The following is a 144,179-nucleotide window of genomic DNA, read 5'->3' as shown; positions in this document are numbered from 1 at the left end:
CATGGATTGTTGGTTGATTTTTTTGTGTAACTCTAGGATATAAGAAGTTATCTGTTATTATTTCTCATTAGATTTGGGGGGTATTATAATGTGTGATGTGATTTTTAGTTCTGTGCTGGTGTTTGTTTATGGTAGCTGGGGTGCCTAATTATGCAGGCAACTGTCTCAACTAGAAGACAGATTTTCTAAGGGTTTATCTATTTTGTTATTTTTTTTTCATAAAACCAACTCTTAGTTTTATTTATTAATTCAATAGTTTTTTTTTAAATTTTATTAATCTCTCCTTTTATTTTTAGAATTTCAAGTTTACTGTTTGACTGGGTGGGTGGGGAGCTTAATTTGTTCTTTTTCTAGCTTTTTTAGTTGCAAGCAAGGCCAATTCATTGACCTTCTCTTTCTCTATTTTATGCAAGTAAGCCTCTAGCCATATAAAATTTCCCTTTATTACCGCTTTGGCTGCATCCCACACATTTTGGTATGATGTCTAATTATTGTCATTTTCTTGGGTGAAGTTATTAATTATGTCTATGATGTCTCACCAAATCATTCTTTAGGATGAGATTATTTAGTTTCCAATTATTTTTTTATCTATTTTTCCCCTGGCTTTTTATTGAATGTAATTTTCTTTGCATTATGATCTGAAAAGGATGTATTTACTATTTCTGCCTTTCTGCATTTGAATTTGAGGTTTTTATGTCCTAATATATGGTCAATTTTTGTATAGGTTCCATGAACTGCTGAGAAGAAAGTGCACTCCTGTGATGTTCTCTTCTTTTTTATAATATATGATGGTTCTCTCTGGGACCAGGTTTCTTGGGGAGGTTTTCTGAAGGCAGCATTAGTTTCAATTCCAAGTAATAATCACTTTAAATGCAATCAGGTGTTAAAGTAGTTTTTTATTGTTTCTTCCAAAATAGCCCAGTTAGCTTTCTTTGGTTCTGAGAGCTCTTGTTGCTAGCTTCAGCCTCTCTCTGAATCTTGGTTCTGCCCAACTGCAGATTAGTTTCTCAATCTCCCGAACTGAACTCTCACTCTGTCAATCTTCCGAAATGACTTCTGGCTCTAGCTCAACTCCAACTTGTGGCTTCTTCTGAGGTAACTGACTGACTGAAGCTCTTTTTTATGCTTGGTGTAAAAGGTTGACTCCTCCTCCGAGAGTGGGATTATGGGAGGTGTGAATTCATAATTACAAAGTTAACTTTGTGTATCTCCCGTACTTGTGAACTCCAATGCATGAGCTCTAATGTGTGACCTCTAATGTGTAAACTCTTAAAGGTACAAACCCAAGCACACAAGCACTGCTTCCATCAATTCCACTTAGTATCTTGTTTCAAGTTCTGGCCCATAACATCTCCTTGTAGGATCAGATCAATCATACTGAACCATGCTAAATTAGACAATTATTGTCTCTATCAATTCTAATGACTTAACACTTTGTAAGTATTCCAACACATTCCTTTCTGTCTCCATTTAGTTTTTTCCAAAGATCTATCATACCTAACTTTTATAGTATTCTATTTACCTTTTTGACTTATTTTGTACTTATTTTGTGGTTTGAGTTATCTAATTTTGAGAGTGCAAGGCTGAGATCTCCCACTATTACAGTTTTGCTGTCTATTTCTTCTTGCAGCTCTCTTAATTTCTGTTTTAAGAATTTAGATGTTACACCACTTGGTGCATATATGTTTAATATTGATGTTGCTTCATTATTATGTTACCCTTTAGCAAGATATAGTGCCCTTCCTTTTCTCTTTTAATTAGATCAATTTTTGTTTTTTCTTGATCTGAGATCAGAATGGCTACCCCTGCTTTTTTGACTTCACTTCAAGCATTGTAGATTCTGCTCCAGCCTTTTACCTTTACTTTGTATATATTGCCCTGCTTCAAGTGTGTTTTCCTGTAAACAACATATTGTATGATTCTGGCTTTTAATCTAGTCTGCTATCTGCTTCTGCTTTATGGGAGAGTTTACCCCATCCACATTTATGGTTAAAATTACTAATTCTGTATTACTTGCCATCTTGTTAACCCCTGCTTATGCTTTTCTCCTTTCCTTCCTGTAATGTTCTTCTCTAAAATATAATGTTCTCCGGGAGCAGATTTCTTGGGGGGCTTCTGGAGGCAACCTTCCTTTCAGTTCAGTGTAATCACCCCAAATGTAGCCAGGAGTTAAAGTCCAGATCCTTTATTGTCTCCTTCAAAATAGCCCAGTTAGCTTTCTTAGAGGCCTATCTCTCTCCTTGGTTCTGAGAGCTCTTGCTGCTAGTCCTTTGTCTCTACCAGCTTCAGCCTCTCTTCCTCCGAATCTCCAACTAGCACAAAGGTGGAAGTTGGAATGAATCTGACTCTACCTCCGAGAGTAAGCTTGTGGGCTTCTGTATCTGGCCCTGAGAGTTTCTTGCTTATATGCTGTGCACTGAGTATACTCCAATCATTACATCACTAGGAAACCATTATTTGTTGTAGGATTAAATCAATGCTAAATTAGATTTAACCATTGTCTCCTCAATTCCACTTGTTTCAAGTTCTGACCCATAACATTTCCTTATAGAATCAGATCAATCATATAGAACCATGCTAATTTAGATAATTATTGTCTCTATCAATTCCACTGTCTTAATACCTTGTAAGAATCATAGCAGCTTCCCCCTTTCCCCACTCTCCAGTATTAAATTTGTGAGCACCACTTGCCTCTCACAGCCCTCCCTTTTTAGGATTCCTCCCCCTACCTTGAGAGTTCCTCTGCTTTTCTTTCCCCTTTTCCTCACATTTTCTCTATTCCCTTGCACTTAGCTTACTACTTCACTTTTCCTCTCCCACTTTTCAATTAGGTGGGAGAAGTTTCTCTGTAAATCAAATAGGTCTAATATTTTTCTCTTTAAGCCAGTTCTGATGAGAGTAAGATACACACTATGTTCATCCCCCTCCCTTCTTTCCCTCTGATATAATAGATTTCCTTTGCCTCTTCATGAGATGTAGTACCCCCACTTTACCCTTTTTCTGGTACAATTTCCGTTCCTCCTCTAGTTTCTTTTTTATATTATAACTGTAAAACCAAATTATACATATGTTCTTTATATATATTTATAACAGAAATATAGTTCCCAAGGTTTCTTTTTACCTTTTTGTGTTTCTCTTGAGTCCTATATTTGGAGATCAAACTTTTTATTTAGTTCCAGTTTTTTCATGAGAAATAGATGAAATTCACTTATTTCATTGAATATCCATCTTCTTCCCTGGAAGAAAAAAATGCTCATTTTGGCTGGGTAAGTTATTGTTGGCTGCATATCAAGTTCCTTAGCCTTTTGGAATATCAAATTCCAGGCCCTTTAATCCTTAAATGTGGACGCTGCTAGATCCTGAGTAATCCTTATTGTGGCTCCTCTATATTTGAATTTTTTTCCCTAGCTACTTGTAGTATTTTTTCCTTGGTCTGATAGTTCTGGAATTTAGCCACAATATTTCTTGGAGATTTGATTTTGGGGTCTCTTTCAGTAGGTAATTGACAAATTCTTTCAATGTCTATTTTACCCTCTGTTTCTATAACATCTGGGCAGTTCTGTTTGATAATTTCCTGGAAAATAGTGTCTAGGCTCTTTTTTTCATCATAATTTTCAGGAAGTCCAATAATTCTCATATTATCTCCCCTAGATCTATTTTCCAGGTCTGTTGTTTTCCCAAATAGGTATTTGACATTTTTTCTATTGTTTCATTTTTTGGGTTTTGCTTGACTGATTCTTGGTATTTCCTCAAGTCATTATTTGGCATTTGTTCAATTCTGATTTTTAATATATTATTTTCTTCATTTATTTTTTTTTTTATTTCTTTTTGTAATTGTCCAATTGAGTTTTTAAGTGAGTTGTTTTGTTGTGGAATTTTTTTCCACTTTGCCAATTTTATTTTTAGAGAGCTATTTTCTTTTTCCAATTCACTAATTCTGTTTTCCTTAGAATGGTTTACCTTTTCCAATTCACTAATTCTGTTTTTCAGGGATTTGATTTCTTTATCCACTCACTCAATTTTTAAATGAGTGGGATGACTTATCCAGACCCTCTTGCCAAGCTTCCCTTTCCTTTCCCCATTTTATTTGTAGCTTTCTTGTAAGAGCCTTTTTAATTTATTCTATGAGAGTCTTGTGTGTTGGGAACCAGATCATATCCCCCTTTAGGGATTCATCTGGAGACAGTCTGTTTTTAGTCTCCTCAATGTTTGAAGTCTGCTCTCTATCTATATAGAAGCTATCTATAGTTAGAGCACGCTTTAATTTTTTGTTCATTTTGTCAAAGAAGAATCAAAGAAAACAAACAAACAACAACAAAAAAAAGCAAATGTGGTCTGCTTTTTTGGGTCATCTGGTATTATGAAGCTTCCTCTACAGACTGCAGGAGCTAGCAGTGAGGCAGCAGCAAGACAGCAATGGTTGTTCTGTGCCTACTCTCTGAGACTCTGAGAACATGCTGTCACTCCTAGTGCTGGGTGGGTATGACCAGGTCCTGAGAGACCTTACTGTTTTAGGGTTATAGTCTTTACCCACTGTGTTTATAGCTTCTCTGCTGTTCTATTGGCTTGCTGCCAGGACAAAGTAGCCACACTGCGGTAAAGGTCTCCCCAAAGATTTTCTGCTGGCTGAGATCACACCCTACTTCCCTCTGGTCTGCTCAGTGTGAGCTGCCTTCTGTGGTCTCGCTGCCTGCCTGCAGTCTGTGCCTAATCTAACCTTCCTTGCCTGTGAGCAAATACAGACCTTTTCTGGAGAATTCTGAGGATATCTTTTGTTGCTAATGTATATGTGGTTTTTTTCAATCAATCACTAATTCTGAGGCCTTGTCATGAAAAAAAAAATTCTGAAGTCAAGAAAGAGCTTAGATAGATTTGTGTGTTCTCTCTGCCCTCTTGGCTGGAAGTCTAAAAGACATATTTTCAAAACACACACACACACACACACACACACACACACACACACATATATATATATAGAGAGAGAGAGAGAGAAAGAGAGAGAGAGAGAAGATAGAATATGGTTGAGCAAGATAATTAAAAGTTAATAAAAGCCAAGCTGAAGAGTTAGTAAACTATGTTGATCAGGAAAATAATGTCAAACCTATATATTATTTTAGCAACTATATAAGACAATGAATATATAGAGAGAATCATAGGAGAATATATTTATTGCTAAAAAAAGAACTTTAAGAACTCCTCTTTTTACAGATGAGGAATCTGAGACTCAGAAAGATTAAATATAACAGCATTTCCAATCATACCTGGGGAAGTTTTTGTTCTATTTGTATGTAGAACAGAAGGAGAATGTTTTGATAACATTGAATACATGTATTTGGGATAGAATTGGTGCTGAAGTTTATTTGGAAGATAAAAAAATGTGACCAGTTTTTTTTTCCCCTACTTGCTCCCTACAAATATTTTGAAAATAATGAAAAACTTTGGAAGCAGTAGACATGTGGGAGAAGCCAGGTCTTGAACCTGTCTCAGATTTCCAAGTTGCCTCCCTAGAAACTGTTTAGAATTTGTCTCGAGTGAAATTGACCTTTCTCTCTTGGTTTAAGTTGAAATCTTATTTCATTTCTGCCTAAAGAGTTCATTTGTTATAGTGTATTTTCTGGTATATTTTACACTGAACAATCTCTGACTTTGGTTGCTTGAATAAATGGATTTATTCACTATTGCTCTGTACTGATAGTCTTAAAAATAACTACCATTGGGAGGGAAGGAGCCAAGTCAGGAGATCAAGGCTTGAGGCTAATTCTTCTTTCCCTTAAGAATGATTAGGGAAATGACTTTCTTTCTGAGCTCTATATTACCATACCCTCATAAGAGGGATATTTGAGATGGATAAATAGATATTATTTAAGTCTGATATCCTTCTTGGAGATAGTTAGAAAAGGATGAAATGTCTAGCCATGACTTTTTTTTAATGCACTTAAGGTGAAAACTGGAAATTATAGTCTGGGAAAGATTCATGTGACTATTAATCATATTTCAACAACTTATGTGGGCATATATATGTGTGGTTCAGACAACATTTAATAAAAAAAAAAAGCTGGAGAGATCTCTAGAAGCAAAGCAAAGTTTATTATACATTCGGAAGAATCTAGGTCCCACCCATCAAGCAGACAATGGAAGGGAGGTAGCATCATAGGGGGCAGAGTCAACACTTTTAATCCCTAATGCAAATACCCCCTCCCACCACTGACCCTCATCCTTATTGGCTGAGGATCTTACATTCTAAAGGGGGAACTACCCAAGAAATTGAACTTGACCAATAAGTACATAGTTGCCCATATTTGACCAAAACAGAAAGACACTGATGTCATAGGAGGATAACAAGGAGGGGACTTAAGGATGATAGCAAGGAGGGGGCTTAAGTATGCCCTTAGGAGGATAGCAGGGAGGGGACTTAAGTATGCCCTTGACTTAATGCTTAAAGTCCTTCAGGCCTACTCAAACTTTGAAATAGATGAAGCCTTACTCCATTTTCACAACTGTCTTGAAAGATCTCACCTCATCTCATTCATATATCTTATACTGACCTATCTACTCTATACAAGTAATTAGCTCATCATCACATAACAGTGAGTATCAGAGATTTAATTTGAATCCAAATCTTTCTGACTAGGTCTAAGACTCTATTCACTAAGCCACACTACTATTTTATTACTTAAGGAAGATCAATTAGGGAAGTATTAAAATAAGCCATGAGGAGATAATAAGGCCCTAGACTAGGGTTATAGTCATATGATTGGAGAAAAGGGATGAATGTGAGAAATGCTGTAGAGGTGGCAGGATATTAAAGTTGAAAAGGAAAAAATACTCAAGGATAGTATTAAGATTAGGAACATGGATAAATGAAAATACTGTGGTTCTACCAACAGGAATCAGAAGACTTGTTGGTGTAGGGTTATTAGGAGAAAAAAAATGAAGAATTCTGTTTGAGACATGTTAATTTGAGTGAGAGAAATGATTATTAGTAAGCAATGATTTGGGGAAATCCAGAGTTTCTCCATTTTTCTAAAGTCCTCATTTCAAAACTCAATCTCTGTAGGTTGAGTTCTTTTTCCTCAATCACAGGCAGACCTCACCCCAAACTAAGAAGGAATCTAGTCTAAGGTGAATTCCTGCTAGATAGTGTTCATTCAAACAAGTATAGAAGAGGTAATTCCTTTGTCTAAATTGACCAAGTCTGGGGGATAGTCTGAGTGTAGAAGCAATCTCTTTGTTCAAGAGTGCTTGATGTCACTCTCTTACCTCTTTATAGAATTGAACCCACTTTTGTTTGTGATGCCCACCTCCCATTAATAGTAAACAAATCAGAATTGCCAGTTTCGGGAACACACAGTCTTCCAAGGGCATAAAAATATCATTCCAAGGCTATGAATAGTCTTTGACATTCAAGAATGTCACTGACCCTTTTATTAATAAAATGCTAGTGTTATTAATAAATTGATTATTTACCCAAAACTATATCTAAATATACATATACATACACACACACATATATATTTCCAATTCATGAGATCATAGATCCATGCACATCTAAGTGAGGAGATCCAGCAGACATTAGAAATGTAAGTTTGGAGTCCAGAAGAGAGATAAAGATATTTGTATAAATTTTTTGAGATGATTGTATAACTCAACCAAACAAATGAAATACAAAAGAGGGAGAGCAGAAAGGAAAAAGGGAGCAGGAAACATGTTTAGATTTGATTGAATATGACTCAATTAAGGAGAATTAGAAGGGCACAGGTTCATTTGCACAATGTATGGAGTCTTGAGTCTGGACTTAGCAAGACCAAGTTCAAATTTGGCCTCAGACTTTAGCTATGTGAGATTGGTCAAGTCATTTAATCTCTCTCAGTTTACTCAGTTATAAAATGGGGATAATAATAACACTTACTTCCCATAATTGTGGTAAGGATCAAAGCATAGAGCCTGTTACAGAGTAAGCACTTGTTCTGTTTCCTCCTCCTTATCTCATAGAGAGGAGTATGATCAAGAGGGAAATCACATTACATTATTCAAGAGAATAGACTATTGAAAAGGAGAAGCAGTCAGAGATGTCAATAGCTGCAAGAAGGTCATGTTGGATGAGGATCTAAAAACAGTCATTCAATTTAGCAGTTAAGACTTAATCATTAATAAGCTTTGAAAAAGTAGTTTTAATAGAGTGATGAGGTTGGAAACCATAACAAGGGATTGAGAAGTGGGGAACTGGAAGAAGTAAATGCAAATGACTTTTTCTAGGAGTTTCACAGTAAGAGGAAGGAGTAACACAGGATGATAACTAGGGAGTAGCAGGATCAAGTAAAGGATTTTTAAAAAAGATAAGAACTAAACACCTTTGAATGTGTCTGGGAAGGAACTAGCAGTGAGGGAGGAGGGGGATGAGCAAGGGAACAGAAAATGGACTTACTTCCTACAGAACTTGAAGAAGGAAAGAAATCCTGAGAATGGTAGAGAGTCAGACATGCCAAAAATGAAGATCCCATGTTGGGGAAGTTGTAGATGGGATTCTTGTTCAGAAGCATTTTGGACTGTGTCTGAGCTCCATTCCAATTCCGAGATTTTATGATTCTACAATTTTTCAACAGGAGGAGTAGCATAATAGAATTATATTGGACAGTTTCTAAATTACAACTTACATTCAAAGCTATTTCAATTGGAATACAACTAACTAGAAATCTCTATTGTGTATCCACAGCATAGTGATAATTGGTATTTTTAATGATCAACCAGAGGCCCTGTAAGATTCTTTAAACTTGTAAAAAAAATTATATTACATGCAGGATAGCTTTACTATAAAATTTACTTTTTTTGAATTGCAATTTTTCATGGACTTCTATTGCTGGAATTAAAGAGTAACAGATTGAAACAATCTCAACCCTGGAAGGGACCTCAGAGGGTCTCTACATCATTCCACCACCTGTTCCTCTTCAGAAATCATCTCAAGGAAATTCAGATTAAGACAAATCTGAGATACCTCTCAAATTAGCTAAAATGACAGGAAAAGATAATTATGAATGTTGGAGGGGATGTGGGAAAACTGGGACACATACATTGTTGGTGAATTGTGAACAGATCCAGCAATTTTGGAGAGCAATTTGGAACTATGTTCAAAACATTATCAAACTGTGCATACTCTGATCTAGCTGTATTTCTATTGGGCCTATATCTCAGAGATCTTAAAGGAAGGAAAGGGACCCACATGTGCAAAAATATTTGTGACAGCCCTTTTTGCAGTGGCAAGAAACTGAAAAGTGAGAGGCTGCCCACCAGTTGGAGAATGGCTGAATAAATTATGGTATATGAATGTTATGGAATATTACTGTTCTATATGAAACAATCCGGAGGATGATTTTAGAGAGGCTTGAAGGGACTTACGTGAACTGATGCTAAGTGAAATGAACAAAACCAGGAGATCATTGTACACAATAACATTAATATTATACAAAAATAAATTCTGATGAATGTGACCCTTTCCAACAATGTGATGACTGATGCTAGTTCCAATGATCTTGTGATGAAGAGAGTCATCTACACCCAGAGAGAGGACTGTGGGAACTGAATGTGGATCATAACATAACATTCTCAATCTTTTTGTTATGGTTTGCTTACATTTTGTTTTCTTACTCATTTACTTTCCTTTTTGATCTGATTTCTCTTGTACAGCAAGAAAATTGTATGAATATGTTTATACATATTGAATTTAATGTATATTTTAACATGTATAACATATATTGGATTTCTTGCCATCTAGGGGAGGAGGGGGGAAAGGAGGGGAGAAAAGAAAAAAAAGTAAGAAAGCCATTGAATTAATAAATAAAACTAGAAAGTGAAAGAAAAAAAAAGAAAAAAGAAAGAAAGAAAAGAAATCTACTCAAGAATATTCCAGCCTACACTTGAAGCCTAAACTTCCAGGGTTTGAAGACCCTACTACTTCCTCAGAAAGAAGGTATAATTTTCTTAGGGTCACCATCTTAATTTAGTATTCAAGCATGGTCTTCTGACTCCCAAGCTCATTTTACATTGACTCTCTCATAGATCCCACAGATTTCTCCTCACCAAAGAGAAGATCCTTACAAATCTGGTCAAGCAGCTCAGTCTTATATGATAAGACACAGGAAAAGGAGATAATCATTCTCAATTTCAAATTTGTGCTCTCCACAGAGTGTAAGTGATTGCTAAAATTACTTACATACTGGTTGTAAATTGTGCATAATCTTACTTTACCTAGCTACCTTCAGACCTGGTAGTTTTGCACAGTTCTGTATATACTTCAAGAAGCTGTCAAGCAATAAATCTGTTGCACAGAGAGTGGTAGATAGGCTACAGAAAGAAAGCAAGGGGACTCCCTATTATTGGGCAGCTTATGCATCAATGCTTTGATTGTATTACCAGTGAATAGCAGGTCCATATTAATTACCTAAGGTGATATAGAGCAGACCACACATTTGGAAAGCAGACATTCCAATTTCAGCCATTGAATATACACTTTTCTCAGAAATTTTTTCTCCTTTTGCTTTGCTGCAAAATACAATGGCTTTTTTGTCACCTAAAAGAATAAAACAAAGTCCATACCTAAACAGAACCCCCTAAAACCATTCCTGACAAGTATTTATCTATACTCTGCTTGAAAATTTCCTGTGATAATAAATACATATTCTTGTGACAACCAATTCCAGTATGATAGGCAGTTTTTCTTCCTATTAAGCCAAATCTTTCTTCTTGATACTTTCTAATTTTTTAATTATTTCTTTCTAATTACATGTAAAGATCATTTTCAACATTTACTTTTATGAGATTTTGATTTCCATCTTTTCTCCTTCCCCTTTTCTCCTCCCCTCCTCTATCTACAAGACAGCAAGCAATTTGATATAGGTTGTACATGTACAATCATATTAAACATATTTCCACATTAGTCATGTTGTGAAAGAAAAATTAGAACAGAAGGGAAAATCCCTAAGAAAGTTAAAGTGAAAATAGTATGCTTCAATTTGCATTCCAACTCCGTAATTTGTCTGGATGTAAATACTATTTTCCAACATGAGTCTTTTAGGATTGTCTTGGATCATTATATTATTATTATTTTTTTAAATAACTTTTTATTGCCAGAACCCGTGCCAGAGTAATTTTTTACAACATTATCCATCGCACTCACTTCTGTTCTGATTTTTCCCCTCCCTCCCTCCACCCCTTCCCCCAGATGGCAAGCAGTCCTATACATGTTAAAGAGGTTACAATATATCTTAGATACTTGGATCATTGTATTATTGAGAAGAATAAGTTTATCATAATTAATGATTGCATAATGATGCTGTTACTGTGTACAATTGCTTCTGCTCACTTAACAGCACCCAGTTCATGTAAATCTTTTCAGGTTTTTCTGAAATTTGCCTGTTCATCATTTAATAGCACAACAGTTTTTATTTTATTTTATTTTTGTTTCTCAGTAGTATTTTACTTTTCTAAATACATGTAAAGATAGTTTTCAACATTCATTTTTGAAAGACTTTGTGTTTTAAATTTTTCTCCTTCCCTTTCTTATTTCTCCCCTCCTCAAGGCAGAAGGTACTCTGATATAGGATAAATTTGTACAATCCTCTTATAGGACAATAATATTCCATTACATTCATATGTCACAGTTTGTTCAGCCATTCCCTGATTGATGCCATTTTTGCCATCACAAAGAGAGCTGCTATAAACATTTTTGTCCTTGTTGATATTTTCAACTATAGTTTGTAGTTGTGGGCCCAATAGGCAAACTGAACAAGTCTGATCTCCATTCCATCCCACCCCCAAGAATCCTGAATTTCTAATACCTAATTCCAGACTTATCTATAACTATCTTGCTAGACATCCTTCTGGATGTTCTACTAGTACCCCTCTCTCGATTTGCTCCAAACTAAAAATTATCATTGCTCCCTACTCCCCTCCACTAAATCTGCTACCTCTCCTTGTTATTGTTAAAGTATTACTACCTTTTACAACCTCAGAACCTGAGAGTTATGTTCAATTCTTCTTTTTGTCTTGCCTCTTACCCCCACCCTTTTCTAGTCAGTTTCCAAATCCTATTGTTTCTACTTCCATGAATTATCTCAATATTCTTCCTGTCCATTCCTATTCCTCTTTGTTGACATTCATTTCTAGCATTAGATTATTACATCAGCCCTCAATATGTTTGTCTTATTTTCAATCATCTTTCTTTATTTCCCCTCACTCCTTCATTTCCAGATTATTTCCTTCTGTAAATAGGCCCATTTCATCCTCCTAATTAAAAAAAAACAAAACAAAAAAACAACAAAAAAAAAAGAACAACTAAACAACCCTTTAATGGTTATATATAATTTATCAAAAGATAACTGCTTAGCTTGACATTCAAGGCTTCCCAAAATATGGTTTCAGTTTACCCTTTCTATCTTTATCCTATACTATTCACCTTCACATTTGCCAATTTAGCTAAATTATCATACCCCCATGTCTGTCCCAAACTGTCTCATCTTTGTTCACACCATTCCCCATATCTAGAATATACCTCTTTCTCAGTCATCTCCTGAAATGCATTCATCAGGACAATCTCAAATGTTATCTCTTCCATGAAGTCTTCCTTGATCTTCCTATCTATATCACTGCTATGGATATACCTCTTCCAATTATTTATATACATGTATTATATCTCCTTCTAATCTATAAACTCCTTAATAACAAAACTTATTTCATTTATTTAATTTATCATATTGTTGGGCACTTTGCACAGCAATTGTAGAGTAAGAAGAGCTATGTTCAAATTCTGCCTGTACCATTTATTGGGACCTTAAACAAGACTCAGTCTCCCTAAGTTTCATTTTCCTTATCATATAAAATGTGTAACAGATGGGCCTGAAGTTCTTTCTAACTAAATCTATGAACCTGTGACCTTAAAGAATGTGCACTGAATAAAATGATTCATTAATTTTTTTTTAGACAAAGAATAAATGCAGCCAGAGTTTATAGATCTAAAACTGGAAAGAAATCTAAGAACATCTAATGTAACCATCTTCTCTTTATAGATGGCATAGGATAGAGCTAAAAGTATTTAGAAATCTAATCTTGTTTTACAACTGAGGAAACTGAGAATTAGAGAGAGGTAGTAACCTGTTTCAGAATACACAATCCTCTGATGTGTTATATTCTTTCCACTATACCCTACTGTTTATTGAATCCAATTGTGAAAGGACTGAACCTTAGAAATCTGTTTGCCCCCTTTTCTCAAAATCAAAAGTGGAATTTTGCTGGGCAGGTGGGTGAGACAAGTAGCCACTGAGCCCTGCTATCAGTGAGTCTCCATCTGTTTGGTGTGTGGTCAGGAGCCTCCAGCTTAATCCTAGAATATTTGATAAAACTTCAGTATCCTTTCCAAGAGCTATAGATTAAAGAAAAAATTTACTTCGAGGATCAAACTATGAATCTTGAAAAAGAACCACATTAGCATCAACAATGGGATTAATTAGACTCTGCTGGAAGCTTTTCAAACAAAAAGATGTGACCAGTTCACTAATAATTATGGAATTTCTTGTTTTTCACTCCTCCCCCAGTCTCCCTATCTCCCCTTCACTCTTCCCACAAATGATTCAGTAGCTTCTGCACTATCCAAACTGAAACCCTGTCACAGGAAAGGGAGAAAAATACTAACTCTCAGGGCTTGTATACTATCTATTGATATCAGACATCTTGTTCTAGGGAAAAGGATTTGAGCACTAGGCTTTGCAACAGATAAATGTCAGATGCTTCTTGCTTGAAACCAGTGAATACCTTCCATTGGCATTTAGAGAATTGTTTTTATTCATTTTTGAAGAGAGAGGAAATGAACATTCCCTAATACACACATAATTTTCTTCCTGTATTGGTGGTTCTCAGAAAGGGTGTGATTATGTTAGAGATTCATAGCTCTTAACAGTTCATTGTTCTTCCTTGAAAATGTGCATCTATGTGTTGAGGGCCAGGAAACTAGACTCCATGGAGGGTGAAAGACTATAGTACCTTATACAGAGTAAATAGGCATTGTTCCTTATGTCCCTTAAGTAAAATGAGTAACTTGGTGAAGAGTATGGAAGACTGAAAACATCAGGAAACCTTTACTCAAGTTTAGGCTTTGACACAGATTTAACCATGTGACTTTGCTTTGTCATTTCCCTTCTCATGACCTTAGCTTCCTCATCTGTAAATAGAAATAATTGGTCTAGAGGATCTCTCTAAGGTTCTTTTCTGTTTCAACGTTTTATGGTTCAGAAGAGAAAAGAGAGTGAATGAGGGTCACAGAAGGAGTAGACCAGAGAATAGGAAAGTTGAGAACAAAGAAAATTTACTGTTTCATTCATAGTTTCCATTTTCTCTTTCTTCTCCAAATCTGTTCACTAAATCTGAATTTTGATCAGAGATTGGGCCACCTGAGGCTCTAATGCTAATGCTGACAGGGAAGGCTGATTTTGTCTTGATGTGATATAATTTTAAGGTCCCCTGATTTTAGAGGAGACTTCTGTTCTAACACTGTTAGTTATCCTAAATCTTCTTGTTAGAAATAACACTCTTGACACTGAAAATCATATATCAAGGAAATTTATTAAAGAAGAATCTTATGGAATCATCTTAATGATGAAGTGCAAATGAAGAGATGTGATAATTGGGTTGGGAGATCCCCTTTGGTTAGAGGCACAGGTCCTCTGCAAAAGAATATTGCAAACCCAAAATCTGTGTGACAAAAAAGGATTTTGTTGACTCTGAAAAGCCAGGTTGCTAGGAAGACAGACTTCTTAGTGGGCAAGGAATATAGCAAAGGTGAGTTACACCGAGAAGCTATCTTCAACAGTGGGCAAGGTTCTATTTAGGACGTCTGCAAAGATTCAGGGTTCGGAGTTGTCTTTTATTAGCCATCTGAGGGTGGGGGCTTCAATTCAAAATTGAATGAGATTCACTCAATGCTGACAATGCCCCAGGCCTAGATCTCCAATTGAAAAGAGATTACTTATTTTTAGAGTCTGAGCTATTGGGAGTGGTTCTGGACTAATCTTCAACTCAACAGATTCAACAATTCCTGGTCATGATCTCCAAGTGAATGAAACCACTTAACTGGGTTCTCTGAAGGTGGGCCTCTTTTAAAGGAGAGTTTGAGACTCAGGAATTTACCCCCGAAAGTCAAAGGGGACACAATTTGCATCTTTAACTTCTGGCCAGAAGCAGACTGCATTCCTCTTTAGAAAGAGGGAGCATTGAATACAGAAATGGGGGAACCTTTATACTTGCTCATGTCATGTCAAGCTTCTTTCTCTCATCCAGAGTTATCAAAGTCTAGTCTAAGATAAAAGTCAAGACAACTGGCCAATAGCCCAGGATGCAATGTGATCTTGGTGTTTTTACAAAAAGGTCTTTCCCAGGTTTCCATACAAGGAGGACTTTTGTGCTCTTAGAGGCCTGAAAATGGTGTCAAGGAAACAGTGCCCAATAAGAATCTGGGGACAACTTTGTTTCTCTTTAGAGAAAACTAATTCCTGTCAAATGAAAGGATAGAAGAATCAATGCCCTAACCCAGAGCATGAAAAAATACTGAAAACTATTAGTCCTATAAGCAGGAAGCCTGTTCTAGTGCTTCCCAACTCTCATCCTGCCCCTTTTCCCATTCCCACTTACAAACACACACACACACACACACACACACACACACACACACACACTATCCATTTACTTTCTTTCCCCCCCCAAATGTATTTAATTTGAAGAAACAGAATAAAAAATAAAAATAGAAAATGAAACAAAACCAAAGAGAACATTATCATGTGCCCTGCAGAATATCATGGAGAATTCAAAATAATTAGCAACAAACACAAATTTAAGAAACTGTGTATTTATGTATGTATATATATATGGTCTAGGCTGAGTGCATCTTATTTACTTCTAATACAACTTACAACAATAAGGTTGTGCTCCAAATAACAAGAGCATTTGGATTTTATAAAAGTATAAAAAATTTGGCTATTAGGGATGGGCTTATCACAGTACCTTGTTAGTTCTGGTTTGATTTGATAATTAAATAAAGCACTCTAAAATCATTGAATGTTTAACAAATGGAGGTATTTGCCCTTTCATAGCAAGAAAATGCAACAAATATACAGTGACCAACTAGAGCTCCAACTAGAGCAAAAGAGGCCTCTCTCAACTCTTAGTATAATTTTCAAAAATTATTTTATTTATTTATTTATTTTTATTTTAGCTTTTTATTTATAAGGCATATGCATGGGTAATTTTTCAGCACTGACAACTGCAAAACCTTTGTTCCAATTTTTCCCCTCCTTCCCACCACCCCCTCCCCCAGATAGCAGGTTGACCAATACATGTTAAATACGTTAGAGTGTAAATTAAATACAAAATAAGTATACATGTCCAAAGAGTTATTTTGTTGTACAAAAAGAATTGGACTCTAAAGTAGTGTACAATTAGCCTGTGAAGGAAATAAAAAATGCAGCTGGACAAAAATAGATGAATTGGGAATTCTATGTAGTGGTTCATACTCATTTCCCAGAGTTCTTTCACTGGGTGTAGCTGGTTCAGTTCATTACTGCTCTATTGGAACTAATTTGGTTCATCACATTGTTGAAGAGGGCCATGTCAATCAGAATTGATCATCATATAGTATTGATGTTGAAATATGTAATGATCTCCTGGTCCTACTCATTTCACTCAGCATCAGCTCATGTATGTCTCTCCAGGCCTTTCTGAAATCTGCTGGTCATTTCTTATAGAACAATAATATTCCATAACATTCATACAGCACAATTTATCCAGCCATTCTCCAGTTGATGGGCATCCACTCAGTTTCCAGTTTCTGGCCACTACAAAGAGGGCTGCCACAAACATTCTTGCACATTAATATAATGTTCTTGAGCTTTGATGTTGTTCATCTTTTATTCTTGAAGAGGTCCAATGGTGATTTCTTGACTTACAAGTGAATTGGATTTAAATGAGGCAGATCTGTGCAAAATCAAGCTTCTTTCTCTCATCCAGAGTTATCAAAGTCTAGTCTAAGATAAAAGTCAAGACAACTGGCAAATAGCCCAGGATGCAATGTGATCTTGGTGTTTTTACAAAAAGGTCTTTCCCAGGTTTCCATACAAGGAGGACTTTTGTGCTCTTAGAGGCCTGAAAATACTGTCAAGGAAACAGTGCCCAATAAGAATCTGGGGACAACTTTGTTTCTCTTTAGAGAAAACTAATTCCTGTCAAATGAAAGGATAGAAGAATCAATGCCCTAACCCAGAGCATGAAAAAATACTGAAAACTATTAGTCCTATAAGCAGGAAGCCTGTTCTAGTGCTTCCCAACTCTCATCCTGCCCCTTTTCCCATTCCCACTTACAAACACACACACACACACACACACACACACACACACACTATCCATTTACTTTCTTTCCCCCCCCAAATGTATTTAATTTGAAGAAACAGAATAAAAAATAAAAATAGAAAATGAAACAAAACCAAAGAGAACATTATCATGTGCCCTGCAGAATATCATGGAGAATTCAAAATAATTAACAACAAACACAAATTTAAGAAACTGTGTATTTATGTATGTATGTATATATATATATATATATATATATATATATATACATACATATATGTATGTAAAATAAATGATATTCATGAATTTCTGTCTTTACTTCCTTGTAAATTATTATTATTTTTTTTTTAACTTTATTCCTTTTTTCCCCCTATAATGTCCGGGTTAGCTTTCTGGAGAGCCTTGGGACCAGCCTTGGTCTCAGCAGAATAATCACCAGGAGAATAGTCATGAATAAAGAACAAAGTCTTTATTGTCTCCTTCAGTCTCCCAGCCTGGACCAGTCTCTTTCAGCATTCTTTCAGTCTGCCAGTCTCCCTTCGTGCAGGAGGAGGCAGGAGAGCCACCATGAGGATGATCAAAGATCTCTCTCTCCCAATCCTTGTTGGCCCTTATATACCTTATTGTAATTACATCATTACAGCATACTGATCATATGTGAAATTAGAGAAATATGACATCACCATGATACGTACTAAGTATATATGTGATTTAGAGAACAATCATCTCATCAATTGTACTGAGTTAATAACACCTTGTTTCGAGTATACTTGTTTCAAGTACACTTCTCCAAAGATCAGCCCTCTAGATCCCCCTTTGCATCCTCCCTATTACCCCAAAGCAGGCTACAGTTAAGATATATTTATATGTGTATATGTAGATATATACATGCATGCATGTACTCACACATGCTTACTATTACTTAACTTGTCCCCATCCAGGAATCCCTCCCTTGTCTTCTTCCCTCACTCTTTGCTTTCTCATCTACCCATCCCTCTCATATTTTTTAATAGATTTTGGAGGGTGCTTTACTCTTTATGGTATATATGTTGTATTGCCTATTGAACCCATTCCAGAAGTGAGTAGATTTTCAGATCTATGAGCCCTCCAATCCCCTCTAATACTTTTGTGCCTGTTCATCCTCTGCACCTCATTTATATAATTATTATTTTTACCTTTAATGTCAATCTTTCTTTTAAGCTTACCTTATCATTGATGTAAATCTTAAAAAAGTATACATTTTCCATGTAAAAACATAAACAATTTGTCCATATTTAAACAGTTTGTTCTTGTTGAGTTCTTTAAAACTGATCTATGAAATTGATTCTTATGCGTTACATTTTCTATCAGGTTCAGGTTTGGTTGATAAAAAGTCCTGATAATCTGCAAGTTTACTGAATATCTGTTTTTTGTTCATTCAAAATTATAGATAATTTTGATCATCAAAAGGGTGTTTTTGGCTGCAGGCCTAGCTCTTTTGCTTGGCTGTAGACATGATTCCAAGACCTGTGGTCTTTTATGGTAGCTGCTGATATGTCTTGTATGATTCTAATCGCAGCTCTAGCATTTTTGAATTGTTTTTTTTCCTTGTTTCTTGCAAATTTTTCTCTTTGATCTGGGGATTTTGAAATTTGGCAATAAAATTCCTATGTGTTTTCCACAAAAGATCTCTTTAAGATGGTAATTAGTGGATTTTTTTTTTTCTATTTTTACTTTCCCCTCATGTTCTATCACTCCAGGACAATTTTCTAGTATTATTTTCTGCATTATTGTGCCAATTATTTAGTCACAACTTTCTGACAATCCAGTTTTTCTTATATTTTCTCTTCTTGATCTGTTCTCCAGATCTGTCGTTTTTATAAGATGTTTTGCATTCTGTTCTATTTTCTCATTCTTTATAATCTGTTTTGTTATTTCTTGGTTGCTCATAGTTTCACTGGCCTCCCCTTGCTCGAGTCTAACATTCAAAGAGTTATTTTCATCTTTGAGACTCTGTACCTCCTTTGCTAATTGGTTAACTTTTTTTTCATAATCTTATTGTTTTTCTTAGATGGTTGCAATTTTTTTCTTGTTTTTCCTCAATGTCTCATTTGATTTCTGAATTTTTTTGAGGTCTTCTATAAATTCTCTCTGGGCAAGGAGTCATTTCATATTAATCTTTGGGATAATCTTTTTTTCCCACTAAAGTGTCCTCCTCTGAATATGAACCCTTGTTTGCCCTGTTCCTATAGTATCTTTCAATGGTGGGATTCTTTTCTTTTTTGGTAGTTCATTTTTTTAATAAGGGGTATTAATGTAAGCAAGCACCTCTAATAGTGGGGTGGGGGAATGGTATCTCAAGCTTCCCTTCAGTTCTCCATTATGACCCCAAACCAGTTGTTTCATCCTTGTGCAAGTGTCCACAACCACCAGTACCCTTGCACATTGCTTTTGCACTCACCAGGTGCTGTTTCCTACTTGCCCAGGGCAGAGTTTCAGTAGCTAAGCTGGGTCTGAAATTCCCAATCAGTCAAGGTTCACTCTGTCTTCCTGGACTCAAACCACAACTTGATAAATAGTCCTGAAGGTGAAAGTATCTGTGAGCCTGCTGAGGCTATAGTCACAACAAGCTAGCCCAAGGGGGTTCCCATTTTCTGTAGAACTAGCCATAAAGTATTTGCACTTCAGACAGGTTATTTCTAGCCTGGCTTTCTTCAGATTTTGTTAAATTGTATCAGCCGAATCCCTGTTCTACCCAAGTCTTGGTTTTTCACAAGTCTATATTTGCTCTGAGGTACACTGCTGTTCTATTTGTGGGGGAAATCAGGAGAGTTCTGCCATCTTCCCAGAATCTTCCCCCACCTTTACTTTTTTGATAGGAGCCCAAGGGGAGCATTTTTTCCTGGCAGTATATCTGCCAATAACAGTTTTGGGCAAGCCAATTCATATGATATCAACTTATGTAGTGTACCATGGGTGCTTCAAGGCAATAACAATTTCCCATAGCTTGTGAAAGAACACATAAACACAACCTTGGCCTCTTACCTCTGAAATACTGCCCATATTTGGTGTATGTTAATTATAAAATTTCTATAGTGTCTATGGTTTACAAAGCACTTTCTACATAGCAGGTCCCAGAAGCTAGCTATTGTATTATTATCTCCAATTTAGAGATGAGGAAACTGATGAGAATGATGAGAACTTTGACACTTTCATGCTTGTTGGGTCAGAGTATTGTTGAAATTTTCTGTTTCATGGTGTGACCATTATAAGCAGTTTGGTCCACCATATTGGGGTGGGATAGGAATACCCTTCAAGAAAACAATCCTGTTGCCAAAATTGAGACAATAGCAGTAATTACATTAAAAGTCCAGTATGGTGTGGAAGGTTACCCCACTACAAGTCATTTTAGTCATGTTCAACTCTTAGTGACTCCACTGGAGTTTTCTTGAAGTGGTTTGCCATTTCCTTCTTCTGCTCATTTTACAGATGAGGAAACTGAGGCAAACAGGTTTAAGTGACTTGCCCAGGCTCACACAACTAATAAATGTCTAAAGACAGATTTGAACTTAGGGAGATGAGTCTTTCTGAGTGTTTCCATCTTCAGGTCCATCGTTCTAATCACTATGCCATCTAGATGCAGGCATTGTTTCTTTAAAGCTCTCTGCTCTCTAGTGTGGACACAAGGTTCAGAGAAGCTCAGAAAGGTTTAGCTGTCCTCAGTTTATTAAATAAATGTCCAAACTAGGATTGGTACCTAAGTCTTTGGATTATGAAGCCACACAATTAATAAAAATGAATACAAAATTAAATGTCTAAGTTATTCCAGTTTGTCAGCATTCCTCAAGACAGCCTTTTAATAATAATAATAGCTAACAATTATATAGCACCTGCTATGTGCTAGGCACTTGTGCTAACCACTATACAAATATTATTTCATTTGAATCTCACATTTGAGGGGAAGTGCTATTATTATCCCCATTTTACAGATGGAGAAATTAAAACAGAGATTCAGCATTTTATCCATTGTGCCACTTAGCTGTTTCATAGTTGAAAATACCATCTCTATTTCAGCATGCCCATCACTTACACAGTTATGAAATCAAGTAGGACTGAGGCCAAATGCTCATATTTTTCAGTGCAATAAAGTTTTGCTGCCTGCCACTAGATATACCCCAAGTGCCAAGGTAGGGCAGGAGCAAAATTCTGAGTGCAACAATCAAGAGATATCCCCATCCAGCCCCCAGCAGCTGCCACTTCCCCAAAGCAATGATCAAAGGCACTGTCTCTGAACTTCCCAGCAGTTTACCAGCACAGAATGAGACTATTAACAACAAAAATTAATCTATTTCCTTTCTCCAAGTTAATCAAATCCTGTCTTCTTCTGTGCTCATTCCTATATCTCTAAGTGCTGGTCCCCAGTAGGGGTCACATCTCAGATACATTTGAAACTTCCCCTGGTTTGAATGCCGGAGCATAAGAAAAATACTAAAACAAAACAAAACAAAACAAACAAAAAACCCTTGTTGAATGTTTGAAACTGATAGTAGATAAGTTCAAGTGTCAAGAAATGGTCAAGTTGCTGAAGTTCCTTTTCAAATATTCCCTAATAAAGTTATTTAAAATAATGTAAACAAGAATGCTAACATTCCTTCTCCTTCAATTATATCTTAAATCAGAAATTAAATAACCATATCCATCAACCTATTTATTATAGCTCAGCACACACAGTAAACAAAATTAGCTTGTTGAAAACTTAGTACAATTTAATTTCAGAATTTAGAAATAGTTTTTTTCCCCTTGATGCTATAGATTCATTACTCATTATTTCTGACAAACAGCTGTCTAATGAATGTTGACTGTTATTTAAAAGATAGATTTTTTTAAAATTTCAAGTCTAGAACTCTGTTTTTCTGAGTCAGAAAATAGCAGATTGATTCAGGAGGGATAGGCTTGGTTTAGTGAAAATAGGGCTGGCTTTGGGATCAATAGACTTGGGCTTTGTTCTGCCCCTGGTACCTTCCAGCTGTCTACCTTTGAAGATGCTGCTTTATCTTAAGTTCCTCATCTATAAAATGAAAATAATGACTATGCTACTTGATTCACAGTTATTGTAAAAGTCAAATGGAATAATGTATAGAAAATGCTTATAAACTTTAATGAACTATGTAAATGTCATCATAATTGAATTTGCTCTTTTTATTGAATTATCACTCAGATGACCCAAATCCAAAAAATATTGATAATAATAGCTAACAATTATATAGTACTTACTATGGACCAAGCAATATACTAAATGCTTTACAATTACTATTCCCTTTGATCCTCAAAACAATCTTATGAAGCAAAAGTTATCATTATCCTCATTTTATAGATGAAGAAATTGAGGCAAATGTAGGTTAAGTCACTTGTCCACATCACACAACTAGTGTCTGAAGCTAAATTTGATCTCAGGCCTTCTTGACTCCAGGACCTCCTCTTCAGTGGACCTCCTCACTGGAAGGAGCCATAAAGCTCTTCCAATACAAACCTTCATTTACAGATGAGAAAACTTAGGCATACAAGTAAATTTACTTGATCAATGTCACACAGATAATAAATAGCAGATTTGTAAACTTGTTTCACTACTTTGCCTTAGCACTCCAGAAGAGAAAGTGAACAACTACTTTATAATAACCTGACTTTCCCTAGTCCTACTAGGCTTTAATTTTCTTGATCAATGAATTTACTCCCACACTGTTAAGTGAAGATTTGTGCAATCATAAACATTAAGCAGACAGTTGTTTTGTTTAGTTCATTAAATGATTTTGTCCTTAGGTCACCACTGGAAATTCAGCATGTGGGTTTCTTTGATAAAAAATAATAATAATAAAAGCTTTAGATGTTTCTGCTTTAGTTTCTCACCAAGTTGGAGGCATAATAATCTTTGGTTTCTATTAAATTCAGAAAATTCATCTTAATATTTGACCCTTCTACTCTTTTAGAATGACAAGAAAGATGCTCTTTTTTTAAACTGGAAGAAACAGTTACTACAAACAATTAACTGTTTTTTGCCTACAGCCATTCCCTTTGGGAACTTATCCTTAAAGATCTGCTTTTAAGAATTGAAGTTATATTCAGTCATTCAGCTTGACCTATGCCTCCTCCATGATGGACTTTCAGGTTTAGCATGTATTATAGATTAAGCCTCAATCAATTACAGTGTTTAAAATACAAAAAGCACTTGTGGAGGACCAAAATGAATTAAAATGAACTTGACTAAGTAGGAATTAAAAGAATCATTTTTAAACAGATGCACATTTAGAAGAATACTACTTAACTCTCTCTGGAGAATTAAGCAGCAAATTGACAGGAAAGGATTCATCTGATGGCATCAAGAAGGACAAGGTAAACCGACTAACTTCTTCTAGGTTGGACCTTTTAAATCTGAGAACAAGGAAGCAAAATGTCCTCCCTGTTCCCTTACAGGGACACTCCACCCTACATAAGATAGCCATTTCTCCTCTTGCACTCTCCTCCCTTGATGCCAAGGGTCCTTTTGTTTACCAAAGAGATGTCTACTAACAAAATAATTTTTAAAACCTGAAGGAATGGTTTAACACAAATAATAAAAATATAAAAGAGCCATCTTAAATCCATTAGCATTGATAACTAAGGCAATTGTAAACATCTTCTTCAGAAGAAAACAATCATAATGGCCAAGAACAATACTTAGGAATGTCCAGCACTTCCAGCTTTACCTCATCATGATTTGATCATCTGAATTAAAATAGCTAAAAAAAAGGTACCTCTTTACAGATTCTTTTCCTGGATCCAAATTGATACTAATACTCTTCTCATTGTGCAAGGTTCTCAGTATTTTCTGGCCCAGGAGTCAAAACCTCAATTGCAACCTCATCAGTTGAACCATACTAAAATTTGTCCTTCTTAGATGTCTAAGGCTGAGGAGCTATCTGTTTTTATGGGAGCTGAAGGGGGAAAAAAAACCCTCTTCACTTTTAATCAGGGGCTCAAAATTACAATCAAGTAGATTAATGAATCCTCTTCTCCCCACTTTTTTTTTCCTTAGAAAATCTTCCTCTCTTCATGATTGAATCCTTTATCCTTCACAATAATTCCACCCTTTGGTCTCCCAGACTCAAAAGTCTGAATCATCTTAGAGGAAAAGAAACTCAACAGTTAAAGAGGCTATGAACTGTTTTTCTTGGAGGTATACACAACCCTCTGAGGATAGAACAAAGACAGTTTGGAGAGCATTTATGAGGATTATATCCAGCAATGATCCATTCTACTTGGGGAAGTCCTCCTGAAATCTGAAGCCGTGAAACTTCTAAAGTGGTGGGCCTTCCACCTTCTTGAAGGAGAACTAATTTACCTTTTTTAATTTATTTTTTATATAACATTGCTTTATGCATCATGTTGGGAGAGAAAAATAAGAAAAAGGAAAAACCATGGGAGAGAAAAAAAACAGGAAAAAAGAAGTGAACATAACATGTGTTGATGTACATTCAATCTCCATAGTTCTTTTTCTGCATGTAGATGTCAGTTTCTATCCATAGTCTATTAGGTATTGGGATTGCCTTGGATCACTGAACCACTGAGAAGAACCAAGTCTTTCATAGTTGATCATCACACACTCTTGCTCTTTTTGTGTACAATGTATTCCTGGTTCTGCTTGTTTTGCTTAATATAAGTTGACACAAATCTTTCCAGGCCTTTCTATAATCAACTTGTTCATTATTTTTATAGAACAATAATATTCCATTACCTTCATATGCCACAATTTGTTTAGCCATTCCTTAATTGATGGGCATCTACTCGTTTTCTAATTCTTTGCTATTACAAAAAGAGCTGCTGCAAACATTTTTGTCCATGTGGGTCCTTTTCCCTCTTTTATGATTTCCTTGGGATAGAGACCCAGTAGTCTCTTGCTTGGTCAAAGAGTATGCACAGTTTGATAACCCTTTGAGCATAGTTACAAATTGCTTTCTAACGGTTGGATCATTTCACAACTCCAACAATGCATTAGTGTCCCAGTTTTCCCTCATATTCCACCAACATTTATCATTATCTTTTGAAATATTCTTTCTAAAATGTAATCTTCTTTTGTTGGGTTTTCTTGGGGTCTCTGGGAGCAGCCTTTGTTTCAGTTCAGTAATCACCACATGAGTACAGCCAGGGGTTAAAGTCCAAATCCTTTATTGTCTCCTCCAAAGTCTTGTCTTTTTTCCTGGTGCCCAGTTAGCTTTCTTAGAGACCTATCTCTCTCCTTGGTTCCGAGACCTTGAGCTCCTGCCTCTTTCTCTGGCTGAATCTAAAGGTTTGTGCTTCAGCCTCCAATTATCACAACAGAGGACGATGGAATGAACCTGTCTCAGCCTCTGAGAGCTTCTAGTGCCCTTGTCCTTTCTGGCCTTTAGAGGTTGTAGCTTATATGCTATACACTGAGTACAAAGCAATCATTATATCACTAGGAAACCATTATTTGTTGTAGTATTAAATCATTGCTAAACTAGATTTAACCATTGTCTCCTAATTCCATTTAGTACCTTGTTTCAAGTTCTGGCCCATAATATCTCCTTGTAGTATTAGATCAATCATATGAAACCATGCTAAATTAGATAACTATTGTCTCTATCAATTCCACTGACTTAGTATCTTGTAAGAATCCTTTGTTTCAAGTTCAGAGTTCTGGCCTATAACAATCTTTTTCTAGTATTTTAGCCAATCTGAGAAGTGTGAAGTGGTACCTTTTAATTTATATTTCTCTAATCAATAGTGATAAAGAGAATTTTTTTTTATATGATTATAGATGGCTTTAATTTCATCATGTGAAGATTGTCTTTTAGTAGTCTTTGAATATTTTCAACTGGGGAATGACTTGTATTTTTATAAATTTGACACAATTCTTTATATATTTTTGTACTTAATTTTGTGTTCATTTTGTTTGTGCAAAATATTTTTTATTTTTTGCTTTTCTTTTTGCATTAAAGCTTTTTTATTTTCAAAATATGTACATGCATAATTTTCAACATTCATCTTTACAAAATCTTGTGTTCTAAAATTTTTCCTTCCCTTTCCTCTATCCCTTCCCTTAGATGGCAAGTGATCTGATATATGTTATATATGTGCAATTCTTCTATACATATTTCCGCAAATATCATGCTGGGCAAAAGATTTTTAATCTAATGTAATCAAAGTTTTCCATTTTGCCTTTCATAATGTCCTCTAATTCTTCTTTGGTCATAAAGCCCACCCTACTCCTAAGATTTGATAAGTGAATTATCTCTTGCTCTCCTTTATGCCCAAATCATGTACCCATTTTGATCTTATTTTGATATGAGATGTGAGATATAGGTCTGTGTCGAGTTTCTGACATATTATTTTCAAGTTTTCCCAGCATTTTTCTCAAATAGTAAGTTCTTTTCTAGGCCTTGATTGTTGTGTCATGTGTATCTAATCTCTTCCACTGATCCACTATTTCTTAGCCAGTACCAAATGTTTTCCCCTCTTGATTCAATTTTTCTTGTGTAGCGAGGTAACTATATAAATATATATTGGATTTAACATATATTTTAACATATTTAACATGTATTGAACTACCTGCCATCTAGGGGAGGGGATGGGCAGAAGGAGGGAAACATTTGGAACAGAAAGTTTTGCAACAGTCACTGTTGAAAAATTACCCTTGCATACATTTTGTAAATAAAAAGCTTGAATAAAATTAAAAAAAAAATAAATACATTGATTAAATCCTTGATAAGCTTGACATTTTATTCTTCCAGATGAATCTTGTTATTATTTTTTCTAATTCTATAAAATAATTTTTGACAGTTTGATTGGTATAAATAACATTGATCAAATAGCCCAATTTAAGGAGAATTTTAATTTTTATTAAATCAGCTCAGCCTACCCAATTGTTTAGATCTGACTTTTTCTGTGTGTGAGAGGTGTTTTGTAATTTTATTCATATAGTTTCTGGGTTTGTCTTGGCAAGTAAGTACTCAAATATTTTATTTTCTCTACATTTATTTTAAATGGAATTTCTCTATCTCTTGCTGCTGAGCTTTGTCAATAATATATACAAATGCTGATGATATGTGTGGATTTATTTTATATCCTGCAACTTTGGTAAAGCTGTTGATTGTTTACAGTGGGTTTTTGGATGATTTTCTAGGATTCTCTAAGTATGTCATCATATCATCTTCAAAGAATGATAGTTTTACATTTTTATTGGCTATTCTAATTCCATTAATTTCTTTTTCTTTTCTTATTGCTAAAGCCAACATTTCTAGTACAATGTTGAATAATAGTGGTGATCACGGGCATCCTTGTTTCACGCCTGACCTTATCTGAAATGCATTTAGCTTCTCTGCATTACAAATAATGCTTACTGTTGGTTTTAGATAGATATTGCTTATTATTTTAAGGAAAGCTCCTTTATCCCTATACTGTCTAATGTTTTTAATAGGAGTAGGTGCCGTATTTTGTTAAAAGCTTTCTCTACATCTTTTAGGATCATCATATAATTTCTGTTGGTTTTGTTATTGATATGGTTGATTATGGTAATAGCTTTTCTAATATTGAACCAGCCCCTCATTCCTGGTGTAAATTCAACTTGGTCATAGTATATTATATCACTGATAAGTTGTTGAAGTCTCTTTGCTAATATGGTACTTAAAATTTTTGCGTCAGTATTCATTAGGGAGATTGGTCTGTAATTTTCTCTGTTTTGATTCTTCCTGGTTTAGATATCAGTATCATATTTATATCATAGAAGGAATTTGGCAGGACTCTGTCTTTACCTATTTTTTCCAAATAGTGTACATAGTACAGGAATTAATTGTTATTTAAAGGTTTGGAAGTATTCACTTGTAAATATATCTGGTCTGCGAGATTTTTTATACAGGAGTTCATTAATGGCTTGTTCAATTGTTTCTCTAAAATGGGACTATTTAAGTAATTTATTTCCTCTTCTGTTAATCTGGGCAATTTATATTTTTGTAAATGTTCATCTTTTTTAGTTAGATTGTCAAATTTGCTGTCATACAATTGGGGAAAATAGCTTCTAATTGTTGCTTTAATTTCTTTTCCAATGGTGGCAAATTCAAACTTTTCATTTTTGATGCTAGTGATTTCTATTAAATCAACCAAAGGTTTATCTATTTTATTGTTTTTTTTTTCATAAAACCAGCTCTTTGTTTTATTATTAATTAATTAATTCAATGGGTCTTTTTTTTTTAGTTTCAGTTTTACTCATTTCATCTTTGAATTTCAGAATTTTAATTTGTTATTTAATTGGGGGGAAATTTGTTCTTTTACTAGCTTTATAAGTTGAATACCCACTTCATTGATCTCCTCTTTCTATATTTTATTCATGTTGCTATTTAGAGATATAAAATTTCCCCCAGCAGCTGTTTTGAGTGCATCCCATATTGCCATCCCATTGTCTAATTATAGTCATTTTCTTGGATGAAATTATGGATAGTTTTTGTGATTTATTTTTGACTCATTCATTTTTTTAAAAAATATCTTTTTATTTACAAAACATAAGAATGGGTAATTTTTCAACATTGATCCTTGCAAAATGTCCTATTCCAACTTTCCCCCTTCTTCCCCTCTCCCCTCCCCGAGATGGCAGGTAGTCTAATACATGTTAAATATATTGAAGTATAGCTAAATACAATATATGTATACATATTTATACAGTTATCTTGCTGCACACAAAAAATCAGATCTATAAAGAAGGTTAAAAAAAAAAAAACCTGAGAAGGAAAACAAAAATGCAACCAAACAATAACAGAAAGAGTGGAAATGCTATTGTGGTGTACATTCATTTCCCATTGTTCTCTCTCTGGGTGTAGCTGATTTTCTTCATTACTGAACAATTGGAACTGGTTTGGATCATCTCCTTGTTGAAGAGAGCCATGTCCATCAGAATTGATGATCATATAGTATTGTTATTGAAATGTATAATGATCTGGTTCTGCTCATTTCACTTAGCATCAGTTCATGTAGGCCTCTCCCAGTCTTTCTGAAATCATCCTGCTGGTTGTTTCTTACAGAACAATAACATTCTATAACATTCATATACCACAATGTATTGCCATTCTTCAATTGGTGGGCATACACAATTTCCTGTTTCTAGCCACTACAAAGAGGGCTTCCACAAACATTCTTGCACATACAGGCCTCTTTCCCTTCTTTAAAATCTCCTTGGTACATAAGCCCAGTAGTAACACTGCTGGGTCAAAGGTTATGCACAGTTTGATAACTTTTTAAGTATAGTTCCAAATTGCTCTCCAGAAAGGTTGGAATGAATCAGTGTCCCACTTTTCCACATCCCCTCCAACATTGATCATTATCTTTTCCTGCCATCTTAGCTAATCTGACAGGTATGTAATGGTATCTCAGAATTGTCTTAATTTGCATTTCTCTGATCAATAATGATTTGGAATACCTTTTCATATGACTAGGAATAGTTTCAATTTCTTCATCTGAAAATTGTCTGTTCATATGCTTTGATCATTTATCAATTGGAGAATGGCTTGATTTCTTATAAATTAAAGTCAATTCTCTATGTATTTTGGAGATGAGGCCTTTATCAGAAGCTTTAGCTGTAAAAATGTTTTCCCAGTTTATTGCTTCCCTTCTCATCCTGCACACATTAGTCTTATTTATACAAAAGTTTTTTAACTTATTCAAAATTTTCTATTTTGTGATCAATAATGACCTTGAAAAAAATTCCTTACTCCTCCATAGGTCTGAGAGGTAAACAATCCTATCTTCTTCTAATTTATTTATAATCTCATTATTTATGCCTAAATCATGAACCCATTTTGATCTTATCTTGGTGTATGATGTTAAGTATGGGTCAATGCTTAGGTTCTGCCATACTAATTTCCAATTTCCCCAACAATTTTTTTTTTTTGTCAGATAATGAATTCTTATCCCAAAGGCTAGTGTCTTTGGGTTTGTCAAGCACTACCTTGCTATAGTTGTTGACTATTTTGGCCTGTGAACCTAACCTATTCCACTGATCAACTAGTCTATTTTTTAGCCAATACCAAATGGTTTGGTGACTGCTGCTTTATAATATAGTTTTAGATCAGGTACAGCTAGACCACCTTCATTTGATATTTTTTTTCATTAGTTTCCTAGAAATTCTTGACCTTTTGTTCTTCCAGATGAATTTTGTTGTTATTTTTTCTAAATCATTAAAATAGTTTCTTGGGAGTCTGATTCTTATAGCACTAAATAAATAGACTAGTTTAGGTAGTATTGTCATCTTTATTATATTTGCTTGACCGATCCAGGAGCACTTAATATTTTTCCAATTGTTTAGATCTGATTTTATTTGTGTGAATAGTGTTTTGTAGTTTTGCTCATACAATTCCTGACTTTCTCTCGGCAGATAGATTCCCAAATATTTTATACTATCGACAGTTATTTTAAATAGAATTTCTCTTCATATCTCTTGCTGTTCTATTTTGTTTGTGATGTATAATAATGTTGAGGATTTATGCGGATTTATTTTGTATACTGCAACTTTGCTAAAGTTGGGTTATTTCTAATAGTTTTTTAGGAGACTATCTGGGATTCTCTAAGTATACCATCATATCATCTGCAAAGAGTAATGATTTGGTTTCCTCATTAACTACTCTAATTCCTTTAAGTTCTTTTTCATTTCTTATTGCTGATGTTAGCATTTTTATTACAATATTGAATAGTAATGGTGAAAATGGGCAACCTTGTTTCACTCCTGACTTTACTGGGAATAGTTCCAGTTTATCACCATTACATATGATGCTTATTGATGGTTTTAAATAGATGCTACTGACTATTTTAAGGAAAGGTCCATTTATTCTTAAATTCTCTAGTGTTTTTAATGGGAATAGGTGTTGGATTTTATCAAATGCGTTTTCTGCACCTACTGAGATGATCATATGATTTTTGTTAATTTGGTTATTGATATGTCATTAGTTAAAGTTTTCCAAAATTTAATATAATTTGGGAAATTATTGATTGGTTATTATCCTGGGGAGATTTTTTATTTTTTAATTTTTTTTTAAATTTTCCCAATATTCATTAAGGGTTGGTTTTAATTTTTTTTGTTTTCAACCTCCTTTTAAATTTTCAGCCAGTTTGTATAAAAGGGAATTTTACTTTCTTAATTTTTTTAACATTTGTAACATTGGCTTAATTTTTTAAATATTTTGGAATTTGTTTCCTCCCAAAGGAATTTTTGGTTTTTATTTCTTTTCAAAGTGGCTATTAAAATTTTTTTCTTCCCTTTTTTGGGCATATTTTAATTTATCCATTTATTTAAGTTATCCCTTTTTAATTTAAATTCAAAATAATTTAATTTTGTTTAATTTTTCCCTTTTTAAATTTTTTTTATTCTTGATTTCTTTTTTTTTTTTTTAATAAATTTTCCTTTTACCATTTTGGGTTTTTTCATAAAATTACCGGTTTTTTTTTTTCGGTTTTTTTTCTTTCAATTTTTAGATTTTTTTTTTTTAAATTTGTTTATTTTTGGGGTTTTTAATTTGGTTTTTTTTTTTTTTTTAAGGTTTTTTTTTTTTTTTTTTTTTTTTTGCAAAAACCCCAAATATAAAATTTCCCCTTAAAACCTTTTTCCTCATTCCCGGTTTAATTATTCTTATTATTTCATTCTCTTGGGTCTTTTAATTTTTGATTTTTTTTCCCCAACTTCTTTAGGAAAATTTTTAGTTTCTTCTTTTTTTTTTCCTGGCTTTTTTTGTGTAATTTATTCTTGGATTAGAAACTTTATTTCTTTTTTGATTTTGAATTTGGGCTTTTAGCCTTATGGCCTTTTGTATAGGTTCCATGAACTGCCAAGAAGAAAGTGTACTCCTTTCTGTCTCCATTCAGTTTTCTCCAAAGATCTATCATGCCTAACTTTTCTAGTGTTCTATTTACCTCTTTAACTTCTTTCTTATTTATTTTGTAGTATGAATTTTCTACTTCTGAGAGTGCAAGGTTGAACTCTCCCATGATTACAGTTTTGCTGTCTATTTCTTCTTGCTGCTCTCAACTTCTCCTTTAGGAATTTAGATGCCATACCACTTGGTGCATATATGTTTAGTATTGATATTGCTTCATTATCTATGTTACCCTTTAGTAAGATACAGTGCCCTTCCTTATCTCTTTTAATTAGATCAATTTTTGTTTTTGCTTGATTTAAGATCAGGATGGCTACCCCTGCTTTTTGGTCTTTACCTGAAGCATAGTGGATTCTGTTCCAGCCTTTTACCTTTATTTTGTATATATCACCTTGCTTCAAGTGTGTTTCTTGTAAAAAACAAAAAACAAACATATTGTAGGATTCTGGCTTTTAATTCAGTCTGCTATCCACCTCCCCTTTATGGGGGAGTTTACGCCATTCACATTTATGGTTAAAACTACTAATTCTTTATTTCCTGCCCTCTTATTATCCCCAAATCATGCTTTTCTTTTTCCTTTTCCCCTTACTCCCCTTCCCAGTATTAGACTTATGAGCACCACTTGCCTCATGCAGCCCTCCCTTTTTAGAATCCCTCCCTCCCCCTTGAAGACCCTCCCCTTTTCTTAAACTTTTTCCTTATTATTTCTGTATTCCCTTCTACATGCCATAACCCTTCCCTTTTCATTTTTCCCCTCCAAGTTTTCAATGAGATAGAAGAAGTTTCTATGTAAAGCATATATTTTCTCTTTGAACCAAATCTAAAGAGAGTTAAGATTCTCACTATGTTCATCCCTCTCCCATCATTCCCTAAGATATAATGGGTTTCCTTTGCCTCTTTTTGAGATTTAGTTCCCTCTTTTTAATTCCACTTTGCCCTTTTTCTGGTACAATTTCCTTTCTACCTCTAGTTCTTTTTTTATATTATAAAAGAAAAACCAAATTATACATGTACTCTTTATGTATACCCATAACAGAAATACAGTTCTCAAGAGTTCTTTTTACCTTTTTATGCTTCTCTTGAGTCCTATATTTGGAAGTCAAACTTTTTGTTTAGCTCTGCTTTTTTCATCAGGAATAAATGGAACTCACCTATTTCATTGAATGACAATTTTCTTCCCTGGAAAAAATGCTCAGTTTTCTGGGGTAAGTTATTCTTGGCTGCACACTAAGTTCTTTTGCCCTTTGGAATACCAGATTCCAGGCCCTTTGATCTTTTAATATGACTGCTGCTAGATTCTGAGTGATCCTTATTGTGGCTCCTCAGTATATGAATTGTTTTTTTCTGGCTGCTTGTAGTATTTTTAACTTGGTCTAATAGTTCTGGAATTTAGCCACAATATTTCTTGGAGTTTTGATTTTGGGGTGTCTTTCAGTAGGTGATCAATGAATTTTTTCAATGTCTATTTTGCTTTCTGTTTCTATAACATAGTCTAGGCTCTTTTTTTCATCATGATTTCAGGGAGTCCAATAAACCTTAGATTATCTTTCCTAGATCTATTTTCCAGGTCTGTTGTTTTCCCAAGTAGATATTTGACCTTTTTTTCTGTTTTTTCTTTCTTTTTTTTTTTTTTTTTTGGTTTTGCTTGATTGATTCTTGGTGTCTCCTTGAGTTATTCATTTCCATTTGTTCAAGTTTGATTTTTAATGAATCATTTTCTTCCTTTTTTATTTCTTTTTGTATTTCTCCAATTGAGTTTTTAAATGAGTTATTTTGTTCTGTGGAATTTTTTTCCATTTTGCCAATTTTTAAAAAGAATTATTTTCTTTTTCCAATTCACAAATTCTGTTTTATTTGGCCTTTTAAATTTGTTTAACTTTACTTTTTTCCTATGAGTTGTTTATCTTTTCCAAGTTGCAAATTCTGTTTTTCAGGGAGTTAATTTCTTTATTCCCTCTATCTTTTAATGACCTATCTTGACCTTCTTGCAAAGCTTTCCTTTCCTTTCCCTATTTTTCATCTAGCTCTCTTTCAAGATCCTTTTTAATTTCCTCTTTGAGAGCCTTGTGTGATGGGGACCAGATCATATTCACTTTTGGATCTAGAGACAAACTATTTTTAGTCTCCCCAGAATTTGAAGTCTGCTTTCTTTCCACACAGAAGCTATCAATAGTTAGAGGGTGCTTTCCTTTTTTTGCTCATTTTGAAATTAAAAAAAAATAAGCAAAACAAAAACCTATGGTCTCCTTATTGGGGGTGGTGGGGTATTTCCAAGCTGCCTCTACAGACAACAGGAAGTGGCAGTGAAGGGGCTGTGGGACAGCACTCACTGCCTGTGATGAGACCTGAAATCAGGTCCTGAAATCAGCAGCAGCAGCAAGGCAGCTAGTAGGACTGCTGGAACCAACTACTGTGGATAAGATTGGATCCTGATGAATCAATCACTCTGGGTGTTGGGTGGATGTGGCCACAACCTGAGAGACTCCAGCTTTTTGGCTTATAGTCTTTACCCCCTGTGTTTTTAGCTTCGCTGCTGATCTACTGGCTTGTTGCCAGGGCAAAGTAGCTCACACTGTGGCAAAGTTCTCCCCACATTTTCCATTAGCAGAAATCACACTCCGCCCTACTCTCTTCTACTCAGCATAAGTTGTTTCCCATGCTCTCATTGCCTTCCTGAGGTCTGTGCCTGTCCTAACCCTATTCTGTCCCCACCTGTGAGCAAAAAGAGACCTTTTCTGGAGAATTCTGAGAATATCTTCTGTTGGTAATGTGTTGTATTCCCAATATTCATGAGTTTTGACAGTCAAGCACTAATTCCAAGGCTGAATATCATTAAAATAGATTGAGGGAAAAGGAGAGTTTAGGAAGATGTGTGTGTTCTTTTTACCATCTTGGCTCGACCCTCCCCATTGATTCTTTAGAATTAGATTATTTAATTTCCTATTGGTTTTTAGCCTATCTTTTTTTGGCCTTTATTGAATATAATTTTTATTGCATTGTGGTCTGAAAATGAGTCATTTATTATTTCTGCTTTTCTGCATTTTATTGTGAGGTTTTTGTGCCCTAATACATGGACAATTTTCATGTAGTTGTCATATACTTCCAAGAAAAAGGTGTATTCTGGGGGCAGAGCCCAGATGGTGGAGAGGACACACAGTTCTTTCTGTATCTTCTCCCATGATGCTTAGACTAAATAGTAAATCCACCTCTAAATTAATTCTGGACTGACAGAATCCAAAAATATTGGGAGTGCAACAAATTACCAGCAGAAGATAATTCTGAAGCTCTCCAGAAAAGATCTGTTTCAATTAGGCATGGAGGATGTTGAGCCAAGCGCAAGCAGGCCAAGCATAGCCACCGAGTGCAGGCAGTGCAGACCCAGGGCGGTGGAGGTTCTGTGTGGCAGAGAGAGGAATCTACAACAATGTTGGCTACTCTGTCCTGGATGCAAGCCAGTAGATCAGCAGAGAAGTTATAAAATATCCAACACAAACACAAAAGGTAAAGAGTGAACCTCAAAATGCCAGAATCATACAGGACCTGGACACCCCCTCCCCCCCAGCACCTAATGTCAGTCAACACAGCCACTTCTGCTTGTAAAGGAAGCTTGGACAATCTCCCTTGCCCTAGAAGCAGATTTCAACTTTTAAAAAAAATGAGTAAAAAAGCAAAAAGAACTCTCACCATAAATAATTTTTATAATGAGAGAGAAAAACCCATTTCAAACCCTGAGGAGACTAAAAGCATATTGTCTCCAAAGAAAGCCCCAAATGATAATATAAATTAGTCTCCATCACACAAGGCTCTTGTAGGAGAAATTATAAAAGATTTTAAAAGAAAGCTGGAAGAAAAATGGGGAAAGGAAATGAGAATTTTACAAGAGAGTTTGGAAAAGGAAACACAGAAATTATCTGAAGAAAATTCATTACAAAATAGACAGTGAAATGGAAGCATATAACTCCTTAAAAAGAGTTGACAAAATGGAAAAATAAAACAACTCCTTGAAAAACAGAATTTATGAAATGGAAAATAAAATCCATAGAACAAAACAACTCATATAAAAATTCAATTGGACATGGGGCAGCTAGGTGGTGCAGTGGATAGAGCACCAGCTCTGAAGTCAGGAGGAGCTGAGTTCAAATCTGGCCTCAGACACGAAACACTGCCTAGCTGTGTGACCCTGAGCAAGTTACTTACCCTCAACCGCCTCAGCAAAAACAAAACAAAACAAACAAACAAAAAAAAAACAGTTGGGCAAATACAAAAAGAATTTTAAAAAGTAAATGAAGAAAATAATTCTCTAAAAATCAGAACTGAACAAACTGAAATGAATAACTCAATGAGACATTAAGAGTCAGTCAAGCAAAACCAAAAAAAACATGAAAAAAATAGAAGCAAATCAAAAATATCTACTTGGGGAAACAACTGACCTGGAAAATGGATTTAGGAGAGACAGTTTAAGGATCATTGGACTTCCTGAAAAACATGATGAAAAAAGAGCCTTGACATTATTTTTCAGGAGATCATCAAAGAGAACTACTCTGATGTCATAAAATCAGAAGATAAAATATAATTATTGAAATAATTCACCAAACACCTCCTGAAAGAGATCCCAAAATTAAAACTCCAAGGAATATTGTGGCTAAATTTCAGAACTATTGGACAAAGGAAAAAATATTGCAAGCAGTCAGGAAAAAATTCAAATCCTAATGTTGGAATCTTTACAAAGTGTTAAGACATTTCTTTACAAAGTGTTAAGACATTGGAGTTGATTTGATCTTAGAAGATATTTTGGGCCAGAACTTGAAACTAGGTACTAAGTGGAACTGATTGAACAATGCTTGTGTTCACACCATTAGAGAGCTCATAAGTATCTAAGAACTCAATGGAGTTCACATGTTTGGGAGATTTCAGAGAGCATGCTGGGAGATATCCCACAATCCCACTCTCAGAGAAGTAGCATAAATACAGCTCCAGTGAGCGACTCAAAGGAGTTCTGGGAAACTTCGACTGGGGTTGGAGACAGAGCACTCTGGGAGATACAGAAGCATACTTGCCTCAGTTAGAGATTGAGAAGCCACGAGTCGATGCTGGCTGGAGGCTGAAGAAAGCAGAGGCAGAAGTCAAGGACAAAGCTGCAAGATCTCTTGGAGCCAGGCAGAGAGATAGGCCTCAACTAACCGGGGTATTTTGGAAGGAGAAATAAACATTTGCACTTTTATCAGCTGCCTGCGATTTTGGAGTAATTATTTATTTCAACTGAGACTAAGGCTGCCTCCAGGAAAACCTCCACATCCTAAGAAGACACAATAAGGATTATCTGTGACCTAGCAGCTTTCACCTTAAAGGATTGAAGGATCGGAATCTGATATTCTAAAAAGAAAAGGAACTTGGAATACAGCCAAGAATAAACTACCTGGCTAAACTGACCATTTTCTTTCAGGGAAGAAGATGGACATTGAACAAAACAGGTGAATTCCATCTATTTCTGATGAAAAGACCAAAGCTGAACAAAAAATTTGACTTCCAAAAATACAACTCAAGAAAAGCATAAAAAAATAATAAGAAAATAACTCTTGAGAACTGTATCTGTGTTGTGGGTATCTATGTATACCTACATGCATGTATGTATTGCATGTATAATTGATTTTACTGTTACAATATAAAAAAGAAACTAAACGTAGAAAGGGGATTATAACAAGAAAAGGGAAAAGCAGAAGTAAAATGAGGGAAATTACAACTCCCCCAAAGGCAAAGAAAACCTAAAATTGAGGGAAAGAAGGGAGAGGGATGAACATTGTGTGAATCTTTGTCTCATCAGATTTGGTTCAAAGAGAGAATATTAGACATATTTGGTTATACAGAGAAACATCTCTCATCTTATAGGAACGTGGGAGGGGAAAGAGGAAAAGGGAAAGGGCAGGCTAAATAGAAGGGAAAACAGAAATAGGGGAAAGGTATAAGAAAGGGGGAGCAGTTCTACAGGGGCTGGGCAACGTGAGGCAAGTAGTGCTCTTAAGTAAAATACTGGAAAAGAGGGAAAGGGAAAAAGGAAAGAGAAAAGTATAATTTGGGGTTAATAAGATGGCAGGAAATACAGAATTAGTAGTTTTAAATGTAAATGTGAATGGGGTGAACTCTCCCTTAAAGCAGAAGCAGATAGCAGTCTGGATTAAAAACTATAATCCTACAATATGTTGTTTGCACGAAACACATTGAAAGCAGAGTGATACATGCAGAGTAAATGTAAAAGGCTGGAGCAGAATCTATTATGCTTCAGATGAAGCAAAAAAAGGAGGGGTAGCCATCCTGATCTCAGGTCAAGCAAAAGCAAAAACTGATTTAATTAAAAGAGATAAGGAAGGAAACTGTATCTTACTAAAGGGTAGCATAGATAATGAAACAATATCAGTACTAAACATATGTACACCAAGTGGTATGGAGAAGTTGAGAGGGGCAAGAAGAAATAGACAGCAAAACTGTACTAGTGGGGGATCTCAACCTTGCTTTCTCAGAACTAGATAAATAAAACCATAAAATAAATAAGAAGTTAAAGAGAATACTAGAAAAATTAGGTATGATAGATCTTTGGAAAAAAATGAATGGAGACAGAAAGTAGTATACTTTTTTTCAGTAGTTCATAGAACCTATACAAAAATTGACCATATATTAGGACATAAAGACCTCAAATTCAAATGCAGAAAAGCAGAAATAGTAAATGTATTTTTTTCATATCACAATGCAATAAAAATTACATTCAATATGGGGAAAATAGATCAAAAAGTAATTGGAAATAAACAATTTCATCCTAAAGAATGAATGGGTAAAACAGCAAATCATAGATACCATCAATAATTTAATCCAAGAGAATGACATTATAAAACAACATACCAAAGTTTGTGGGATGCAGCCAAAGTGTTAATCCAGAAAAAATTTATATCTCTAGATGCCTGCTTGCATAAAACAGAAAATACAAGATCAATGAATTGAGCGTGCAACTAAAAAACTCGAAAAAGAGGAAATTAAAAAACCCCTAATACCAAACTTGAAATTCTAAAAATAAAAGGAGAGATCAATAAAATTGAAAGTAAAAAAACAAAAACAAAAACAAAACTATTGAATTAATAAATAAACCTAAGAGGTAGTTTTATGGGGAAAAAACAGCAAAATAAATAAACCTTTAATTGATTTGATTAGAAAAAGGGAAGAGGAAAATTAAATTGTTAGTTTTAAAAATGAAAAGAGAACTTTCCACCAATGAAGAGGAAATTAGTGCAATAAATTTGAGTTACTTTGCCCAACTTTATTTGACACCCTAAGTGAAATGGAAAAATATCTACAAAAAAATATAGATTTCTCAGATAAACAGAAGAGGAAATACACTACTTAAATAATCCCATTTTATAATAAGAAATAGAACACACTATTAATCAACTCCCTAAGGAAAAATCCCCAGGATCTGATGATTTAAGAGAGGCCTGGGGAGACTTACATGAACTGATGCTAAGTGAAATGAGAAGAACCCCAGGAGATCATTGAATTCAGCAACGCCAAGATTATATGATGAGCAATCCTGATGCACATGATACTTTTCAACAATAAGACAATTCAGACCAGTTCCAATGATCTCAAGGTGAAGAGAGCCATCTACACTCAGGAAGAGGATTGTAGGAAATGAGTGTGTATCACAATATAGCATTCTCACTCTTTTTTTTGTTGTTTGCTTGTATTTTATTTTCTTTCTCATTTTTCCATTGATTTGATTTTTCTTGTGCAGCAAGATAATTGTATAAATATGTATGCATATATTGGATTTAATATATATTTTACCATGTTTAACATATATTGGATTATTTGCTATCTAGGGGAGAAGTTGAGGAGGAGAGGAAAATTGGAATGCAAAGTTTTACAAGGGTTAATGTTGAAAACTTATCCATACATATCTTTTGAATATTAAAAAGCTTTAATAAAAAAGATCTATTTTTATTTTTGCTTTATCTAAATTCAGAATTGCTATCCCTGCTTTTTTTATTTTTACTTCAGCTGAAGCATAATAAATTGTGTTCCAGATGTTTACCTTTACTCTGTATGTATCTCACTGTGTCAAATGTATTGTTTACAAGAAACAATATATTATAGGATTCTGTTTTTAATCCACTCTGCTATTCACTTCTATTTTGTGGAAGAGTTCATCTCATTCATATTCACAGTTATGATTACAAGCTCTGTATTTCCCTTCAAACTATTTTCTCTCCTGTATATACTTTTCTTCTTTCTTTCCACCTTGTCTTTACTAGTGTTTTTTTTTTTTTTTTTTTTTTTGCCCACCCCATCCACTATCTTATTTCCTATCACTTCTCCCCTCTTTTCTTAATGGTGTTTTTTTTTTTTTTTTTTTTTTTAAACTCACCTTGTCCACTACTTTATCTTCTATCACTTTCTCCCTTTTTCTTACCTTTTTTCCCTAGTGTTTCTGCCTTTTCTTCTATCCAGCTCCTTCCTTTTCTTTCCTTTTTCTCTTTACTTCTTTATAGGATTAAATAAATTTCTATACCCAACTGAATAATTAAATTATTGTCTCTTTGAGCCAAATTTGATGAGATCAAGCTTTAGACAATGCTTTTCCTTCTCCCTTCTTTCCCTCCATTGGAATAGATCTTTTGTGCCTCTTGAAGTGATCCTATTTGCCTATTATATCTCCCCCTTCCTCTTTTCCCATTACAATCCTTTTTCCATCTCAATGTCTTTTTCTTTGATATCATCACATTAGAGTCCATTCATAACCACACCTTTAATCCATGTGATGCCCTCCTCTATCTGCCCCAGTAGTAGGTACAGTTCTCAACAGTTACAGATATCCCTTATAGGAATGTAAAGAGTTTAACATTTAAATAATATATAATTTTCCTCTGTTTACATTTTTATGCTTCTCTTGAGTCCTGTGTTTGAAGATTGAATATTCTGTTTAGCTTTTTTTAATGGAAATGATCAAAAGTCTCTCATGTCATTGAAAATCTTTTGCCTCCCCTGAAAGATGATGGTCAGTCTAGCTAGGTAGTTAATTTTTTTTATTGTGACCCCAAGTCCTTTGCTTCTGGAATATAGTATTGCAGCCCCTCTAAGACTTTATTATAGAAAATGCTAGTTTCTTGGTAATCCTAACTGTTGCTTCTTGATATTTGCATTGTTTTTGTCTAGCAGCTTGTAGCATATTTAGTTTGAGATTATAGTTCTGGAGTTTTGAAACAATGTTCCTTGGGGTTTTCCTTGTGAGATCTTTTTCTGAAGGTGATCAATGGATTCTTTCAATGACTATTTTCCCCTCTGTTTCTAGAATACCAGGACAGTTTTCCTTGAGGATCTCATGGTCTTCAGGTAGACCAATATTTTGAATGCATTTTCCAGGTCTATTTATTTTTCTAATGAGGTACTTTACATTTTCTTCCATATTTTTCATTGATTCTTGATGTTTCATAGAATCATTAATTTCCATTTGCCCCATTCTAGTTTTTAATGTATGATTTTCTTCAATTACCTTTTTTATTATTATAACTTTTTATTGACAGAACTTATGCCTGGGTAATTTTTTACAACATTATTCCTTGTACTCACTTCTATTCCGACTTTTCCCTTCCCTCCCTTCACTCCCTCCCCTAGATGGCAAGCAGTTTTATACATGTTAAATATATTATAGTATATCCTAGATACAATATATGTGTGCAGAACCAAACAGTCCTCTTGTTGCACAGGGAGAAATGGATTTAGAAGGTAAAAATAACCTGGGAAGAAAAACAAAAATGCAAACAATTTGCACTTTTCAATTACCTTTTGTATCTCTTTTTCCATTTGGTTAATTCTACTTTTGAAGGTGGTGTTATTTTCACTGGAATTTTTTTTTTTTTTTTGCATTTGGCCAATTGTATTTTTTAAGAATTGCCTTCCTTTTCCAAGCTGTTGGACTGTCTTGCATATCTCCGCATAGTTTGTTTTCTAATTTTCTCTTCAATCTCTCTTGCTTTCCTTTTAAAGTCTTTTATGAGCACTTCTAAGAAGCCTCTTTGGGCTTGACACCAGTACATATCACTGTTTGAGATTTCTTTTGTGGAGATTTCGTTCTCCTCTGAGTTGGTGTTTTGGTCTTCCCTGTTGCCATAGTAGCTTTCTTTTCTGTTTCTTACTCATTTTTCTCCTTTTCTTTTGGTATTTCCTCTTTTTTAACTTTTATGGTGGAGCTCTGCTCCTGAAGTAAAGGGAATGCCATCCCAAGCTTCCTATGCAGATTTAAGCCTTGGCTTTGAGCACAGGAGCCCCTTGTGTAACTTTATCTGCTTTTTTCCAGGAAACAGCCTGGTTTCCCAGAATTTGTCTTCTGATCTGGGTCTGTATTTATAAGGTTACTTACAGTAGTTTCTATACCATTAATTATGAATGGGAGTCCTAGGACTTGCCTGAACCATTTCACATGGTTAATATTAAATAATATTGAGTGTTGGGGAGGAGGTAAAATTTATTTCTTCACTAATGATAAAGATGAAGTGGGCGGGAATACTTCCTTATACAAATTCCATTTGTAACATTCCTATGTGGTCAGATGGTACTTATAGATTAATAGTAGATTTAACAAGAGCTAAATACAATTGCTACAGCTGTTTCTAATTTAGTTAGCATGGTAGACCAAAAGGCCCAAACCATAGGTGAGTGGTATCTCATTATATGACCTTGATAATGCTTTCTTCTCCAGCCCTGTAATGAAACCTAGTCAGGCAGAGTTTGAATTTTCTTGGAGAATGGTTCCATGTATAATTTTTTTCTGCCCTTCCTTAGGGTTATTTTAATTCTCCTTCATAGTGGCCCATGGCATGATGGTTCAGAAAAATATGGGAAGATCTATATAACTGATGCAAAGAGAAATGAGAAGAAGCAGGAGATCATTGTGTACAATAACAGCAATATTGCAATGACAATCAGTTGTGAAAAACTTGGCTACTCTGATCAATACAATGATCCAAGACAATTCCAAAGGACTCAAGATGAAAAAAAATGTTATCCTGGAGAGAGAGAATTGATGAACTCAGTAAAAAATAAAGTATAATTTTCTCACTTTTTTTGCTTTTTAGGAAATATTGCTAATCTGGAAATGTTTTGCATCATTGATATCTCATTCTCTGTCATCTCAGTGGGTAAGGGAGGAGTGGGAGAGAGAGAGGATTTTACAAAGAAAAGAATGTTAAAAATAAATAAGTAAATATAAAAACAAAATAAATGGCACAACTCTTTCCCCAAGTGATACTCATACTCTCAATACTTTCTCTCCCCCTGATTTATTCACTCCCTTTTTCATTAACATTCAGACTCTGGGATTCTGGACTTCTCTCTTAGTTTTTTTTCCCCTTATATAACCACTAGTGGAAGCTCAGAACTATGTCAATCATTTGTTTTTATCTGACAGGATTTTCTCCTCAGTGTTCTCCAACTGCTGTTACTGCTCTGTGGGAGAGTACCTCAACCCAAAGCAACATCTAGTTTTAGATTTCAAAGATCCAATAAAGGATTCCTGCCTTTTTATGAGTGCAATACTGACCCTTTTGTTCCTAAAATCCAGGTGCAATATCCTTCTTCAGGATCAGGGATCCTCAAGCACTTTTGTGCTCCAGCCTCACACCATGACCCTGTGTCTCCTTTGGCAATCTAGTGACACATAGGGACCCCTTCTCAGAATAATGTTTATATATACTATAAAATACATAGGACCACAAAAATACCATTTATACGGAAACATAATTACCAAAATACTTTTAAACAAGTGAACAGACTTCACATTAAGAAGCTCTGTTCTAATTAAGAGACTACAAATTTTTTTAGGTTTCACACTAACTGTACTTGCTCTTTACAAACTTAAACTATGATCCATGTTCATTATCTCTCTGACTTTCTGCATCTCAGATCATCTCTGACTATTTTTCCTTCTGTCTTTGACCCTCTGTTGTACATCTCTTCAGTCTCTGTGTCTCTATCTCTGTCTCTCTATCTCTCCCTCTCTCTTCCTCCCTGTCTCTCTCTCCTCCTTCTTTTTCCCTCCTTCCCTCTCTCTTCTCTCTTCCTCTACCTTCCTCTCTCCTTACGCCCCTCTTTCCTTTTCTATCTGTGCCTCTCTGTCCTTTCCTCTCTCCCCCCTCCCTCTCCCTCTCTTCCTTTCTTTTCTTTTCCCTCTCCTTTCCCCACCTCCCTCACTTTTTTCTCTTTCTCTCTCTATCACTCTCTGTCTCTCTCTCTTTTTTTTTTATTTAATAGCCTTTAATTTACAGGATATATGCATGGGTAACTTTACAGCATTAACAATTGCCAAACCTCTTGTTCCAATTTTTCACCTCTTACCCCCCACCCCTCCCTAAATGGCAGGATGACCAGTAGATGTTAAATATATTAAAATATAACTTAGATACACAATAAGTATACATGACCAAAACATTATTTTGCTGTACAAAAAGAATCAGACTCTGAATTATTGTACAATTAGCTTGTGAAGGAAATCAAAGATGCAGGTGTGCATAAATATAGGGACTGGGAATTCAATGTAATGGTTTTAGTCATCTCCCAGAGTTCTTTTCTGGGTATAGTTAGTTCAGTTCATTACTGCTCCATTAGAAATGATTTGGTTGATCTTGTTGCTGAGGATGGCCTGATCCATCAGGACTAGTCATCATCTATATTGTTGTTGAAGTATATAATGATCTCCTGGTCCTGCTCATTTCACTTAGCATCAGTTCGTGTAAGTCTCTCAGGCCTTTCTGAAATCATCCTGTTGGTCATTTCTTACAGAACAGTAATATTCCATAATTTTCATATACCACAATTTATTCAGCCATTCTCCAACTGATGGACATCCATTCAGTTTCCAGTTTCTAGCCACTACAAAAGGGCGGCCACAAACATTCGTGCACATACAGGTCCCTTTCCCTTCTTTATAATCTCTTTGGGATATAATCCCAGTAGTAACACTGCTGGATCAAAGGGTATGCACAGTTTGATAACTTTTTGAGCATAGTTCCAAACTACTCTCCAAAATGGTTGGATTCGTTCACAACTCCACCAACAATGAATCAATGTCCCAGTTTTCCCACATCCCCTCCAACAATCATCATTATTTTTTCCTGTCATCTTAGCCAATCTGACAGGTGTGTAGTGGTATCTTAGAGTTGTCTTAATTTGCATTTCTCTGATTAATAATGACTTGGAGCATCTTTTCATATGACTAGAAATAGTTTCAATTTCTTCATCTGAGGAATTGTCTGTTCATATCCTTTGACCATTTTCAATTGGAGAATGAGCTTGATTTTTATAAATTAGAGTTAATTCTCTATATATTTTGGAAATGAGGCCTTTATCAGAACCTTTGACTGTAAAAATATTTTCCCAGTTTATTGCTTCCCTTCTAATCTTGTCTGCATTAGTTTGTTTGTACAAAAACTTTTCAGTTTGGTATAATCGAAATTTTCTATTTTGTGATCAGTAATGATCTCTAGTTCTGCTTTGGTCATAAAAACCTCCCCTTCCACAGGTCTGAGAGGTAAACTATCCTATGTTCCTCTAATTTATTAATAATTTCATTCTTTATGCCTAGGTCATGAACCCATTTTGACCTTATCTTGGTGTACGGCGTTAAGTATGGATCAATGCCTAGTTTCTGCCATATTAGTTTCCAATTTTCCCAGCAATTTTTATCAAACAGTAAGTTCTTATCCCAAAAGCTGGGATCTTTGGGTTTGTCAAAGACTAGGTTGCTATATTTGTTGACTGTTTTATCCTTGAACCTAATCTATTCCACTGATCAACTAATCTATTCCTTAGCCAATACCAAATAGTTTTGGTAACTGCTGCTCTATAGTATAGTTTTAGATCTGGTACAGCTAAGCCACCATCATTTGATTTTTTTCATTAATTCCCTTGAAATTCTTGACCTTTTGTTTTCCATATGAACTTTGTTGTTATTTTTTCTAGGTCATTAAAATAGTTTTTGGGAGTCTGATTGGTATAGCGCTAAATAAATAGATTAGTTTAGGTAATATTGTCATCTTTATTATATTTGCTCGCCCTATCCAAGAGCATTTAATATTTTTCAGTTGGTTAGATCAGACTTAATTTGTGTGAAAAGTGGTCTGTAATTTTGCTCATAAAGTTTCTGATTTTCCCTTGGCAGATAGATTCCTAAATATTTTATATTATCAGTAGTTACTTTAAATGGAATTTCTCTTTGTAACTCTGACTGTTGGATTTTGTTAGTGATATATAAGAATGCTGATGACTTATGTGGGTTTATTTTATAACCAGCAACTTTGCTAAAGTTGTGGATTATTTCTAATAACTTTTTAGCAGAATCTCTGGGGTTCTCTAAGTATACCATCATGTCATCGGCAAAGAGTGATAATTTGGCTTCCTCATTGCCTATTCTTATTCCTTTAATCTCTTTCTCAGCTCTTATTGCTATAGCTAGCGTTTCTAATACAATATTAAATAGTAACGGTGATAGTGGGCAACCTTGTTTCACTCAGATCTTATTGGGAATGGTTGCAGTTTGTCTCCATTACATATGATGCTTACTGATGGTTTTAAATAGATGCTGCTGATTATTTTAAGGAAAAGTCCATTTATTCCTATACTCTCAAGTGTTTTTAATAGGAATGGATGTTGGATTTTATCAAATGCTTTTTCTGCATCTATTGAGATGATCATATGGTTTTGTTAATTTGGTTATTGACATGGCCAATTATATTGATAGTTTTCCTAATATTGAACCAGCCCTGCATTCCTGGTATAAATCCTACTTGATCATAGTGTATTATCTTGGAGATGATTTTCTGTAGTCTTTTTGCTAATATCTTATTTAAGATTTTAGCATCAATATTCATTAGGGAGATTGGTCTATAATTTTCTTTCTCTGTTTTCAGCCTACCTGGTTTAGGTATCATACCATGTCTGTGTCATAGAAGGAATTTGGTAGGACTCCTTCATTCCTATTTTATCAAATAATTTATATAGCATTAGGGCCAATTGTTCTTTAAATGTTTGGTAAAATTCACATGTAAATCCATCTGGTCCTGGGGTTTTTCTTAGGAGTTGTTTAATTGCCTGTTCTATTCTTTTCTGAAATGGGACTATTCAAGCAATTTACTTCTTCCTCTGTTAGTCTGGGAAGTCTGTATTTTTGGAGGTAGTCATCCATTTCACTTAGGTTATCAAATTTATTGGCATAAAGTTGAGCAAAATAACTCCTTATTATTTCTCTAATTTCCTCTTCATTGGTGGAAAGTTCTCCCTTTTCATTTTAAGACTACTAATTTCATTTTCCTCCTCCTTTTTCTAATCAGATTTACCAAAGGCTTATCTATTTTATTGGCTTTTTCATAGAACCAACTCTTAGTTTTATTAATTAGTTCAATAGTTTTTTTTACTTTCAATATTTTTAATTTCTCCTTTTAATTTTAGAATTTCCAATTTAGTATTTGATTGGGGGTTTTTAATTTGGTCTTTTTTTAGTTTTTTTAGTTGCAAGCCCAATTCATTAATCTTTTCTTTCTCTGTTTTATTCAAGTAAGCCTCTAAGGATATAAAATTCCCTCTTATTACCGCTTTGGCTGCATCCCACAAATTTTGGTATGATGTCTCATCATTGTCATTATCTTGAGTGAAATTATTAATTGTATCTATAATTTGCTGCTTCACCCAATCATTCTTTAAGATGAGATTGTTTAGTTTCCAATTACTTTTTGGTCTATTTCCCCCTAACTTTTTGTTGAATGTAGTTTTTATTGCATCATGATCTGAAAGAAGCATTTACTATTTCTGCTTTCTTGCATTTAATTTTAGGTCTTTATGTCCTAATATATGGTCAATTTTTGAATAGGTTCCATGAACTGCTGAGAAGAAAGTATATTCCTTTCTATCTCCATTCAATTTTCTCCAAAGATCCAACATACCTAATTTTTCTAATATTCTATTTACTTCTTTAATTTCTTTCTTATTTGTTTTGTGGTTTGATTTGTCTAATTCTGAGAGTGCAAGGTTGAGATCTCCTACTATTACAGTTTTGTTGTCTATTTCTTCTTGCAACTCTCTTAACTTCTCCTTTAGGAAGTTGAGTGCCATACCACTTGGTGCATATATGTTTAATATTGATATTGCTTCGTTGTTTATGCTACCCTTTAGCAGGATGTAGTTACCTTCCTTATCTCTTTTAATTAGATCAATACTCTCTGTCTCTCTCTCTCTACTTTCTCTGTCTTTCTCTATCCCTGTCTGTCTTTGTCTCTGTCTCTATTTCTATCTGTGTGTATCTCTGGGTATGTCTCTCTCCGTGTCTTTCTCTCTCTCCCACCCATGTACAGATACACAAAAATCTCTCCACAATGATATATTAAGATTCTACAGAACTAATTTCATAATTGCTCCATGCAGTATCATAATTCTTATAATCACTGCATCAAACATCATCAATATTAGAAAAACGTACTGACACTTTTAAAATGGCTTAGGGAATTTAAAGACATATCTAACTCACATCTATAAAGAGATTCCTATTGCTGCCATCTTTCTGCTGTAGCTGTCTGTCTTCCAGCTCAGTTGTTCCTAGTTAGGTGGAGGAAAGTGTTAAATCTATAGAATATTTACAGATAAAAGACCAAAAAAGAGACAGAATCATCAATATTTCTACAAAAATCAAGTTTCCATCAGTGTTGATAAAATAATCACATTTGGACTTTTAATAATAATAGCTCTCAATTTGGAACTATGGTCAAAAAGTTATCAAACTGTGCATATCCTTTGATCCAGTAGTGTTACTACTGGGCTTATATTCCAAAGAGAACTTAAAGAAGGGAAAGGGACCTGTATGTGCAAAAATGTTTGTGGCAGTCCTTTTTGTAGTGGCTAGAAACTGGAAACTGAGTGGATGCCCATCAACTGGAGAATGGTTGGATAAATTGTGCTGTATGAATGTTATGGAATATTATTGTTCTGTAAGAAATGACCAGCAGGGAGATTTCAGAAAGGCCTGGAGAGACTTACACGAACTGATGCTGAGTGAAATGAGCAGGACCAGAACGTCATTATATACTTCAACAACAATACTATATGATGATGAATTCTGATGAACATGGCTCTCTTCATCAATGAGATGAACCAAATCAGTTCCATTTGTTCAAAAATGAATAGAACCAGCTACACCCAGTGAAAGAACTCTGCAAAATGGGTGTGAACCACTACATAGCATTTCCAATCCCTCTGTTTTTATCCACTTGCATTTTTGATTTCCTTCTCAGGCTAATTTTACCTTATTTCAAAGTCCGATTCCTCTTGTGCAGCGAAATAATTGTATAGATATGTATACTTATGTTGTGCTTAACATATACTTTAACATATATAACATGTATTGGTCTACCTGCCATCTGGGGGAGGGGGTGGGGAAGAAGGGAAAAGTTGGAACAGAAAGTTTTCCAAGGGTCAATGCTGAAAAATTACCCATGCATATATCTTGTAAATAAACAGCTATAATAATAATAAAAAAATAGCTCTCATTTGAAAAGTTAAAAAGTGCTTTAAAATTATTTCATTTGAGCCTCTCAATAAATGTGAGGTAGATATTTTTATTAGTCTTATATTATAAATTTAGAAACTGAGACTGAGAGAGATTATGTGACTTAACTTTCCCAGGGTCAGGCCTGAGACAGGGTTAAAACCCATGTCTTTCTGACTTCAAGTCCAGCACTCTGCCTGATATAACACCTAGCTGCATTTAATATATCAGGTTAATTCAATTCATCTCAACAATTATTTTTCTAAGATGCATTCTCAGACACTATGTTAAGTGTAGAGGAAGCAAAGACACACAGACAAATGACAACTCACTAAACTAAGTCATCAGCATCCAAATCTTGGATAGCCATTGCAGATGGACAAATTAGATGTTTTATCTTTACCATGTTTGGGAATGAGAAAGACAAGTATCTTACAAAAGCAATTAGGTAGAATGTCATTATCTATGTTTGATATCTTATTTAAATAGTATGAGATTGATTTTTTCTTTGTATATTTTATAAAATTCCCTTAAAAATCTATAAAGTCTTGGTACCTTTTTATATGACAGTTAATTGATGGCCTTTTTTATTTCTCTTTTGGAGATTGGCTTATTTAAATTATCTCTTTTCCATTTTGTCAATCATGTATTCTTTATTTAGAGTCAAAAGAAACCTGAAAAAGCATAATAGTTCAACATCATCTTTGTTACTATTCAGCTATTTCTTTTATATTCTTTCTTTTATTTTTTTAACATAGTTATATTGATATCCATAATATATTTCACAATAGTTCTCTCATGTTGACAAGATAATTTTTTTTAAATTAAAAAAATATTTCTTTTATTCATCTTTATTATTTGGGAGTCAAGGCTGGCTTTCCTGGTTAGGGGGTTATTTGGTTGCTGAAGTCTGCCCTCTATAAGATGTTAAAACTTACTGAAGGTTCTCAGACATTTGTGAGATAAGAGGCTAAAAGGGAGTCAAGGATTCTCAAAGTAATATAACTTGCTTTCTTTGTGGAAAGATCCCAAAGATTCCAACATTATAGTTATCTGGATTGTAAACTCTAAATTTTACAAACATACATTTTATATTATTTGCCTTTCCCTCTCTATTTCCCTCTTCTTCTTCCTCCCCTTTTCCCTCTCCCTCTCTCTCTTCCTCTCCTTTCCCTTCCCTCCCTCCCTCCTACCCTCTGTCCTTCTTTGTCTAGCTCTCTGTCTGTCTGTCTTTATTTCTGTCTGTCTCTGTCTCTGTGTGTGTGTGTGTGTGTGTCTCCAAATGAATAAACTCAGGCCCTGAGAGGTTAAATCATTTGTCCAAAGACACAACATAACCAAGATTCAAGCATAAACCCCTGACTCCAAATCCTGGAGTCTTCCCATTACTTCAATCTATGAACAGTTGTTTACACATTGTTTTTAAATAAGCAACATTTTTGGAGAAATGTCATTTGAAACAAATTGAAAGAATTACAGTATTTACTTATAGATGGATTTTTCTTCACTCAAGTATTATTGATCATTATTTAACTGGAGAAATCTCTAAGGATTCAGTTGTAAACTCATTTTTCTGAATCAAAGACTTATCCAAACTGAGTTCAGTGAGAGACAGTAGTTTGCGTTATAAAATCACAGGTAAGCTTTTAACTCATTCTCAAAATGAAATGTTATCGTTGCCTCTGTTTCCAAGTCTTCTAATAAACTCCCCAGTCAATTCCTTTACTCCCTTCTTCTTAAGGATTATATAAAAGACCACTTTGTCCCTTACTTTCTTCTTGGCAGAAACTAAGAAATAATTTTTCAGGTGAATTGAGTAGCATAACTGACAGCAAATATTTGCAAACTTCAAGGGCTTCCCACTGCCTACGAAAGAAATACAAACTCATTAAAGTGGCATCCACGGGACTAAAAAATCTAGCTCTAACCTGTCATTTCAATCTTTTTTCACTGTGTCCCTGATACATATGTGCGTTTTCTGGCCAAAATGGATCACTAGTTTTTCCCCTTCTCATCTTGCTATTATATCCTTTTACATTCCTTCTTACATATAAAACAATGTCTTTTGACATCTGCTTGTTGAAATTCTTCTCTTCCTTAAAGATCTAGCTGAGGTGCTATCTCCTCCATGAAATCTCCATTTATCTCCTAACTGGAAATGTTTCATCTTTCCTCAAATTTCCCTATATCTATTAGTTTTGGCCCAATTATTTTCTGCCACATACTTGTGTATAGATCTTCTCATGCCCAGTCTCAAAGAAGACTTTAGATAAGCTTCTTGAGGGCATGGATAGTGTTGCTTTTCATTTTTGTATTCTCAATACATATGACACAGCCATACACACACACACACACACACACACACACACACACACATTTATGGCATTTAATGAATGCTTATTGAATTAAATTGAACATCCTCCTCTTTGTTGCTCCACAAATGTGGAACTTTTAGATAGAATTAATAAATTACTCATTAAGTCATCTTGTAGCAATTATAAACCTCCAGGTCATTGTACGTGTCTGCCTTTATATGACAGAAACACTTTGCAATGATGTTATACAATGCTTTCATAACAATCTGCTAAACAATGATGTTTTAGCTCTTCTGTTCCATGAAGCAAAAAGACTTGTTTCAGCCAATCTGGAATTGTCTTTTGCAATATAGATTGACAAAAGAAAATTCCAGATTGGATGAAATAAGTCATTTTCACCCTAGACTAATATTCTGGAATGCTTTTCTATTGATCAAGGCTTTTCATTTCACAGACACATAAGTAGACTCTCCCCTAAAGATATGTTTGAGCCCATGGAAAGGATTTTATATCATTGCCTTCTGAAACATCAACAAAATTCCTTCTCAGTTATTTCATTTTTCATCCTCAATATGTCTGTCATTCATGAGTTTTAAATGTTTCTTTCTGGAGAGCATACTTTAAGTCACAGAATATTAGAGATAGAACACAGGTGGCTTAGAAATCTCCCATGGCAAAAACTACATTTAACTAATGAAGAAGCTGAGACTCAGAGAATCTCAGAAATGGGAAGTGATGAGGTCTAGATATGGGATACCTAAATGAAATTAGGGTTTAGTTGAGATCTAGTGGTAAGTTTGGGGTACAGGGAGTCAAATGGAGTTCCCCTGCAACCCCCCCTGGATTCAGCACAAGGATATGGCAGTAAATGAAGTCTAGTAGTGGTGAGAGTCCCCAATAAAAGCATTTATCAGCCCAAAAAGCTAGATTGATAAAAGAGGTTTATTACTGGATTTGGAAGCAAGGTTAAAGCATAGTTAAGGAAATAGGAGAAGGTAGAGATAAGGAGGGCACTGGACAGAGGGTCCAGTGGACAAAAAGTCCTGACAAGAGGGGGTCCCAGCATGGCCCTTTTGTAATGGGAGATTTAGTTAGAGGGGCCTTGGGTTTAGCCCCTAGTTGGCTCATATCTGGATTGGGGCTGGGACAGGTCCAGATCTTCTATTGGAATTCAAAGGGACCAGGATTTGTGAATCAAAAGGTAATTTACATTAACTAGGAGGAGTTGGGAATTGGAAAGAAAGGAATCTTAAAGGGACCACATCCACATCAGGAAGGATCTTCCTTTGGGTCACATGGTGAATTGGAAACAGACCCAGGACTGGAGCCCAAGAGTTTAGACCCCCAAAGTGCTGCAGTCCCCTACTAAAACATAAGCACCTTGAAATCAGGGACAGTGCCATTTTTGTTTTGTCATTCCAGGGATTAACATGGGGCTTGACATACAGAAAGTACTTAACAATGCTTATTGAATGGCCTTTAAAAATAACAAGTAATTTTTTAATCACTTACTATGTGGCAAGCACTATGCTAAGCGCTTTATAAAAATTTTTGCATTTGATCCTTACAATAATCCTGGGAGGTGAGAGAAAAATGTTATCTCCTTTTATAAATAAGGTAATGGAAGCAAAGACAGATAGATATTAATATTATCCGCTTTTTACAGATGCAGAAATTGAAGCAAGCTGAAGTTGTGACTTGACTAAGATCACACAATTAGAAAAAGATTGAGATCCGAATTGAACTTAGATCTTCCAAACTCCAAGTCCAGGCTTCTATCCCCCATGCCACCTAGTTTTCCATTATGCCATGCCGCCTCCTTTAAGGGAGTTGTTTTAACCTTTGTTGAAGATGTTTTACCTTGAAGAAAGACTCTCTTTTTGGTGGTTCTGTACCTATAAATGGCAACTTCCATTCTTTTTGTTTTGTTTTTTTCCTTCAAGACCTTTCTGAAGGCCTAGGTGGCAAGTATTTTCCTGGTGCTGTGATGTTTGGAAGATTGTGCTAGCAAGGTGAAGTATGACCTATACAGTCTTATCAATTGTTTTATTTTAATTGGCAATGAATAATTAGAATTTGAGGATGATCTGATCAGATTTACCAGTCATTGATTAATTAACATAATTACCATGATAGCTAGAAATTGAATTAAAAGGCAATTTGAATGTGATCTCTTTGGAGATGATCAAAGTCCAGCCTCTGTGTCTTTTATCTTACATTGAAATCCCGACCCCTAGAATTGCTTTCAGGAAACATAAATGTGTATAATGGAGAAGAGTAATTAGGAAATTTTTAAATTCAGATTCCCAATTGTCAAACCTAACTATTTGCTAAGTTAATCATTTCTTCTGCCTTCATGATGCTTGTCTACATTAGAAAATGTTTCCTGATCCTGGGTTCCTACTGTGAGATCCAAGTATAACTCTAGAAATTTAAGTTGGTTTTAGTTTTTGTGGTCTAAATCAATAAATAACTTATTGTAGATAGGACTAATTAGCATGGAAAAGAGAAGTATAAACAGATGGGAAGCAATTTAGAAAAATGGAAAGAATGCCAAAACTGGAATCAGAACACTGGGATCTGAATTCTATCTTTACCTCTTTCAAACAAATGACCTTCGGAAAAATCGCTTCACATATTTAAAACCAATGTGTCACAATAAACACAACTACTCAGTTTGGTGCATTGGAAAGACTCTTAGTTTTGGAATCAGAGATCTGTATCTGAATGTTGAAAATTAAGTTAGATAAGTATCATGGAAAGTACTTTGCAATTGGAATTAGGAGTCACCTGGGTTTGAAATAAAATTCCTATTAATGATGTTAATATTGTCAAATAAGTCCACTTTTCTGAGCTTCATCTGAAAAATTGGAATAATAATACACTATCCCATAGAGTAGTTAAGGTAAATCATTTTTAAATCCAACAGAACTATATTTGTGGATTATGATTACTATTATATATCATAAACCTCAAAGGCTTATGATAACTCCTTTTTGTTTTTTTCATAATGTACATATTTTTATATGGGTCTTTAAGAAAGAAAACTTGACATAATGGATAGAAGTTTAACATTAAGTTCAGGATTTGGATTCATGTTCTAAATTGATCTAAAATGGCTGTATACCTGTGACCATGAGTATGTCACTAGAGCCCCAAGTGACTCCAAGAAATGCTTTATGATTGTAAGTTATAAAGTGTTGTCAATATACAAGTTCTCCCACATGAAATCATAGATGTAGACTCAAGAATAAATCACCACATACCTCAAACCAGCCCAATCAAATTTATGTTTATGTCTTTTGTCTCATGAGAATGTAAGTTTATTGAGGTAGAATCTGAGCTAAGATTCCACTGGAGATCTAGAGATCTCTGGAGATTTTATTATAAGTCTTGTTTTCTATTTGCTTCAAGTGAAGGGGGTGTCTATGAAGGGGAAAAATGGCTGAGGTGACTAAAGAAACTTTTTTTTTTTTTTTTAAATAGGGCTTCTATTCAGGAACAAAACTGTCAGATCCAAAAACTGATCATAAACCTGTTATTTCAGTATTTCAGAATTTGTATTTTAAAATCATTCATGAATATGTTCTCTAGCCTCAAATTTAAGATTTAAAAATGAAACAAAAATAATAAAAGCCAAATAACTGACATTTATCCAAGACTTTATGCTTTATCAAACACATTCCTTCTAATAACCTTTAGAGCAGATAGTTGAGATTTTTTTCCCTTTTAAAAGGTACTCATAGATGTTATGTGTCTTGACCACAGTCATACAGCCAGTAGCAAACACTAGATTTAAGCTTGTCACCTGACTGTGTCCAACATTCTTGTCACTGCATCATGGGCTTTGTCCATTGTGAATGGAAAGACATTCTAATATCTAATATAGATAGAAAAAAGATTCTAATACCTAATAGAGTATGTCATACTGCAGCTCTGATTTTCCAAAAAAAGTTGTAATTCACATTATCACTTGCTCTCTAAGGAGGGTTGACATATTGATAGTGACAACATGTGAATTGTCCCTTCCTGGACCCCATTAACTTTAATGGCAGCAATATCCTTTTTGGATGGCCCATCTATTTAAAGATGTGTTTGACTTTGGAGCTATCCTCTTTGCCTCTTTAAAACAAAGAACATCACAGGATCATAGATTTAAAGCTGGATTACTTTCAGGTAATCTACTTCCACCCTGCCATCTTTAATTTATAGATGAGGAAACTGAGGCAAACAGTGTTAAGAGACTTGCCCAGGATCACATAGCTAATAAGTATCTGAGGCTCTATTTACACTAAGGTCTTCCTAACTTCAGGTCCATCACTCTATCCACTACACTTTCAAGCTGCTTTAAGGAAAGAACATATGGATTGTTGTACATCAGGACCCAATTGAGATGAAATAATAGAAATGTAAAGCAGACTCAGTAAGCATGATTGTATTTATCAGTAAGTAGAGAAAGTGATAAGAGTAATAGGACTTTGGAGTTTGGAAAAGAATGGCGGGACAAAGGATTTAAAAATCAAAGACTATATAAATTTGAATTGACTGATTAAATACTTGAAATTTTGATTGGAGGAAAGTACTATAAAATCAGAGGAAGGGTCATGGCCTGAGAAAATAGGGAAGATTGGGGTAAGGGGCCAGATTCAAGAAAATAAGCTTTTATGAAGCACCTACTATATACCAGGCATGTTGCTAAGCACCCTATATACACTGTAATCTTCAGTCAAATTGACCTATTTACTATGCTCTGTACGTAATATCTATATTCCTCCTGTTTCCTTTGCACAGTCTGTATCCCATCCCTATATAGTAGCCTACCACCTCATCTTTATCTCTTGAAAGTCCTTTCTGTCTTCAAGGCTCAGCTCAAGTACCATTTTATTTAAGAGACCTTTTCTGAATTCCCTACTTGGTATTCTCCCCTATCTTCACTGTGCATTTATTTTGTATTTATCCTTTATTTATTTTTCTATAACATGTTAGATCATGCCAATAGAATGTCAGCTCTTGAGGACAGGGACTGACTCATTTTTGTATCTGTATCTCTAGTGTGTAGTCCAATTCGTGATATATGTCAGATACTTAAAAAAATATTGTTGATTGATTAACTGAGTGACTCTGAGTAGATTTCTTTTTATCCCTAGAGTTTTGAATTCCTTATCCATAAAATTGAGATGATCATATTTGCATTAAATTATAGACTTATTTTAGAATTTGTTATTGAATCAGTTTAGTCATTTCCAACTCTTTTGTGACCCCATATGAGGTTTTCTTGGCAAAGATACTATTGTTTGCAATTTCCTTCCCTAGCTCATTTTGCATATGAGGAAACTGAGGCAAACAGGGTTAAGGGATTTGCCCAGGGCTACACATTTGATTTCATGAAGAGTCTTCCTGATTCCAAGCCCAATACTTTATTCACTATGGTGCCACCTAGCTATTGTGAGGATGCAAAGGGTAATGCATTTAAAGCTTTTTGTAAGTATAAAACAGGCTAAAGGCTGTGTGGTATAAGGGGGAAAACTGATCTTAAGATAAACATATGAAGTTGAATATCAGCTCTTACCCTTAACCATATGAGCTTATGTATTAAATAAACCACTTCCACCCTATCTATTTTCTCATTGGTAATATTTATATAGGGCAGCTAAGTGGTACAGTAGAGAAAGTGGCAGTCCTGGAATCAAGAAGATCTGAGTTCAAATCTAATCTCAAACACTTAATACTTGTGTGACACTGGGCAAGTCACAGCCTTTTTTACCTCAGTTTCCTCATCTGTAAAATGAGCTGGAGAAATGGCAAACCACTCCAGTATCTTTGCCAAGAAAACCCCAAATGGGATCATGAAGAGTTGACCATGAATGAAAAGAATGAACAACATTAAATATTCAGAGAATAATGCTCAACCTTCTTAACTGATAGGGCTGCTGTGAGAAAAGTGCTTTGTAAGTCACAAAGTGCCATGCAAATGTGAATTGCTTTTCACTTTGATCTGGATTTTTGCAAATGGCACCAGTACCTTCAGAAGGCACAGTTTCATAATCAAGAAGGTGATAGCAGTAACTATTGTCTTAGTGCTGGGAGTCAGGGGGTTTGGCTGCTATTCTTGGCACTATTGCTAACAGGTCATATAACCATGGGCAACTCAATTCTCAGCAGTGCAGCTCAACCTAAAAAAAAAAAAAAAAAAAGAAAGAAAAGACAAAGAAGAAGAAACAAGAAAAACAAACAAATAAACAAACAAAAAAAACAAGCTGTTTTTATATTCATGTAGGTTATCCTTCATTAGCAACCTTCTGTGAAGATTCAGATCCAGAGTCATTTGCCTCTGCATATGGGGAATCAGAGAGTTTGAAATCAATCAGTCAGTCGGCAAACATTTATTAAGTGTCTGTTATGTGCCAGGAATTGTGTTAAGTTCTATAGATACAAAAAGAGGTAAAGGCAGTCCCTATCTTTAGGAAGTTTACAATCCATTAGGAAAGACAACATGAAAACAAATATATGCAAATAAGGAATATACTAAACCAATAGGAAATAATTAACAAAGGGAAAACACTAGAATTAAGAGGAATTGAGGAAGTTTTTTTTTTTTTTTTTTTAGATCTTCTAGCTGGAGATGCTTAGAACTTAAGTAAAAATTACAAGGTATTAGAAATAATCCTGCCTTAAATATTCACTAGCTATGTGACTGTGGGCAAATCATTTAATTTCTCTCAGCCTTAGTTATTTCCTCTTTAAAAAGAAGGGTTAGACTTATTTGATTTTTTAGATCCCTTCCAACTTTAAATCCACGATCTCAAAATCCTATGAAAGAAAAAAGAGTTTATAGAGAATACACTGGATCAGTTAGAAATCAAAAGCCCTGTCATACAGTCTTGTTCTCAATGAATCAGTAGCTCCAATTAGAACAGACAGGCTCATGCCTCAGTTTTCTCCACTCCCAAGTATTCCTCAAGTTATGCTGCTGTAACTGGGCCACTTCCTTTCATTGCCTGTCCCTGTTATAGCTTAATGGATGTTGTGCTAAATGTGACTTCTTTTTCTTGGATCAAGCTTACACTGTTAATTAGCAAGAACAGAATGTTTTGATTTATGTACCCATCCATGAGGGCAGCATCAGCTGGTCCAGGTCACTTGTTGCAATGGGGATTGGTCAGTTTCCAAAAGGCCTTGGGTCCTGAGCTGTATGCCCTGGTGCTAATTCTTAATTAGACTTGTTGTTTGGCAAGAGCATCAGACCAATGAAGAGAAGAGAGTTCCTGTTCCTTTTTTGTTTCTGGCATCAGGAAAGATACATAAATCAGCAAATTCTGCTATTATTAATTAAATGGATGTGAATCCTATCTCAGAAAGAGAAGTGATGTGTAACACATCATCTATCATCAGAAATAGAAGCTTGCTGATCACTTCAAGGCTGGGTGTCAATGCCAATAAATCTGTCCCCTGCCTGATTATATGATCTGTCCCTTCTGAAATGGCCTTGTAGGTTATTTGGGAATAAAAAACAGGCACTAGGGAGAATGGTACATGCCTATCCTATCTCAAAAGGGGAGGGAATGGAAAGGTAAGGGAGTCTGGTTCCTAGGGAAAAATAAGTTTAAACAAAAATACAAGAACACATCTGCTGCATAGAGAGTAGTTGGAATCAATGCAGGATTTGCATGTCTCAAGCCAATTTTTAGGTTCATAATAAGATTGCTTACCTCTGCAGGCACAAGAGATTTTATAATCCCATGGTTCTTGACCTGGGATCCATGAATTTTTGTGCTTGTTTCTTTTTTAATATTTTGATAATTGTATTTCAATTTGATTCCATTTAAAATAATGTCCATTTTATTTATACATTTAAAATATTATTCTGAGGATGTCCATATGATTCATTAGATTCCCAAAAGAGTCCTTGAAATAAACCTACTAAAATGGTTAAACACCATTTATCTAGGTTCAAAGTTCTTGTTTTATAGATATTACTATTGAAGCCCAGATGTTAATTTCATTCAAGTGGAGCTGAGATTTCAACCAACATTCTTCATACCAAATTTGTTTTAGTATTGGACCTTTATATATACCATGTTGGGCAGCCACAGATAAAAAGATGCAGTGTACTGCTTTCATTGCCACACAAAAAGTCCAGTGAATCTAAATTCCTTTACAGACCTAGAGAAGGAATTTATTCATTGTTACACAGCTAATATCAGGGTGCGGATTGGAACATAAGTCTCCTGATTCCAAGTCTAAATATATGTAAATACATAAAAATGTAGAAAATATCCATTCTGAAAGTGAGGTGATGTGGACAATAGACCTCAAGGAAAGTCAGAAATCTCAGACAGAGTTGGTCTTCTTCAGTAATTTGGCTTCAGATTTCTCTTTCTTTTTTTCCTCTTCTTTTTCTTTCTCTTTTCCTCTTTGTGGCTTGTTAATTTTTCTCTTCCATTTTGATCCTCTAGGCTTTCTTAAAGTTGAATGAGTTCTTTTGACCACTCTCACTTTCTTTGTCTGAGAGTGAAAACTCCTCCTCACATTCAATTCTTTTATCTGAGAAACATATTGAAATACATTTGTCAGGAGGTTTGTCATCCTTATCTCCACTGTCCTCCTGTATCCCATCCTTAGGAATGGGCTGCATCTGTACACAGGGGCATGAAGTAACATCCATTGGGTCTCAGGTAGCCTCTGCTTGATCTTTTCCAAATACTCTTTGGGGTGATCCAAAGTACTCAAAATAATAATTATAGAGAAGTTCATTGGGGATCTATGTCTAAATCCACACTTGTCTCACACGTTCATCATCTGCCTATGTTGTGGATGGTAGCGGGGTAGTCACACCCTCCCAGCATCAGCATGGGTGGATTGAAGCTCTTGACAGATTTCACACACTTGATATGTCCTTTGATGTTAAGCTTGAAAAAACCTAATTGGTTTCCAGACTGGAAATCAAAACCACGTTTCAAGATCACTGCATTGAGCTAAAATGTCTCCATTACTTCAGATATCACTGGTTTCTTGATAGGTTCATAAACTTCATGATCAATACCATCTAAAAGTGAATAGTTGACAGTCTATTATTCAATTTTGCTAGCCTCAGTATCCCATAGGTTGTCACATACTTTAAATGTGCTTTCTGTACTTGTGAAAGGACACTATCATGATCATGACTCAATTTGTGGTGGAAAAAGCTTCTTTCATGCCATTGCCATGATGAATGTCAATATCAATGAACAGCACTTTCTGGGGGGTACATAAACAGTTCTTTAGGATAATCACATTGTAGTTGATGTGACAGAAACCAGAAGACTGGGACTTCTTAGCGTCATGTAGGACCCCAGCCTGGTTCATAGCAATATCTGCTTGCTATTTATTAAGGTTTACCTTACTTGCCAAAGATTCATTAGTGGATAATTGAAAGAACTCAAATAAATCTAAAAACTAGGTAATAAAATCTTTGGTTAAAAAAAAAGGGACAAAAATACTGAAGAAAATAACACCTTAAAAAATTAAATTGGCCCAATAGTAAAAGAAGAACAAAAATCCTGTTAAAAGAAGTTTTTTCTTTTTCTTTTTTTTTTACAGGTACAACCTGTATGTGATTCATGATCTTAAGATTTAAAACTTAAAATGTATCATGGAAATATAACCCCCTCATTTTATGAATGAGAAAATTTCACTTTGGAGTATAAAACAACTTTTCTAGAATTCACAGATAATAACACATATGGCATTAGAATCCAAATTCCAATTCCAAAGTCAGTCTTCCTTTCACTATATCATTTATTATGTTACTTATTCTTTATTATTCATAACTAATTTATTGTTTTCTTTTTTAATAAAGGTCTTTTTAATTTTCAAAATATGTGTCTAGATAGTTCATCATATTAAAAGCTTGTTTCATTTTTTTTCTCCTCTTCCTCCCACCTTCTCCCCTATAAGGCAAGTAATCCAATGTATGTTAAATATGTGCAATCTTCTTCTCTACATATTTACACAATTATCATGCTGCACAAGAAAGATCATATTAAAAAAAGAAAAAAATGAGAAAGAAAAAAAACAAATTCAAGCAAACAACAACAAAAACAAAAATATTATTTTGTGATCCACTCTCAGTCTCCATAGTCTTTTCTCTCGGTGCAAGTGGCTCTCTACATCACAAAATGAATTTTGTGAACAGTGAATTACCTCACTGTTGAAAAGAGCTATATTCATCAGAAGTGATCATGGTATAGTCTGATTTTTGTTGTAAACAATGTTCTCTGGGTTCTACTCATTTCACTTAGCATCAATTTGTGTAAATCTACCCAGACTTTTCAAAAACTTCTTAAAAAGAAGAACTGACCAAATGGAAAAAAAGACTTACGTAAGTTCACTGAAGAAAGTAATTATTTAAAAATTAGAATTGGTCAAATGGAAGCCAATGATTCCATGAGATATCAAGAAACATTAAAACAGTCATAAGAATTCTTAAAATGAAAGAAAATATGAGCTATCTTATCAGAAAAATAACTGACCTAAAATAGATGAAAAGATAATTTAAGAATTATTGAAGTAACTTAAAATCATGATCAAAATCAAAGAAATAGCCTGAACATCATGTTTCAAGAAATCATCAAGGAAAACTGCCCTGATGTCTTAGATCTAGAGGATAAAATATAAATGAAATAATCTACCAATTACCTCCTGAAAGAGATACCAAAATGAAAACTTCCAGGAATATTATAGCCAAGTTTTAAAGGGATAAAAAGGGATGTACTGCAAGAAGAGCAAAGGGAAAAGCAGAATGGGGAAATTTTTCTCACATCAAAGAAGCATACTAAAAAGAGGTTTCATAATGGAAGAAGAAAGGAGGGGTGATAGGCAATGTTTGAATAACTCTCATCATAATTGGTTCAAAGAGGAAAGAATACTAACACACCAGACTGAGTTGTATACAGAAATGTAACTCACCCATAGGGAAATAGAAGAGGAAGGAGATAACAGAGAGGGGTTAATAAAAGGGAGGGTGGCTAAAATCAAAATCATCTTTATGAGGAGGATTGGAAGATTGGGTGATAAGAGAGAGGGGGGAAAAGAGGGGAGAAAAGAGAGAGAGAGAGAAAGAGAGAGAGAGAGAAGGCGGGGAGGGAGGATAAGGGAGAAGGAGAGGGAAGAGAAGGAGGGCTGTGGGGCCATCCCTACTTTGTTCTCTGTTTTCTATAAACCCATAGGAAAATAAACTATCACCAAATCAATGAATTAATCAATTAATTAACCAAGAGGGAAGTGTGTGATTTGGCTACCATGTACTACTAAGTTCAAGCACTGGTCAAGGAGTTTTGTTACAGTGTGTCAAATGTACATGCCTAGGCCACCCCTTGAAGGGTTTTCTCTGCTTACTGGAAGGTGCTTGCCTACAAACTCTCAAGACTACAGAAGTACTTATGTGATTCAGTATATAAAGTGCTGGGCCAAGAGATATTATATTAAAGCACTTTGCAAACCTTAAAGAGTCAAATAAATATTACCTATAAGCAAGGTTGGGAAGGGAACAGATTGTCTGTTAATTTAAAACAATTCATATGTAAAAATGTTTACAGGCCCCATAAGTTCATCTAGGTCAATCACAACCTGAACAAAAACACCTATTATACACCTGACAAATGATCATCCCTCAGAGACTTCCAGTAATGGAGCCCATCCAATATTAGATAGATCGAATTATTAGAAAGTTTGTCCCTAAATTGAGCCCAGATTTTCCTCCCTACAACATCTAACCATCCTTCTTTGTTCTGCCACTCTCAAAACAAAGCAGAATTAGTCATAATGTGCTACCAGATAATTGAGGTTCCTGTCCAGATGTTTTAGTATCATCTTGATATAGCTACAGAATTGTTTTATTCTCATAATGAAAGAGAGTGAGAAACAGAGTGACGGAGAAACAGAGACAGAAACAATCAGAAACAGACAAAAGGGAGACCAAATTGGTTTTATAGCATGAAATGTAAGGGATGTATTAAATTCTCTTCCTCCTTCTGCTACTATTAGTTTCATTTCCCTTTTCCCTTGCAGGAGAAGAGATGAAATGTGTACAGCTGCTATCCTCCTAACCCCGGATCTCCTTGAGCCAGCCATGTGGTTTTTGCAGCAAAACTTAAGGTAAACAAGAAAGGCAATTTAAAAACATCCTTGTGGAGACAGAATGCCCTCCTCAGTATATCAAAGAGTCCTGACTTTGATCCCAGAGTTTATTGGTCAGCACCTGGCCTCTATTATTTACTTTCTATAGACCTTTGGCAAGGCATTTTCCCTTGTTGTGCCTTATTTTCTCTAGCTATAAAATAAATGTGGATTCAATGTTCTCTAAATTCTTATCAAGTTCTAAATCCTCTAAGGCAAGCTGGCATCTTTTTATTTTTCTCAGCTTGACTTTGTCAAGTGTACAGTCATTATGCATTGCTATTTGGCCTGAATAGTGCTATTATCTCCAGCAAAATGTGTTTTTCTAAGAAATGACCAAGTGATTCCATTCATTTGGGAAGAACAATGACAGAAGAAAATGCTCTGGGGCTATACCAGTGGCATTACCTTTTCTAAGAATCTCCTTTCACATAATAGATGGAACCTCTTAAATCAAACAGAATTAAAATCTTTCTTTCCAAAGTCAGATCACACCAGATTACACTGAGGAAGCAAGTATGAGCTGGAAGCTTACAGAGGTTATATAATTGTTCTTGGATTCACAAGATTCAAATTTGTCCCAGTGGGGCCAAAAGAAATCTCCATTTCCCACAGAGAGCTTCATGTCATGGCCATGTCTCCATATGGACTATTTAATGAATATATTTGGGATTGCATTCTAAACTCAACTGAGAATTTAAGATAAAAATTTCATAGCTTCAGTCACCTAGCACTGGGTTTTGAATCATTATTGTGAATTCATATCTGGCCTCAGCTATTCAATAACTGTGAGATTCTGGGTAAGTCACTTCACTATCTTATGCAAAATGAGTTGGAGAAGAAAATGGCAAACCATGTTACAAGAACCTCAAATCGGGTCATGAAGAGTTGGACACAACTGAAAAATGAAAACATCAAAGTTCAACCCCTTCCTTTTCCAAATAAGAAACTTGAGATTCAGAGAAGTTTGGCAATTTCCCAAAGTTGCACAAGTACTAAATACCAACTATAATATTTGGCTCCAGTTTCTCTGATCCCAGAGTCAATGTTTTTTCTACATATAATTTCATAGAATTCACAGTGGAAAGGGTCATTCAATCTCATTTGATCCAGCCCCTTCATTTTGCAAAGGAAAAGTCAGAGGCCCAGAGAGACTTTCCTAATAATATATAATAATATACATTATGTAACAATAGTATATATTATATAATAATAACATTAATAATTATAGGTACTATTTCTATAGCACTTAATATGTGCCAGATATTGTGATGCTTTATAATTATTATCTCATGTTCCTCACAACAATCCTGGAAGGTAAATACTATTATATGGTATAATTAGGACCTAGGTATAATTAGGACTATTATATGGTATAATAATACCATTGTACAGATGAGGAGACTGAGGTAAACAGAGATGAAGTTATTTATCCAAATTACACAGCCAATAATATCTGAGGCTGAATTTGAACTTCATTTTTCCTTATTCTAGGCTCAGGGCTCTATTTACTGTGTCATCTAGCTGCCCTAATTGATTAGTAGTTTAGGTGGTAAATAATGGGCGACTAGAATGGCATAGTGGATAGAAATCAGACTAATCTTTGTGAGTTCAAATCTGGGCTCAAATATTTGCTAGCTCTGTGACCCTAGGCAAGTCATTTAACTCTGCCTCAATTTCCTCATCTGTAAAATAAGCTAGAGAAAGAAATGACAAATCACTCCAGTATCATTGCCAACAATCCCCAAATAGGGTCAGGAAGAATTGGATATGACTAAATAACAACAACAAATGGACTTTGGAGTCATTTTCTCTGAGGCTAAATGCAAGGCTCTTTCTTCCATTCTATTCTGCTCCCACTGACTCTAGCCCTACATATCTGTCACTCTCAAGGCTACAGGGCTATACCAGGCATAGAAACACATGTCCTATCTCTTGGGGAACTGTCATAACGAGCAGCAGGGAATTAAAACTCCTAATTCTTTCAGTCACATCTGGTTCTACCCTATATAAACATAGAGATGGCCTATATTTCAGAGAGCTTGTCACATTTATAAGGCCTCGGGGAGTTTCCTAGGCTATCATCCTAACCTCATCATTTTCTCCCAAGTCCTTTATGTTCAGGTTTGCCCCAGTGGTAAGAGAACCACAGTAAATAATGTTAATAGCCAACCCAGCAATAAGCCTAGGAAGGGGCTTTGCAGCTGCCTGCCTAATGGCTCAAAACCATTGAAAACAATATATTTCTTACCCACCTATGATGATAGGACGACTCCAATTTTCCTTAGTAAAGATTAGTACTCTGCTATTTATGAGGCTTATTGTATCTATGCCTTTAGAAATCCAATCAACCTTTCTCCCCTGCCTTTCACCTCCATCAGAGCCAAAATCTTAGTTTGAGATTACACTAGATCTCTATTACTCAATCTTTTATTTATCTCAGAATGAATGAACAAAAGAGTGAATGAACAGATAAATTTTTAAAGCATTTATTAAGCTATTAGGGGTAAAAGTAGAAAAGGATGAGAGATCCTGCTCTTAATGAGTTCATATCCCAAGTAGGGTTGATAACACAGTAAGAGGGTAGACTGCAAGATCAGTGGTTCCAAGAGTACACCTATGTAGCAGATGGAAGACACATGGGTCGTGGCAGGCCAGATGTACCTGGAAGTATTAGTATAGAGAATGTAGTAAGAAACCTTTGCCTTCCAGGCTGAATGTTGACAAAATTTCCTTCATATACCTAATCCTTGTCCATAGGACCAGTCTGTGGAATATGTTTGCCTGCAAAACTACTTGAATAGAGAATCAGGTCAGAAGGGTAGGCAGGTGAGCAGTGATGGGAAGGGAGCTCAAAAAAGCTTCATCTCCTTGGGCATGATTTTGTACTTTCGCCTACAAGAGATTACAGAGAATATTCATTTTTTTCTTCACACTTTCCTTTCCTGTACTGTATCAGCCTCATATTTTAAAAAAAATCCTTAAACTGCTTTGGAATAGCTTGATTCACTTGATGACATATTGCTAAGACTATTATAATGGGGCATTACTTTTCTATCTAGCCAAGTGGGCATGTTAACCTGATTATGCTGTAAATCCTCTACAGAAGTCTTCTGCTAATTCTTCCTCAGATTACTATGGGTTCTCAGGGGTGTTACCAACAGAATACAATCTGGAAAGTTGTATCATTCAGTCAATAAATATTTTAAGCACTTTACTATGTACTAGACATGTAGCATACACAAAAAAAGTAAAATAGTCCTAGCCTTCAAGGAGGTATTGTGGGAAGATCCTAGCAGATTGGGGGAAGGAGGGATTGGGGGGAATTAATAGAATACACGAAAATGACTTTTGAAGAAGGTGACACTTAAGCTAAGTCAAGAAGGAAATTAGGTATTCAACACTAGAAAAAAACATCTTTGGACTATAGGAACAGCAATGGATTCTTGGCAATTGAGACTAATACAGGTGAATATGAAGAGGTTTGCTGCTATGTTGGTCACAATATGATAAATTTGGAAAATACTTCTACCTTCTGAAACAAGAAGGGTTGCGGTGGTGGCAATTCCCACTCTGATGATATCACATCCACTTCAATTATTGAAATAGTTTGTAAAGAGGATATCTTGTGGTATAGGAGTACCATATACAATAACTGACATATACAAGAGAAGAGATATGAAATCAAGAACATAGGTAGCTGTGAAGGAGGTGGGTCAGTGATAACAGAGCTAAGATGTTCTGCTGTTATATCAACAAAAACAAAAGATTCAAAGAGGACCTTCCAGAACATTATTTAGTTCCTCTGTGGATTTAGTGAAGGCATGGTCAAGAATTTCATAAGAGGAAATAGTTTTCCATCACTATTACTGAATAGGTATGTCCAACTAGTGAGATCAAATGATGTTGCAAATAAGAAAAAAAAAAAGCACTGCCATTAAACTATTAAAATACATTAAAAAGAGAACTGGGTTTGGAGTGAGAACTTGTTTTGAATATTGAAGAACACTCTTCTATTTACCAATTATGTGAACTCATTTGTCATTCTATCTGTCAGGACCTCATTTTCTCCATATTGAAAATGAGGGTACTATCTTCCAGTTCTAAATATATGATCTTCTGATCCCATGAATAAAAGACTGAACATCGATTTCAAACAATGAAGATGACAGTGTTTATATAGTGCTTAAGGTTTGTGTTATGCTTTATAACTATTACCTCATTTGTCTCACACAACAAATCATCATCATCATCATCATCATCATCATCATCCTCACTCCAAAATGCACTTCTTCAAGATCACCTAGTAATGAAGCTGGCAGCACAATCAAAAAAGTGTCGGACCTGGACTCATCATAGCTTAAATTCATGTCTGACCTCAGATGCTTACTAACTTGCCTCTCTACCTCAGTATATTCATTCATAAAATGGAAATGCATCCCAAAGCTTTTGTGAGGATTAAATGAAATAATATTTGTAAGGTGATTTATAAATTATAGTAGTAATCATTGTAATCGTAAAATTTTGAGGACAGATTTGAAGTCAAATGTTCCTGACAAGACTTATTACTTAGTCCTCTGGGTCACTTAGGGCCCCTAATATTGCAGCTGTTACAAATTATGAGAAAGCATTCTTCATGTTATATTATTATCTCTAGAAAATGTGGTTTTAAAATATCTATAATTACAATTAATTGATCTTAGTTCAAATTAGTTTCTCACAGCAGCCAGACATTGAATCAGATCACAAGATCTGAGTTTGAATACTACCTCTGACATTTGCTCTCTAGTTTTTATGAATTCTAGGGAAAGCCATTTAACCTTTCTGGGCCTCAGTTTTCCCATCTATAAAATGAAAGGGATAGATAACTTCAAAGATCCATTACAGACTCAGAGTTATGTATCTTATTATCCCTCTCTTGTCATCTCCAACAAATTGCCCTCTGTGCCACTCTTGTCCTGCCCCATCACAGCTATTTTCCCCCTAAATGATTTTCTCTTAAATATTTACTTTTCCATTGGACTAATTAAATTCTTTTCTATTTGCTTTTTGCTTCTGTTTGGTCCTTGGGCAAAGAAGACATTGGCTTGGGGTTCAAACTATATTTGTATAATTGTGATTGCCTCCTCACACCCCCAAAAATCCCAAATTTGAAGATGACCCTTGTTATATCAGTTTATATGTATTGAGATAAACTGATTTTAGGAAATAATGTGTTTTTAGTTCAGAAAAGAAAGACTTATTTTAAGACCAAGACTAAGTATCATTTTTTATGAAATGTCATTCTTACCCCTCACTTATAGCCAGTGTTTTCCCTCTAGGTCACTGTCAATTTGCATTGCATTTATTTTTTATGTACATTTATTAGGATCTTCTCTTCCCAGGTACTCTGTTTAAGAGTAGGGGCCAAAGTTTTACTTTTCTTTGAAACACCAGAATTTAGGACAATGACTGGTATATAATAAGTGCTTAATAAAATGATCATTGATCCATTGCCCTAGGAAGGCAACATACTTGTCTCTGATTAATGGCTGTTCTTTTTCTCATACTTGCAGACCCAAGTGTGATAACAACAACTTTTTCATTTTTTAAAATAATTGTATTTACTTCTATTTTTCTGTCATTTCCATTTCCCATTATATCATCTCCCCACCCAAGAAATCATGTCTTATAACAAAGAAATTGTTGAAAAAAAAAAAGAAAAGAAAAATTATTTAGCAAAACTAAACAACATATCCACCAAGTCTGAGAGTGTATGTAGTTCAACAAACATTTATTGCATACTTATTGCATGGTGGGAATTATTCTAGGAATACAATGATTAAAAATAAATAAATTCCTGGCTTCAAGGAACATAAAATCTATTGAAGAGTCAATCAACATTTTGCTTCCCTGTTTGGGATTCAGAGGGCAGAAATAAAGGAACAATCAGGATGACTCTGAAGGTTTGAATGTGGGTGACTAGGAAGTTATCTATAAGGAACATTCACAAATTTAGGGATATCAGCAAAGTAAACAATCTCTTTAGAAGAGAAGATGACCTTTTCAGTTTCAGAAGATAAATTTTTGGTGTTAGGGGAGCCCTAAAATAGAAGTGCTCAAAAATTGTTGGGAATGGGAGATTCTTGCTCAGGAAAGCTATAAGAATAATGATGAGAATAACAAGGGAATAATAATTTGGTAGTCACGCATATAGAAATTATGACTGAAACTATGCAAATATATGAGACCCCTAATTGAGTGCAGTTCACATTACCTGGGGAATATGAACAGCATAAACAGCAGAACCATATAATTTAAACTCAATACCACTGCCCCAAATCCAATCATTCCCAATAATTCTAAATAATTCAAGAAGGAGAAAACAGTTGTTAAATCAAATTAAACTTCTGGAAAGTATTGGAGACACCCATTTCCACAGGCAGGATTCATATGTTTATTTAAATCAATAGAAGCAACATGATGAAGGAGAAAGAAAACTTGGGTTCAAGGTCTAGATCTGTTGCTTGCCTCCTAGGTACCAACCACTTCAAATCTCTGAGACACCATTTCTTTTCCTTTAAAGCTAGAGTGGTTGGAAGAAGTACCCACACTGATGAACTCTCAAGTCCATCTAAATATCATTTTAAGAAAGAACTTTCTTATTCTTGTATTTCTATAAAAGTTTTGGTATAAGTGCCAATTTTATCTAAGGCCTTTATCTAATATAATTATGTGGCATTTTTTTGTTTTGTTATTTTAATTTATATATTATTTTTGCTTTTATTGATACATTCTTATATTCAAGTTATAAATGCAAAATAAAATAAATGAAGAGTGTTGGACTAGATTTTCTCATTCTAACCTGGAAATCTGTGTCTCATTAGCTAACTTTCTATAATTTTTTCAATTATTTTATAGCTAGAAGGAACTTTGACCTGGGTACAAAACCTAACCCATTACTTACTTGAGCAATTAACTTATTCTTTCTAAACCTCAGTTTCTTCATCTGAAAAATGAGGAGGTTGAATTAGTTGAACTCTAACATCCCTTCTAGGATTTAAATCCATAATCCTATTGTTGAGGTTTAGATTTGGGGTACCTAAATGAAATTAGAATTTAGTTGAGGTCTAGTGGCAGGTTTGGGGTACAGGGAGTCGAACAGAGTTCCCCTGCAACGCCCTTAGATTTGGTGGCAAATGAGGTCTAGTAGCAGGGTAAGTCCCCAATAAAGGAATTTATTGGCCTGAGAGCTAGATTGATAAAAGAGGTTTATTATTGAGTTTGGAAGTAAGGAGATAGGTGAAGGCAAAAATAAGGAGGGCACTGGACAGAAGGTCCAGTGGACAGACAATCCTCACATGGCTAGCATGTTTCGGATCTTTGCAAAGAGGGGGTCCCAGCATCTCCCTTTTATAATGGGAGATTTAGCTCTAGGGGCTTTTGGGTGTAGCCCCAAAGTTGGCTCAGACCCAGGTGGGGTTGGGACAGGTCCGAATTCAAAGGGACCAGGATTTGTGAGTTAAAGGGTAATTATATTCAATAGGAGGGGTGGGAATCTAGAAAGGAATCTTTCCCCCATCACTGTTATTATAATGTCTTTTGGCCATTTGAGGAAAATGATCCCCAGAGTATTTATGGGACTTGCCTCAAGCAAATACATAGTGAGCTTGTGACCCCAAATACACACAAACACTTTCTAATATGATCCAAAGCTAGTGGTTAAAGTGGTGACTGGAGTATAGCTAAGTATTTCAAATCAATTTAGTTAACATTAATTAAGTGACTACCATGCACAAGAAATTAATCTAATCTCTGAAAATGCTGAGGCAAAACAGGAAATGGCCCCTGCTTTCAAGAAATGTGCATCTGATAAAGAGATACAACATTCATGCATATAAATGGAATAGAAACAGCAGAGCCATTGAAAAGAGAAAGAAACAGACAGAGATAGAGAAATGTGCAGGGTGGCGGAGAGAAAGAGACAGACAGACAGACAGACACACAGACACACACACACACACATACATACATACACGAAAAGAGAGAGAACACTGAAAGTATCAAGGAAGGCTACCTGGAGGAAGTGGTACTTGAATGGAACTTTGCAGGAATATAAGGATTCTGAGAAATGTAAATGAAAAAGGATTGTACTTCAAGCTTGAAAGCACTGAGACAGGAGATGGAATATGGAGTTTAGGCTACATCAAATGGACCAGTTTGTCTTGAACTCAGAGAGCATGAAGGGCAGGAATGTGAAATGGGAGCATTTTTAATGACTGGAGTAAACATTTCTGATTGTTTGTTGATTTCCATTGAAAAAGTAGCTCCCAAGACTCATTGCCCTCCAGTAAATTGAAGTGGTGGTCCCAGATAAATACAGCCTAACAAAAACTGCTTTCTCTCATCCTTTTAAAATGCAAAGGGCATTTCTGTCCCTGCATTTTATTTCTTCTCTGTGAGAACCAGGTCTAACCTTGCTGTTGTGAAGGGACTTTGTTCATCGATCACCTCCTTCAAGCAATCTCACATCCGACATAAACAAGGCAATCCCATTACCTTGTGGGAGACGGCTCTGGAATTATATTTAGGAGGCAAAGAAATCTGCTGTTTTCTCTGTGGGAAAGACTAAAATTCTTCTGAGACTCTGAGCTGGGTTTTTCTTTGTAATCATAGCAATCTAATTATATTCTCTCCATAAAGCAGACTTGTTGAAATCACTTGCCCTAATTAATTGGTACTTTTGTATGCACTGCGCTTTTAGGGGTGGGTAGAAATGGGGAGGGAGACTACGCTAAGAGGCAGAGTAAGGAATAAAAAATTGGGAGGCTTGGATGTTGCCAGCTGACCTATGCAACATTTTGTTCTTTATTGATTGAGATAGCATTTGTTAAGCACCTACTATGTGTTATGCACTAGGAATACTTATACAAAAGACAGGAGCTTGCAATGAGCTTATATTATAAAAAGAAGGACAATACTAGTGATGAGGTCTTGGTTTATTAGGTGAGGTTGACAGAGAGAGCCTGAAATACTTATGTAATATGACTTTGAGGTTCCCTGACCTTGGAGCAATTAGTCAATAATCCTAAATCTTCTAGTTTTGGGGTCTACCTCAGGAAACTCCTATGCCTAATCTGTCTGATTCTGAATAGACTATTTCTCCATTGCTGACTGATGATCTGGTTAGTGATAATCAAATGTAGGACACCACCTTCAATTCATCTGGAGATCATTCCCTAGCTTTATCCTTGAGCTACAGGATTCACATATCTATGGTAGACTCTCCTTGGTTCTGTTTCTTTACTGGATTCCCTTAAAATTCAGTCTGCTTTGTAATGGTGTGCCATTACTTTCAATAAAACTCTGTCCCTTGACTAGGAGATGGATTCAAGATTGCATATTCTTTTGAGACACATCAGGACACAGGTCTAGGGAATTTTGGGGGTCCCCCCTCCAGAATCTCAACTATACCAATAAAATTACTCCCTGAGGCAATCATGGATAAACTGATAGGGATCAGTTTAACCTTATAGTCCCATCCTTCCATGGTGGTAATGGGTAGCCCCTACTTTACAATGTTCAGAGAGAAATCCAAGTTATGTAAAACCCCTGAAATTAAATTTCTTCTATAAATCTGTCCATGGTTCATGCCACCTTTGCTGACTTTCTTTTGGGTCACTACTACAAGGCATTTTGCCTTGTGGTGTCTTTCTCCATACTCCTCCTCTGTATGTCATGGTGTGTTTCTTCTCATCCCCCACTTTGCCTCATGGTGTCTTTCTCCTTATAGCTAACTAACTCTTTCCGGGTGCTAAACTCTTCCATGGATTTAGTCTTTCAGTTAAGGGTATACTCCCACATCATGGTATATTCACTTTTTCCTGGTTAATTGTGAGTTTCACTAGGGAATCTGCCTTTTCCACTGTTAATTGTTAATCCCCCTTTCCTTTCTAATTATATGCTCACCTATCTCTGTTTTATATTTACCATTCCTGGTATCTCTTGTATCTCTTCATTTTGTCTGTAACCTCTTATCCTAAAAAAACCTACCTTTTGCCAAAGAGAATGGCCTTTGGGTGAGATGGGTATTGCAAATGTTTCTATTACCACTTTACAGATGAAGAAACTGAGGCTCAATGAGGTTAAATAATGTAAATGAAGAACTGGAACTCAGGCTCCTAATTGGAAGCCCATGATGCTTTCCAAGGCATCACCACCCATCCCCTTGGTCTTTTCCCACCATGTTGCCAAGGTCCTGAATTTATATTCTGTTAACCAGTAGAATGATTATGCCCAAGTTTTTACTCTTTGAGTCTGGAAGAGAGGAAAGATAATGTAAACCTTTAGAGGGAAGACATTAACTGGTTAATGGCAGGAATAGGAGGAGAAGGGATGTTTGTTGTATATCTATGATCTTTCCTATCTAAGTAGTAAGAGTGTGTGGGGGGATTGGAAGGAATCTAGAATTCTTCCTGGGGAGAGGTTGGTTTATCTTCTCTTTGAGACCACATGCTTCTGTCATGAATCCACATCATCATATTAGCTAATTCTTTGGGAGGTTGGGGGGGCATTAGAAGGAAGAATGTATGAAGGTCAAAAGGAAATGAAAGTCATTTATATAGTACCTACTACCTGCCCATCACTGTTAAGTGCTTTACAAATATTATCTCAGTTGATCTTTACAATAACTTTGGGAGATAGGTATTGTTACAATCCCCATTTTACAGTTGAGTAAAGTGAGGTAAACAGAGGTTCAGTGACAACTATATTTACACATCTATTAAGTTTCTGAGGCTAGATTTGACCTCTAGGCTCAGAGTACCATTCTCTGTGCCATCTAGCTGCCTAGGTATAAGTAGGGAGATGAGAAAAGAACTCATGTTCTTAGGCTGGGATGTAGAAAGTATTAATAAGAGCAATGTACAATATGACAATAAAGGTAATTTAGGATCAAATTGTGAAGGACTTTAAGTTTCAGGTAAAAAAGGTATTTTATCCTAAAGACAATAGGGAGTCATTTTGAGCATGATAATGACAAACCTGTAACTTAGATTAATTTCATAGTTATATGTGAAGTAAATTGAAGAAGAGAGATGAGAGACATGTATCCTAATTAAGTTGCTATTACAATGAAAGAAATGCTGTTTAAAATGGCTACATAAGTAGGGACAAATGTAAGAGATATCACAGAAGTTGAATTGATAGGGAAGAGTAGAAAATTCACAATAGAGAAGAGTGAGGAGATAAGGTGATTTACAATCAAACAATGTTGTTAATTACTAATATATATTTCATGAAAGCTATTTTTTGATGAAAAAATGGGAGAGTATGAAGATGCTTGGTATTTAAAACCACCCATATTAAACACTATTTGATAACTGACTGAAAAGGCCACAGAATAGGGTAGGGAAGGAGAACAGTCTTAGGGATGGAAAAAAAAGATGCATAAAAAGGAAACAAAGGTTGGCTCTTTCCCAGAATCTTTGTCCAAAAGCCATGCTTATAGCATTTATCCAAATGAGCTATGCTATACTGTTTTCTAGGTTGGGGCTTGATGGATAATGGATAGTGTTACCTGCCATTGATCAGACTGTTCATGTAATGCAACATAAGGATGATAAAACTAGATTTGAGTCTGATAGAGCTGAGAATGAACTCTGACTCTGACTCTACTAGCTATGTGACCTTAGATAAGTCAATCCATCTCTATGATAAAGGAATATTATTTTCCACCAACCTCAATGAGTCATTGAAAATGCTTTGTATGTTTTAAAATGTATAATTATAGATCATGTTATTATTATTGGATTATCGTCATCCTTATTTCACTCTAGTAAAAAAAGAAAATAAAACAAAACAACAAAGAGATTGTTTTCTATTACCTGGTGCTTTCTTTCTTCTAGAAACAGCTTTATTTACAAAGATGGATTGCTAGGGAGCATGAATTAAGAGCTTGGGAAAATAACTGATAAATTTATTTTTGTGTAATTATTGGTTTAATGTGACCAGTGGGCAATTCATACTCAGAAAACCTCCCTTTCATACAATGGAAGGAATGGGTCAAAAGAGCACTAAGATCTATCAGAAGATCAGGATTTCACTTCCATCAAACAAATTATTAAATGAGACTCAGAGGGCTGCTTTTGAGATTGAAGCTGTGTACATTGGTCAGTTTAATGTCTAATGTTTCAAACAGTGAAAGTATTAGAAAAATCCTGGACTGTGTCAGGTCACTGGAGTTCTAGTTTCAATTCAGTCACTCAGTAGCTCAGTGTGTATACTCAGTCCATTTCATATAATGTATCTTGAATAAATCCTTTCCTTTCTCTGAGCCTCAGTTTCCTTCCTCTGTAAAATAAATGGATTGGACTAAGTTCTCTTTGAACGCTAAAATTCTTAGATTCTTTTATTACTTAGGGAAGGAGTTATGTGAGGCAGACTTTGAAGGAAGGATAGGAATTCAATAGAAAAAAATAGAGAAATGGCAATATTATAAGAAATGGAAAAAATATAATTTATTCAGGTACAATTTATTCAGGAAACAAGGTAAATGACTGCAACATTCACTATCAGAGAAGAGAATGAGATATTGTCAGAAAGGCAAAGAGGTAAAAGACAATGCTGGTCCCTTAAATGCTTAATGATTTGATACTTCCCTCAAAGGACAAAATTTTAAAACAAAGAACTGTGCCCATTTCTATGCACAATTAAGATTATTCAGACATTGATAAGAAAGATTGAAGTGGGAGAGCATATAGAAAGAAGCAAGAGGAGTCATTTAATCCCATTTCACTCTTGTTAAATGCCTAGTACATACAAGGCATGTTTCTAAGTGTGTTGAGAGACTAATGCATTAGTTCAGTACGTTAACAAATTCTTACTGATTCATTTCCTATCTGTGCAAATTACAAACTAAAATTTCTACTGATACAGTAATAAAAAAATTTTAAAGAACAAATTTCAGCTTCCAAAATGAGGTAAGCAATTTGATTCTTCCATCTAAGCCAAGCCATCTTCTCATTCAACAAAGTGGTGTTGATCATGCTATTAATCAGTAATTAAGATCTATTCTTAAAAAGGCCACAATAACAAATAATGTAATTGTTATTTCTTAAGTCACATTGAATGAGTTTATTTGATTGTATTTGATTTGTAATTATTAATTTGGACACTTTTATTTCAAAATTCCCCAAGGGAAAGAGAGTAAGGAACTTTGGATATTGAAAATTTTATATCATTCAGTTAATTTTCTATAAATTGTCTAATTTTCTTCCTTTATAAAAGCTGTTAAATGTGTGAGAGTCTCTGTAGCTAATTGCCCTCCCCTTGTTCCCTCAGCTCATCAAACTCAGACAATTAAAGGCAGGAACCCAAGGGCTGTATTTTTTAAGGAAACAAAGAGATTTAATTCATTTTTATCTCAGAAGACAAAGGGAGTCTATTTCCTATAATGCATCAGACAAGATAAGCTATAACTGAGCCTTATGATTCTCTTCTTTCCAAAGCTAGTATTTCTACACCAGTTATTTGACTCACAGGACTAAACAGATGACACAAAGATGGCTGGGTGTATACATCCAAGCCTGGCCACAATATTCCATTTATTCTGGGTAAAAGTCTTTTTTTATTTATAAAGAAAATATGAATAGCACCTGATTGGGAATAGAACCTGGGTCTGTGAATGGTATAAGGATCTCCACAATGAACACATTCCCTCTACTTGTACAGGTGGGCAACTTTTTTTTTTTTTTTTTTTTTTTACAATTTACAGTTGTAAAGAATTATCTAATATTGAGGGCTTACAAGATTTGCCAGCAGTCACACATCCCAGATAGTGTCAGAACTAAGACTTGAACACCAGTCCTCCTGACTATAAGGACAGTTCTCCATTTACTATTGCAGGCTATATATTATATGTTGTTCAGTTGTTTCACTTGCATACTATTCTTGTTGCCCCTTTTGGTAGTTTCTTAGCATAGATACTGAAGTGGTTTGCCATTTCCTTCTGTTGCTCATTTAGCATATGAGGAAACTAAGGCAAACAGGGTCAAGTGTCCAAGGTCACATAGTGCCTGAAGCCAGATTTGAACTCAGGAAGATGAATCTTCCTTATTCTAAACCCAGTGCTCTATTCACTGTTACACTCTGATGCCTTTGTATTATGAGCCATGTGCAAAAAACTACTACAAGTTATATATTGTGTCTCATTAAAAATAAAAACATGTTTTGATCAGTTTTGCCCTTAATGATTAGGAAATCATTTAGAACCTAGATTCTTACCTGGATCATGAATCTGGATCCACAAATAATTCCCCTCCTCCCCCCTCTCTCTCTCAGTGTGTGTGTGTGTCTCTCTCTCTCTCTCTCTCTCTCTTATAAAATATACATATATATACATGTGTATCAATGACTATAATTCAATGTAATTGGTTTCCTTTATAATCCTATGAATTTTATTTTAGGCATTTAGAGTAGCATTATTCTGTGAAGAGGTCCATAGGCTTCAACAGAGTGCCAAGGTATCTATAATACACAACAAAAGCTTAAAAAAAAATAGAATCATTATTGAATGAATACTTCTTTAAAGTAAGGTGGTTAGAAATATAAATTTTAATTACTTTTCAAATTATGACAAAAAGAGTAAACCCAGTAACTAAGTGATCCACTAGAAGGACCAGTAATCATAGAATTAAACACAAGGAGAATATTGCTAATCCATTTGAGTGTTATTCTTCCCTTGAGGCAAATATGCAGGCTTACTAGCACCTTGTAGAGAAGAAAACCTTGCTTGGTTTTCAATGAGTGATGTTCAGTACCTTCATGAAGAATGGCTAGCTGGGACTCAGGTGAACAGAATATTGTCACAGGAGATAGCCCTTTCCAACAATATATAAAAGAGCAACAAACCACTCCCAACATCATTTCAATCTTCTTTTCTTATTTTCCTTTTGTTTCATTGCTTTCAGAGTGCTAAGATAAGGGGTAGAAGAGAAAGTAGATTTTTCTCTTTCCCCTCTCCTTTCTCCCAGGAGAAATGCATCATGATGTGTTGGAAACACATTACAAAAGTAACATGCAATTAGATAGGTCCAAAGACGGATATGCCTAAGAATAGACTTTCCTAGCCCCAGAAATGACAATATTGGGATCACTGAAAGATTTCCCACAAAACCACCAGCAGAAGTAGACATGTCCATTCATTCTAGGAGAATAGTGCTTCTGAGAGTAGAGGGAGGATTTTAAGTTCCCAAGCAGTTTCTAGATTCCAGAATCTAAGATTCTAGAATCCAGAATTTTCCAGACCAATCTTGTAAGTTGTTTTATGGGAAATGTCAAGACTGAGACCTTTTAAGTTTTCAAGAGAATATTTTAGGCATTTAATTTTTCTTTTTTATTATTATTATGCTTTTTATTTAAAAGATATATGCATGGGTAATTTTTCAGCATTAACAATTGCAAAACCTTTTGTTCCAACTTTTCCCCTCCTTCCCCTCACCCCTTCCCTCAGATGGCAGGTTGACCAATACATGTTAAATATGTTGAAGTATAAGTTAAATACAATATATGTATACATGTCCATATAGTTATTTTGCTGTACAAAATAGTGTACAATTAGTCTGTGAAGGAAATAAAAAATGCAGGCAGACAAAAATAGAGGGATTGGGAATTCTATGTAATGGTTCATAGTCATCTCCCAGAGTTCTTTCTCTGGGTATAGCTGGTTCAATTCATTACTACTCCATTGGAACTGATTTGGTTCATCTCATTGTTGAAGAGGGCCACATCCATCAGAATTGATCATTATATAGTATTGTTGTTGAAGTATATAATGATCTTCTGGTCCTGGAACTTGATTTTTCTTTTCTTTTTTTCCATAGCTTTTTATTTACAAGTTATATGTATGGGTAATTTCACAGCATTGACAATTGCCAAACCTTTTGTTCCAATTTTTCCCTTCCTTTCCCCCCACCCCCTCCCCTAGATGTCAGGATGACCAGTAGATGTTAAATATATTAAAGTATAAATTAGATACACAATAAGTATTCAAGACCAAACCATTATTTTGATGTACAAAAATAATCGGACTCTGAAATATTGTACAATTAGCCTGTGAAGGAAATCCAAAATGCAGGCAGGTAAAAATATAGGGATTGGGAATTCAATGTAATGGTTCTTAGTCATCTCCCAGAGTTCTTTTGCTGGGTGTAGCTGGTTCAGTTCATTACTGCTCCATTGGAACTGATTTGGTTCATCTCATTGCAGAAGATGGCCAAGTCCATCAGAATTGATCATCATATAGTATTGTTGTTGAAGTATATAAGGATCTCCTGGCCCTGCTCGTTTCACTCAAGATCAGTTCGTGTAAATCTCTCCAGGCCTTTCTGAAATCATCCTATTGGTCATTTCTTACCGAACAATAATATTCCATAATATCCACATACCACAATTTATTCAGCCATTCTCCAGTTGATGGGCATCTATTCAGTTTCCAGTTTCTGGCCACTACAAAGAGGGCTACTATTGCAGTCTTAGAAATCTGCTCACACACTTTTATGGGATAATAAATCTGTTCTGAATTCTCTACATACTGACCTTCACCAGCTAGTTGGTTAAAAGTGATTTGTCCAATAGCTCCTGTTTGCCTATTGCGTTGGGCTTGAATCCTACATAATTCATGAAACTCCAAAAGCCACAACAAATTTTGTCCCGGTTCTAAGCATGTTCTCACTATGGATTTCCAATCATTCGGGGTTAAGATTTCATAAGACAAATTATCTAGCAACATCTTCATGTAAGATGATGTAGCCCCATAAAGAGTGCAACCCTTTTTCAAATCTTTAATTTTTTCCAAATTAAAAGGAGTATATTTTCTCTCTTTTTGACCTGAAGGGTCAAGCTTTTCAATCACAGGATATGCATGTATAAAATCAGATATATCTTCTCCTTTATTTTTTGCTTTAATTAATGCTTCTTTTAATCTTGTCATATTCTGCTTCACAGGAGAAGCTGACTGTGTTTCTGCCTCTCTCTCTTCCTCTTCTTTCTCCACCCATGAGGGGGGAAGGTCATGAGATGAGGAATGATCTAATTCCTCTTGCTGTGAAGTATCACACTCAGAATTGTACTTAACTCCATTCTTATCTGAATTTTCCTGTTTATCACCTAGTTTAGTTGGCACTTGCTTCTTTTTCATTTTAACACTTAAATAACTTCTTATAGCCAGTTGTATTAAATTATATGCATTAAATATGTCTTTAGAAATTGAGTTAGGGCCATTTTTATTACAGAATTGACAAAGATCCTCTCCTACTAAGTTCTGTTCATCTAGATCCAATTCTTTCTCCAGAGAGAAACAAGGACATATGTTTTTAACAGTTTGTAAAAGTTCAGTGATCTGCTCCATAATTATAATCAAACCTTGGCTTTCCATAACTTTGACAATGCTCTCTAAACATTTTCCTTGTACAGAAACAGAAGGCTGTTTTCTAAACACCTGTCCCATCTTAGCTGAAATTCCACTTTAACTCTATTAACAAAATTTCTTTGTTGTACTCACTCTAATTTCTGAGTTGAGGAGACTTTTCCACTCGATCAGGGTCACAGGCTTTTTCACTGAAATCAGGATCAGAGGCTTTTCCACTGAAATCAGGATTGGAGCTTTTCCATTGAAATCAGGATCGGAGCTTTTCCACTGAAATCCACTGAAGGGCCTGTCAGTCCCTGTTCGGCCGCCAAAATGTTGGTGTTTCTTTTTCCAAAACACAGCCAGGTGATAAAAGAGTTCAGATATTTTATTGTGTCCTTCAATATAGCCCAGTTAGCTCAGGCCTATCTCACTGCTTGGTTCCAAGAGCTCCACCCAAATGTCTCCAAATCTAAAGTTTTGTCCTTCCAACTCCAGCCAGCACCAAGATAGAAGATACAATGAATCTTTCTTGCCTCAAAGATAGGGCTTGTAGGCTTTCTTCCTCTCTGACTCTCCAATCCCTGGGAATGTTCCCAAGTAAAAACTCTCTAGCTCTAAGAACTTCCTGTATACATATGATCTCCCAAAGGTTAACTCCTCCTTCTGGAGAGAGAGGGATTCTGGGTTATCTCCCAAAGTGCTCTCTGGCCCTAAGGGAGGTGTGAATTCGGATATCTCATACTAAGCCATACTAAGCCCTGAAATCTCCCAAACATGTGAACTCCATTGAGTACTTAGATATTTATGAGCTCTCTAAAGGTGTGAACACAAGCATTGTTTTCTATCAGTTGTACTTAGTACCTTGTTTTAAGTTCTGGCCCAAAATATCTCCTTCTAAAATCAAATCAATCATATTGAACCATGTTAAATTAGATAATTATTGTCTCTATCAACTCTAATGGCTTAACACTTTGTAAAGATTCCAACAGGCTGCCACAAACATTCGTGCACATACAGATCCCTTTGCCTTCTTTATGATTTCTTTGGGATATAAGCCCAGTAGTAACACTGCTGGATCAAAGGGTATGCACAGTTTGATAACTTTTTGAGCATAGTTCCAAATTGCTCTCCAGAATGGTTGGATGTATTCACAATTGCACCAACAATGTATTAGTGTTCCTGTTTTTCCACATCCCCTCCAACATTCAGAATTTTCTTTCCCTGTCATTCTAACCAGTCTGATAGGTGTGTAGTGGTATCTCAGAGTTGTCTTAATTTGCATTTCTCTGATTAATAATGACTTGGAGCATCTTTTCATATGGCTAGAAATAGTTTCAATTTCTTCATCTGAGAATTGACTGTTCATATCCTTTGACCATTTATCAATTGGAGAATGGCTTGATTTCTTATAAATTAGAGTCAATTCTCTATACATTTTGGAAATGAGTCCTTTATCAGAACCTTTGACTGTAAAAATATTTGGAATTTGATTTTTCAAAAAAAGAGTGATACCTAGATTTTTCTGAAAAGCATCTAGCCTTAAAGAAAAACCAGGACTCACTATGGAGCTGAAGATGGAGCAGGGAAGTGCTGAAATTAGTTAGAATTGATTTGAGAGCTTATTGTTAAATTTTTCAGTGTGAGCATTTATACTTCAGAAATTGGCAAAGATTACAAATCAGAGCTTGATTTGTTGTTTTGTTGAGATCTAAATTTAAAATATTAATACTAAAAAATTAATACAAAAATATTAATACTTCAAATTAACTTGAAAAAAAATTTTTATGGATACATTTGGCAGGGACAGAGAGGGGCAACCAGTTGTTAAACATCTACCAGAACACTAGTGATAAAAAAAATGAAAGGTATATTATGAAATGCACATAGTGAATAAAACTCTAGGCTAGTAGTCAGAACAACTAATTCCTGAGTTCAAATGTGGCCTCAGAAACTTATTAGCTACATGTCTCTGAGCAAATCACTTAACAAAATTTGCCTTAGTTTTCTCATCTGTAAAATGTACTGAAGATGGAAATAGCAAATCACTCCAGTATCTCTGCCAAACAAAACAAAACAAAACAAAACAAACAAATTAAAAAAAACCCAAATGGGGTCATGAAGAGTTGGACATAATTAAAACCATTGAATAACAGAATGCTTAAATAAGTATGTAGAGGGGCAGCTAGATGGCCCAGTGGATAAAGCATCAGCCCTGAAGTCAGGAGGACCTGAGTTCAAATTTGGTCTCAGATACTTAACACTTCCTAGCTGTGTGACCCTGGGCAAGTCATTTAATCCCAATTGCCTTAGCAAACAAAAGAATGTAGAGAGAAAAGAGAAATAGACATTGATACCTACATACAGACACTCAAAAATAATTACAGCAAGTTGGTCATATTTGATGAAAAAGACTCAGAATTTTTGAGGGGATCTCACCAAAGACTGGTTAACATAAATCTTGCTGGAATTATATTATAATCTCATAGAAATGAGAAACTCATCAGAATGTCACGTGTTAGTAACAATCCAAAGTCTGATTCCTTAATAAGAGAAACTTATGGGCTACTTAATCTATTTATGCATTTTTTGAAGTTGATTACAGGGTCCCCATTAATCTTTTGTATCTTTTTCATTTTCTGTGCCATGAAATAAATACTCTTCCATACTCAACTTTGATTTATTATCTTTAATGCTCATCCCTTTTCATTGACTTTTGAGAGCTCAGATAAAAGCTTTATATTATACCTAACTAATATTTGGAGATTTTCCCAGAGTAACCACAGGGGAAGGTAAAAAGTCAAAAAAAGGAGTGTCAAGATCAGACTCAGGAGCCATTGAGAAAGGGAGGGTCTTAGGCAATTTGAGATCTTAATTTCAACCTAAGATTTCAAATTTCCTTTGGAGTTCCACATGTCTTTGAGATTCATTCCTATTTGTTGGTCTGTAGCTATAAATGACTTAACTTCACACAGGATGAATTCAACTATTAATTTTGAGTTTCCCTAAACAATTGCCCTTCAATCTCCATCTCTCTGTTATAAACAGATAGAATGAGATAATGGCATTGTCACGGGTTCCTAGAGGCTACCCTCCCTGTCAACTGTTGATTTCTATGTCCCATAGCAACATCCCATTTTATATTCAGAGTAAATGTCTGCTGAAGCAAACCCCACCCCAGTTGGGTTCACTCCTGTTCTCTCATCCCTATTCAGATGGCACCAGCCTACCCTACCCTACCTTTCTCTAGTCTGTCTTCTTGCTTCCTTACTATTTCTTGAATCCTCTGAAACCCGCTTTGAGCTTACTCCATTGAACATTTACTCTATCTCCTTCATCTTCTGTCCCCTTGCTGCCAAATATATCAAGATCTACCACATCATTAAAAAAGCCCATTGTTCTGATATTATACACCATTCAAGATATCTTCTCCTTTCACCTCCAAAATCTTAGAATCACCTATACTCGATCAATTTCCTTACCACCTATTTATTTCCCCATTCTGTGGGACTTTGTTCTGACTACACCACTCAACTAAAACTGTTGGCTCACTCACAAATTACCAATAATCTTTTTTGATTGCTAAATTCTATGATCCTTTTGTAGTGATATGGGGGCCACCTGCCAGTGGCTGCTGGAGGTCTAACTCAGACCTGTGGAATGGATTTCTTCATGTGAGAGGATGATGATGATACAAGGAGACTGAAAGACAGTTGCATTCTCTGACCTCTCTCCTCTTCCCTCTTGCTTCCAATTTATTTCATACCAATTCACAAAGAACACCTGTGAAGGCTACTTTGTAACTCCTTCAAATGTTATGATTCACAGATGTGGAGGCTCTTGGAGAATTGACCCCTCTTTGCCTAGGCATGGTACTTAATATCCTTTATTATCTTTCAAACTATCTGACATTTCTGTAGATTCTTCAGATAATATAGACATTGCTAAGCTTCTACTTCTCCTATAGAGTCACTCCTCCCTTGGCTTTTGTGTCATTATTGGCCAGCCTCTTTTCCTTAATATCCTCTCTTGTCTCTAGCTTTTTATATTATTCTTTCCCATTTCTCCTACCTGTCTGATCACTCCACTATCTTCTTTTTAGGATCTTCATCCAAATCATACCTGCTAACTCCTAAAGATCTGTCCATAATATTCTCCTTTTCTTCTATATCTTTCACTCGGCTATCTCATCAACTCCTATCATTTCAAACATCATCTTTTTGCAGATTACTCAGTTCTACTTGTCTAGACCAACCTCTAGCCTCAAATCTCCAATTTTTTGTTAGACATCTCAAAATGGCTGTTCTGTAGACATCTTAAATTCAACACATCCAAACTGATCTCATTATTAATCTCTACTAAACTCTTTCAACTCCCCTATTATTGTCAAGGATATCACCATCTTCCCAGTCCCCTAGACTCACTTGTCTTATCCTTGACTCTACTTTCTTTCTCTCTCAATCCGTTAATCCAATTGGTTCTCAGATTATTCTATTTCTATCTTTATGACATCTATTGTATGTCTTCTTCTGACATTTTGCCCCTCCCCCCTGCAAAAGACCCTTATCAATTCATTGCTAAACTATTGCAAAAAAGACTGCTGGCTGGTCTCTCAACCTCCAACTTCTCTTCACTCCATTCAATTCATTCTCTACTACTCAGCAATAGAAGTGCAGGTCTGATCAATCAAACCAAACTATTTATTCCATAAACTCTGGTGGTTCTCCATTACTTCCAGGATCAAGTAGAAAATCTTCTGACCTTTAGAGCTCTTCATAACGTATTCCTTTTCTACCTTTCCAATCTTCCTATACCTCACTTCCCTCAAACTATTCTGTAATCTAGTGACACTTGTTTTGCTGTTCCTTCCACATGATACTCTATCTCCCAACTTCAGATTTTCATTGGATTTTGCCTATTCCTACAACATTTTTCCTTCTTACCTCTGCCTCCTAGTTTCCTTGTATCCCTTCAAGTATTAGCTTCAGTTCCTTCTGGAAGAAGCCTTCCTCATTCCTCCTTATTACTCTTAATTTATCCTGTATTTACCTTGTTTGTACGTAATTGTTTTCTTCTTGTTTCCTTCATCAGACCATGAACTCTTTGAGGTTTTGCTTTTGTTTTCCTTTGTATCCCCAGCACTGAACATAGTACCAGGCACATAGTAGGTACTCAACTTGTTGACTGATTCCTCTCTCTTGGTTTTCCTCTTCTCTCCTTGACTATTCTCTTTGTCCCTCTTTGGCTAGAGGAACATTGTTTTCTTACCCAGCAAGCATAGATAAACTTCCAGAATGTACTCTTTTTTTTTTCTCACTCTGTACTCTTTCCCATATTAATTTTATAATTATGTTCATGCAGATAACTTTCCAACTTCGTATGTTATCCTGCCCTAGTCTCTTTTCTTATTTCATCACTTCAATCAGTATCTCAAATTTAAAATATGCAAAGTGAGGGCTCATTAACTCCTTTATAAATCCACCAAATATCCCTATTTCTGTTGAGTATAACAAGTATCACGTCCCAATTTGTAACATTTGCTAATTTTCTGAGGTGTAAATGTTCATACTGAAAATTTAAGAATTCCAAAGCAATCCCAATTGTCTTTGGACAGAAAATGCCATCTGCATCCAGAAAAAAGAAAAAAAAAACTATGGAGATTGAAATGACAGCTTCAGTCATTCTTGACTCATTTCTCTTTCTATCTCGTCTCATTTCTATATTATTGCCAAATCTTACCAGTTCTACTTCCAATATATTTTCTCTACACTTTCCCTTCTCCCTATTGAAATAGCTCCTCCTCTAAATCAGATCTTTATTGTCTTTCACTTGGACTCCTGAAATTATCATCTAATTGGGCTCCCTCCTTCCAGTAGCTCCCCTTTCCAATCTATCCTCAACCTATCCAAAATAAAGGTCTGACATTATAATCAAAACAAATTAAAGAAACAAACAAAAATAATCTTTAATGGCTCCCTTTTGCTTTTCAGATAAAATACAAATTCCTCAGCCTGGAAGAATGTATATCTCTTCATTATCTGGTTCCCACATTTTTCCCCAATGATAACTTCTTACTCCTTTTCAGGCAATCCTATCTAACTAATTTGAGCAATTAGTGGTTTCCTGAATTCAGCCTTCCATTTCTCATCTCTCTTCCTAGAAATAAGCCAATGAAATGCATTATGAAAAGACATTTATGAAACACTCATTATGTGGAAAGAACCATATGAGATTATAAGACTAATGTGTAAAACCTTCCTAAGTGTTCTTTTCTTCAGGGTTCAATTTTAGCTCACCTCTTATGTAAATCTTTCATTTATTTCCTCCATTTGTTATTTTCCCCCATTTATTGTCCCTCATTTTCTCTTCAGAAATCATATCACATTACACACACACATACACATACACACACACACACTCACTCACACACACACACACACACATATATATATATGGGTGTGGGTGTAGATGTACCATGGTACATATTTATAGATATAGATATTTCACATTATATATTTATTTATACACACACACACACACGTGTGTGTGTGTGTGTGTGTGTGTGTGTGATGTTCTCACAGTAGAATGTGAACTCCCTCCCTGAAGGCAAAGATCGTTTCATTTTCTCTTTGTAGTTCCAAAGGCTAAGGCAGAACTTGCCTTGAATTGGTCATAATAAATATTGGTTTAATTGAAGTGAAGTACAAATGTCTACTGATAACATTTGCTATTTTGACAATTCCTGACTAGGGAATCTTTGTAGTGGATGAGATGGATTGTACAAAAACAAAAATATATCCAATATTCAGCAAAAGAAGTGAAAAATTGGTGCATCCTACCCTTACTCTCCAATATATTTGGTTAGCAATGGTTATAGAGGGAGTTGTGCTGATAAATGTTTAACAATTGGGTCTCAAAAATGTAGGACAAATATTTAAGTTTAATATACATATTAACATATTCTCTATCACTTTTTGAAGTCTAGACAATCCTCAAAACAATAAATCATGCCCCAATTTGAACATTTGCCAATTTCTGAGGTGTAAGTGTTCATAATGAAAATTTAAGAATTCCAAAGCAATCCCAATTGTCTTTGGACAGAAAATGCCATCTGCATCCAGGAAAAAAAAAACTATGGAGATTGAAAGTAAATAGACACATGCTGTGTTCAATTTTTTTGGATTTTTTTCTCTCCCATGGCTTTTCCTTTTTGCTCTGATTTTTTTCTCTCTCACCATAATTCATAAAGCAAAGCAATGTGTATTAAAATAAATTTATATAAAAAAGAAAATCACACAAGCAGAGGAACTAGCTCCAACACAACCCTGACTATAGTGATTTCTGCTTTCCTACTGATGAAATTATGATTAATTTAATTTTCAGAAGAGTGAAAGTTAGTAGGGAGTAGAGAGGCTTATACAGAAAAAGTTGGAATATGATGTGAATATAATGGAAAAATTACCTCACAAACTCTTGAATCAAGAGTTCTGACTTCTAACATACCAACTTTGTCTTTTGCTTATCAGATCCATTTAACTTGAACTAGTTCCTTCTCCAGATTTTCAGGAAATATTAACTCTCCATCTTACTGGCCATTTAAATCATTTTACATCTCTGTACTTCAGATTCTTTCATGCATAATGGGTATAATACCCATTTTACATTGTTATTGGAGGGAAAACAATTTTAACAAGCCTTAAAGCATGGTAAAAACATTAAATATTGTTCTTGTTAATGATTATGATCATTCTAACAGTTGTATTTCCTGGTGCTTGAATATGCAGGAGATAGCATTTCTATCTAACATTGCTGTTTCTTCCCTGCTGATAAAGAGATCAGTTCTCAGCAATAGCATCTGTCATATTTGATGACACTTGAGAATTCCGTCAGCTACTACTTTCTTTAAATCTACAGCAAGGTCTTGAGGATATCCAAAATAGTGACCTTCCACGAGATGCATTGCCATGGTTTGGGGGATTTTCTCTAGCATAACACATCTTTCTGTGTCTCATGCATAGACTTAAACAGGGTTGTTTTATACAGCACTCCATGTTTCAGTAGTTTGCAGCTGCCTACAAATTCAGATTGTTCTCAGATTATTCAAAGAATCCCATTCATGCATGTTTTCTTAAAATCCCAACTTTGCTACCAACTTATCGCATCTTGGTAGAGAAGCCTCTTCCCCTCTTCAGACTTCCACTTGTATCACTGATAGAGAATGTACAGAAAACCCTGAGGTAGGAGGCAGCATGTGCCAATAAACCACTACCTTGATTATTATTCTCCTCAGATCCTCATGGACACAACCGAGTGCTATGAACCTAAGAGCTGTGGAAAAGTGGTATCCCTCAAACCACCAGATCTGCTTCCAGCCAAGTGTCCATAGTCATCATTGAAGGGAGAAATTACTGTGGAAGAGAATATTTTTCTTATTATCATCAGTAATAACTGTTAATTAACTGCCACAAACAAGCAGGGAATTACAAGAGTGCTAAGGTTAGTACTTCTTTCCACCAGATCACTTGTCCTGCTTCTAACCCAGTCCTTACAGCCATTATTTGGAGAAGTAAGTGTCAGGTGGGGTGTTATTCCCACCAAATGTATCTCATAGGGCAAATCAGCCAGCCTAATAGAACTAGCAAGAAGACATTCTAAGAGAAACAGGTGACAGATCAGATCAAATAATCACTTCCATCTTGACCAGTCTTCCCTTAATTCCATCTGTGTCTAAAGAGTCTATTTTAGGGCCATAAACTCAAGAGCCTTTAGAATAATACAGCATCCAGCTCAAAGTCAAATGATTCAGCATCAGAAACTGATATGATTTTATCTAAGGAAGTGACATTAAAGAACTAACCTTACCATCTGCTTTGTCTCTGAACCTTAAAGATCAATGGCGAATTCCATATAACTTTTACCTGAAACTTCCCATATGTGTTGTCTATTAACATGAGATTTCTTTGAGAGTAGGGACTATTTTATTTATTGATATTCCTAGAACTCAGCACAGTGTGTTGTGCATTGTAAGTGCTTAACAACTGTGTCATTCATTCATTCTTCACTTATTAATGCATGCATTCATTCACATGTTAGATAATCCTTAAAGTTACCTTCAGTTCTGGCACTCTTCAAGTCCTTAATACTGTTTATTAGCACATTTTAATATAACATCATCAGCTACTAAATGGGGTTCAAGAAGATTTTCCAAGTGCCTGTCTTTAAGGATTACTCATATATTTTATTTTTTATACCACACTACTAATCATATTCCCTTTCCTTTCACTCCCTTAAAAACAGGGGGAAATTGATTTAGTAAAACTAACCAACCAACACATCTAAAAGTCTGACATCTATAATGTTACATACTGGTTTTCCATCAAAAAACATAAGGCTTTTCTTCAAATCTTTTTTCTACCTGGGGCTGTTTTGTCATTATAATTTCATAGCATTTAATTTCTGTTTCTTTGTTGTTCTTTCTATGTCTTTCTGTATATTGTTTTCCTGGTTTATTACTTTCCAATGCTTCTTTGTATTCATCATTTCTTATAGCACAATATTCCATTATATTGATACACTGTAATTTATTTGCCATTCTCCAATCATTGGAACTACTTTGTTTCTAGTTCTTTGCTACTACAAAATTGTTGTTATAAATATTTTGGTGTTTATTAAGACTGTTGACACTGACCAATTTAGGGAATATTTCTATCAACTGATTGCAATCCATAGGTCAAAGAGTAAGGAAACTTATTTAATCACTTTTTTTTCATAATTCCAAATTAGTCCAAAATAGTTGGACCAATTCATAGTTTCACTAAAAGTATATTTGTGTGAGCTTTATACAATCCCTCCCACATTAAATATTGATTATTTGTTGCCTTTGCAAATTTTCTGGGTGTGAAACAAAGATGTTTTAATTTGTATTTCTTATTATTAATCTTTTGAGGCCTTCTTTCATATGGTCAATAAACAATTCTCCAAAAATCATCAACTGATTTTCTATGTGAAACTATTCTATTATGTAATGTGATCTTCCAATTCCCCTTTTACTCCAAATTTCACAAATGAAACATTTGATTGGAACTCAATAAGATGATTCAGACACCTTGGCTAGTCTTCCTCTTACCTCTGCCATTTATTGTTGTCCAAGAGTCCTATAACCATAGAAGGTCAGAGCTGGAAGGAACCTTAGAGATCATCTGCTTATTTAATAGAGGAAAAAAAAAGAGGCCTTGAAAGATTAACTTTCCAGGAGTTATACCAATAAGATATAATTTCCAGTTTTAATTTCAGAACTTCAGACTTCAATTCAGTTACATTATGGTATGTTCCATTCTAGAATTTTGTATCAGCAGGCCAGGGCAGACTATGGCCCCCCAGAAAAAGGTTATAATTTATCCATAAAGATAAGACATAATTTCCTTATTTTCCCTTGTGTTCTCCATCTAAGAATTCAACACTCATTCTACATTTCTAGTCATAAAGATTTGTTTTGGTCACAGAGACATTCACTTGTTAAAGGTCACACAATCGGTATTATCACAAATTGGAAACTTGAACCTCAGTCTTGGTGACTTCAAGGACAGCTCTCTATTTATTAAAAGCAGAAATTTAGAACAGGTGCATTGTCAGAGAAAGTATCTTCACTGAGAGTTTCCTACAAAATAAAATCACAGGTCCAGGCCAAAAAATAATAAAAATCTCTTCCCAGATGGAACTCAGAGTATGGTTGTTATCGTCCGGCTTTTTATTTAAGATTCTGTTTTAAAATGTTTCATACTAAACTGCTTTAAATGTTGTGATTCTCAGTTTCACAACCAAAGAGTTTTATTTTAGAAAATTAATTTTTTTCTCTTTCACCCTCCATTTTTCTCTCTGTTATAAACGTATCCTTTCAGCCTCAATTTCTACCACTTCTGTTGCAGCATCACACAGAAGGGGAAAATGACATTGTACTTTGCTGGGTTAGCTTCTAGGACAACACTTTGTTTTACCTCTGAATGGTGACCTTGTAGTCAGTGGTTCAAAATGAATATAAGCTTTGAAAAAAGTGAATAAGGCCAAGTTCTGCCTAATTTTTGGCCTTGGTGGTCTCATACATAAAACAGAAAGGGGATAAAACTGGGCTAAATGAGCTATATGATAGTTTTCAGCTGTAAACTTCTATGAGTGCTTTAGAGGGATATCTTGATATTCAAATAAGATTTTTATTTTACAAAGTCCCTTCTCCCTTTTTAAACTATAAAATGTATGTAAATATCAACTATTGTTAATGTTTTTATTACTATAGTGCAAGGTTTGGGCTCATTCTCCCAATATGAATTGTCTTGTTAGTTTGGTTCCTCAGAAAGTAGCTACAATTTCTTCCTTTAGGGCTCTATGAATAACCTTGAAAAACAGTGGCATTTTCCCTACATATTGGATCTGTTATTAAGAAGATCTGAGTTCAAATCTAGCCTCAAACACTTTCTGGGAAAGTGTTTTAAATATTGTCTGCCTCAGTTCCCTTATTTAAAAAATAAAAATAATAATAACACCAACCTCTTGGGATGTTTATGAGGATAACATGAGCTAATATTTGTAAAGTACTTCACAAACATTAAAATACTATAAATTGTTAGTTATTCATAAACCTTCCATATCATTTAACTAATTTATCTCTCTCCCATATCAACTAATTAATTAATATCCTACATTTACAAATATGTGTTTATAAAGTACAGCAAAGATTAAAGTACAACAAAGAGTCACACTCTCCCTTCTGCACACTCACTCAATCTCTGGGGAAAGTAGACTTAAGCTTTAAGTAGCTGCTACAAAATATTCCTCCAACTTATTTAATGAGAGGGGGTACTTCATGACTATGGTAGTCCTGTTCTTCCTTTGTAGACTCCCTCTTTATGACTATGACATAGCAGATGGATGACAGTCCCATATTCAACTTGAATGATTCCTTACTAGAACAGGTCAGATAGGTTTTAGCTGCTGAGGCTACTGGCAGACTGCTTCTAATTTCAGTTGCTGAACCCCTGGAGACTCCTTTGACCTTTTGAAACTTGCATTTTCATAACCTGGTCTGTTCTGTCCAGACATTCATTTATGTAAGATCAAGAAAGAATGAAAACAAGAGATATAATGAATAGAAGTGCCCTGTATTCATAGCCATGTGATGGCCAGTTAGAAGAAAGGGATTGATAGCTCAGAGAAGTTCTTTTTTTTTTTTTTTCTCATCTCATAGAGAAGAGAACAAAAATATTTCCTCTCAAGCCTTTTGTATGAACACTTAGGTCCAACTTAGTTGATTAAAAGCTTATTTTCCTCAGCACAAAAAATAGAGAATATCTATATGCTCCGAAATAGTTGGTGTTTTTCTTTTCTTTAAAATAATAATAGTAGTTCTCTCTGGGAGAAAGCAGGTTTCTTGGGGAGGTTTTCTGTTTCGGAGAAATTCTTCTAAGCTCTAAGAGTTTCCTCCATATATATCATCTCCCAAAGGTTAACTCCTCCTTCTGGAGGCAGGAATTATGGGTTATCTCCCAGAGTGCTCTCTGGTCCTAAGAACTTCAAGAGAGGTGTGAACACAAGCATTATTGTCTATTGGTATTAGCAACCCATCACCCTGCAAGGATTCGCTCTAAGGTGTGAACCAACAAGCACTGTATCAATTCTATTGAGTTAACACTAGGACCCTGACATCACCCTTGAGTTTTCACCTTGTTTCAAGTTGAGTTGACACTAGAATTCCAACACGAAATGAAGTGAGGACCCTTTCCTTACACATGCCCGAAATTCTTACAATGTGGGTTGATACCAGACATGGAATTTTATGCATGCTCTAAAGCAGATGTGTCTAACAGGACATATGATGTTTAGATTCAACTGGATTAAAATATTATTGGGAAATATTTAACAAAATAAAGAAACAAAAATAGAAAATATTGCCATTTTAAAACTGTCAATGTGCAGCAATCAAAGATCCTTAAGTATGGTTTAGTGGTGCTCATTTCTGTTTGAGTTCAATAGTATGACTTTAAAGGGCTTAGATTTAGGTGAATTTCTAAGAATCAGCTGAATTTGGAGAAAGCAATTAAACTATTTGAAGATATTAACACTAGACCTCTAGTTGCCCTTAATTCTTCCAACTAATTCCTCCGAACCGAGATAGCACCATTTTACCTGGCCACCTACTAAGCTATGTGACCTTGAAATTGCCGTGGGCCATACTTCTTTTAATATAGAATAAGGGGTTTCTACTGGGCTTATACCCCAAGGAGATACTAAAGAAGGGAAAGGGACCAGTATGTGCCAAAATGTTTGTGGCAGCCCTGTTTGTAGTGGCTAGAAGCTGGAAACTGAGTGGATGCCCATCAATTGGAGAATGGTTGGGTAAACTGTGGTATATGAATGTTATGGAATATTATTGTTCTGTAGAAATGACCAGCAAGATGAATACAGAGAAGCTTGGAGAGAATTACATGAACTGATGCTAAGTGAAATGAGCAGAACCAAGAGATCATTATATATGTCAACAAGATACTGTATGAAGATGTAATCTGATGAAAGTGGATTTCTTTGACAAAGAGACCTAATTCAGTTTCAATTGATCAATGATGGACAGAAGCAGCTACACCCAAAGAAAAAACACTGGGAAATGAATGTAAACTGTTTGCATTTTTGTTTTTCTTCCCGGGTTATTTCTACCTTCTGAATCCAATTCTCCCTGTGCAACAAGAAAACTGTTTGGATCTGCACACATACATTGTATCTAGGATATACTAGGACATATTCAACATATATAGGACTGCTTGCCATCTAGGGGAGGGGGGAGGGTGGGACGGAAATCGGAACAGAAGTGAGTGCAAGGGATAATGTTGTAAAAAAATTACCCTGGCATGGATTCTGTCAATAAAAAGTTACTATAATAAAAAAAATTTAATATAGAATAAGGGGATTGAACCATATAGCTCCTAAATTCCCTTCCAGATTTATATTTATCATTTTATCAACCCAGCAAAAGTTGATAAGGATTTAGAATTAATCTGTGGGGAAAAAGGAAATACTGTTTACAATTATTTCTATATTTTGCTTCCCCTTTTCTTCTAGTCATCCGTGTATCCCTTCCCTTCTTCTATTTTTTTTATTTTCCATGTTCTTTATGTTCCTCCCTTTTATTGCCATTTAATCCCCACCCCATACATACATTGATCTTTCTTAACTTCCTATTTTCTTTTAATACTCTTTAAATCTCTGCTTCTTTTTTGTTTATCTATATATTCTTTCCCTCTCTAGCCTGTTTTTTCTTATTGCATACTTTAACCTCTTTTTTCCTGTCCCTTTCCCCCCATCTTCCTCCTACTTTCCATTATTTAATATTCTATGAGATTTTATAAATTTTAAGCTTCTCAGAAAAGAAAGAGAAAGAAACAATAATTTATCAGGCTGAGTAAAGAACGCCTTAGGGATATAGAAGAACACTCTGGCAATTAAAAGTGTGAAAATGGCAGATTTGTTAGCTATCTACATACATTATTAAAAACAGCAGAAACCAGGAGCTCTTTCCTATTATCTTGCTTCTGTTTGGAGCACAAAGGTGAAGACTCACAGTTTTTATTTGGAATCCATCTTCTTCCCCATTGGCAACTGTTATCTCTCTTTTTTTGCCTCTCTCCTCTTATCCTACCTTGCTGTTTATAGAGGAATTCAGTCTGCAGTTTATTTATATCTCATAAAAGCCTAAAAGGTAGGCTACATGGTATAGCCCAGGGCCTCTTAAATTTTTCCCTTCAGGACTCCTTTTCACCCGAGTATTTTTTACAGGACCTCTAACGTGTGTGTGTGTGTGTGTGTGTGTGTGTGTGTGTGTGTATGTGTAAATACAAATACAAACCAAATATTTACTGATAATAAATCATAATTTTGTGACTCCTCCAACATTGAGTTATGAAACCCACAGTTCAAGAAGGTCTGTATTGTGAAAAGAGCAGTGGATCTGGAATAAGGACCTGGGTTCAAGCTTCTTTTCTGTTAAAAACTATGTAACATTGGGGGAGTTACCAAATCTTTTTATACTTCAGTTTCATTCTTCTTTGGATGAGATTATCTTTATTATTTCCTCTAGCTTTAAATTTTGAGACTTTTATTTTAACATTTAGAGGACAACAATTTAAATTTAACTTCTGGATTGGAAGACAAAGATCATGCATTTTTTCTATACTGCTGTCTCCTCTAACTTGCAAAAGTAAAATTCCATTGTAATTTGCATGAATGGCATTAGCCACCAAGGGGATGATGACTATTGAAAGGAATTTATTCATTTCAACCCCAAAATTACACAGGCCTGAAGGAATTTTCATTGAGGGGGAGAAGAGTAGAAGGGGGGAGGCGAACAGTCTTTTTTCCTGCTATACTGGCTGGGTATATCTTGGGTTTAACATACAAAAGAGTTGAAATATCCCTTAAATGACACATAGGCACATTTATTCTTCAAACAACAATCAAACTTTCTGCTTAGTGTTTTGAATTAGACTTACTGATTTCAACTCAATAGAACAAATATTGATTAATTGCCAAGTGGGTTCAAAAAAGGTTAAGGAAGATAAGAACAGATTTTCTTCTTTTAGAATACTCATTGCAGTACATGGGTACTCTTGTTATTTTTCTAAGTTTATTCCAAAAGCTCTTCTAAAGTTGTGTTTTTTTTCCCTCTCTATGAATTCTCCAATGTCTTCTTAATTTATAGTGAGTATGTTGTCTTCCAGAAGAGGACCTTAGTTTACTTGGAAATTTGATCCTGAGATTACATGCCATCTATTTATTTGTTGGTTCTTAATTTTATGCATGCCATATTCACCTCCTATGGACTGCTATAATTCTATAGGCAAATCTTGTAAAATACAAATAGACACTACTTTGTCTTTGGATAAAAAAAAAAAAGAGGTTAAATTAGTTGACCTTTAAAGCCCTTCCTTTTCAAAATCTATGATTCTAAAGTCATTTGATCTTCATTTTAATAACTTATGTTTTTCTTTTTTTAGGGGGTGAGAATGGGGTCAATACATTTTTGTAGTTTTGAAATTTAATAATGATATACTTGGGTATGTTTTGAACTTGGTGTTTGGTTAATTCTTTACACCTGTAGAATGAGATTTTTAAATTAGTATTTTAAAGAAGTTTTCTTGTAAGATTTCCTGAAATATTATGTATAGCTTATTTTTTTCCTCAATATTTTCCAGGCATGAGATATTATTAAAGTTTCTTCCACTTCCTGACCGGTCCTCTAAATGTATCATTTTTGTGTGCAGTGTCTTTTACAAATTGTTTCAGGGAGAATCAGTTACTGAGCTTGGTTTCCTTTTTCACTCATCTCAAATATGTCTTTAATTATTCTACCCTCCACCATATTAAAAAATTTAAGTGTTTCCATTGTTATTCTCTTATGCTTTATGGTCATATCCAAACAGCTGAATTTCAGCAACACTTTTTCACCAATAAGAAAAGCTGGCATCCATATAGTTGTTTGAGAATTGAAATATATTTTACATATGTTACCTAATTTGATCCTTATAACTTGTTTTATCCTGTTTCCCAAAGCTGAAAGAGCGGAGGTTCCTATAGGTAATAAGTACTTGAGGTGAAAATTGAACCTCAGTCTTCTTCACTACAAGCCTAGAGCACTGTCCAATATGCCACACTGCCTCTTTCTCTCACTATATTTCTTTTTTAAATTATTTTTCATTACTTTTTTTTATACTGATATTTTTATATTTCATTTTTATTATTTTTCAATTACATGTAAAAAAAAAATGAGACCTCCTTTCCCTCCCCAACTCATTCTTTGAGAAGGTAAGCAATTTGACATAGGTTATAAATGTGAATTCCAACAAAGCATACCCTCATTTTACCCATATAGAAGAAAAAAGATCTCTCTCTCCAAAAAAATCAAAAGAAAAATAAAATTGAAAAAAGTATGCTTTGATATGTATTCAGAGTTCTTCAGTTCTTTTTCTGAAAGTGGATAGAATGTTTCACATTAAGTGTTTCATAATTATCCTGGATCACTATATTGCCAAGAATAACTAAATTATTCAGTTGATCATCATAAAATATTGCTGTTAATATGCACAGGTAGTTTTTTTTTTTTTAAGTTTCCTTGCATTAGTTCATGTAAGTTTTCTCCATTTTTTCTGAAAACCACCTTGCTCATTATTTCTTATAACAAAATAATTTTTTGTTAGAATCACATACACTACTTGTTCATTCATTCCCTAATTTATGGACCTCCCTTCAATTTCTAATTCTTTGCTACCACAAAAGGGCCACTATTAATATTTTGGTACTAATTTATCCTTTATTGTTCTTTGATTTTTTGGAATATATACCTAGAAGTGAGATTCCTAGGTTAAAGGGCATGCACACTTTTATAGTCCTTGGGCATAGTTCCAAACTGCTCTTTAGAATTGGACCACTTCTAAATTTCACCTTAATATCCTAAGTTTTAACAATGCATGATTTTCTCACATTCCATCCAACATTTGCCATTTTTCTTTTCTGTTAGATTAGCTAATCCGATAGTTGTAGTTATTTCTCAGAGCTTTCTTTAAATGTGTATTTCTCTAATAAATCATGATTTTAGAATGTTTTTATATGACTATAGATAACTTTGATTTCTTCTTCTGAAAACTGTCTACATATTTATCAGTTTTCATTTGTTAATTAGGAAATGAATCATATTCTAATAAAGCTGACTCAGTTCTCTATATATTTGAGAAATGCTCTCTAGATTCTTTAACTATACTTGCATATTCTTTTAATTCCTCTTGTGATTTCACCCTCCTGTTTTCATTTCTTCCTTTAATTCCTTGAGTAGAGCTATTATCTATTTAATTGTCTCCTTAAGAATTTCTTGCATCGTCCCTAATGCAATTGTTGATGTTATTTTAATACATCTCATTTTGGATGATTTTATTTTTGCTTCTCTAGTCTGTTTTTTTTCCACCAAAGTGAGGAATTTTTTTTTTCAGTTTCATTATTTGAGTGGTTTATTTTGTTGTGAAGATTTCTAGCAATTTTGCTTTTTTTCACAATTTATATTACTGTTTCTGAGATGTATCCCAAAAATATAGTCATTTTTGCCATCTTCACATAAATCTCCTTGTTTTACATTATAGATTCTAGGAACAGAGAATATCAATTTCTGCTATATTCCTCAAACAATAAATAAATTAATCAATTAGTTTTGCAAGATTTTGTTAAACAACTACTATGTCTGATTCTCATACTAAATGTGACATAACTGATCTCTTCAAGAAGCTAACTGGAGAAGATAAGCAATATGTTACTAAAAAAACAAGAAAGAAAAAATTAAAATGTAATACTTATTTATAGTTTATCAAATGGGCTTTTAAATGACACTCATGTACTTATGTACATAAATACAATCCTAGATAAGTCAAAAACTTTATTATTAATCCATTGATGGTGCCAGTATTAGAATCATATTCTCCATGAACATTCATATCTTGGATTCTTGAAAGTGATGAAAGCCAGAGAACCTGGAAAAATAAAGGACCCACAATCTACTTAAAAGACTTACTCCTAGCAACATTATTCCTATTAACTCAATTTGATTAGTTGAAGCATTTGAAGGTATAGATAGGCAAAGTTGGCTAATGATTGTAGTAACTCTATATGTAAGATATAATTCAATTCAATTCAACAAGAATTGAACTTGTCCAGGTTACTCAGCATAGAGGGGAAGTCTTCAGCACCACTGACCTTAGTGCACTCAGTAAGAAGCCCCTATTGTTCTGCAGAGGAAGCTCAGGACAATCTCCTTTCTGCCCTAAGAGCTGACTTCAACCTTTCAAAATGGAAAAAAGAGTTCTGACCTTAGAGAGCTACTACAGAGACAAGGAAGATCATAATACAAATCCAGAAGAAGACAGCAAAGACAAAATGTCTTTAGGTGAAGTATCGAAGTAGAATATGAACTCATTTCCAATTCAAAAGGATGTCTTGGAAGAGTTCAAAGAGGATACTAAAAGAGAGATAGAAGAAAAATGGGGGAAATAAATGAGAGCTATGCAGGAGAGTTATGAAAGCTTGCGGGGGGGAAGCCAACAGCTTTGGAAAGGAAGTATAGAAATTAACTGAGAAAAATAACTTTATACATTAATTTGGCAAAAGGAAAAAACAGAAGAAAATAACTTTTTAAAAGTAAATTTGGTGAAATGAAAAAAAAATATTCTGAAGAAAACAACTCCTTAAAATTGAATTTGGTGAAATGGGGAAACAAAAACTCCTTAAAAATAGAATTGGCAAAATGGGAAAAAAAAATCCACTGAACAAAACAATTCTTTTAAATGTACAATTGACCAAATGCAAAAAGAGATAAAAAAGCTAACTGAAGGAAATAATTCACTAAAAATTAGAATTGAACAATTGGATGTGAATGACTTAAATGAGACATCAAGAATCAGTCAAACAAAAGCTTCGAAAATGAAAACATAGAAAAAATGTAAAATGGCTCAATGGAAAAACAACTGACCTGGGAAATAGATCCAGGAGAGGCAATCAAAGAAATGTTGGACTACCATAAAGCCACAATGATAAGAAATAGAGTTAATATGTGAATGTAAATGGGATGAACTCTCCCATAAAATGAAAGTAAATAACAGAGTGTATTAAAACCTGGAATCTTACAATATGTTGTTTATAAGGAACACATTTGAAGCAGAAAGATACATATAGAGTAAAGGTTAAAGACTAAAGCAGAATTAATTTTGCTTTAGCTGAAGTTAAAAAAAAGCAATGGTAGCAATTTTCATCTCAGATCAAGCAAAAGCAAAAATAAATTTAATTAAAAGAGATAAGTAAGGAAACTACATCTTGCTAAATGATACCATAGATGATGAAATAACATCCATAATAAATAAATATGTACTAATTTCAGATTCCTAAAGGAGAAGTTAAGTGATATGTAAGACGAAATAGACAGCAAAAAGATCTCAACCTCCCTCTCTCAAAGCTAGATAAATCTAACCACAAAATAAATAAGAAAGAAGTTAAGGAGGTGAGTAGAATTTTAGAAAAGTTAGATTTGATAGACCTTTGGAGAAATTTGAATAGAAAGGATTTACCTTTTTCTTGGCAGTACATGGCACTTACACAAAAAAATGACTGCATATTAGAACATAAAAATCTTACAATCAAATGCAGAAAGAATAAATCCATCCTTTTCAGATCGTGATGAAAGAAAAATTACATGTAATAAAGAAATATGGAAAAATGAACCAAAAATTAATTGGAAACTAGATAATATAATCCTAAAGAATGAATGGATCAAACAACAAGTCATAGAAACTATCAGTAATTTCATTCAAGAGAGTGACAATAATGAGATAACATTAAAACTTTCAGGATATAGCCAAAGCAGTTCTTAGGAGGAAATTTTTATCTTTAAATGCTTACATGAATAAAATAGAGAAAGAGAAAATTGATGAAGTGAGCATACAATTAAAAAAGAAAAGAATAAATTAAAACTACCCAATTAAATACTAAAAAATCAAAATTCTGAAAATCAAAGAAGAGACTTAAAATTTAAAGTTTAAAAATGAGCTAATAAATAAAAATACGAGTTGGTTTAATGGAAAAATCAAGGAAATAGATAAAACTTTGGCTAATTTGATTAGAAAAAAAGGAAAGAAGAAAAACAAATTCCCAGTTTCAAAAATAAAACTGGAGAATTCACCATCAGTGAGGAGGAAATTAAAGCAATAATTAGGAGCTATTTTTCCCAATTGCATGCCAATAAATCTGATCATCTAAGTCAAATGTTTAAATACTTACAAAAATAAATTGTCAAGATTAATAGATGAGGAAAGAAATTACTTGACTAGTTCTATTTTAGAAAAAAAAAAAAATGAACAAGCCATTAATGCACTTCCTAGGAAAAAATCTCCAGGACCAGATAGATACACAAGAGAATTCTACTAAATGTTAAAGAACAATTAATTAAATACAATATCAATTATTTGGGAAAAAATAGAAAAAGAAAGGCAGCTAGGTGGTACAGCTGATAGAGCACCAATGTGGAAGTCAGGAGGACCTGAGTCCAAATCTGAATTCAGACACTTAACACTTTCTAGCTGTGTGACCCTGGGCAAGTCACTTAACCCCAATTGCCTCCACAAAATAAAAAAGACAAAAAAAGAAAAATGGGGGAAAGAGTTATACCAAATTCCATTAATGACACAGAAATGTTACTGATTCCTGAACCAGAAAGAGCCAAAACAGAGAAAGAAAATTATAGACCAATTTCCTAATGAATTTTGATGCAAAAATCTTAAAATAGTATCAAAGAAACTACATCAACTTATTACCAGGATAATACAGTATAACCAAGTGGGATTTATACCAGGAATGCAGAGCTGATTAAATATCAGGAAAACTATCAACATAATTGACCGTACCAATAATCAAACTAACAGAAATTATATGTTATCTCAAAAAATACAGAAAAAAAATTTGACAAAATCCAACACCAATTCCTATTAAAACACTAGAGAACATAAGAATAGATGAAGTTTTCTTTAAAATGATCAGTAGCATCTATCTAAAACTATCAGCAAGCATTATATATAATAGGAATAAACCAGAAGCATTCCCAATAAAAGCGGGAGAAAAACAAGATTGCCCATTATTACCATTACCATTCAATATTGTAGTAGAAATGTTAGCTTTAGCAATAAGAGGGGGTAAAAGAAACTGAAAGAATTATAGTAGGTAATGAAGAAATAAAACTATTACTCTTTGCTAATGATATGATGGTATATTTAGAGAATCCTAGGGAATCAACTAAAAGCTACTAGAAAGAATTAATAATTTTAGCAAAGTTACACAATATAAAATAAACTCATGTGAATTTTCAGCATTTCTATATGTTATTAACAAAGCCAAGCAGAAAGAGATAGAAAGAGAAATTCCATTTAAAATAACTACACATAATATAAAATATTTGGGAGTCTACCTGCCAAGAGAAAACTAGGTATGAACCTAAATACAAAACACTTTTTGCACAAATGAAATTAGATTTAAACAATTAGAAGAATATTACATGTTCATAGGAAGGATAAGCTAATATAATAAAAATAACAATACCGTCTAAATAAGTTTACTTATTCAGTGCCATACCAATAAAACTGCCAAGAAATTACTTTTTAGAGCTAAATAAGAATAATAATAAAATTCATTTGGAAAAAGAAAATTTCAAGAGAATTAATGAAAAAGAAATGCTAAAAGGGTGGCTTAGCTATATTAGACCTAAAACTATATTATAAAACAATGATCAAAACCATTTGATACTGGCTAAGAAAGAAAGTAGTGGATCGTAGTTCACAAGACACAACATGACTATAGTAATCTAGTGTTTGATAAACTCAGACTCCAGCTTCTGGTATAAGAACTTTCTATTTGACAAAAATTGCTGGAAAAACTAGAAAATGGTATAGCAGAAATTAGGTATTGACCAACATCTAACACCCTAAACCAAAATCAAGTCAAAATGGATTTATTATTTAGACATAAAGAATGATACTATAAGCCAATTATAAGAAAAAGAGATAATCTATCTCTCAGATCTGTGGAAAAGGGAGCACTATATGGTCAAAGAAGAACTAGAGAACATTATGAAATGCAAAATGGATAATTTTGGTTACATTAAATTAAAAGTTTTTACACAAACAAAACCTATTCTGCAAAGATTACAAGAGAAGCAGAAAACCAAGAAAAATATTTATAGCCAATGTTACTAATAAAGACCTCATTTCTAAAATATATAGAAAATTGACTCAAATTTATAAGAATACAAGCCATTCCCTAACTGTTAAATGGTTGAAGGATATGAATAGACAATTTTCAGATGAAGAAATTAAAGCCATTTCTAGTCATATGAAAAAATGTTCTAAATCACTTTTGATTGGAGAATTGTAAATTAAGACACCTCTGAGCTACTATAATGGTCTTTTCTAAAATTTAATGTTATCTGGGAGCAGGTTTCTTGGGGAGCTTCTGGAGGCAGCCTTAGTTTCAGTTCAGTGTAATCCCCCTAAATGCAGCCAGGAGTTAAAGTCCAAATTCTTGATTGTCTCTTTACAAGTCTTATCTCCTTCACTTGGGGCTTGGCTAGTTTTTCTTTCTTTTTTTTTTATTATAGCTTTTTATTTGCAAGTTATATGCATGGGTAATTTTGCAGCATTGACAATTTGGCTAGTTTTTCTTAGAGGCCTTCTATAGTCTTGGTTCCGAGAGCTTAAGCTAACTTCTCTGGCTTGTGAATCTCTTCAACTGAATCCTGGCTGAGGCTCAGAGCTTCTAGTGGGCTTCTGTGTTCTTTGACCCTGAGAGCTCCTTCTTATATATACTTTCTTAAAGGTATGACTCTTGTGGAATTAGAATAAGTACTAAGTACATGTAAATTAGAGAATCATTATCTCATCAATTCCACTGACTTGGCACTTGTAAGAATTCTAACATCTCCTGGTTTCTTTTGATTTAGAACATAGGTGGTCATGACCTCCTTGACTTCTCAAGGAGGTGAGAACCCCCCAAAAGAAGGTGATCATGCCTTCCCTGGTTGCTCAAAAAGGGTGAAAACACCATAAAAAAAGGTGATCATGCCCTCCCTGACGTCTCAGGAAGGGAGATGAAAACACCAAAAGAAATGGGAAATCATATTAGATTAGCAGGTTTCTGAAGGGGCTCACTTGAAACAGGTATACATAAATCCATCAATATGGGAGGTATTACACATAATTACATAAATTACACAAGCACATAGTAACATAGGCCAGTAGTGATGTAACAAATACCATGAATCAGCATGAGGAATTATACGTCCATAAATCCTAGAAATAGTCCAAAACTAATCTATTGTCTGTTAGTTTATGTGCCAGGAATCCAATACTTCCTGGAAGTTTTGAAGTCCTGCAATAGTCTCATCCACATTTTTTCATCTCAAGGAATCCAATGATTTCTATTGGTTTTCAAGTCCTGAAACAGTCTCATCTTGTGTTAGGGATTCCAGTGATTCCTGCAGATTTTGTTCTTAGGTCTTCTCCTTTGTTTCCAGATTTTTCACTTTTTCTGTCTCTCTCTGATGGACAAGGCAAATATGGCTAGTTGGCACCCATCTGATTCCTCTCAATCTGTAGAAATACAAGAAAATCCTCTTTCCCAGGCAATTAACCTATCTAGTCCCTTCCATTTACTACTTTTGGGATTTCTCCTCATCACCTGGCAATTACCTTGGAGCTGATCCCACTGGACACTGCCCTTCTGTTGGGTTAAAAAGCCTGTATTCTCCCCAATTGTAATCCCTTTCTGCCATCTGATTGCTTTTTGGATGACTGATCATGTAATCCCTTTCTGCCATGTGATTGCTTTTTGGCTGATAGATCACATCAGAGTCCTGACCTTCTAATGACTCTCTGGGTATAAACTCAGCTGCCATCACGCCCCACCTGTATTTTGTATGATATCTTGGAACTAGGTCCTGCCTCTTGTTTCCGGAGTCAATCTATATTCTGAGGCCCAGGGGAAGTCCTTGTGACATTTTAGGACATAGGGTTTTGGGTTTTATTCTCTCACCCTGTCCTCTCACTCTATATATCTACACTGGGCTCTCAGATGTCCAATGTTTCCACATTGAAAATATTGCCGACTCTCTCTAGAAGTCCCTTGCCAAGAGGAACTGTGGTACAGCATCTTATGATCTCCTCTAAAGGAGATCATTGTGTAGTCCCCATATAATTCTTCTGCAAACCTTATAAGCATTTTCCTTAGCCAGTTGTCTGAACATTATTCTTGTCGCTGCATTTTCTCCAATAGTTCTTTTGGCAGCTGTTTGCAGGCATCCCACAAAATCTGCAAAGGGTTCATTGGGACCTTGCTCTATTTTTTTTTTTTTAAACCTTGCTCTATTTTTGTGAAGGCTTCCCCTTGATCTTTCCCTGGAAGGGTACCCCAACCTTTTATAGCAGCAGCAGCAATTTGCTCATACACTGCTTTGTGATAGTTAATCTGTGCTGAATTCTTTGCATATTGACCATTACCTGCTAGTTGGTCAAAGGTGACTTGTATATTAACTCCTGTTTGTCTATTGCATTGGGCTCGAATCCTACATAATTCACTCTGAAAGCCACAACAAATTTTGTCCAGGTTCTAAACATATCCTTGCTATGGATTTCCAATCACTAGGAGTTAGGATTTCCTAAGCCAAATTATCTAGTAACATCTTAACATAAGATGATGTAGCCCCATAAAGAGTGCAACCTTTTTTCAAATCCTTGATTTTTTCCAAATCAAAAGGAGTGTATCTTCTCCTTTTTTGACCTGAAGAGTCAAGCTCTTCAATCACAGGGTATGCATTTATTTTTAAATCAGATATATTGTGTACTTCATTTTTTGCTTTAACCACTGCTTTTTGTAATCTTGTCATAGGCTGCTTCATAAGTGGTGCTGATTATATTTCTGCCTCTCCCCTTCCTCCTTCTCCCTCCACCCATGAAGGGTTAATTGAGGGAGGTAGGTCAGGGAAGGGGAAATGCTCCTGCTGTGAAGTGCCACATTCAGAATTGTACTTAACTCCATTCTTATCTGATTCTTCATCCTTTTCACCTAGTTTATTTGGCACCTCCCCTTCTTGTTCTTTCTTCTTTTTCCTTATTCTAACACTTATATAATTTCTTAAAGCCAATTGTATTAAATTATATATGTATTAATTGTGTCTTTGGAAATTGAGTCCATTTTCATTGTAGAATTGACATAGTTTCTCTCCTACTTATTTCCACTCATTTGGATCCTGTAATGGGCTGAGGTTTGAGTTGATGCACTGAGGTCCCAAGTACGTGAGGCTAAACAGTAATTGGGCTATACTCTATTAATATACATGATTAGATAAAGAATGGTCCCTGCCCACTCTCCGTGCAAGTCCTGATGTGTTGTATAGGAAAAGGAAAGACAATAGAAAAAGTTTCCTTGTCTGTTTTTGTACTCACCTTAATTTCTGGGTCGAGGAGACTTTTCCACTGAAATCAGGATCAGAGGCTTTTCCATTGAAATCAGGATTGTGTCTGTACCGCATTGGGGACACCAAAATGTAATATTCGTCTCTAAAATTTAATGTTGTCTGGTAGCAGGTTCCTTGGAGGGCTTCTGGAGGCAACCTTCCTTTCAGTTCAATATTCACAAGTGCAGGCAGGGATTAAAGTCCAAATTTTTCATTGTTTCCTTTAAAGTCTTATCTCCTTCACTTGGGGCCCGCCTAGTTTTTCTTAGAGGCCTTCTGTAGTCTTGGTTCCAAGAGCTTAAGTTGCCTTCTCTGGCTTATGAATCTCCTCAACTAAATCCTGGATGAGGCTCCAAGCTTCTAGTGGGCTTCTGTCTTTAGTGGGCTTGTCCTCCTTGACCCTGAAAGTTCTTCCTTTTATATGCTCTCTTAAAGGTGTGAATCTTGTGGAATTATTGTAAGTACTAAGTACATGTAAATTAGAGAATCATTATCTCATCAATTCCATTGATTTAGCACCTTGTAAAAATCCTTACAAGGTACCACTTCACACCTCTCAGATTGACTAAAATGACAGGAAAAAATCATGATAAATGATGGGGGAGATGTGGGGGAAATGGAACACTAATACATTGTTGATGGAATTGTGTGTGGATCCAACCATTTAGGAGAGTAATTTAGAACTATGCCCAAAAGGCTATAAAACTGCTTACCCTTTGATCTTGTAGTGTCTCTATTGGGTCTATCCCAAAAGATCATAAAAGAAGGAAAAGGACTCACATGTTCAAAAAATTTTATAGCAACCTTTTTGTAGTGTCAAGGAACTAGAAATTAAGTGGATGCCCTTTAGTTGGGGAATGGTTATGGTATATGAACGTTATGGTATATGAATGTAATGGAATATTATTATTTTATAAGAAATAATAAGCAAGCTGATTTCAGAAAATCCTGGAAAGACTTAAAGGAACTGATGCTAAGTGAAGTGAACAGAACCAAGATAACACTGTTATAGTAAAAGAAGATTATGTGATAATCAACTGTAATTGAGTTGGCTCTGTTTAACAATGAGGTAATTCAGAACAGTTCTTGAGGTGGAGAGAGCCATCTGCATCTAGAAAGAGGACTATGAGCACTGAATGTGGATCACAACATAGTATTTCCACCTTTTTGTTGTTTGCTTGTTTGGTGGTTTTTTTTTTTTTCCTTTTTCATGTTTTTTTTTTTTTCCCTTTCAATTTGATATTTTTCATGCAGCATGACAGATATGTAAATATATTTAGAAGAACTGGACATGGTTAACCTATATTGAATTGCTTGCTATCTTAAGGAGGGAGGGAGAGGAAAAGGAGAAAAATTTGGAACAGAAAATTTTGCAAAGATGAATGTTGAAAGCTATCTTTGCATGTATTTGAAAAAATAATAAAAAAGCAATTCCTTTTTTAAAAAGAAGTAGGTAATAAAAGTTCTGATGATCATGATGATAATTAATATTTATATAGTGTTTTGACTTGTCCAGGGTCATACAGCTAGTATGAACTTGAGGCTGGATTTTAACTCAGGTCTTCCTCATTCCAAGTTCGGCATTCTATTTGCTTATTTGTATAGGGGTTCCCATTACCTCCATTTAAAGTCTCATAATTTTAGATCAGAAAAGGATCCTACCCAATATGTAGTTCAATCCTCACATTTTATAAGTGAGGAAACTGATGCTCTGTGAGATTAAATGATTGTTCCAGGATGGTATAGAAAGGAGTCAAACTACAATTCAAACCCACTCTTATAAATAAAATGAGGATTGAAGGGATGCCCATAATTTGGGGAATGGCTGAACAATTAGTGTTACATAATTGTGATGGAATGCTATTTTGTTATAAGAAATGATGAACTAGATATTTTCAGAAAAACCTGGAAAAACTTACATGTATTGATGAAAAGTGGAAGACGTAGAACCAGGAGAGCATTGTATAAAATGACAATGATATTATAAGATTATCAATTGTAAATTGGCAGCTAGATCCAAGACAATAGTGAAGAACTTATCATAAAAAATGATATCCATTTCCAGACAAAGAACTAGTGGAATCTGTATAAAAATTGAAATATACTTTTTTTTAAAACTTTCTTTATCTTTCCTGATTTTTATTTTGGTCTGTGTTTTCTCTTTAAATATGACTAGTATAGAAACATATTTTATATGTCTACTCATGTATATAACCTATGTCAGATTGTTTGCTTTCTCAATGAGGAGAGTGGCGAGGGAGGCAGAGGACTTAAAACTCAATTTTAAAAATGAATGTTGAAAATTGTTTTCATGAGTAATTTTAGGGAAAATAAAATGTTATTTTTTTAAATGTGGAAACTGAAGCTAGGAGAATTTAAGTGCCTGTGTTCATAGAGATACTAAATATCTGAGTCCAGATTTAAAATCAAGTTTTCTCAACCCTCAAATTCAGTACTTTTCATTAGGCCACAATTACCTCTCCTAAATGATATATCTCTGCAATTCTTTTGCTCCTTAGAAAAATACTAGTTGTTTGATCAGTCAAGTAAATCAGAAGGGAGAATAACTACATAATACTCCATATGGTTCTCTTGCTAATTTAGGCTAGATAGAACTGGCTGTCTTATGTAAAGTTAATATTAAGATACTTCATTAGATAGAGGAAGGAGATCAACTCCAATGGGAATCATCATTTTATCTAGAACATTAAGGAAGGAGGAGAAATTCTGGAACACATAGGCTTTGTAAAACAGGATTGTCTATAGCCTTTCAGCAAACAGCATGAGGAAAATGGGTAGAGTAAAATTGAAAGGATATAGGAGAAGAAAGAAGAGTTCTTAAAGGGAAAAGTGTCAAAATAAACTATATGCCCTTTATCTTTACCTAAGAAATCAGTGTGGCAATGATCAACTTAAAATATCAACTGCATGCTTTTCCCAATTAATTCCTGTCTTTCTCCTGGTTAGTAGAGGAGGGGAAGAGTGAAAGAGAAAAAGAAAAATTGGTGGGGTGTTGGGGTGGTGATGATGAAGGATAAAGTCTGTCTCACTGGGGTAAAAGTGAAATACAATCCAGCATAGGCTGAAAACCATTAACAAGCTGCCCCCAGGAACTTAGCAGCAGGCTTTGTCATGGCAGCCCAGTGCAGGCTTTGGGAGTGGCTGAATGGGTGCTGTGATTATCAAGATCTCAGCCATAGACTATAAGAGTGGCAGACATCTACTCAGAGGGAAATTACAGAAGACACTTTGTTGGCACTGGGTACAAAACTTTGTTGCATTGCTCATAAAGTAATCTGGGCTGAAGGGCTAAAGGGGTAAAAACACTAGCACTAGGCTAGATAGAGTTCATAGATACAGGGGGTCAGGATCCTGGTTAGAGTTCCAACATAGGAAAGACTGCTTGTGGTTGCTCACAGAGCAGAGCATGGGCCAGGGTAGTAGTAATCACACTTCTCCTAAATCATTTTACCTTTCAAGTACTGAAAATGTATAGACTCCCAGAATTAGGGCTACAAATAATAGCATGAAAAATCTGAAGCTTGGAAGAGTGGCTCCTCTACACCAGAACCAAAACCCAATTTTAACAAAAAGGTAAAAGTCAAGAAGTGGCTAGAAAAAATTATCAAACAACAACAATAAAAGGAGCTAGAACAAAGAAAGTTACAATGGTCTCAGGGAAAATCAAAACACAAACTCAGATGAGGATAATAGTGTCAAAATAGCTACACACAATAAAAAATGTGAATTTGTCTCAGACCCCCAAAAAGAACTGATAGAGCTCAAAAGGGATTTTAAAAATCAAATAAGAGAAGTAGAGGAAAAATTGGAGAAAGAAACAAGAGTGATGTAACATAATCATGAAAAAATGTCAATGGTTTAATAAAGAAAGCACAAAAAATGGGAAGAAGTATATAAAAAACTCACTGAAGTAAGCATTTCCTTTAACAGTATGGAAAAGGAAGCGCACAGTCTCACTGAAGAAAATTATTCCTCAAAAATTGTTGTTGGGAAAATTGTTCCATGAGACATTAAGAAAAATTGAAGCAAAATCAAAAGAATGAAAAAAGTGAAATATCGCATTAGAAATGGTCTCAGGGAAAATCAAATCAGTTGAAAGAATTTACTGATCACCTCATAAAACAGATGCCAAAATGAAAACTTTCAGGACTATTATAGCCAAATTCCAGAGCTTTCAAGTTAAGGAGAACATAATACAAGCATCCAGAAAGAAGTAATTCAAATATGGAAATAGTCAGGATAGCACAATTTTAGACAGCTTCTATGTTGAAGAATGGAAGGGCTTGAAATGCAATATTCCAGAAAGCAAATGAGTTAGGATTGTAATCAAGAATTACCTACCCTCTGAAATTTAATGTAATTTTTCAAGTAAGAAATGGATATGGAACAAAGAAGTCTCTCAAGCATTTCTGATGAAAAGATCAAAACCAAACAGAAAATTTGATTTTTCTTTTTGCTGAGGCAATTGGGGTTAAGTGACTTGCCCCAGGGTCACACAGCTAAAAAAATGTTAAGTGTCTGAGACCAGATTTGATCTCAGATCCTCCTGACTTCAGGGCTGGTGCTCTATTCAATGCACTACCTAGATACTCCGGAAAATTTGATTTTGAATATATGACTCAAGAAAAGCATGAAAACTTTAAACAGCAAAGATAAATCATAAGGGATTCAATTAGGTTAACTGGCTTACATTCTTCTATCAGAAAATTATAATACTCAGAACTTCTAAGAACTTTATCATTATTAGGGTACTTAGATGGAGTATTCAACTATGATAGGATGATAGCCAAAAAACAAAACAAAACAAAAAAGGAGTAAGAAATAGGAATGTCCTGGGAGAAGGGAGAAGAGAAAGGGAGAATGGAATAAATTACCTGACTTAAAAGATGGATGAAAATGCTTTTATAGTAGAAGGGCAAAATTGGGGCGAGGTGGACAATGCTTGAATTTTATTCTCAATGGAATTGGCTAAAAGCGAGAACAACATACACACTCAGTTGGGCATGGAAACCTAGCTTACCCTACAAGGAAGTAGGAAAAGAGAGTAATAAGAACAGGGACAGTTGATAGAAGGGAGGGGCAGATTGAGGGAAACAATGGTCAGAAGCAAAATACTTTTGAGGAAGGACAGGATAAAAGAAAATGGAGAGAGGGAGACAAAGACAGAGAGAGGAACAGAGAGACAGGTAGAGAGACAGAGAAAGAGAGAAAGATACATTGAGAGAGAGAAAGAGAGAGAGAGAAAGAGAGAGAGAGAGAGAGAGAGAGAGAGAGGAGAAAAGAAGAAGAAATGGAAAAGAGAAATTCTCTTTAAAATAATTGTACACAATATAAAAGAGTTGGGAGTCCACCCACCAAGAGAAACCTAGGAACCATATGAACACAATTAGCAACTTTTCACAAAAATACCGAGCCAAATAATTAGAAGAAAATTAATTGCTCATGGAGGAGTTCTGGGATGGTGGAGTAAAGTCAGGAAGCTGCTGGAGCTCTCCCAATTTCCCTTAAAAACCACATGAAATCAAGCTTCCAGAGTCTGATAAAATGAAACCACTTTCCAGCTCAAAATATACTGGAAAAATTTTAAGAAAGGTCAGTCTCACTGGGGTGAAAAGAGTGTTCAGCCCAGATCAAACAGACTCTGGGAAAGCCAGTGAGAGAGTCTTAATCACAGCAAATCAGCAACTTAAATCATCAGTCATAGTTCAGTAGAGGAGCAAATTAGTGGAGCAGCTTTCAATCCCAAATCAGAAGGCAAACTCCCGGGAACCAGACTGTTTCCTGAAAAGAGCAGGTAAAGCAATCCTCAGCAAACACAAAGGATCCCTGTGCTCAAAACCAAGGCTCAGCTGCATAGGAAGCTTGGGACAGCACCACCTTTAACCTGGGAGCAGAGCTCTACCTTAAAAGTTTAAAAAAAAAAGAGTAAATACCAAAAGAAAAGGAAAGAAAATGAACAAGAAACAAAAAAGAAACTTGACCATAGAAAGCTACTATGGTGATAGAGCAGACCAAAACACAACCTCAGAGGAAGACAGTGTCCACAGAAGAAATTTCAAAGAGTGAGATAAATTCATCTCACATCCAAAGAGGCTTCTTGGAAATGTTCATAAAAGATTTTAAAAGGCAAATGAGAGAGGTAAAAGAAAAAATAAGAAAAGAAATGAGATGTATGCAAGAGAGAGTCAACAATTTGGAAAAGGGAGGAAAAAGCTGTCTGAAGAAAGAAAAATTGTCCTTAAAAAATAGAATAAACCAAATGGAAAAAGAGATATGAAAGATAACTGTAGAAAATCATACATTAAAAACCAGAACACGGCAAATGGAAGCTAATGACTTTGTGAGACAGCAAGAATCAATCATACAAACTAAAATGAATGAAAAAATGGGGGAAAAAATGTGAAATACTTCATTGGTAAAACAGCAGATCTGGAAAATTTAAAAATTATTGGCCTACCTGAAGGCCATACAAAAAAAAAAAAATCTTCGATAGCATTCTACAAGAAGTTATTAAGGAAAATTGCCCCAATATTCTAGAAACAGAGGGGGAAATACTCATTGAAGAATCCATTAATTGCTTAATTGCCCATGGACAAGTCAAGATAATTTAATAAAAAAGACAATTCTACCTAAATTCATTTAACTACTTGGTGATATACAAAGTACCAAAAATTACTTCATAGAGATAGAAAAAAATAATAACAAAATTCACTTGGAAGAAAAAAAGTAAAGACTAACACGGGATTTCATGAAAAAAAAATGTGAATAAAGATAACCTGGACTTCAAATTATATTACAAAGCAGTAAAATCATCAGAACAGTTTGGTACTGGCTTAATGATAGCTTCCTCAATAAAATTGGTTGATTATACAATACACAGCAATAAATGATCCTAGTAATCTAGTTTTTGAAAAGCACAAAGATCCCAGATTTTGTATGATGTGATCTTTTGGGAAAACTGGAATGCAATTTGGCAAAAACTAAACATAGAATAAAATTTTATACTATAAGCCAAGATTAGGTTAAAATAGATACAAGGTTTAGGCATAAAAGAGTAATATAATATAAACAAATGAGGGGAACATAGAACAGTTTACTTCTTGGATGTAGAAATAAGAGAAGATTTATAACCAAACAAGAGATAGAAAGAATTGTACAATATAAAATGAACAATTTTGGTTACCTTAAACTAAAAAAGATTTTACATAAACAAAACCAATTTGGCAAAAATTAGAAGGAAAGAAGAAAATTGGAAAATACTTTTTACAAATTTCTCTGGTAAAGACCTCATATCTAAATATAAAGAGACCTGAGTCAAATTTATAAGAATATGTGTTATTCCCCCAATTAATAAATACTCAAATGATATGAACAAGAAAATTTTAGATGAAAAAATCAAAGCTACTTATAGTCATATGAAAAAATACTCTAAGTCAATTAGTTAAATAATGCAAATCAAAACAACTCTGAGATTCATTTCACACTTATCAGATGGCTAATAAGAGAAAAAATGGAAATGACAAATGTTAGAGGGAATATAGGAAAATTAGTACTTTAGTGCATCATTGGTGGAGTTATGAATTGATCAAACCAATTTAGAAAGTAATTTGGAAGTATATCCAAAGTGCTATCAAATTGCACATACCCTTTGATCTAATCCCTAAAAAGGAAAATGCTCTCTATATACAAAAATATTTAGAACAACTCTTTTTATAATGGCAAAGAATTAGAAATTGAAGGAATGCTCATCAATTGGGAAATAACTGTACAAATTGTGGTATATGATTATGACAGAGTAGTATCTTGCTATAAGAAATGATGATCAAGATACTTTCAGGAAAAAAAAACCTGGAAAAAACTTACTTGAATTGGTACAAGTGAAGTGAGCAGAGTTAGGACTTCATCATGCACAGTAACAGAAATAGTCGTCTAACCTCAGTAATACAATGATCCAAGACAATTTTGAAGGACATGAAAAATACTATTTACCTTCAGTGAATGGAATCTGAAAGCCTATTGAAGCATACTTCCTTTTACTTTATTTCTGGCTTCTTGTTTGTTTTTTCTGTGTTTTCTTTTACAACACTACTAATATGAAAATATACTTTTCATGACTAAATAGGTATATGTTTCAAATTTCTTGCCGTCTAAGGAAGGGAAAGGAAAGAGAAACTTTGGAAGTCAAAAAAAAATTTTTTAAATGAATGTCAAAATTCATTTTACATGTAAGTGGAAAAATAGTTTTAAAAAAGAAACAGAGTTCTATAAGATTCTGGAGAACCTTGAATATTAAGCAAATACATTTGAATTTTACTCAGATTCAATAGAATCTTCCTCATAGAGATAAGAGACCTCAGAGACTGTTTAGGTCAACCACTCATTTTGTAGGTCAGGAAATAAAGCCTGGGGAGAATAAATTACCTACTTGGGACCATACAGATTTGAACCCATCTCCTCTTTCTCCAAAGCTGATACTTCATTCTTTGACCAGAGGAGGAAAATGAGCAAATTTGAGAAAGATATAAATCTTTCTCTAGAAGACTTCTCTAGAAGTCATATGAAAAATTGATAGGAAAGGGGGAGAAAATGAAAGTGGGAGCCTATTAAGATGTTGATGGAATTGTATAGTTGAACTATAATGAAATTGGGGCAGGGACAGAGATGGTGTTTGTATTGGAAGGAATTTATGACAGCATGAATATAAGTAATATGAGAGAGGAAAAAATGAAAGCTCTAAGAGGATATTTAGTTCAGTGGAGAGAACAAAGACCCTGCAGTCACAGGATATGAGTTCAAGCCTTACCTTTTATAATAAATACCTAAATGATCTTGGTTCTATGTGATCCATAGCTCAATTTCTTTATCTATAAAATGATGACATCCAAATAGATAGTCTCTGAATTTCCTTTTGGCTCTACAGCTATGATCCTGTAACCTGGATTCAAATCCCAATTATACTATTTACTATGTGACCTTCGGCAAGGCAAAACTCTTCTGGGTCTCATTTTTCTCATCTGTAAAATGATGGGGTTAGTTTAGATAGCTTCTATCATTTCTGACTACTAAACTTGTGATTTTATAATCAAATGCTGTCAAATATATAAGATTGAGTGAATGTTTCTGTAACACTGAAATAATGAAGTAAGAAGGAATAAATGTCTAAGGAGAAAAGTTAATGTAATGACTTTATTTGGGGAATTGTTAAACTTTAAGTTCTGGTGCATCTCAGAATATCCTTTAGATAGGTGAGGTTGTGAGTATGGAATGCAAAGAACTGTCAGAGAATCAGGAAAGGGGATAGCTAAAGTCTTAGGAATAGATGATATTATTGAGAGAATAGTGAAAGTAAAGATAGATGAAGGACAGAGTTTTAGAGCACATATATTAAAGGCTGTGATACAGAAGATTATTATTGGTTTTGTTTGCTCTCTTTTCTTGAAGAAGACCACGGAATCAGGGAGGTTATGCAATGATATACAGACAAATTGGATACAGAGAATGCAGAGCCTTTGAAGGAGATGGCAGGAAGTCCTTAGCTATTTGAATAATGCCTTCTTAAAGCTTGTACCTTCTTACCAGTTTATGAAAAAGTGCTGTTCTTAGCTTAGGGTACTGAAGGCTTCTAGAGTCCTGACACAGTTCAGGTTGATGTTTTGTTTGTGTGAGTAAAGTAGAAAGTGGGGTAGAGATTCACCAAAGTTTTCTGGATCATCCTTGATCAGGGCAAGCCCTGAGCAGGCTGCAGCATTAGAAGGACATCAAAGCTTTTCTTACCTATATGAACTCCAAATTCAGCCCAAGGTGGGAAGGAGAGTGGGAAGTCAAAGACTGTTGCAGAATAGAATGGGAATCGACTAAAACAGAGCTGCAGTCTGACTTGACTTTGAAGTGATAAGACTGAGTGGGAACATATTTATTTCTTCATTTTCCAGCAGCTTGGCACTTTAGAATGCAGAAATCTAATCAGTGACTGTTTTCATACTTTCTGTCCCTCCCTATCACCACCACTTTTTTGATTAAATAAGCTGTCCTTTCCTCTGGCTAGGTTTCCTGGACACTTTTTACATCCACTTCTAAGGATAAAATTAATAGATATTGTAGAACTTGAAGGCATCTTAGAGACCATGTGGTCCAATCCTTTAATTTTATAAAAGAAGAAAGTGAGACCTAATGAAGTCAAGTGATTTGCCAAGATCACATAGGTAACAAGGCCTGTGACTCTGAGTTCAGTATAATTTCCATCTCAGAATATTTCCTTCTCCATCAAAAATTATAACTTTGATTCCTTCTCTAGTAGTCATCCCATCACCCACTTATCCACCACTGTGCAATATGCAATTAAATTTTGGCATACGGTGCTAGGAAATTGCTAGGTATTTAAATAGCCTGATTGTATATTTTTTTTGTCTGGCCTGTATCCAGTAGGTAGAACTATCCTCCAAAACAGATTTAGCTCAGGGGAGTGCAATGATGGAATGTACACCTTTATAGGTAGAGCACTCCCTGTCTCTGGAAATAATTAAAGCAGAGGCTGGATCATCATTTGTCAGGGATGTGAAATATAAAGTACTTTAGGCAAGAGCTGTTTTACTTTTGACTTTGTGTCCAAAGAACGATGTTTAGTATACAGGAAATATTTAATATACATTTATGGGATGATTGATTAATGTTACAGAAGTAATTGTTTCATCAGATAAATATGGGAGGCTGGATTAGAAGTTTATTAATGTCCTTTCATCCCTAAGATTCCATAAACCATTCCATAGTTATATGAATCTTTGATTTCTTTTGTACAAATGCCAGTACAGACCACAAACCCACCCATGAGTTTCTTTATCTTTATGAGTTTCTATTTTCAAAAATAATTCATCCCTAATTATGGACTTCATGCTTAACCAGGGTGATTCACAAAACAGATACAAAAGTCAAATTAACACACAAAGTACATTGAGACCTATCAGAGTTTGTGTTCTGAAGGCATACTTTTGAGAAATCAGGGTCCCTCCCTGCCTGCAATGAAGTATTAGAGACAGCCTTTAGAGACTTTACCACACCTCCCTTAACACAAAGTAAACTATCTTAATTTGCCACATCTAAGTTTATTCTCTGATTTATTATTCTACCTAAGGCAGTATTCTTGCTCTGCCAGCCTCCATAGACAGCTATTTACAGCATTTCTTCTGCATCTCCCTTTACCCTGGATAAACCTTTAGATACATAATAAAGGGAGCCATATTGTTTAAGCACTAGGAATTGAAGGGGCAAAAAGTTTGTTTGACAGTCTTGTTCCTCAACCTTTGGCCCCAGAAAAGCAGAAATGGCTCAGTTCCTTCTCAACTTGGCAACCAAGCTTCTTCTGGTCTCTAGGGTAAAAGCAAACTCTCTATCCTATGATTTAAAGTCCTTTAGAAACCATTTCCAACATACTTCTCCTGGCCCATATCCAGCATAAACTCTATTCTACTGTGAATTCCAGTTTCACTTGATGATTAGCTGTTACCTAAACTCAGCCATCAGATAGGATGCTACCTACAAAATCCCTTCTTTTCACCACTGCTTCTCATATTCATTATCTTTATTCAGTGCCTAGTTGTACTATCACCTTCTTTATGGAACTGTTAAATTTGCATCTCCCCAATAGTTATTATTTCTCTCCCCCACCGATTGTATGTCTGAGTAAATTCTGAACTCCTCAAAACACTAGACTGTTTAATTTTTATATCCATTGTATGTATAATTAGTAGAATGTAGAAGTAGTAAAATGTAGAATTTATACATAGTAGGTACTTAATAAATATTTTTAAATTCATAGAATTTAATAAAATAAAGAATAAAAAATAGATTCATAGAAAAAAGTCACAGCTATATCTGGTCCCACAGGTTCATGGTTATGAAGATGACAGGATTTCTGGGGTTCTGGGTGGTCTGAAAGTCATTCTTCAATCAATGAGCAATTATTTCTTGTTCATTTCTACTATAAAAGGTGCTGTTATGAATATTTGATATATATATGGGATCTTTTTTTTTCTATCTATGGCCTCCTTAGGTCATACAACCTTTCAAGATATCTTTGAAAGAACACAGATTGTTCCCATAATAACATTATTCATTTTCTACCACAATAGAAATTGACTTTCCATAAAGTCATTCCTAAAACAAGCTATCAAGACAAGCAATAGCTAGACTCTAAAAGATGGATCAATGAAAAATAATAAAATCTTTCTAATATGACTAGCTCATTGTGAATATATAAATCCATTCTTTCATAAAAGATAAAATGGGAAGATTAGCTAACACACTAAATAACAAAAGCAGGAACTAAAAATATCTGGACAAGTTATATACTTGGGCAGAACCTAATGTAATAGAGGGTCTCATTCAGTTTTGTACCTTTTTGCTACCTGGGTTCAATGAGAGATATTGGGGAATAATTATAATTGTACAAATATAGTCATAACTTCCATTCTAGGGCACAATCTCCTCCTAGTAAGAATTGAAAACACAACAGAAAAACATTTAATTGACACACAATAAGAAGGGAAATAAAACAATATAATCATTCTCACCTCAAACATATAAATGCTTTTTATTTCACATAAGATCACAGACTGGCAATAAAAAGGAAAAACTCCTTGAAGAATGCATAGAAGGGTAAGGAAACCATCTTTCCTGTGCAGCTGGAAAAGGGACAGAATAGATTCAGTCTTTTCACATCTCCTCTTAACTCAGCTAGCATGGAGATATGAGCAAACCGCTAAGAAGTCTTGGTTAGCTATAGAGTCAACAGCATTCTGCTGAGACTCCTGGGTTCTAGAACACCAGGGCTGTGGCACTCTATGAAATTCCTCTTCTCCTCTCTCTGATAGAAGTCCAGTTTGTTAATTTCTTACTCCCCTAATCCCTGTCCACTAACTATTCCATTCTTAACTCATAAGCATTCAAATATGATGTGAGCTCTAATTCTGCTGCACAATCTATTCACAGACTAAGCAGAAATGCTAGATAAAACAGAAAAGTATGTAATTGAAAGAGAATAGCAAGGCAATAAAAAGGGAAAATCAAGTAGTGGAGTGATTCTCCATCTTCCCCACCCCACATTCATAAATGTTAACATTCTCCTCTAGATTCTCCTCTAGCAGCTATACTGGAGAAGGTAATGACTCTAAAAAACTTAAACAAGTCAGAGAAACCTTTTTCTTATGTTCAGGCAGTTAGGATGAGAGGGAAATTTTAAATTGTTTTATATTTTCTCTCCACATAAACTCAGAAGCAAAACAGAAGTCTGCTGAAGTCTCAGTTACATACATTGACCTTGCTAATACCATAATTGAGTGAAGAAATTTTGCCTTGAGATGCAACTGTTCTGAACTCAAGATGCAATGTCTTAGATAGTGGATTTCTATGAATTTTTCCTAGTGCTCTCTGGGTCATAAACAACATAATACTCTTTTGTGTGTGCCTCAGTCATGCCTACTATATGGACAAGATGAGAGTTTAAAAGTAAAACTTCTAAGCTAGGTTCAAAAAAGTGAGTAGTAAATGTAAAAGAAAGGAGAATGGCAGACAATTGTAAGAAAAAAAATCTGGGCATTTTAGTGGATCTCAGGGTTATTATTATGTAGCAATACATCTTAAAAATAAACCAAACATTATCTTAGGCTTTATTACTAGGAACATAAGCATAATTTTAGAAAGAAAAGACATCATTTTCACTGGGCTTTACATTAGTAAGACCCCACTTATGACTATTGTGTTCATTTCTGGGCAACATATTTGATGGAGGATATTAACAAACATCATGTTTGTTAATCATGTTTAACATAACAATGTTAAACAATCATGATCAAAATGGCAAAGGAACTAGATACTTTGTTATTTAAGGATTAGTTGAAGGATGAATAATTTTTGTTGTGTTTTCGGCAGAGGGGTTCAGGAGAACAGTAGCATTATCATTGTCTTTAAACTCTACAAGGATTATCATGGAAAATTTGAAATTAGTCTTCTTCTGTTTATCCCCTTAAATAAAAATCTGGAATCATGGTGGAGGGCAGACTATAGGTAGAAATGTACAAACAATGAGAGCTAGACAAGAAAATAAAGGGTGCTTCAGAAAGTAGAGGATTCCTTATCATAAAAGGTCTCTAGGCAATTGGCATTGATCACTTGTCATGATAATTGTCCCTTACAAGTCAAAGTTTTATGAATATTCACAATCTCTCTCTGGAAAAATTTGTTTTATTAAACATATATATGTATACACACATATATGAATATTTGTATTTATGTATGTACATATCTATTTCTCTCTTTCCATCAGTAGATGCATGCACATGTTTTAGTGACATATCTATTGTTAAAAATGAGATTATATCTAGAAAGATTTCTTAGGAAGATAAATGGCTTGTTGATAAGATTTAGACTCAGGAAATGCTGACATTTTAAGCTTTAATATGTGAACTATGAGGTCATTCCTGGTGCTCTTCAGCAAATGGGAAGTCAGAGCAAAGTCCAAATGAACACAAGTCATAAATCTCCAGCTTTGTCATGAGTTATTTCAATGAGCACACCACCATTCACCCTATACCCTGTGCTCAAATCCTTGTACTTTTTCTTGGTTTCTCTCTCTCATCTCCCATATCCAATCACTTATCAAATTCTATTTTCTCTCTCAACCTCAATTCCAGTTTCCTCTAATATAAAATGAAGGTATTCTCACCTTCAGTTTGTTTATATTCCATGTTCCAAGAGTCCTTTCTTCCAGTTCTGACATTCTATGCTTTAAAGCATTGCATTTGGAATCAGGAAAATCTGAGTTAAAATCCCACCTCAGACACTTAATAACTTTGTGACCCAAGATTATGACGTTTCAATTTTGTCACCTGTAAAATGAGGAGTTTGGAATTGATGGCTCTAAGGTCCTTGAAGCTCTAGTTAATAAGGCTATGATTCTATGTCAAGTTGCTTACAATTTAGACATGCTAATTTCTTTGTTGTAAGGTCCCTTATAACTCCAACAATCTATGTTCTAGGATTCCATTATTTTATTGATACAGTTCAGAGACAATGAGAAAATGAAAATAAGAGAAATGGAAATAAATGGATGAATAAATAAATAAATAAGAAATAAGAAAACAAGCAAATTGGAGTATACTTTCCATGTGGGAAATGAGATAGACAAAAGATGTAGGGATAGACTTTAGAGAGCCAAGTAAATGATCTTAATAGGTTCTCTTGGAGAAGAGGGCACTCTGTTCCTGGAACATAGCCCGTCCTAGGCAATGGTGTGGTTCCACTAATTTCTGATGAGAGATTCAGATTCTTGCCTCTTACAAAGGCACAGAACAATTAATTTCTTTGCCCTAGTCATCATTGTTTTCTTGCACTTGTCCTTGCCATGCTCTTTTTCCACAAAGCTTTAGAGGCAAAATAAAAATGTGGCTTATGTGTGATTATTTAGGGGAAAAAACAGTCATGGTCAGACTACCTCAGTATTTCCTGCAGTGAAGTGAGGTAAGGTGGGAAAGAAAATGTAGTAGATTTAGGAAAGCACAGCTTTCCTGAATGCAAGTTTCCATAAGCAAATTTGAAAATTGCTATTACTCTCTTGTTATAAAAAGAGGTGAAAGGAACTGCTTTCTGGAAACTATCATGCAGAGATAGATGTTATACAGTCTCCACCCCAAAAGCAGAGTTAACAAATGGCAGTAATTAGGAAAATCCTTCCATGGGGTATGGGAAGCTTAATCTTAGTACAGGGTAAAGCCTGAAAATGCCAGGGGTTGATATCCAAGGAGTTCACAAGTGGGCTTGTCTATTAAAAGTCAGAGGCAATATGTTGAAGCTGAATAAGCCAAAACACATCAAATGTAGGCTGTTGCCATTCTGTCAAGACTCAAATTATTTTCCAGAAATGTAGGCTTTTGTAATCCAGAGGCTTTTCTCCCTGACCTGATTGTCAGTAATGTCCTACTCTTATTGATGCAGGAATAAAAGGTGGGGGGATCACTACTACAGTAACCCCCATGTCCCACTGTCTACTACTGCATAGACCAGCCCATCAGAGATATAAACATTGTTATCTTCCCTCTATTAATTATCTCCCATTTATCCTGGATGTGAATATCTTGTTTCTACATAATTGGTTTCATGTTGTTTTCCCAATTAAAATGTGAGCTGCGTGACAACAAAGAACAGCTTATGTCTTTCTTTATATGCCCAGTATTTAACACAGCACCTGGAACATAGTAGGCATTTAATAAATATATGATTATTGATTGTGTCTGTGTTATATTTCTTTGGGTTTTTTCATTTTGGGTTTTAAGTTGAATATTTAATTTTTAAACTTTCTAACAGGATATTATGGCAACTAGAAATTTCATGTCCTTGATATCTCCTCCAGGATTGAGCTAAAAATATAAATCCTTAATTTAATTCAATTCAGCTAACATGGATTTCTACTCTGTGTAAGATACTGTATTATGAGCTGAGGATACAGAGATGAAAAATCAAGCATCTTCTCTCCTTGAGGAGCTTATGTTCTTGGCAGGAGAAGGGAGGTGTTGGGAGATTTGGGTGAAAATTGTCAGTTTCTGAGGTATATTTCCCTGTCATTGTACAAATATATCTGGCATCTGAAACCATTTTTATAGTATCCATCCCACAGATATCATTACTATGCCTTGGGTATCTTCACTTGATGTACAGTACCTATGACAACTTAAATGCTCACATCCCATGAAAACAGGGAGAACTCCTAAGAAAATGATAATACTGTGCATTACATTGAATACACTTGGTTTTAATGAGTTTAAAAGAGCATGAAAACTGATGGTCTGTTGAGCTATCTTTTCTAATAGGGAAAGTGATATGGGAAAGAAATAAATGCACATAAGTTGAGCATTAACAAAGTCAGCATTCTTGGAAGTAAAATTTAAGATTTTCAAGCATAGCACCAAGATTATCTCATTTTTAAAAAATGAATATGTCTCTGAAATTCATATTCACAAAAGAAAAAATCATATTCACTACATATTATTTTTTCATCAACTTTTTGAGAATGAAGTAGAGTTCTAGGTACTTTTTTGTCAGTTTTGAAAATATAGGAAACTATATAAAATTTAAAATATATGTAAAATAGAAAAATAGAAAATTTAGCATTTCAAAGTTTGCAAAACACTTTACATATGTCATTTTATTATATCATCATAACAACCCTGCAAGATAGATGTTATTATTATCCCCATTACATATAAAGAAACTGAGACAGAAATTAAATGACTTGTCTTGAGCTTCACGAACTCAGGTTTTTGTGACTCCAAATGCTATGCTCTATACAACTGTACCACTCAGCTGCTGAATTTGGTAGAGGGGTGGACCATATGACTTCAAGTGATCCTTCTATCTATCTACTTTTATAATGTATATCTGGGATGCTAGACTAAGAGCCTATATCATGTGCACCAACGTTTACTCAGTTTACTTAATTGACGTAAGGTTTTTGACTAAAAAATCCTCACAGAAGTATAAAGTCCTTCCCTGTGGTTCTCCTTCCATGGTTCAACATACAGAATAAATTTTGACACAAAATAATCATCCAATATAACCTCCTAATTTTACATGTTAGGAAAATGAGGCCCAAGGAGGCCAAATAGTTTATCAAAAATCACTAATCAAGTAAGTGCTAGAATCAGTATTTGAATAGTAGTCTTTTGACTACAGAATCAGTTCTATTGTACTTTTCAGTATTTCTCATACTCTGTGAGATGTTCTATGGACCATAAAATGCCCAAATGGCTAAACATGCTACTGGTTTACCCTGAAATACCCAAGCTATGTAGTATTTTTTATTTACCTGAAAGAATAGGACTGGGTATGTAATGGGGTTTAATTTTTCAGCAGATGCTGTTTACAAAGAGTTGCTGGGGAGAGTTTGTCTTTGCTTGGGGTTACACATTACAATGCTGTTTCTCTGGTTTCCTTATAATTACTTTTAGTGAACTAATTTTTACTTAATAGACTATTACAAAGCCTAGTGAATTAAAATTGCAGATTTTTTAACTGCTACAACAATTTGCATTTCTTGATAGGTTTGATTTTTTTTCTAGTTGGAAAGAATGTACCCAAAGCAAAATCTCTAGAGGATTGCAGGGTAAGCAAGAGCACTCAGCAGAGCAGAGTATTTCTTTTGATTAGCTAAGAAATTGGTCTGATGCCCATGGCCAAGAGTCAAATATTGAATCATTCTGACTTCTGATTAGTTAATCAGAGCCAGTAGCAGGTAAACGGGAATGTAAGACACCTTCTGCCAGAGATGCTTTTACAGATAGAGACATTTATTAATATCTAGCAAAGTTCTTTAATTCATTTTGACAAACATTTAATAAATTAGTATATGCCAGTCACTATATCCAGTGCTAAGGGGCACAAAAATGAAAATGGGACAGTTCTTCTCAAGGATCTTATACTGTAGTAAGGAGGGCATGACATATACTCAGATAAGTAAACAATATAGAAAGTTATATGGACAAAAAAGATAGCTAGATAAAGTTCTTTGAGAAATTTAGAAATAGAAAGAACTTTTTATTAGGAACATCAAGAAAGACTTTCTGGAAATGATGGCAACTAATTTAGACTTCTGCTGCTATTCAGATCAGGTTCTTTCCAGGATTAATGAAATGACTTTTTAGCCAGGGAACATTAAAATATGCACTGCTCTATTTGTGGAGTCCTGCCATGCCTAAGACTTATCTTGCTAGGAACACATTCTTATGGTGAAATTTATCACCTAAATAGCTCCTTTTCCATTTCTTACTGTCCTGTGTATCCAGAAATACCTCTCTTTGCAAAGCAGCAGGAATTAATGAGTTTTCAACCATCTCATCAGTGTTGTTGGGTTCACATTCTGAAGAATCTAAGAAATATTCTGAAACAAAACATAGTTAGGGATTAAGTTGGTGGCCATATTAGGTCCATAAGGACTCCAAAAGATCATAAAGAATCTAGGAAATATTCTTGGCCTGCACCATGGTGAAGGATCAGTCATTGATCATTATTTGTTCCACAAACCTTTGACTTGAGGTTAGGAGAATTGCTGGAGATAATTCTAAGGGCCAATGCAGTATGGAATTACAGAGGTTAGAGGAGCATCCTTGAGCCAAATCCATATTTGTCCCTGGAATGTTTGGTCTCTAATAAGTAGATCATATACACATTGTACATTCTTGCAAAACTCATAGGTACTTCTTCATACTATGTTGATAGTATGGTCATATCTGGATGTACTTGAAAAGCTTGTATCACCTAGCTTGAAAAGACAGGGCAGTAAGATTTAGGATAATACAGTCATAGATTTAAAGATTGCAGAGACTTTAGCGATCACTAGGTTCAACAACTTCATTTTACAGATCAGAACATCAAAGCATACAGACTTTAAATATCTTGCTCTAGTATAACATAGCTAATATAAACCTTAAATAAAAATTTAAACACAGGTGTTCATGAATACCAGCCAACATTCTACCCACAATGTTATGCTGTTTCTTAACAGTTATATCAAGGACAAAGGTGAAGCTCCTAAACTGTGCTTATGATAATAAGAGAATTTTGGGGTATTATTGGGATAGTGGTAGGTGCTAGGGAGTCAAGTACAACTAATGAAGTAAGCCCTATTTACAAATCACTTACATTCTAATAGGGAAGAAAGGTAATTTAGAATTAGCTCTTTTATAGGTTTTCTGATTTCTATTTATAGGAATGGGGAAGGGGGAAATGTATTTTACATATGAAAGTTGTCTGAAGCAAAGGTGGAGGTGATAGAAAAAGGAAAGAATAAGTGAAAGTGAAGTTAATAGCCATTTTGATTGTAATATAGAGTGAGAGATAGTCAAGAACCACATTGCAGAGGGTCTTAAATGCCAGGCTAAGGATTTTGAATTTTATCCTAGAGGCAATAGGAAAATACAGAAAGTTTTTGATCACTAGGGGATTGACATGGTCAGATGGATGCATTAAGATAATTATTCTGACAGCTTTGTGAAGGATAGATGATGGATAAGAGATGTGATTGCATGGAAACTAGCTAGGAGTCTATTACAATAGTCCAGGTGAGAAGTGATGAGGACCTAAAATAAGGCATTTGTGATGCAAATCTAGAGGACAGGAAAGCTTTGATAGAAATTATGGAAGAAAAATCTACAGGACTCAGAAATTGATTGGTATGGAGGTGGTAGGGTAAAAGACAGAAAATGGCTAAAGATTTCACTAAGATTTTGAGGCTGGATGACTCAGAGTGAGTAGGAAAGTAATTCTACCTTTAATAGAACTTGGGAAGTCAGGGGCAGACAAGATGCATGGAGAGTCTCTTGTTTCTTTTGAAATGGCATTAGAAAAACCGCCAGAGGTCATACCTCCTTCTACTAACCTCTCCTCAGGGAGGTCTACTTCTAGTATATTCCTATACACAGGGGATTAAAAAAATTGCCTCAGCCATGCTGGAAAGCATTGTTATTTTCCCTTAGGAAAACCCCCTCTGGAAAAACCAAAGGGCATAATAAAATTTAGAAACCTATTCAAATCTGAGTCAACATCAGAAATCAATAGAATTTGTCATAGCAGAATAAGGAAGCAGGTTTCAGGGACCAAGGGAAAGGGAAATAGCAAGTAGAACTATGTAGATAGATAATGCTAATATTCCTGATTCTCTGTAGCTCAACCAGATTACTCTCTAGTTCTCATGAATGAAGGCAAAATATTTAATGACTTTAGAATGGACAGTTGTCTGTGCTGGATCTAGAAGTAGTACCTGGAGATCAAAGCAGGATCCACCTCTACATTTTCTGCTAGGGCCAACTAAACTTTAGCCTCCATGACAAATCATAATATCACAAGTCTAGAGTATGGAATAAACTCAAATAGAAATGGGGGCCACTAATCCAGATATAAGTATCCTTGAGGGATACATATTGATTCAGTCTGAAGATGCAATGTCATCTGTTTTATGTTTTTTAATTTATTTTGTTAAACATCTTCCAATTATAGTTTAAATTGGTTCTGACCTACTCAGAAGCATGTTTGATACTTCCAATTTAGAGTTTTTAGGAATCTCATTGTCTATCCAAGCTTTTCATCTGATGATGAGGACTCACTATATAGTGCATGGAAGGGGGGAAGTGACCAATGAGGATATTGTTCTTAGGGTATGAACAATATATTCTGCCCAGGATTGACCAAGCTTGATGGAACTGTTTCAGGCATGTATAATAAATTCCTCTTTCCTGCTTTAGAAGTCATACAGATATTTTCTATTTCCTGTTAGTATACTATGGGGATAGAAGACACCAACTATATATATATATAACATGTGAGTTCAAGTAAGCAACTTTGCTTTCTCTTTTTCTCCCTCTCTTTCTCTTTTACTCTCTTCCCTACTCACTTTTCCCTACCCCTACTACTTTCAAATGGACAAGAAGTGCTTCAACACTCTAAATGAGGAGAAATATTATTACTATACGTTAGGCAACCAGCTTCTAGGTGTACATGCAGTCCTGTTTCTTTTGTCTTGTGTTTATTTTTTCCCTAATTCTAGGTGAATGAGTATCAAAGATAGAAGGTACAAGATCAAGTTCAAATAATAAAAGCTTCCTTCAGGAACCAGTTGACAGTAGCAGAGTTCAGTGAGGAACTAGCCTATAGGAACATCCTACTTGACTCAGCCCAGCAGTGAATGTGTCTGGTAACTGAGACACTATGTATTACAAGTAAAAGAGTTATCTGTTTAGTGGCTATGCCTCTTCCAGTTGTAAACTTTGTGGAGATCGCCTAAATAGATAAGAGAATTTCCATGGCTTGAAAATACTTCCCCCTCCTCATTCCCTTGGAGGAAGAGACAGAGAGACAGACAGATAGATAGATAGATAGATAGATAGATAGATGAGGGAGAGAGGGAAAGAGGGGGGGGATATATTGACCCTACTTTAAATTTAATTATATTCCCTTTAGGGATCAAGTAGATTTAAAAAATTCTATAATAGTATTTTATTTTTCCAAATATGTACAAAGATAGTTTGCAACATTAATCTTACATAGCATGATGTAAGAAAATTCAGATTAAAAGGGAAAAAGCACAAAAAAAGAAAAAAAAAGCAAACAACAACAAAAAGTGAAAATACTATTCTTTAATCTGCATTAAATCTCCATAGTTCTCTCTGAAGGCAGATGACACTTTCCATCATAAGTCTATTGGAATTGCCTGACCAAGTGGGTTTAAAGAACAAATGGTGCACTTCCAAGTTTGAGAGGATGTTTTTGCAATTTGCCTTACCTTTTCATTAAATACTACTTGGCAAAAGCTAATTAATGCTAATTGGTTAATTGAGGTTAGAGAGATATTAAATGATTAAGCGATATTGGAGGAATAAACAGGATGGGGGTTTTGAGCAATAGGAAACGATTCCTGTACAAATAAGGTTCCTGAGTAAAAACTCATAATTTCTCAGATCAATTAGAACTATAAGGAGAGAAGTAATATGCTACAAATAGAAAAATACAGGACACTTAGATGGTGTATTGTACAGAATGCTGGACCTGGAATAAGGAAGACCTGAGTTCAAATATGAACTCAGACACTTACTAGCTGTGCAAATCACTTAATCCAGTTCGGCTCAGTTTCTTCATCTGTAAAATGAGCTGGAGAAGAAAATGGCAAATCTTTACCATAAAACCCCCAAAGGGGGCATGGAGAATTGAACACAACTGAAATGGTAGTATTTTATTACACATAGAATACAGTTAGAAAGATCAACTGTTATAAAGGACTTTCAAAACTGTGATGCCAAACTTTTGAATGAACTAACACTGCTTATTGGAAAATATACTAAGGAAAACTCTAAACTCTTCTTAGGAAAGTTTAGATTATTCTCTTCAAAGGTGCATTACTTAAGGCCATTTTCCTTGGTAATATAAAAACTATTAAGAAGATAAAGAAAATTTCTTAGGATGCTTTTACTTACCCAACCATGTTGTTCTTCATTTTCCTTATTTTTCCTTTTATTCCAAATTTCTGGGAATAGCTAAGATCAAGCTGTTAAATCATCATCATAATGCTCTGTGAAACAAAATTAAGTAATTTTTAAAAATTTTGTAGTAATCTAAATTCCCATGAACAATCAATTTCCTACATCATAAGTGGAGATAAGAAACATATACCTTTTGATACTAGATGTCTTATGTTGATCTAATCAAACACAGCTCTAGAATCCTTAGAAATTAGAAACCTGAAATATTTTTGCAGTGGTAGAGATGGGATCCTTTCTGTACAAAAAAGGAAAATTGACAACTCTTCCTTGGTGCTGACATTCCAGAGAATACTGTCTCCCTGTCTTTGAGGCTGCATTGCTATAAGCCATTTGAGGGTTGTCTTCCTTGATTTGTTAATCAGAAACCAAAGGCTTCTACATTGCCTAGGTAGTTTTAATTCAAAAAGTCTCATGACAGTAAAATTTAATCAATTCTTCTCATTTATTTCCTAGAGACCCTCCCAAATAACCCTAAATCATTTGCAAAAAGGAATGGGATGCTATTACACACCTGACTTATTAGGGCAAGAGATTTAAAGGCCAGAATCTTAGTTGGGGACAAAGAGAATTGACTAGACTTAAGCCATTTGTATCCCAAGAGGACAAAAGAGATTAGGTATCTCCTGAAACCTAGGAAGACATCATTGGCATCTTTTTATGTTTTTTTCTCTGTTGGAGGCCATATATTACTAACACCCAGCACAAGTGATAACTTACATGTCTTTACTACTCACAACTTCATGGGAAATTTTGGCTTAATAAGAGGGGAAGAGATTAAAACAGAGGGGAAGGGTGGAGTCAGAGATCCTTAAAAATTCATACATAGAACTGGTTCTTCTTGCCATGCTGCCTAACACTATTGTAAATAAGAATTAAGCCAAATTGTTGCAAGGTTTGGGATGTGAGCAGCAAGTTATATATACTTTCTGCTCATGGGAAAAGACTTTATACTGTGCCTCCTGGATTCAAAGAGTGGCAGATATGACTTGGATTCAACATCTTATACTTTTATTGCTAGTTTCATTTAAATTCATTCTTCTTCAACATGTAGTATCTATCAATATGAAGATGACAGACACACATAAAAAGGTTGTTTTTTTTTTCCTAAAGAAAAACCTGCGATAATCAAGAAAAAAATCTTTGATTTTCTGGACTTTTAGTTTTTCTTGCAACTCTAGAAATATCCTGCTCTTGGCATCCCTACATATTCCCTTCTCTGAAGTCTTCCATGATGGAAACTTCTAGCTTTTCATAATTCATACCTGACTGTGACTCCAGGAGAGACAAACCATCCAGAATATCTAGAATCAGTTTACTCTCCTCTCTGTTAAAACTTTTGGCTTCTGTTCACATCTTCAGATAATCTTTTGTGAGACAATATAGGATTATCTAATCCTTCCTCCACATAGCTACCAAAGTGATTTTCCAAAAGTGCAAGTCCATGTCAGTCTCTTGATCTACAAATTCCAGTGGTTCTCTATTATTTCTAGGATAAGATATGAATATCTCTGTTTAAGACTGAAAATTTTTTCTTACTTTACCCCTTATTCAGATTTCCTACTTATTATTTTCCTCTATATTTCTGACCAGGGCTCCTTAAACTTTGTCCATTTACAACTACTTTTTGCTAAAGAAAGTTTTATGTGACCCAGAGTATATAAGTATATAAAATATGTGTATAAATCAAACATTTACTGGTAACAAATTATAATTCCATGACCCCTGCATTCATTTACAAGACCTTATTCTATACAAAACCTTGTTCTACTTGAAAGCTTTTTCCTTGATTCTGTCAAGCCAACAGAATTTTTCGTTTTTATTGACTTGTTGAGATAAGGAACTGAGTAAGCAATGATGTAACAAATGTATCCAACATTCAGTAAGTATCTCATTTATCTGATTCTTCCAGCACCAAGAAGTATTTCAGTTTGGAAAATGATAAGCAGATTGATTTCTTTTCCAATCATAAGCTATTGGCAAACAAATAAACCAAACCTAGGCAAACCTAAATAAACCAAAACAAGTCCTGGAAAATCTCAGCACTTTGCTAAAGGAATTAGTATGTTTTATAAGGACTTTTGATTTAAGGGTTCCAATGTACAAAAGAAATGAATGCCTGGAGATGCTGTTATCTCCAGGCACTCATTTGGAATAAGAAAGGTCAGGGCTAAAATCCTTAGATGTATGACCCTAAAAAAGTCACTAAACGACTATGTACTTCAATTTTCCCATATGTAAAATGGGGAAGGGAATTGTATTGGATGGCCTTTGGGGGCACTTTCAGCTTTCTTTTTAAAATATTATTATTTATTTATTTTAAACATTTTTTTCTTTTTAAACTGTGAATTCCATATTTGCTCTCTATCTCTCATCCCTCCCTGCTGAGAAGGCAATATGACATCATTTATTTATGTGAAACATGCAAAATATATTTCCTTATTAGCCATATGGGAGAAGCAAAAACAATGAAGAAAGCTAGGAAATTACACTTCAATTTGCACTGCATTAATTAGTTCTTTCTCTGGAGGTAGATAGCATTTTGTTGTCATGATTACATTGGAATTGTCTTAGATCATTATATTGATCAGAGTCCCTAAGTCTGTCGCAGTTGATCATCATTACAGCATTTCTATTATTATTCACAATGATCTTTTGGCCCTTTTCATTTCACTTAGCAACAATTCATACATAGATCCTCCCTTTTTTTTTTTTTTTTTGGTTGTTTTTTTTTTTCCCGAAACTACTCCCCTGATTATTTTTATAGCACTATCTTATTCCATCACAATCATGTGCCACAACTTGTTCAGCCATTTCCCAACTGATAAATATCCCCTCAGTTTCTAATTTTTTTTCCCACCAGTAAAAGAGCTGTGATAAATATTGTTGTATATGCAGATGCTTTTTTTCCCCTTTGATCTCTTTGGGGTACAGTCTTAGTAGTGGTACTACTGGGTCAAAGGGTATGCACACTTTTATTTCCTTTCAGGCATAGTTCCTAATTGTTCTCCAGAATAACTGGACTAGTTCACAAATTCACCTACAATTTATAAATATACTCATTTTCCCTCATCTCCTCCAGCATTTGTCATTTCTGATAGGTGTGAAAAGGGTACTCCAGAGTTGCTTTAATTTTCATTTTTCTAATCAATTAATGATTTAGACCATTTTCACATATTTATAGATAGCTTTGATTTTTTTCTTCTGAAAGATGCCTATAGATATCCTTTGACTATGCATCAATTGGCAAATGACTCCTGATTTTACAAATTTTACTCAGTTCTACTATATATTTGAGAAATCAAACTCTTAACAGAGAAACGTGGTGTAAATTTTTTGATATCATTGCCTATGATATCTTTATTGTCTATGATACTTTTTTTTAGCATAATGCAATTTCCCTGATTATCTCTTTTAATTAGATTTATTTTTGCTTTTTCTTTGTCTGGGAACATGATTGATACCCTGCCTTTTATTACTTCAACTGCTCTAGCTCTTTAATTTAATTCTGTATGTGTCTTTCTATTTGAAAGTACATCCCTTGTAAACAACATATTTTTGGATTCAGATTTCTAATTTAGTCTGCTTTATGATTCTGTTTTATGAGTGAAGTTATTCCATTCATATATATAGCTATGGTAACTAAGAATGTAGTTCCCTCCATTTTGTATTCTTTTGTTTATCCTTCTCTCTCTTTTTATCTCATCCCTATTCAAAAGTTTGTTTTGCTTCTGACTTTTGGCTCACTTAATCTGCCCTTCTTTTTTTTCATTTCTCAACCCCATATGTCTTATTTCCTTCCCCCTTTATTATATATATTACATATAGTATATGTGCATGTGTATATATGTGTGTGTAATGTATAAACACATATGCATGTGTGTATACAATATAATGTGGTTTGTATGTGTGAATACTATATATATATATATATATATATATATATATATATATATATATGTCCTTCCTTCTTTGAACTAATCCTAATGAGAATGATGTTCAAGCATTGCCTACTATCTTTAATCCCCATTTTCCCCTCTATGATAAAAATTCTTCCTTGTAAACCTTTAATGTGAGAATATTTCCCCATTTTACCTCTCCCTTTTCCCAGTGTATTCCTCTTTTTCACTCTTTCATTTTGAGATTTTTAAATGTTTGAAGATCATCCCCAGTATAATTGATTTACACTCATGCCTTCTTCCTATATAGATTCTTTCTAAGTGATCAAATAGCTAGTAGTTAGAAGTTACATGTACCTTTTCCTATATAGGAATAAAAATAATTTAACATTATTAAATCCTTTATGATAACTCTTTCATATACACATTTTATACTATTCTTGAGTCTTGTGTTAGGATGCCAAATTTTCTATTCACTTTTGGTCTTTTCATCCAAAGAGCTTATTTTATTAAATGTCCATCTATTTCATTAATTGTTCTTGTTTTGTTTATTGTTGTTGCTGCTGCTGCTATTGTTGCTGTTTGCTTTTCTTACCAAGCTTTTAGCTCTTTTTTCATGATTTTCTTGAATCACTCTCATTTCTTTTCCCAATTTTTCCATTACTACTTGTTAAGGGACAGGTCAATTCTCCGAGAGCCTCCACAGCAATGGCACGTAGCATCTGAAGGAGCTGCAGGGCAGCCTTTGCTGACACAGATGTTGTGAACTGGGAATGAGATAAATTGGAGGCAGAGGGAAGAGGAGAGAGGTCAGACAATGCAACGGCCTCTCAGTCAGAAAGGTCAGAGAGCAGCAACTGCCTCTCAGTCTCCTTGTATCATCCTCTCACAAGAGGAGGTCCATTCTGCAGGTTTGGGTTGGATGTCCAGCAGCCACTGTCAAGTGGCTCCCATGTATTCCAAAAGGTCCCTCATATTCCAACAACTACTCTTATTTCTTTGAATTCTTCCAGGAATTCTTGTTTGGCTTGGTTCCAATTACAATTTTTCTTTGAGATTTTGCTTATAGGTGTTTTCGTATTGTGATCTTCTTCTGAATTTGTGTCACTACCATGTATTACCTTTTTATTGTCACAGTACTTATTTATTTGTTGGTTTGTTTACTAATTTGTTTGTTTACTGTTTTCTCTTTTTCTAGCCTATTTCTTGACTTGGAACTTTGTGTTAAAATTGTACCTTGCTCAGCTGGAGGCAGGAAGACACCTTTCTAAGCTTTAGGTATTTTTGTGCTGCTGTTATCTGAAAGTCTGGAAAGTTTTGGTGTTTACAAGGTAGTATGATACAAGGAGAGTTATGGTCACTGCTTTCCTGGTCTGTGCTTTGGAAGCTCAAGAAAGCTTCCTGTTTCTCTGTATCTATAAATACTAGCACTCCTCTTGTCCCTTGGACTAAGACTATATCTCTTTTCTACTATAGTCAATGAGGCTAGAGTTCCTCTCTGTCTTGAAACTGTGACCAGGACCTCTGCTTCCTTGTGACCATTTCTATATCAGTCCACAGTCTGATGCACAGATTTCTCCTACTGACCTTCTAAGTTGCTTTAGATTGGAAAAATATCTCACCTCAACTTTTTGATACCTCTTTCCCTCCAAAATTTGATTCGAGGTGTTCTTTTAAAATTGTTTGGAGAGCAATGTTTGGAAAAATTTGGCTGAGATATTGCCTGTGCTCTACCATATTGGCTCTGCCCCTTTCAGCTTTCAGTCAATGTTACCTCAATGTTATCCTAGCTGGATGACTCTCAAGTTAACTCATTTGTTCCTTTCATATGCTTGGGGGGGTAAGAATTTTTTTTGCTTCTATCAAAAAACGTGTACTCTGGTCCACTTCATGCTTCATTAACCTTGGCTCCGAGACAGGATTCTGATTTCAAAATCTTCATTGTTAGTAATGATGCACAGTGGAAGATGCAGAGAACCCAGCATGTTTTCAGACTCCAGATGGAGCCTGTGGTGTCAGCAGTTAGGAAAACCTTGTTTTGACTTGCCAGGAGAGTAGATTTGATGGAGAAGTCATGGCTAGAGAATAAGTACAGAGCACCAACCCCTATGTCATTTGGATAAGGGGACATTTTTTCATCATTGCTGCAGATCAGGAGAAGTAGCCTGAAGTGCCAGAAGCTAACGAGGCCTTGCCCATTAGAGATTCTCTCCCCTGGCCCATGCCTAACCAGCATGACTTGGGGTGACATCTGGAAATGAAGTGGTTTATACCGAGCAGGATTTCCACCAGAATAAGAGCTTGGGACATCTAAGGCATTTCTCTATATTTAGGTTTGATCTTGATACTTATGCCTTCCAACCTGCCCAGTCATGCAAAAAACAAGTTGTTTGCTTAGAACAATATAGACTAATATTGGAATTAAGATGGTGGTAGGGATGGGACAGAAGAGGAGAGGGCAAAATAGAGAGTATCAAGAAATGGGAAGAGCACTTAAATTGGTAGTCAGAAGAACTGAATTCCACTGTTTATTTCCTATTGGTATGAATTTGTATAAAACACTTCCCCTCTTGGAGCCTCAGGTTTCTCCTCTGTCAGAAAAAGCAGTTGGACTAGCTGGTCTGGCCAACTTGAAATCATATAATCTTGAGACAAAACAGACAGAATTATTGTCTTCCTATCTTAGCAGGACAGAGGAGGTTTAAAAAATTGATTTTGTATCACATTTAAAAGGTCAACCACAAAAACCCTGACAGAGCAAGATGAAAAGGGAATTCATAAATGTAGGCAGTCAACCCATTAGTCAATGAGTTTTTATTGAGCACCTACTACGCTGAAAATGTCATGCCAACTACAGTGAGGGATGCAAAGACATTTAAATAGAGGCACTGTCCTGTGGATACTTGTGAGCCATTTAAAGATCTCACAGCATAAAACATAGCTCTCCAAATGTTTGGTGGAAAAAATACCATTTTATATCACCCTGAAAGCTCACAATTACCTGGTGAGAGCTGGAGAATGCTAAGATTCTGGTAACAAAAAGGCCCTGGTTTCACTCTTCATTCCTATTGATGTGACAAGACCTACCTGGTCTTTAGAGATAATAGATGGGGCCATAAAAGAGAAAATACCCCTGAAGGAAAAAGGCATGGTTCAAGTCACACAAATCTCCAAGACTCTCAGTTGAAGAGTATATGCTAACTAGCATTCGTATAGAGACTTTCCTCAACATGATTTTTTAGCACCAGGAAATCATAGGTCTGGACAAAAGAACTACCAGGGATACAAAGGTCAAGAGGAAACAGTCCCTATCCTTAAGGAGTGTATATTCTTCAAGATACACAACTTCTTTAATCAGCACAGTCTTTTTTTATTTTTTTATTTAATAGCCTTTTATTTACAGGTTATATGTATGGGTAACTTTACAGCATTGACAATTGCCAAACCTCTTGTTCCAATTTTTCCCCTCCTTTCCCCCACCCCCTCCCTCAGATGGCAGGATGACCAGTAGATGTTAAATATATTAAAATATAAATTAGATACACAATAAGTATACATGACCAAACCATTATTTTGCTGTACAAAAAGAATTGTACTCTGAAATATTGTACAATTAGCCTGTGAAGGAGATCCAAAATGCAGGTGGACAAAAATATAGGGATTGAGAATTCAATATAATGGTTTTTAGTCATCTCCCAGAGTTCTTTTGCTGGGCATAGCTGGTTCAGTTTGTTACTGCTCCATTGGAACTGATTTGGTTCATCTCATTGCTGAGAATGGCCAGGTCTATCAGAATTGATCATCATATAGTATTGTTATTGAAATATATAATGATCTCTTAACCCTGCTCGTTTCACTCAGCATCAGTTCGTGTAAGTCTCTCCGGCCTTTCTGAAATCATCCTGTTTGTCATTTCTTACAGAACAATAATTCCATAATATTCATATGTCACAATTTATTCAGCCATTCTCCAATTGATAGGCATCCACTCAGTTTCCAGTTTCTAGCCACTACAAACAGAGCTGCCACAAACATTTTGGCACATACTGGTCCCTTTCCCTTCTTTATGATCTCTTTGGGATATAAGCCCAGTAGTAACACTGCTGGATCAAAGGGTATGCACAGTTTGATAACTTTTTGGGCACAGTTCCAAATTGCTCTCCAGAATGGCTGGATGTATTCACAACTCCACCAACAATGTATTAGTGTCCCTGTTTTCCCACATCTCTTCCAACATTCTGCATTATCTTTCCCTGCCATTCTAGCCAGTCTGACAGGGGTATAGTGGTATCTCAGAGTTGTCTTAATTTGCATTTCTCTGATTAATAATGACTTGGAGCATCTTTTCATATGGCTAGAAATAGTTTCAATTTCTTCATCGGAGAATTGTCTGTTCATATCCTTTGATCATTTATCAATTGGAGAATGGCTTGATTTTTTATAAATTAGAGTCAATTCTCTATATATTTTGGAAATGAGGCCTTTATCAGAACCTTTGACTGTAAAAATATTTTCCCAGTTTATTGCTTCCCTTCTAATCTTGTCTGCTTTAATTTTGTTTGTATAAAAACTTTTCAGTTTGGTATAGTCGAAATTTTCTATTTTGTGATCAGTAATGATCTCTAGTTCTTCTTTGGTCATAAAGACCTTCCCCTTCCACAGGTCTGAGAGGTAAACTATCCTATGTTCCTCTAATTTATTAATAATTTCATTCTTTATGCCTAGGTCATGAACCCATTTTGACCTTATCTTGGTGTATGGTGTTAAGTGTGGATCAATGCCTAGTTTCTGCTATATTCGTTTCCAATTTTCCCAGCAATTTTTGTCAAACAGCAAGTTCTTATCCCAAAAGCTGGGGTCTTTGGGTTTGTCAAAGACTAGGTTGCTATATTTGTTGACTGTTTTATCCCTTGAACCTAACCTATTCCACTGATCAACTAATCTATTCCTTAGCCAATACCAAATAGTTTTGGTAACTGCTGCTCTATAATATAATTTTAGATCTGGTACAGCTAAGCCACCTTCATTTGATTTTTTTTTTTTTAATTCCCTTGAAATTCTTGACCTTTTGTTTTTCCATATGAATTTTGTTGTTATTTTTTCTAGGTCATTAAAATAGCTTTTTGGGAGTCTGATTGGTATAGCACTAAACAAATAGATTAGTTTAGATAGTATTGTCATCTTTATTATATTCAGCACAGTATTTTTTTTAAGTTACGGGGAGAAGCCAAACCCACTCCTCTTCCTTTGAAATCTAGAACTTGAGTTCTTTGGGGGCATCATAGCCTAAGTTCCTCTCTTCACTGGGAATCCGAAAAACTCCAGTGGTTGCATTTAAATTTTTTTTTAAAACATTTATGGAATAAAACAAGAATTCCTATAGCATAATAGAATAAAAATGATTGCTCATGAAACTGAAAATCTATTACATACAATTTGCTATTTCTTTTAAATATATAATATTTCCTTTTTTCTTTTATTCTTTTTTTCCTTCCTTCTCCTGCCTTAGATATGATTATCATTAGACATAAATATACTTGTGTTTGTGTGTGTGTGTGTGTGTGTGTAAAATCATTCAATATATGACTTATTTATCAGTTCTTTCTCTGGATGTAGATAGTGTCTTCTTTCTTATGCTCTTCCTACTTAATTTGGGTATTTATAATAGTCAAAATTATTAATTGCTCAAAGTTGTACTTAAAACAACATTGCTATTAAAAATATATGTTCTCTTGTGGTATTAGAAAGATTCTTAAGCTTCATCTATATCAGATAGTTTCTGTAAATATAGACATTTGTAAATTATAAATCAATTTGAATGATAAAAATAAATCAGATTTTTAAATTTAAAAAAATGTTCTCTTTGTTCTGCTCATATTACTCTTCATCATTTCATGCAATTCTATCCATGTCTTTTCTAAAAGCATCAAATTACAATGATTATATTCTGAACATGCTCTGACAAAGAGAGTAGCATCTGCTCAGTGATAGAAAGCACTGACTTCATGCTCTATTCAATTAATTCGAGTTATCAGGTCCAAACTGCCTCATAGTATTGAAAGATTTGACCAATGTGATGGCTATGACACTGATGATGATCCTTGAAAGATTATGGAACATGGAAAGATCCCATTGAAAAAGAGAAGGCAAAATGTAGTCTTGATTTCCAAAAGGGGAAAGAGTTTGCAAATCCAAGGCTCACCAACTTTGTCATTCATGCCTGGCAAAATTCTGAACTACATTGATAATGATAATAGCTAGCATTTATATAGTTCTTATTATGTGTAAGACACTATTTTTGTGTTTTACAAATATTATTTTATTTGGTCTTCACAATAATCCTGAGAGTATTTTCATCCCGCTTTACAGATGAGAAACCTGAGGCAAACAGAGATTAAGTGACTTGCCCACAGTTATAGAACTAGTCAATGTCTAAGGTTGTTTTTGAACTCAGGTCTCTTTGACTCCAGACCTAACATTTTTTTTTCCATTTTACCAACTGATTGTCTTAAGTAAAGGGAAGGTATATGATCATTTAGAATGGCAAGAAGTCAAGAATCACCACAGTTTCATCATGAGAGATTAACTTATTTTCCTTTCTTGATAGTAAATTACTAGACTACTAGGTCATGAAAATGCTGCAAAACATATGACAAACTGTCTAATACTATCATAGAGAAAGCAAAGAAATATGATTCTAGTTAATAAAGTACAATTAAAGAAACTTCCAATCAGTTATAAAGAATTAATTTCTTAAGTAATGAGTCAATGTCAACTTGGAGGAAGTCTCTAGAAGAGCATACCAGGCATCTATGATTGATCCATTATATATACATATATATATAAATATATAGCAAACATATGTATATATACACATATATGCACATTCATATTTAGTTGTGCCTGGCTCCTGATGTGTATATGTATGCATGAACAGTCAGGCATACACACACACACACACACACACACAAATAAACAAATGAAATTGGGATACTCACACACAAACACACATATTTATAAACACATATGTGTCTCTAATCTAAAGTGAATTAGATGTGACTAAATGCAGAGATTGGTAAAATTTATTTAGTTGTAGGGACTACATTCACAAATATTTATCAGTCACTTTAATCTTCTTTTCTCTATATATGACATTCCTCCATCTAAGGATCCAGTTTAAATAGCTTTGTGTGTGTGTGTGTGTGTGTGTGTGTGTGTGTGTGTTGACTTAGAACTGGGAGGTGGATAAGAAGTTGTCTAATTAAACAGGATCACAGCAAGAAGAATTTAAGGGATTAATTGTATAGATGAACTTACTATAGTAATAGTTACATAAGTACTAGCATAGTTAAATAGGTACTAGCAAAAATAGTACTGAAACCCAGGTTTTTGGACTTCATTACACGGTGGTCTTCAAGGAAGTCATACCATGGTATATATACTACAAGTATACCATGGGGTCACAAAATCATAATATTTAGATCACCAACAATCTCAGAGAAAATTTAAATCATTCTCTTCATTTTAGTTCTGGAAAGTAAGGAAAGGGATTTATTTGACATCATTAAGCTAGTAAGTAAGGACAGGTATTGAGAATAAATACACTGTCAGTTAATCCACAAGCATGTATTTAGCTCCTACTATGTGTCTGGCACCATGTTAAGCACTAGGTATACAAAGAAAAGAAAAAGAAAAAAAAAGGATGGCATTTCATTTATGTTCATTTATGTTAACTCTGGAAATAGATTTTTCCCCCCAACATCTTTATACAACTTTTTTGTTTGCTTGTTTTTGTTTTTGCGAGGCACATGGGATTAAGTTACTGTTCAAGTCTTATAACTAGTAAGTGTCAAGTGTCGGAGACAGGTTTTAACTTAGATCCTACTTACTCCATAGCCTATCTATTATCACATATCTCCTGAGCCACCTAGCTGCCCCTCTTTGTTCAATCTTCATAAATCTTCTCCTATAGTATAAAATCAGTATCAATTTTTTTTTCTGATAGTTCAAGCTATTTAGGCTTGTCTCTTTTACCTAGATGAAGGGTCATACATTCTAACAATCTCTATGTTTAGTTATATAAAATCCACTTTAGATTGGATACACACACACACACACACACACACACACACACACACACACATACACACATACACACACATCCCATTTTCCTTTGTCTACCTTTGCTTAAAAGGACACAGTCCCTAAAATCTTCCTGGAACCAATTTACTATTTAAATTTAGCTTTGTGTCCAGATTCTCATTGATATGTTTGACTTCATTTTCTAAAATCAGAATAAATCTGGGTGGAATAGTGAAATAATATGTGCAAGCATCTTGTTTCCAAACATCTACTTTTCTTCTTGTCCAAGTACATGTTTCACTAATTGTTTGTATGTTTTAAACAATTACCATAGTTAAATCAACTTATTGTGAAATATTTCTCAATTTCTTGAAATTCAAGTGTTCCTATTATTTATGAGTTTCTAAGAAATCTCTTCTTTCCATGGGTCTATCTACTTCTTCCTTAAAGTCTCTTTTTGTTCTAGTTGAAATCCTTTGCATAAAAACCTTCCTTTTCAACTTTCATCCAACTCCTTCTCTCTTTTATATGATGCCAGGTACCTGGTTCTTCTTTACTATCTCTATTGAATTAATTTCCAAAAGAATTGTATAGCCTCAGAAAATAATACCGTGGATAGTCACTGTATTTTTCCATTAGGCACATTCAATTATATAATACAACAATGGTACCATATATTAATAAAATAAAAATTATTCACATTTCTATAATGCTTTATGGTTTATGATCCTGTGAGTTAAATAATATGAATATTATGAAAAAGCAATTTGGAACCATATTAAATAAATAACTAATTTATGCATACATGCTCTTTGATCCAGTGATATTACTATGAAGGCTATGTCCCAAAATAATCAAATAAAGAGGAGAAAGAATTACATGTACAAAAATATTTATAGCAGTTCTTTTTGTAGTAGCAATAGACTGGAATAAGAAAGTACTTATTAACAGGGGAATAGGGTTCAAATTTAAGTATATGAATATAATTGAATATCGTATTACAGGAATGATGAAAGTGACAGTTTTTGAAAAAACTGTAAAGATTTGTCTATACTGTTGCAGAGTGAAGTGAACAGAAGATTAATTTATAGAAGGACAATAACATTATAAAGACAAATAACTTAGAACAAACTTAAGAACTCTAATCAATGATGGGACCAACCATGATTGCAGAAGACCTGTGGTGATATATATTATATTCTTCTGATGAAGAGATAATAAATTCAACATGCAAAATGAAATATACATTTCTGGAAATGATCAGTGAAGGGATTTGTCTGATTCTTTAGCAATAAATTTGTTTAAAGGTTCTTTTTTCTCTTCTTTTTTTCATTTTGGGAGCAGGGGAGA

The 144,179-nt window shown here is 34.8% G+C and overlaps 1 pseudogene; it reads right to left on the bottom strand.

The window, feature by feature from the left end:
* Positions 1-60,482: 60,482 nt before the first annotated feature.
* Positions 60,483-107,833, bottom strand: LOC100913646 (annotated as a pseudogene).
* Between the last annotated feature and the right edge of the window lie 36,346 nt (positions 107,834-144,179).

The sequence above is a fragment of the Sarcophilus harrisii genome, chromosome 2 (genome assembly GCF_902635505.1).
Source record: "Sarcophilus harrisii chromosome 2, mSarHar1.11, whole genome shotgun sequence".
Classification (NCBI taxonomy): domain Eukaryota; kingdom Metazoa; phylum Chordata; class Mammalia; order Dasyuromorphia; family Dasyuridae; genus Sarcophilus; species Sarcophilus harrisii.
The sequence above is the reverse complement of the archived record's forward strand: the minus strand, read 5'-3'. Positions and strand labels throughout refer to the sequence as shown.